Below are 144179 nucleotides of genomic sequence, written 5' to 3'. Positions count from 1 at the left end.
AATTAGGAGTGATTTATTCATCCTCAGGTTGTCAAAATTACTTTTTTCTTCAGAAAAAAAGCACTTCAGAAGAATTTTGAACTGTCTTAAAATCTTAAAATACACAAAAAGTCAACCAGCACAAAATTAATATTAAGGGTTTATGGTAATACCTTGTGAATTTTATTCATAAACTAATTTCGAGAGGATCACATGCTTATAATTGCTTGCAGCGGTCTCGCATTATTCAATTTATGATTCACCAATTAGCCACTATAAATACCCTAAGTTCCATATATCAGCCATCTGCATTTTGAAGAATCCCCCCTTCCACCCCTACTCCTCCTCCTTTCCTAGATGGGTGGCACGGTGGCCCAGTGGATAGCACTGTTGCCTCACAGCAGGAACGTCACTGGTTCTAGTCCTTACCGAGCCAGTCAACGTTTCTGTGCGGACTTTATACGTTCTCCCCTTGCTTACGTGGGTTTCCCCCGGGTTCCACACAGTTTTCAACAACATGCAACTGAAGTAGTTGACTAATTCAACTCTGCACCATAGACATGCTCCTATCTATAGATACTGTAGCAATCCCTATCTATTCATTAGCTACTACAGCAGGGGGGTTCTCGAGATCTACCTGAGCTCAAACTCCCCTCTTGCCTTGCAAACTGGAGGGAGTCTTGGGCTCGACGATCTTATGAGCTCAGGGCTCTCTCTAGGGACAGCATGCCAAACAAGCTTTCAATCAATCATCAGCTAAGTTTGAACTCTTAAAACCTAGTTTAATGAGTCACTATAGACTATTTACCATAAATAAACACACTTTCTGTCACAAAAGAACAGTCAGGCTCTAAGACATCATTTTTATTTAAGCAGAAACTCATACATTTTAATCTTTGTATAACCATCAAGAAGGCTTGTCTAGCTATCCATGCTAAGTAAAACAACAGGTATTTTTTTAACACAAAACTTCTGAAAAAAAGATGTTGCAAAAGTCAATATATATATATATATATATATATATATATATATATATATATATATATATATATATATATATATATATATATATATATATAAACAGCATTATATTTTCATAAAAAAATAGATGTTTAAAAAACTAAATTTACCACAAAATTATTTTTGGCTAAACTATCCCTTTAATTAACTTTAATCATTGTCACCATTTCTCTCTTTCTCTGCCATTTTCTCTCTCTTTGCACTTCATTTCACACAAATACATAAAGCATAAAGCATTTCACGAGCCTTGTCTGTCCTGCTGTCTGCAGTCCAATAGGCTGGCAGGTTCTCCTTCAGTTGGTTTGAGTGGTTTTTCAGCCTGATCTGGCAGGCGGGCGGCAGCAGAGGTTACAGTCATTACCTCACTCTCTGAAAAACACTCTCCAGCCCTCTGGGCTCCATTAGCTTTTCCTTTCCTCACTTACCAGCACAACACGCACTTCATTGTTAGTCTGTTTGACAGGAGCGAAGTGTTGGCTTTCATTGGATCCTCTTCCCCTGGCGTTACTCGATTATGTTTCTATTCACCCTAAAGAAGTCACAGATCATCTGTACCTTTGTACCTTCTAATTGCACAATACATTTTATTTTCACAGCCATTATCCATCCTGAGCAAAATATTATATTGGGTAGTTTTATTTATGAATCAATGTATGCCCAATTGAATGTATTGATATTAAATATGCCACATTTGTCAAGGTGTTTTTGTTTTGCATGCTGCTCTTTACTAACGCATATGTCATTCCAAACCCATTTACTGTTACATTTTTCTGTAAAACACAAAACTAGAGATCATTACGCAAGTCTGGCCATCTAATGACAGTTCATAGTGACCAAGGTCTGACAAATAAACACCATAAAAACAGAAAAATTTATTCTTTTGAAAAGTATTCTTCTGAAGTACTGTGATAGATTTTTCAACTGCCAGTATGACACAATATTCAGTTATAAATAACTTTTACATTTAAAATATAAATTTTATAAATGCTTCAGTATTCAACCCAGCTATTGGTTTTTAACTTTATTCACTGCAGTGGCAGTTCTCAAATTGACTTTCCATGGTTATTTATTTGACAAGTTGTATTGTAATGGATAACACATTTTTGCAACATTAAACTTTAGCATATTCAGTTGAGGTAAATTTTTTGCCCTCTGTTTAATTTAAAATAATGTTTCACAAGTGATTTTTAACAAAACAAGAACATTTTCCACAGTATTTACTATAAAACAAAAATAATTATTTATGTCTCATTTTTTAAAGTATATATAAGTATATATATACTGGTCAATAAGATCCATCTTTGCTTATGCAAACTTTAACTACTTTCTTTAAAATATTAATGTGTTGTAAGCAATTTTATCTTGACAGACCAACACAATCTCACGGCAATTCGTAACTTTTTCATTTAGTGGCTAATTCGTATGAATTCGTACGATCTAATTCGTACAATTTAGTACGATTTGTTATCCCCCAATGACGGTTGGGGTTAGGGGTGGGGTCAGGTGCCACGCCTCCTTTTTAAAATCGTACCATTTCGTACGACTGAACTCGTACGAATTCGTACGAATTAGCCACTAAACTTTCAAAGCGTAAAATACTTACATTTTCTCGTGAGATCAGGCTGGACAGACTGGCACAAATAGGCTTATGAAGACTCTCAGAAAATTATACATTGTGAAAAAAACTACGCTACGCATCCAAATTTAGGGGAGCCAAGCTTGTTGACACAGGGGCACTGGCCCCCCTAGAAACGCAACTGATTCACTGCAAATCTAAAATTCTTAAATCAGGAACATTTTCTAGATAAGCAAAAATATAGTTTTGTTTACAGAAACAAGAAGTCAAAATTAAGTGTGTTTTCCTTAAAGCAAGCTAAATAATCATCCAATGGGGCAAGTAAATAATATTTTAGCATTAGAATAATTTCTAAGCTTAAACAAGATTATTTTTGCTTACCTTATTACCTCAACTCATGAACAAAATGTCAACCAAACAGTTATGATGCCCATTAAAGGGTTAATAAATAAAATGGTTTAGTCACCTTAAAGCTATTTGCTAGCAAAATTCATTCATTTTCTTTTCGGCTTAGTCCCTTTATTAATCTGGGGTCGCCACAGCGGAATGAACCACCAACTTATCCAGCATATGTTTTATGCAGCGGATGCCCTTCCAGCTGCAACCCATCATTGGAAAATACCCATACACTCTCATTCACACTCATACACTTCGTCAATTTAGCTTACCCAATTCAGTTGTACCGCATGTCTTTGAACTTGTGGTGAAACTGGAGCACCCGGAGGAAACCCACGCCAACACGGGGAAAACATGCAAATTCCACACAGAAATGCCAACTGATCCAGCCAAGGCTCAAACCACCTCCTTGCTTTAAATGCTACCCACTGCGCCACCGTGCTGCCCCCACTAGCAAAATAAGGATTGTAAATTTAGATTTCATGCAGACTTTAAAGGGCATGAGGGTGAGAAAATGACGACGTCCCTTGGAACTGTTCTCTTGGTACTTAATCAGTAGTGATCAATAACCAGAGTGCTGCCCGTTTTAAAAATGCTCACACTGTTAATGGTCTTCACAGCTATTGCAGATTGTGAAAGTAAAAGCAACAGACTTTTCTGAGTGCTCAATCACTTACTGAGAACCGGGAGACAACCTTGGTCTCAAAAAAGTAGTGTCTTTTTTTGTGACAGTCTGAAAGAGGAAATGGTGTTGACAAAACATTTTTTTCAAAATTGGCAAGAAAGGAAGCTTGAGGTTTTTTTTTAGCCTTAATCAAATTCCATCTGCTCATGGTAAGGAGTAATTATCTGGACCCTTGAAACGAAACAAATCTAGTTGTTTTGTTGGCTTGAGTTGTCACTCATGCAAACTAAACCCCTGAAATAGAAAAGCCATTCTGAAACCTACAGGATTCTCCACTCTTATCTGCCACCAGCAAATTGACCCCTGATTTGTTAAAGCATACAGCAGTATTAATCCATTATTATTATTTTCTTTATCATATTGAAATGCACTGCTAGATTGCCATTTCCTCTTAAAATTATGTTAAATTACGTATTAAAAAAACTGTTGGTCTGATACTGTCGGAGGGAAAATTCCACGAATGCATTTGGAAATAGCAATTGAAAACTGCCTTAATACAATTGCTGGTCTCTCCCCTGACTGTGCTTGGAGTGAATTTTATTAGCTGCTCACTCGTGTCTCATATTGAGCTCCAGACAGAGGGAAATATGTTTCATCTTCTGTCTCCACCCACTCGCTCCACCAGAATTCCAAACACTGGAAATAAAGCCTCCTCCAAACAGACACCTTATATTACCCCGGCTCATAACAAAGGCTTATCTTGCCATCACACCTGAATTTGCCATCCATTTAATGGGGAAGAGAATCAAAGGGTTCACTCGGGGAACAGGATTTTTTTTCCGGTTTGGTTTTAGTGCTTTCAAATTGTCGCTTTTGAAACCCCTTTTGCAGTAAAACTATTTCCATGCCTTTCACAGAGACATGACAATGTTATTTGTGGGAACTTTGATTGAAATGATGAAGTATTTGAAATGATAGAAATATGTTGAGTGTGCTAATTGGAACAATTTAACAATTTAAACCAATAGTTTAATCAAAACTCATCATTCTGTCCTCGTTTACTGAATCTTCACTTGTTCTAAACCTGTTTGAGTTTTATTTAAAGAAGAATTTTTAAAGAAAGCTGGAAACTGGTAACCATTGACTTCTATTGTATTTGTTTTTTTCTATGGATGTCAATGGTTACTAGTTTTCATATACATTTACGTCATTTAGCAGACACTTTTGTCCAAAGTGACTTACAATTAAATAGGCATTTCAACAAGAAACAGCAACGCGCAAAAAAAGTGCTAATTATACAAAAGAACTGTCAGAGCTAAGAGAATAGGGACTAGAGTAAAGGGGAGTAAATTTTAGATCTGAATTTCAGTAGTCATGTCAAAGCAGTTAGTAAATCAGCATACTATCATCTTAAAAACATTGCAAGAATTAGATGCTTTGTTTCTAGTGAGGACTTGTTTATGCTTTTATCAGCAGCAGGGTGGATTACTGTAAGAGACTTCTCACTGGCCTTTCCAAAAAGACAGTCAGACAGTTGCAGCTCATCCAGAAAAATGCTTCCAGGATTCTGACCAGAGCCAAAGAATCAGAGCACATCACACCTGTCCTCAGGTCTCTACACTGGCTCCCAGTTACATTCAGAATAGATTTTAAAGTATTATTACTTGTCTATAAATCACTAAATGGCCTAGGACCTCAATACATTACAGATATGCTCACTGAACACAAACCCAACAGATTACAAAGATCATTAGGATCAAGCAACTTGGAAATTCCAAAGCAGTTCGGTCGGAGCAGGGTAAAAGAAACTAGAATACGTTTTAAACCAGTGGAGGGTGAGTAAACAAAGGTAGATTTTTTTATTTTGAGGTAAACTATCCTTTAAATAACTTTTACTTCAAAATTAGGATGCTTTTTGATGTAAAAAAAAAAAAAAAAATATATATATATATATATATATATATATATATATATATATATATATATATATATATATATATATATATATATATATATATATGTACCATTATATGTGTAAATGATTTCACAAAACAGTACAATATAAACAAAAAAGCTAGATCATGACCTCTTAAATGATCTGTTTTGTAATTTTTTATTTACATTTTCAGTTATCTATTTTGCATGTCATTAGAAATGAATTTGAAGCCACTCTCTAGTCTCGCTCTGTGATGGATTGATCTTTAATTAAGTAAAATCCCCTCAAAGACACCTGCTGAGAACGAGCTGATCATATTTGTAAGGTGAGTGAGTGAGTGACACTAATGGTGTTCATGTTTTTGTCCTGAGGCTTCTGATGAACTTTATCTGAAATTAGAGCCTAATTCATCTGTAGTTTGCTATTATTTGGAAGGGTATCTGACTCAGTCACTTAATTCTCCACTTAACTCTCAGCAACCCACTGCTACTGTTGTTTTGAATAATTTTATGTAACTTTAATTAGATGTATTAATTTTTTTAGTGTGTTTAAATAAATCTGGTTTGAAAACAAACTATTTTTCAACACATTTCTAAACAAAATAGTTTTAGTTGTTCAGTAGACTTCCGGAAAAAAAAGCTTAAAGGGGCTAATAATATTGACCTTAAAATGTTTTTTTAGAAAAAATTAAAAATGCTTTTATTCTAGCCAAAATAAAACAAATAAGACTTTTTATAGAAGAAAAATATTATCAGACATACTGTAAATATTTTCTTGTTCTGTTAAACATCATTTGGGAAATATTTGAAAAAGAAAAAAAATCAATGTGTGGCTAATAATTCTGACTTCAACTGTACTCTTATTTTGGAACAGTAAAGATGAATAGTGATGTGTATTATTTATTCATTCGTTCATTTTTTGTCGGCTTAGTTCCTTTATTAAACCAGGGTCGCCACAACGGAATGAACCACCAACTTATCCAGCACATTTTCACGCAGTGGATGCCCTTCCAGCTGCAACCCATCTCTGGGAAAGTATTATACTTATACTCTATGAAAATCATATTTTTGTGTAACTATAAAGAGTATTTTCAACTAATCTAACAATTTTTCCATAGTTTTCCAACTTATTTCCATAGTTACATATACTATAGCTCAAATAAATATACACTGTATTTGTGTTTTTGCTGATTCATAAAGTACATTAAAAATTGTAATATTGTGACATTGTATTACATTATATTATTTACATTTAATTACTCATTATTGACATCAATTCCTTTATACATTTTGCATTTGAAAAATCATACAAATGCATATGCAATAAGGTCAGCCACAAATTATGTTATGTCCACACTTTTTTGTGTTGAAATACTTGATGTGCGGTATAAATGTCAGAACGTAAAGCTTCTAACATACTACTCCAGATATTTTAATAGGAATTATTGTGGTATACAAATATCCTGGAAATATTATACTTGACAGAGAGTAAGATGTGTGCTAAGACATGAACTTTTGACATACAGTACACAGGTATCAAAAAATGTGTCTGGGACTGGCATGTGACCCAAACATGGCCCGGGTTAGGCAGCGGTGGCACTGTTTTTAAGGGGACACACAAGACTTGGGCCAGATATCAAATGTAGTATTTGGCTCAGATGTTAAAAATTATATGTGTGCGCAATGTAAGTTTGGCCTGTCTTGACCGACTTTTAAAATACATTTAAATTATTTTTGAGTAATTTTTTTTTTTTCTAAAATTCAGTCATAAAGCGAAATGCTTCATGAGTTTAGCAAATGCATTGCAATCATGACACACCAACATATCTAGTCCAATTCAAGCGCAGTTATGCATTATTAACTTGGCTGAGACTTGGCCCAGACATGATCTGTGTTTGGCCCTTGTATGGAAGTCAGAATTGGTTCAAACATGAATTGTAATTCACTGTAGCATGTGGGCCAAGCAAAAGCTGATTGTGTGGGCCAGATCTGGGCCAGAGAAATTTTGCTATGTGGGTATGATGATATTCCAGCTTTCTAACCTTCGCTAAAGTCATGTGTAAAGGTCAATGCAAATGAGGAAGGCACATATTAATATGTATTCTCGGGTATTTTACAGGGGGATTGGTGATGTTTATTGATAGCTCAGGATCAGAGAGTTTATTTAATAAGGCTGTTTGACATGAGTGTATAATTAAAACTCACACTCTTGTTGGCCACTTTATTAGGTAGATCTGTTCAACTGCTTGTTAACATAAAACTAAACACAGCTAAAGTGACTTTAATAAATGTAACACGATTGCTGGTACCAGAAAGGCTGGTCTGAGTATTTCAGAAACAGCTGGAACTTCTTGGATTTTTACACACAACCATGTCAGATAAGAAAAGCAAACTGGACAACAATACATTGGAATAACATTGCCTGGCATAATGGTGTCATATTACATATATATTTGCACCAAAATATGGTGGTGATGCAATGTTGAGAGAGATTTCTTCTTACCATACCCTGGCCACCTACTGTAATTTAACAGTACACAATTTCAAGTAACACCATGAATAAAGCATGAGATTTTAAATTAAAACAACTAAAATAGCACACACTACAAAAACAAAAGTCTTGTTGTCGATTCCAGAAGTAAAAGCAACAAATAAAAGCTTGACTTCTAGTTGATCATTTAGAAAAGTGACAAAAGGTAGAGTTTTCCGATGAATCATCTGTTGAACTGTCTCCCAATCATCTCAAATACTGCAGTAGACCAATTGGAACCCGCATGGACCCAAGATTCTCACAGAAATCAGTCAAGTTTGGTGAAAAAGAAATCATGGTTTGGGATTACATTCAGTATGGGGGCTTGCGAGAAATCAGCAGAGTGGATGGCAACATCAACAGCCTGAGGCATCAAGACATTTGTGCAGCCCTTTTAATTACAAACGACAGGAGAGGGGCATATTCTTCAGCATGGCACTCTTTCACATACAGTACTTCAGCCTCCACATCAAAGTTCCTGAAAGCAAAGAATGTCAAAATGCTTCAGGATTGGCCAGTCACCAGACATGAACATTAATTAGCATGTCTGGGATAAGATGAAGAAGGATGCATTGAAAATGAATCCAAATAATCTTGATGAAATCTGGGAGTCCTGCAAGAACACTTTTTTTCCCATTCCAGATGACTTCATTAATAAGTTATTGTCTTAACTAAATAATTAAAAAACAAGGCATGATCATATTTTATTTTGGTAAAGTAAGTGTAATCTAGAGGCCTTTTCTTTCATATAAGCCACTTTTGATACCAAATGATCAACTAGAAGTCAAGTTATTATTTGTTGTCCCTAAAACTTGTATAGGCAACAAGACTTTTTGTCAGTGTATTCTAGACATTTGAAAATACGTAATTACGAATTTTGAAATTCATCCCAAAACAAAATTAGTTTATATAATCATTCTAAAAACACTAGATATCAAAACCAAAGGACATACTTTGGTTTCTGAAAGTTAATTTGTCCAATAAAAACAGGACCACGCAAACCACTCTTGGGTTCAATACCTCAAAGTGTATATTTCAAACACAAGTCTCTTGAGTCAAGTGGAACAGAGACTGCAATGCAATCTTTTCTACACTTTTTGAACCCAGTGTTTGTTCTTGCTAGGGATCACAAAATAGTGTCTCTCTGACACACATACACTGACAAACAGACAAAAAATCTAAATCTTTCCACTTTGTCTAGAGACCATCATTTGCAGTCTCTATATCCCAGCCTAATTGAAAAGACGCTCCATTCGGATAAGTGTGTAATTCGTAAAATCCTTTTCATTAACAAAACCCTGAACCGCTGAATATCGTGCTTCTCAGTAAGGCGTCCTAAAGTCATCAAAGACTATCAAGCTGCTCCTGAGGTGATTTTGTTTTATCCCGCTCCAGTGCTGCCGACAGCCTCCTAAAGAATCTTTCCAGCATCCAGAGGGAAGCATTCTGCTCTCTTTTAACCACTCAGATTCTACATAAGTCTGCTTGTATAACAAACACACTGTCAGTCTGTGATTGACAGCATATCAAAATGTTTCACCAAGCTGTGACACTTAATTTGACTTGAAGGTCACCATTATTAAGTATACATGGACATCAGCATCAAATTATTTATCTTGTTCTAAATATGAAGTTGTTTATGAGTTTATTTCAGAATATTCCTTTCTTGTTTTACATGTTTTGTTCATTAATGACTCAAATAATTACACCCCCATGTGGCAGCATCCATCATTCCTCTGAAATTTTACATATCAGCATACAGTTTGGATTGTTGTGGTACTACAGCATATACAATTTTGAGTGTTTAATCCTAAATTTTATCGAAAGCTCCAAGTGCAGTTATTTATTTGTCATGCTATAAACAATGATGGTGGATACAAATTCATTCATTAAGCCATAATAATATTTGTTTTGCTGTCAAATTGTTTAGCACCGCCATGTTTGTATCATTTCGCAAAATGCATGTCATAGACAACTGTAATTGTGCACTTCGATATTACTCTATCTTAATTTGATGGTATTACTTGCTGGTGAGTAAAAAAGATAGCTGCTTATAGTTTCTTAAATGGAGTATTATTCGTATTCATGTTAATATTATTAAATCAGCCATGGCTCATTAAAAATACAAACTGTTAACATTTTTTTTAATTACACAGTAATTGTAATGCGATCTGTATTTTACTATATAGCAAGATAGACAAAGTTATACAAGTGAATAGTCTAAAGTAATGTACAAAATGTAAAATGCTTTACACAGGGAACTTTTGCTTGCACGTTTCGTATGACAAATCCACTAAACGGTGCTGTCTGCATTTTTGTGGACCTAAAATACATTTCTTAGGGTACATTTTGTTTTGTTTCAGTTACATATCTTTAACTGAACATATCTGAACATGTATTAAATGGTTTTCCTCTGTTAGAGGAAGGTCATAAATGCCATAAAGGTCAGCTGAATTTTTGCCTGTAATCCTGATGTCGCCAAGCATCAGTGCATTAAATTGTCTGTTTATTTACGTGCACACTATAGATTTAAGCAAGGATTTAAAAACATGAAACAGCACAAATTCAAATGTTTTCTTGACCCAGAGAATTATACAAATGTGTTTTCATCGTGTGCCTGAAGATGTTCTGCACTCTAAATGTTGCAGCTTCAGAGGATAATAGGCACTGTTCAGTTTTTAATAATTTAATTAATATGATAATGACAAATTATATGAAATAATGAAACAAATGAAATACTCAAAGTTAGATGTGCAAATTAAAAGCCAGACAGAATTTGCCATTTTTTTTTCAATTTGTACAGAATTGTTTTATGCAGATTAGTTTTGAGAATAGTAGCCTAACAAAAAACTTAAAATGTGAAATAAAATAATAAGAACTTTAACCTTAAGGTTTACAAGTGTACAATGCAAAGACCACTTGTTTGATAACAAAGTTTCTCATTAATATCTGATAAAAGACAGAAAATTTTCCATTACAATTTGTATTTTACACAAATCATTTAAACATTTGCATATTATTTAATTCAAAGTAATTTATTCAAAGTAATATATATATATATATATATATATATATATATATATATATATATATATATATATATATATATATATATATATATATATATAAACATATAAATATATATTTACATGCCTTTACAAGCTCAATGAGGGCTAAAAAGGCAGCAGATTTTTTGGGTACAGATTTGGTGTAGGCCCAGTTATGTAAATCTGCATGTAAACATGTTCATTGCGAGTACATTCAGAATGATAATCATTGCTGATTGGACCACTGAACTTGGATCAGCATCTAAATGCATTTCTATGTCACATGGTCAGTATAAAACATGTCCAAAATGAGAGGTCACTGATGAGAAGAAACCGAGACACCCATTGAATCCACATGCTAATAACGTATTTATTCAAAGGGTGGCAATGTGACGGGCGCTCATCACACCATCTCCAGAGACCCGTAGCCTAGTAACAGGAGGTGTTTCCACCCTCCCCCCTCACCATCCACCTTTTCTCATATATTTTCCTCATTTATTCTGTTCTGGACATTTTGGATTTGATTCCCCACTGTTCAAATGACAGTTTGCCGTCAAGCTCTCTCACATTTCTTCATTCAAAATAAGCAAGCCGGTGCCCTGAGCGATGACAGTTCAGATCTCCACGAGAGTTTTCCCACTGTTGTGACAGATCAAGCTCGGCAGTGTGAAGTCAGCCTGGCTTACCATCCATTCAGACTGAAAGAGCCAGACAAATTTGTGCAAACAGAGAGAGAAACTAATTCAGCTGCCATGCAGAGACAAGCTTATATTTATTAGCCATATGCTGATGATAAAAGCCTGCAAATGGCTGGGAAGTTTACCAGTTAAGTCACGGTGCCAGTATGAAGTGTAACTCTTTGGATAATGAAATTGTAGGGAAATTTCCATTTGTTTGGTAAGTGCATTTTGTGCGATCAAAAAGCAAGCTTTAAAAGGCTTTTCCATACAGTCACATTACATTAAAGACTGCCAAAATGTGGTTTATAGGCCTTTATTCACATTTCCACATTGAGGAATCATTGGGAAATCAATTAAGTGGAAACTTTAAATGCAAACATAATGAATAAAAATGATAAACAGTATACAGAAATTGAATACAAACATTACATAATAAGAATTAGACAGATTAGGCTATAGTGTGTGTCTAATTGAAAGGTCATACATTTCATCATTGTGAGAAAATACTGTACAAATTAAATGGAGTTAGCTTGTTAACAAAGGTTCGGCAGTGGGACCATGTCTCACTTTGCTTCCTTAAGCAATCACCTATTCCTAAAACTTATTTAAGGCAGACCAGCCCTCTAGCCTTGTTCTTCTCATTCTCTCAAACCCACCCTATCTCCATCTATTTCCTTGCTTCCCATTAACAATCCCTATAACCCTCTCTTCCCTACTACACTATAAAAAAACCCTGGCTGCCTTAAATTTTTTTGCTGAATTAAATTAACCTTATGAGTCTTTTGAACTTGTATTATGTTAAACTGGCTTAAAATAACTTGCAAAACTTTAAAAAGTAAGTTAGAAGATTATTAACATAGTTTAATAAGTTACAATGAGCTAAAAACATATGCTGTCATTACTAATTGATCGTATCATTTGTTACAGTGTAGGTTGAATTTGAGGGTCCAATCACTCTACACTCTCAGAAATAAAGATACAGGAGTTGTCACTGGGGAAGTACCTTTTCAAAAGATGCATATTAGAGAGATTAGACATGAAGGGTATTGTGTGAGTCTAAATAAATCAACTGTTTATTGTCAAATTCAAAGTTATAATTTTCTATCAAAATGTGTGTTCCTTCGTTGACAATATTGCAGACAGTAATGAATCCATTTTACTCTCTGACTGTTTGTTATAATTCTGCCATCTGATCGGGTATTGTTTTGTTTCACCTGATAATCTCTGGGTTCTATGTGCATTTGTCCTAAGGTTTATCATCAATATTCCCCACACACAATGAAAAAAAAACTCTTAAAATTTTACTTTTAAAAAAATCCTAAAAACAATTTGGACTAACAAGTTTGAAGTAAATTTTACATTCTTATATCAGATACAATTAACTTGTCAATATCATGTAAAATTTACTTAATGTTTATCCTAACACTTCTAAATTAACGAAGTAAAGGTTAATAGATAATATTAGTATAATATCTATATTAGTAATGTCAAGTTCATGTTTTAGCAAAAGGAACACTGCTTTTTTGTAAAAATTTAAATATATCTTATTAGTTACAATTTAGTACATCTGGCATAACTTGTTTAATTAAAACACACATTTCTACTGACTTGGAATTTGTTATTTCATTTTAGTTTAAGCAAATTGAACCCAAGAGCAAATTTACTTTAAAAATCCTTACTGATCTCAGAATTGACATTAGCATATCTATGGCTCTTTGAGTGAAGCATCAAACATTAATGTTGAAAAATGCCAAGATCCAAAGCATGAGTGCTACTCTTCTGAAAGGTGGTAACCGCAAAACTAAAAACACTTACTCAAAACTCTTTTTAATCTTCAAACTAATGATAATTAAACTCTAACAAGTCTTTCTTTTAAATTTAAACACCCAAGATTGCTTTTATTTTAAAAATATTCTATCTTAATTCAGTCGCATGCAAAGCATTCTGGAAACTACACATTCATAATCCATAATACTAAGTTTTCAACAGTTAGAAAATATTTAAATATTACAAGTAAATGAATAATAACATTTAACCCTTTCCACTCCTTTTATTTATTACATGAAGTAAATGTTTTAATATTAAATATTTACTTAGAAAATTCTAGTTATCCTTGACACTTAATATTACAAATTAAAAATAACGAGAGTAAATTTATTAGATTTTACCACACCAAAAATTAGTTTCCTTCAGTGTAGTTGGAAGGGGAGGAATCGGCTCACAATTTTTTCAAGCAAAAATAGTTTTTGGCTGGCTTACTTCAAAGTAATGCGTTTGTAAAGTAAATTAGGGTTCATTTCATTAAGGACATACATTTTTTTTTATGAAATTCCTTATGAAATGTTAGACAAATATTATAGCTAAATCACTTTATTCAATGTAAAGCATCAACCAAAACTGAAAATTCTGTCATCATTTACTCACTCTTCACTTGTTCCAGACCTGTTTTAGATTACTTCTTCTTTTAAACACAAAAGATGATATTGTGAAAACAGCTAGAGAGCAGGAACCAATTACTTATTTGTTTTTCCTTCTATGGATGTCAATACTTAATAGTTTTCAGCATTCTTCAAAATATCGTCCTTTAGGTTCAACAAAATAATGAACCTCATAAAGGTTTGGAACCATTTTGTTTTTTGTGTGAACTATTCCTTTAAGTGCATTGAGGTCTTTCATTAAATAATTCATTAGATATACTATTAAAAGACTCCTTTGATTTGTTTGTGGTTATATTTTCATTCACCCTTCAATGACAGCTCAGTAAAAAAAACTTTCCTTTCTTTACATTATTTTGTAGACAAATATCTCTTCACATTCAATTTCAAGTTCAAACTTTTGCCTTGGTCTCTTGATTTAAGAAAACCAAAAATAATACATGGGCAAGGCAGTGGCGCAGTAGGTAATGCTGTTACATCACAGCAAGAAGGTAGCTGGTTCGAACCTTGGCTCAGTTGGCATTTCTGTGTGGAGCTTGCATGTTCTCCCTGCCTTCGCGTGGGTTTCCTCTGGGTGCTCTGGTTTCCCCCACAGTCCAAAGACATGCAGTACAGGTGAATTGGGTAGGCTAAATAGTCCATAGTGTGTGTGTGTGGATGTTTCCCAGAGATGAGTTGTGGCTGGAAGGGCATCCGCTGCGTACGAACTTGCTAGATAAGTTGGCGGTTCATTCCGCTGTGGCGACCCCGGATTAACAAAGGGACTAAGCTGACAAGAAAATGAATGAAAATAATACATATGTGTAAGAATAATATTTATGTTTTGTCTAACAGCATTAAAAGCAGATTTTTTCCCTGTAATCCCTGTACAAATACAAGCATAATCCAAAAATGCTGTTCACTGAAACACAAAATGTCTGGCCATGGCCTCTAAATTTCCATTCCAATCCATTTGAATGATCTAGATCTCTTTGTGTCAAACAGTAATGTGGTTTTAAACAGTCGTCTTGAAAATGGAGGCCTGATAAACCCTTTTTGTTGTGGACATTTCTCAACAAATATACACAAACTCTCTTATATGCGCTAATAAAGAACAGGAGACGTTTTATTTATTGTGTCTGCCCCAGCAGATCAATACTGACATTCTGCAAAATTATCCCATTTTAGAATAATTCAGTGTCATTTTCTGCTCACATGCTTTAATGATCCAAATGGAGTTTTTAGGGTCAGAATACGCTAACGATTTCGCTATTTGCTTGAGAAGACTGGGAAACCATGAAAATGATATTGGATTTGGTCTCTGTTCTCATTTCGATTCCCCATCTTTCGTTTTTCAGTTTTTCACACCTCTAGGTAAGCTTGTGAGTTTTTTGTATTAAGAAATGTGAATACCAAGTTGTTTCTGTTATTTCCTGGAGGCAGCAGAGCAGTGTGTGCAGCTGATATAGAAACATGAACGTCTAACAGCTAATTCAACTCTTTGTTTGTTTACCCCATCATCCCACATCACACTGCTGTATTTATATCCATTGCAGGGAATCTACAGGGGCAGCATGGTATTGACAGTATATGATTTATTCACATTGTGTTTGTTTAAAAAAATTACAGCCACAGGAAAGTATGAAATAGGATAGAGAGTCTCCGGCAGGACTGGAAGGAAAACAACTCACTATCTCTGAATTAAAAAAAAACAAAAAAAAAAAACAAGTTACAGTAATTTTCTTTGCATGGATTTATTAGTTGAATTTGGCTTTTGGTATAAAAAGGCCTAAATATTTGAATTTATTTAACAATATTTATGATGTATGTTTTAAGGTTATTTATTCATGACTTATTTATTTATTCATTTTATTTTGTGCTGCTTTCAGAAGACACTGCCTCAAACTGAACCAGTAGTTTGATGTTGATGCTAATTGTATATTCATTCATTCATTTTTCTTCGACTTAGTCCTTTATTTATCAGGGGTCGCCACAGCGGAATGAACCGCCAACTAATCCAGCATGTGTTTTACCCAGCGGATGCCCTTCCAGCCACTACCCAGAACCAGGAAACACCCATAGGGGAGAGCAGGGCAAAAAGTAACACTTTTTGGTTTTGACCAAATAATGAACAAAGTAATGGGGTTAGACAAATCATTTTTTTTTTACCAACAACACAAGCCTCTTTTACAAATGAGCACTGGTTATATGTATAGTATTGCTAAAAGTGCCAGGAGTAAAAATGTTGCTATTTACCCCACCAGTGGGGCAAGTTGTAACAGGCAGAGAGTTAGTTAACGCATACTTATAAAGGCAGATTTCACACAGTTAATTTAATTTCTGTTTACTTTAAATAGTAGCTATATTTCCTCAGTACTTAGCTCAATATATTTTTATTCTACATAGCACTGAATGTTTATTTATTATTTATCTACTGGATAAACACATTTGGATTTATTTGCATTATTAGCAATTTAAAAAAAATTATATTATTTTTTTTTATTATAAAACATTTTTATATAAAAAGTTCTCAATGTTACACTCAAAATTAAAAAGTTATTTTGTTGGTTTAATTGGTGTTTAACAGTGTGTGGCTTGATTGTAACACCCTGTTAACTAACCCCGCAGTGTCATGTTTTCCTCAAAACTGGCTAGCAGTCACTGTCTTTTTCAAATCTTTCAAAATAATTCCATCTTTTAGCCTAGAAGACGGTAATTACAGCAATATAAGATTTTACTTACATTCACAGATTTTTTTTAAATAATAAAAAAATTGACTGTAGTAAAAACACTTTTCAATTAAGAGAACCATAAAAATATATAATTTAGTTGAAATTTTGTAATTTGCTAATTATTTTTTGCAACTCCTCACTTAAATTTAAATGTATCATCTTTCTATTCCTTAATATGGTAGGTGACCACAACCTTATTTTAATAATGAATATAACTGATTAAAAAAACTTGCTTAAATACCCCAAATATACTGTCTATACACACTGAGAAATGGATACAAATTGCTTGATTTTTTCACTCATCATGTCACTGCTTTCTGGTATTGCCTTCTCCATCAATGATATTTCCCAACACCTTCTACATCTTTCAGATTCAGAATCAAGTGTTATGTCAAAATGTCTGCATGGTGATATTAAAAAAAAAAAAAGAAAACAGAAAACTTAAAAAAAAAAAAAAGGATAAACAGAAACAGATGTTCAGTTTGGCCTGAAGACCTCTCAGAGGAGTTTGATCGTGACAGGTGGTGAACATTTTGCAATAGTTGCTGAGGAATTATGTGGAATTTGCTTTATGGCTCCACATCTTTGATTTGTATGTCCTTCAGATCCTCAAGATGATATCAAATCCTCACAGGGAAGTGTCTTTGGCTGCTGCTACAGTTTGATTTGTCTTCCTCTGTGATGGTTGAACCTGTTAATCTGACAAATTGCAGGAAGGATGTGAAGTTTTAGAGTTGGCTTCTTCACACCTAATGCTTCAAACCCAGATCTATGACTCAGTTTCACAGGTTTGATCATTGGCTTGAAATAGAGACAAAATCAACTCAGAGTCTGGATATACTGTATATCATTTGTACTACTTTGATGGTGAAGTGTGCGTGTGGATAGATGGCACAAATGCTCACCTGTCCAAAACCTTCATCTGTTCAAACAGACAACTTGGCAATATGATTATTCTCTCTGCATACTGTTGAGCTAAAACAATTGATATACAGAAGGACAGTCTTGATTTCCTCATAAACGTTTTCATCTTAATGAAAAATGACACCTCAGCTCTGACAACTTTTGATGCTAGAAACGTTTAACAAAGTGACTTTTATTGACATTTTTGTTGTTTGAAACAATTACTGTATGGGTACTTAACTTAATCATTCTGTTATTTTACAGATCTGTATTATTTCCTATGCAATATATTGTTTCAAACAACTAAAATCAATACAATTTATTTTGTTAAAACTGCAAGGTTACATTTTCCAACATCAAAAGTGGTTGGAACAGATATCAAAGCATAATCTGATTGAAAAGAAGCCCATTCATCCTACCTTCCTTATCTTTGTTTTTATAGAACCCCCCCATACACCCCGTCTCCCTCTTTACTCATTTACCAGGGGGAGCTCTTGAGACCTACCTGATCTCGAACCCCCCGTCATGCTACATGACCAGGTAGGATGCCCTGGGCTCAAGTATCTCAGAGCTCAGGGTTCTCTCCCGGGACAGCATGCCAAATCTGCAAATGTATATCAAGCCATAGCTAAGTGTGAACTCTTAAAACTTTTATTAACCAGAAACTGTTAATTAACAAATCTATACCGTTGACGTCAGAATTATTAGCCCCCTCTTTGATTTATTTTCTTATTTAAATATTTCCCAAATTATGTTTAATAGACCAAAGAGTAGTTCTTCTGGAGAAAGTCTTATTTGTTTTGCTTTGGGTAGAATTAAAAGCCAAATTTTTAACACTATTTTAGGGTGAGAAATATTAGCCCTTTTAAGCTATATATATTTATTTTTTGATTGTCTGCAGAACAAACCATTGATATACAAAGACTTGCCTAACTACCATAAATTGCTTAGTTAACCTAATTAACCTAGTTAAGCTTTTAAATGTTACTTTAAGCTGTATAGAAGGGTCTTGAAAAATATCTAGTCATATTAAAAGAAATCAGTTATTAGAGATGATTTATTAAAACTATTAGTTAGAAATCTGTTGGAAAAACTCTCTGTTAAACAGAAAATGGGGGGAAGATAAACAGGAGGGCTAATAATTTTACATCAACTGTATATATAAAAATAGCCTTTTACAGTAGCCTACCTATGTGAGCAAATAATATTTTCAATACCTGAAGAGGTTGATATTTCAGTAGTTACTGTACTGGATTCCTGCAATTTGAATCCTTTAATTAAATCTTATTTGCACTTTATTGTCTATTTAAGACATTTTAACAAGAACAGAATTCAGAGAGCGAACTGATCCAATGCCGCTTCACCATAATTGGTCAACATCATCATAATTAATCAGTGCATAACACTGCAATATTGTTTTGACATGTTATAGCTGTTGAATGCTTGATTATCAGGGACATTTTAAAAAGTTGGGAGGTTTTAACCTAAATTTGGGTAAAATATGGATAATGCAAATTTGAGTGAAAACTACTCATTATGTATCTTGAATATTATTATTTTTCGTCATTACAAGAGAGCGCCATGCAGACTAAAACCTTTTCTTTTTTATATAGCTACTGTGCAATTCATTGAGTGTAAACTTAAAAAAAAATAATTAAAAATGACTGAATATATCTTCAATGACCGACATTCGACGTCGAGCTGTGAATATAACACATGTAAGCACTCGATCAAGGGAGAGAGAGAGAGAGGGAGAGAGAGAGAGAGAGAGAGAGAGAGAGAGAGAGAGAGAGAGAGAATGCAGACAGGACATCTGGTAGCCTTTGCGCTCCAAGTCTCTTCAATGATCAAAATAACTCTTAACGAAAGCTGAGAAAGCGTCACATCAAAGTGTGATGACACCTGCATGGGAAAGAGAATATGCAAGATGATAGACGATTACAGATGTCAGACGCGCACTTTATGGAGGCAACTAACATGTTTGGCTTTGGGAAACTCTGCAGATTAGCTCCATCTTGAATGCGAAATGAGAGGATCATTGAGCTTCGCCGCGCGTCCAAATGGATATTATTTTCCCGCGTTCTATTTCCATCGTTGCGCATTTTCGCGCTTTTTTCTCTGTGGAGGCGGTTGGAGCGTAACGGGTTTTCTTCGCGCTGGGCACCTGTTGTACGTTAGTTAGACGGAATCAGTCACGAGTCAGTGCAACATCCAAAACCAACAGGTGAGGTGAGATTCCGCTATTTCATAGAAGGGGGGTTCAGCCAAAAATGCAAATTCTGTTGTTTGTTCATCCTCGTGTTGTTCTAAAGCTGACTTTCTTTCGTTTTAAGGGAGTCGAAAGACAGCTTCAGTCACCGTTTACTTTAAGCTTATGTTGTCTACACAGAAAGTGACAAGAGACTGAGACTGTCATTACATTTCCATCTGTATAACACAGAAAAAAAGTAATTCATGCAGGTTTATAGTATCACGAGGGAAGGAAAACAACACAATTGGCATTTTGAATAAATTAAAGTGAGAAAATTACAGTTATAATCTCACTCTCTGTATCAGTTTATTGATGCGGCATCTTAAAACATTAATACTCGAATTATTCTGTTTAACATGAACTGCACCGCCATCTGAATTGTAGCTTGCTTTTTCAAAATAACGCAAGCTGCCTACCTGCATCATGCGCGGGTATCGTATTGTGCGCCTACGGTATTATTTTGGTCATTTTGCTAACTCGCACAGCGCCAGAAAGCATCTATGGCCAGAAATGCTGCTGATGTAGGCAGCTTGCTGTATTTTGAGACACAGCCTCCGGCAGTGATGAGTGGAGACTGGAGAGCGCACTGCGCACTGATCTGTCTGTGTTCATCAAGCAGAAGTGGCACATTCCCAATGTCCTCATGACTATAGTAAAAACCTGTTCGGCAGGTAAAAAGGTTCATAAACCGACCAAAAAACATCAATAATCATAATTAATAAATAACATCATAATTCAAATATAAGAGGTAGTAGTCTAAAAATTGGGAAGATTTTTTGTACTTTTTTTTTTGTTGAATTTGTAGTAAGTTCATCCAAGGTCTTGTCTTCTTAAAGTTTAAACTAAATCCAGAACTGCATTTTTGGGCTTATTTAAATTAAATACATAGCTTTTACAAATGAAATTGTATAAGGGGAATCTTGAGTGGTCTATGGGTCAGTTATTGAATATACAATTGATTTTCCCCATAGCTAACGCATACAAAACAGCACTACAAAACACTTATCACCTAATTAACACTCACCGACTAATACAGATCTACATTTATTAATATGATTTCATATATAATGCTATATAAGCAAAAGCATATTGTTGCTCATTTGAGATTGTTTATGCCTAAATAGGTTTATTACAAATAAGTTTATGGAGTGTAGATAAATTGTGATGGCCAAATGTTTCAGGATTATCTGTATTAAGCCTTTAGCTTACACTCTAATGAAAAAATCTGTTTATTTGGTTAACTTGTGTTCATGACAACACTATACTATATGGACAAAAGATCAAGCAGTTGCAATGCCTAAAGTGTTAATAGGTTTAAAGTCTAATATACAGATTGATTAAAAATGGAGAAGAATAGTAAACGTTTAAGCTTTACACAATTCATTTGACAGAGCAATTGTAACACCACAATGTCTTTGAAAAGTGTACAAATGTGAGAAACAAGAAGCAAGGACCATGATGTTTTATCAGTAGACCAAGTAAAACACTGACCATAAAACAATATAGTTTACAGGTTGTTGCTGTTTATGTATCGATATTTAGCTCATATCTAGCTGACACTTATAAAAATAACAGACTTTAATGACCCGTGTTGTTCCTTCATTAATCTTAATGACAGCGTACAAGAGAGCAATATTAAATTTATTGATATGGCTACTGTCATCATAAACTCGATCTCAGGACTGACTTGGGTTGTGTAATCATATCATTTGACTGATAAAGACTTCACCTAAAAGCTCATATAGTAATTTGGACTGTTCATGAAAATGTACTTAAGATATATTCTAGAATAGACAGAGATCTCTGGGATGCAGTCACAAGCATAATAGTTTAATTAACATCATTTAGACCGATACAAAATTGTGAGGTCCTAGAACCATAACTGTTAAATTTGTCTAAATATTCTCAAACAAAATATATTTTTAGCAACAACCGACAGCTGATACATATGGTCTATGAACTGTTTCAGTCGGGAGGTATTTTTGTTGGTCAACCTGGAAGTTAGTATCATCCTGGTTTCCTTAAGAAAACCATCTAAATGACTCCATTGTCACCACATTAAGCTTCATATTACTCTTTTAATTTTTTTTAGGAAAATTAAAACTCTGATACAGTAGTTTGTATCAGAATTATTTTAAAAGACAACTGTAAACAAAGTGAGTCAGTAATTATGTTTTTACAGAAACACTCACGCTCACTCACTCTCCTTCAGCTTTTTTCAGCTTGCTACCATGGAATGAACCGCCAGTTACTCTGGCAATTGTTTTATCAGCGAATGGCCTTACAGCGGCAAACCCAGCACAGACAGTACAACCCTCAGTGTCAGAAAACACCCACACACCCATTCACATACTATGGCCAATTTTAGTTTATCTAGTTCAGCTACACATCATGTCTTTGGACCCTGTGGGGAACTGGAGCATCTGGAGGAGACCCATGTAGACAGGAAAAACATGCAAACTCAACAAAAAGGCCTCCTGGTCCAGCCAAGACTCAAACCAGCAACCTTCTTGGTTGACTCTGTGAGGCAACCATGGTAACCATTTGGCCAAGATGCAGCTGACTTTTTTCTTCAGGAGAAAATGAAATAAAGACCTTTAACTAAAAATGTGGTCCTTGGTTATACAGTATATAAAATGCAAGTCAATGGCTATTTTATTTACGGTATTTTAAAAGTCAAAACAGCAACAAAAACATGTAGGTAACTCAAAATGATTACCTGGTTATGTACTCTTAATGTCATACTGAAGAAGAAAGTCACCTACATTTTGATTGGCCTGACACTGAGTAAATCAACAGCGAATTAATCTACTTTAATGTCCCCAACATGGAACTGTTGCTCAGGGGTTAGCACTGTCGCCTCACAGCAAGAAGGTTGCTGGTTCAAGTCCCGGCTGGGTCTGTTGGCATTTCTGTGTTGAGTTTGCATGTTCTCCCCATGTTGGTGTGGGTTCCTCCGGTTGCATTTTTAAAATGCAGTTTTTAGTGATAAATAAAATGCAAGTCAATAGCTACAGGCACTTTAAGAGGCAAAAAAACCTACAATAACATAAAAGTAACTCAAAATTATTACCTGACTGTGGCTTCTTAATGTTTTACTGAAGAAGAGAGTCTTGGTTGGCCTAACATTGAGTAAATAAACAGCAAATATTTTTACTTTAATGTCCCAACAACCTCTGCAGCAGTGGTTCTCAATTCCGGACCTCGGGCCTTCCCACCCTGCACATTTTGTACATCTCTTAGTGTTTCCTCTAGGATTTTTTCCAGCTGTGGCGGCAGGTCTTTTACACAAATCTACCAACTACCTATGCTATGGCGTTATTTAAATGACAAATGGAGAACTGTGGTGAGCACAGTATTACACGTCGATGTTGCATTTATGTAACGATAATACGAGCATGCCAATCTCTGCTTGCGCGCCGATTTCCTCTGCTCGTGCAAAAAACTTCTTGCACGCAAAGCATAGATCTTCTTGTGCGCTCTCAAATAAACACTGCTGAAGTGCGATTTAGTGCATTTATGGAGTAAGTATGTCTCCAACATTTATTAGATTTGCTAGGAATATTTATGAATGTCTCCAATAGACCTACATGTCGGTATTAATGTGTCCTGGAGTAAAGTAAAATGGCAATAAACTCCAGCAAGATAACGTTAAAGTCTTTGTAAGCAGAATCACAGACCTTTATCTTTAAATAAAGTACAATTATGGAAACTGTGTTCATCTTAACTGAAAGCTATGTCATGTTTGCTGGCCTAACGCATCGCGCACCGGTCAGTAAGTCAGTCACATCACCTTAAAGTGTTAAACAAGCCCTACTACGGTAACAGAAAAGTTTGTGCTGTTATAATTCACTTACATATTAATGCATATTGGTGCGATTATATCCCGCTATTAAAAACAACAACAACAACAATGAATAAATGTTTTGAATTAATGAGAAGCTTTAATGTAGCCGTGTCGGGATGAATTTTGGTGTGGCGCCCCGCCATGGAAAAATGAATGTAGGGGAAACCATGTCTCTTATTTAACATACAACGATCAGTTCATGGATCTCTCTGTTAATGAGCTGATTTACTGAATCAGGTGTTTTAAGTAAGGAAGACATATGAAATGTGCAGGGCAGGCATTGAGAACCACTGCTCTAGTCAAGAGGGCATTACATAAGTTAATAACGTTCTAGAATAAAATGTAAAAATATATTAGGTTGGGCAGTGCTGTGGCACAGTGGTTAGCGCTGTTGCCTCACAGCAAGAAGGTCACTGGTTCGAGCCTTGGCTGGGTGAGTTGGCATTTCTGTGTGGAGTTTGCATGTTCTTGCTGTGTTCGTGTGGGTTTCCTCCAGGTGATCCGGTTTACCCCACAAGTCCAAAAACATCCGCTATAAGTGAATTTGGTAAGCTAAAATTGGCCATAGTGTATGGATGTGAATGAGAGTTTATGGGTATTTCCCAGTGATGGGTTGCAGCTGGAAGGGCATCCGCTGCGTAAAACATATGCTGAATAAGTTGGCGGTTCATTCTGGTGTGGGAACACTAGATTAATAAAGGGACTAAGCCGAAAAGAAAATGACTGAATGTATATTTGTGTTGACTTAAAAAAAAAAAAACTCTTATCTTTAATTAATAATCTTTAATCTAAAAACTATAATCTTTTTTTATTGAAAACCAATAAAAAAAACTAAATTGTAGCTCAAAATCAGATATTTCAAGTACTCTATTTTTATCACATTTGTCTAATTGATGGCTAACAAAATGGCATTTTACAGAGCTAATTTGTGTGGTGAAGGAAAGCAAAATCAATCCCAGTATTTCCAATGAGATTCTTTATAAACAGCCGCAGATATTTTATTGATAACACTGACTGCGTTTACATGGGCATCAGAAATCAAATTATTTACCTTAATCTGAATAAGACAATTATATGATTAAGGTGTTTACATAAGTTGCTTTTTGAATGTTCCTTTCGTGATCCCGTTTTACATGTTGAAGGACATATTTACATCATTGGCACACTATCCGTACTATCCACATTTCCTCTGGAGTTTCATGTAATTTCGCGTGTTTCGTTTTTAATTTGACGTCTTTAACTGCAGTTTAGCACTTTCACTTTCATTCAGGAACATTTCATGCCACGTTTCCTGTGACAAATGAGATACTGCAGGGCTCGAAATTAACCTTTTTGATTGGTAGCACTGGTGCTCCTAACTTTAAAAATTTAGGCGCATCAGCCAAAATTTAGTCGCACCCACTAATTATAAGCACAGTTACTACAAGTTTTATACAAACATATTTATTGTATTTGAAATCAACACTAATCAAACTAACAAGCAAAAAATATATATATATAAATATATGCAAGCGTGAGGAAAATATGTCTCAACGAAATCCTGTTATCACAAGAAAATACATTTTTATAACAAAACTGAGTGAACATAGAATACACGGAGCGCTCACCGGCCCTGCACGCACTGCATGAATGAATCTGTTAACGATATAACTCTGCTGTTCTCACTTTTGACTGTCGGATATTGCACTGATACTTTTGACACATACTGTACCTTATTATATGCATACATGTTAACAACAATACTAGTCTTTTTAGGAGTAGCGATGTTAGTTTACTCAGTGCAAGCCCGTTTGTGATGGTGTACGTGGTGTTAAATTTGACATATTTGCACGGCGGACAGCATCTGGCGATTATATGAAGGATTAAACAGAAGCTCTCATGCTAAGTGTGGCAAACAGTTACCTGAAATCTCCATCCCACAGACTTTTTATAGCGGACTTGAAGCCAATGGAAGTCTTCTACTCTTGGTAAAGTGTAGATGGTGGATTAACATTCAGCACATGATCAGTATGTGTCATTATTTGTAACTAGATGGTTTCTAAAACTAAATCTGTCAGTGTTATGTTATCTTCATTCTCATCTTCAGCGCTTTAGTTTTTCGCGGTAGTAGCTCTCTGTCATCCGAAGCCAGAAGGTGCTGAGTGATTGACAGCTGATATTAACCAATCATTCGCGTTCAGTGCTAGAGCAGTGGTGGGCCAATAAGAAGAGCGCGAAGGCGGGGCAAGCATTACGGACTAGGCTTTGTTTACTGCAGGAAGTTGACATGACAACTGTTTTAAACCTATCCTGAGCGCTGCGTTTCGCTTTTCAAGTACAGACAAAGAACTTAGAGATGCATTCTGCGTGAATGTCTCCCGAATCCGCGCATGTGCTGAACATTTTGCAGTAAAAACTGTTCGCACACAACAATTTTAAGCACTCGCAGAAATGCTCCCAAATATAATTTAAGGTCGCATAGATAAAATTTCGGGCGCATATGCGACCAAAATGGTCGCAATTTCGAGCCCTGTATTGGATGTGAGTATGACCTGCTGGAAGAGTGTAGTTTTCATTGAATTTGATATCACACGCCTTATGGGAAAAAACCTCCGCATTTCATGACATGAATGTCTCTGGTCCTTCACTTACTCAGTTGGTGCAGAGAATAGTGTTAAACACTTGTGTCCCAAAATGTGGCGAAAATACCTGTTGATACTGCTCCTTTAACAGAAACTTTGCATGTACATGTCAACTTACTCAAACCCTAACCCCAACCTAACAGACTACTAATAATCTAATGATTATTAGTTAACAATGTAACAAATTCAACAAACGGACCATCAAATTAAAGTTTGACCATTTAATTAAAAGTTGCTGTTTACATGGTAGATTCTTAATCAGAGTATTGTCTTAATCGTATTAAAATTGGATTATTGATGTCCATGTAAAAGTAATCAATGTTGCGTTAAAGGTACTGAGAAGCTAACAAAACCCTGGTCATTGCATATATTTATGCCAGGATAGTCTATACCACGTGCTCTCTTGACTCCATTAACATGTGCCATTAGAAGAATCTGAGGTTTTCACTGTAGCCTTCAACAAAACATCACAATCTAATAAGACAGAAAACCAAGCAAATGAGGTCTGAGTGTCATACTAATGGGATGTTGGGTGTGGAGATTTTTTACGGTTTCCAATGCTTAAAGCCATTTCCTCCGTAATGCACGGATCCTGCCCTCATTTACCAGCATCTCTGTTTCCATCTCTTTCCAAGCCCCAGTCGACTCACATGAAGGCATAGCAGCAATGTCACAGCAATACTTTCGCAGAACGGAAAACTTCTTGTACAGGGACCGGATCCCGCTGCGGATAGTTCGATCCGAGTCTGAGCTGTCACCGCTGGAAAAGGCCTACCTGTGGGCTGTGGAGAAAGGCGACTATGGCAGCGTCAAGCAGGCACTCATAGAAGCCGAGATCTACTTCAAAATCAACATCAACTGCATAGATCCTCTGGGGCGAACGGCTCTGTTGATTGCAATCGAGAACGAGAATCTGGAAATCATCGAGTTGCTGCTCAGCTTTAACGTGTATGTGGGGGATGCGCTTTTACACGCCATACGAAAGGAGGTGGTGGGAGCTGTGGAGCTGCTTTTGAACCACAAGAAGCCCAGCGGGGGCATGCAGGTAAGACAGCAATCACTGACAAATGTACTTCAGAATGTGAACCGAAACCATTTGATGTCTCACCTGCTGCAGCATCTCTTGGGTCCTTCCTTTCAATTCAAACTAAAACATGCAGGAATCCCCAGTTGCCTTGGTAATCTTTTCTTTTGTGGAGAGACTGTAAATGTGCAGATTATGTCCAAGCTGTGTCGCAGACCATGTCGCAGTGGTACCTGCTGCTCTAATCTTTTACCCTGTAGACCGGGATGCTTAATTAAAAGTTTTAAAAGTTGAATTCTTCTTAATACACTTCGAGGTGCTTTTGCATGAAGAGGAAAATGGCTTGCATTGTATGCTTCTCACCATCTTGCGGTTGAAGATTAAGTAATTTTCCACTTAGTTTGAAGCGCTATGACCTCTGCTGCAGATAAAGTGTTAATGACTTTAGCGCCACACAGTGTAGCGAATTGATCATCAAGCCACCGCGTCTTGCAGAAAAATAAGAGGAGTTTGTCATACATGCTTGTTGAGTGAAATTGAATATTTCCATTATGGGAAAGCAAAGAATAATTGAATCATGCACTAAGCATGCACGTCTTGCTTTTAAAAACAATTAAAATACATTAGCATCATTTTAAAATTGTCAATATAGTAACAGTATTATTTTTAGTATATTGATCCATATTCATGATGCATACAATTATTAATACTTATATTATAGATTATATTTATGCATCCTAATACTTATATATATAAGCTGATTTTTGATTTGTCATAATATTTCATATGATTACAGTTTGTACTCTATTAATAATAAACATTACAGATCCTAAATAGCTGAACATTAGTTTACAACTAGGCATGGGATAATAACCATTCCCCTTCGGTTGGGGAACTTCAGTGCCATGAATGGGAGGATTCGGATCAGAAGCCGCTTATCTGGAGAGTATTGAACGGGCCAATGAATGAAATTAATTGGCAGCGTAAGCTTGCGCAGGTGTGCGACATCTGCAATTATCTCAGCATATAAGCACACCTGAAGCCAGCAGACGCCATCCTTTTCGCTTCAGATCCTTTCTGAGTGAGTCGATGAGGGTTCCTCTTGCTGATCAGCACTTCAGAGCGAACGAGTGTGTCTCCCGGTCCAGAGTGGGTCTTCGCGGTGGCAGACGGTCGAGCTGGGTTACTCCCTTGCCTGCGGTTCTTTGGGTCCGGTCCTCCAGAGCGGTGCGTATAGTTGCAACTTTCCTAAAAGAGCAACACAGTCGTGCAGCACGTCCTTTTCAGGATGGCGCTCCGACTGTGCGTTTCTGGATGCGGGGGTTTCCTGTCTCCGGATGATGGACACGATCACTGCATTGCATGTTTGGGGGTCCAGCATGTTAATGCGGTGCTCGCGGGCGGTTCATGTCGTCATTGCGATGCCATGACCGTTGCACAGCTAAGATCGCGGCTAACTTTCGTAAGAGAGCGAGCCACCCCAGTTGCCTCCTGTTCTAAAAAAGCAGCGGGCGCTCGGGCAGATCTGAGGGTTTCAGCGGGAGCTAATCCGCCGCCCACGGGCTCGCGGACCTCTCGCTCCTCACGGCGCTCCATCCAAGCTTCGGGTGGTGAGAGTGATCCATCTAACCAGATGATAGCTCTCACACTCGCTGACACCGGAGATCAGATGTCCTCCGCGGCATCGGAGGGTGGGCTTTCACTGTCCGACGAAGATCCGGACCCGCTCGCCCCCTCCGGGCAGGTGAGCGCTGTCAAATCGGATCCTGAAGCGGACATGTTAGCCGTGCTTTCCCGGGCTGCTTTGGCCGTGGGGTTGGAGATGGTTTATCCCCCAGCTCCGCGGCCGGACCGACTAGATGGGTGCTACGTAGAGGACCAGAAGGCGAAGCCTTCGAAGCCTCTCGTCCCCTTCTTCCCGGAAGTGCACAGTAGGCTCACGCAGTCCTGGAGGGCACCTTTCTCTGCCCGTGCTGCGAGTGCCTCCGCCCTCACCGCCCTTGACGGCGGAGCTGCCAGGGGGTATGAGGCGATCCCGTCAGTGGAGCGCGCTATCGCGGTCAATCTTTGTCCGCGCGGCGCCTCTACGTGGCGGGGTTTGCCCCGCCTCCCGTCCAAAGCCTGTAGGTTGTCTGCCTCCCTCGGAGCCAGAGCTTATAAGGCTGCGGGCCAGGCTGCTTCTGCTTTGCACGCGATGGCCACCTACCAGCGCTACCAAGCGCAGGCGCTGGCCGAGCTGCACGAGGGCGGGTCCAACCCAAGCTTATTACATGAGCTGCGCACCGCGACCGACTATGCTCTTCGGACTACTAAGTCCGCCGCGTGTGCGCTGGGGAGGACGATGTCCACACTTGTGGTTCAGGAACGCCACCTCTGGCTAAACCTGGCCGATATGCGCGACGTTGACAAAGTTCGCTTTCTTGACTCGCCCATATCCCAGGCTGGCCTGTTCGGCGACACCGTCGGTGAATTCACCCAGGAATTCAAGGCGGTGAAAGAGCAGTCGGATGCGATGGGCAATGTCATCTATCGGCGTGGCCGTAAGCCCGCTCCGCCCGCCGAGCCATCCACCTCCGCTGTTCCTCGCCGAGGGCGCCCGCCAACGAGTGCTGCCCCGCCCCCGCCTGCGCCTCCGGCCAAGCGGGCGCGGCGTTCACCTCGAAAGCAGGCAGCCCCTCCTGCCCAGGGCGCCGTTAAGTCCGGTAAACGGACCGCGAAGCGTCCCTGAGACAGGCCATCCGGAGAAGAGGAAACTTGCTCTTTCCCCGCTGGAGGGCGGGGCCCCGATAACAACGGTACTTTTCAGTGCCACCAAAACATCAGTAAAAGAGCACCTTTTCCCTTCCCCGGATGTGACTGCACGAGTTCTGCCAGTCCGGGACGCGCTGCCTTCCGGCTCGCAGACTCTACGTGCTTCGCCAGTGGCTCACGAGCGCTGGGGGGACGGTCTCCCTTCCCTCAGCCCTCCAGCCCCCTCTCCGGAGTCAGGGTGCGGAGCCAGAGCGAATCGCTCTCCTCCAGCTTTTCCGCGGGACCCTCGTGCTTCCCGGATCAGCACACCCACTCCGCGCTGCCCCACCGCTGGTACGTCAGCGATTGTAGCGATGACTCCATTAGCGAGGGCTCTGCCTGCCTGGTTAGCGCGGGCCAGCCCCTCGCGGTGGCTCATACGCACAATCAGACTCGGTTACGCGATTCAGTTCGCGAAACGGCCCCCCAAGTTTACGGGCGTGTATTTCTCCAGGGTCAACCCCCTGTCCGCCCCTGTCTTGCGAGAGGAGATTGCTGCCCTCCTGGCGAAGGGTGCAATCGAGCCGGTTCCTCCAGCCGAGATGGAGAGTGGGTTTTACAGCCCATACTTCATCGTACCCAAAAAGAGCGGTGGGTCACGGCCAATCCTAGATCTGCGCGTTTTGAACCGCTGTCTGCACAAGCTGCCGTTCAGAATGCTCACGCAGAGGCGCATTCTCCAATGCGTTCGTCCTCGGGATTGGTTTGCAGCCATAGACCTGAAGGACGCGTATTTCCATGTCTCCATTCTTCCACGCCACCGCCAATTTCTGCGGTTTGCGTTCGAGGGTCGAGCGTGGCAGTACAAGGTCCTCCCCTTCGGGCTCTCTCTGTCTCCGCGGGTCTTCACCAAACTCGCGGAGGGTGCCCTAGCGCCCCTTCGGCTCGCGGGCATTCGCATACTCAATTATCTCGACGACTGGCTGATTTTAGCCCACTCGCGGGAGCAATTGATTATGCACAGGGACGAGGTGCTTCGGCATCTCCGCCTACTGGGGCTTCAGGTCAACCGAGAAAAGAGCAAACTCGCCCCCGTGCAGAGGATTTCTTTTCTCGGGATGGAGCTGGACTCGATCACCATGGTAGCGCACCTCTCCGAGGAACGCGCTCGCCTGTTGCTGAACTGTCTGAGGGAGCTCGACAGCAAACTAGTGGTCCCACTGAAGTTCTTTCAGAGGCTCCTGGGGCATATGGCATCCGCAGCCGCCGTCACGCCGCTCGGGTTGCTCCATATGAGACCACTTCAGCACTGGCTTCACGATCGGGTCCCCAGACGCGCATGGCACGCGGGCACACACCGGGTCTCGGTTACTGCGCTGTGTCGCCGCGCCCTCAGCCCTTGGAACGACCCCTCGTTCCTACAGGCCGGTGTGCCTCTAGGACAGGCGTCCAGCCATGTTGTTGTTTCAACAGACGCTTCCAACACGGGTTGGGGGGCCGTGTGTCGCGGGCATGCGGCTGCGGGCCTCTGGAAGGGTGCCCAGCTGCATTGGCATATCAATCGCCTAGAGCTGTTGGCAGTGTTCCTCGCTCTCCACCGCTTTTTACCGGTGCTGGAGCGGCAACACGTGCTGGTCAGGACGGACAGTACGGCGGCGGCGGCGTATATCAACCGCATGGGGGGTATGCGCTCTCGCCGCATGTCTCAGCTCGCCCGCCGTCTGCTCCTCTGGAGTCACCCGCGGCTGAAATCGCTGCGCGCCATTCACGTCCCAGGCACGCTCAATCGTGCAGCCGATGCGCTCTCACGACAGCTGTTACGCCCTGGAGAATGGAGACTCCACCCCGAGTCTGTTCAGCTGATATGGGCGCGATTCGGGGAGGCCCAGATCGATCTGTTTGCTTCCCCCGAGAACGCTCACTGCCAGTTGTTTTTTTCCCTGACCGAGGGCTCTCTCGGCACGGATGCACTGGCCCACAGCTGGCCTCGGGGCATGCGCAAGTATGCGTTTCCCCCAGTGAGCCTGCTCGCGCAGTTTCTGTGCAAGGTCAGGGAGGACGAGGAACAGGTTCTGCTAGTTGCGCCCCTTTGGCCCAACCGGACCTGGATATCAGAGCTCTCACTCCTCGCGACGGCCCTCCCCTGGCGGATCCCTTTGAGAGAGGACCTACTCTCTCAGGGACAGGGCACCATCTGGCACCCTCGCCCCGATCTTTGGAACCTCCACGTGTGGTCCCTAGACGCGAGGAAGACTTAGGTAACCTACCGACTGCGGTGGTTAATACCATCACTCAGGCTAGAGCCCCCTCCACGAGGCGCGCCTACGCCCTGAAGTGGAGTCTATTCACTGAATGGTGCGTCTCTCGCAGAGAAGACCCCCGAAATTGCCAGATTAGTGTTGTGCTCTCTTTCCTTCAAGAGAAGTTGGACAGCAGGCTGTCGCCCTCCACTCTCAAGGTTTACGTGGCCGCCATCTCCGCTTATCATAGCGCGGTAGCTGGCGGCACCGTGGGAAAGCATAACCTGGTCATCCAGTTCCTTAGGGGTGCTAGGCGAATTAATCCATCTCGCCCCCCTCTCTGCCCTCTTGGGATCTCGCCCTCGTTCTCACGAGTCTGCGATCCGATCCCTTTGAGCCACTCGAATCAGTATCTCTAAGATTTCTGTCCCTGAAGACAGCTCTGCTGGTTGCGTTGGCCTCCATCAAGAGGGTCGGGGACCTGGAGGCATTTTCGGTCAGTGACTCGTGCCTGGAATTCGGGCCGGATTACTCTCACGTCATCCTGAGACCCCGCCCCGGTTATGTGCCCAAGGTTCCTACCACCCCCTTTAGAGATCAGGTAGTGAACCTGCAAGCGCTGCCCCCGGAGGAGGCAGACCCAGCCCTTTCTTTAAATTGTCCAGTTCGCGCTCTGCGCATTTATGTGGACCGTACTCAGAATTTTAGATCATCTGAGCAGCTCTTTGTCTGTTATGGCGGTCGGCAGCAGGGAAGTGCCGTATCAAAACAAAGATTATCCCACTGGATTGTGGATGCCATTTCACTCGCTTATTCGAGTCGAGGTCAGCCGTGTCCCCCGGGAGTTCGTGCACACTCCACTCAGAGCGTTGCATCCTCTTGGGCGCGTGCACGCGGCGCCTCTCTAACAGACATCTGTAGAGCTGCGGGCTGGGCGACACCCAACACATTTGCAAGGTTTTACAATCTGCGAGTGGAGCCGGTTTCCTCAAGGGTATTAGGTAACCCTTTGGTGATTGAGGAGACAACTCGGTAGGGTGTTGAAACACGCTTGCAGCGCCATTCTCCCTAACACGGAGGTACGTGCGCCTTTTTTATCTGTCAGTAAAGTTCCCCGTCAGGTGAGCCCTGCAGATTCCTCCGTGGCCCCCAGCACTGACTCAGCGGAGGAGTCACTTGCTGGCCCACTACGTTGTAGGTCTGCCCGCTGGTCAGCCCGCGTTTTGGGTATAGGTGCCTGCTATGCGTGATCCCCACTAGGCGATCCCATATGCTTATTCCGCCACGGTTAAGTCCCCCCCCTGGGCGGACCCGTGTCTTCCCTCTCCGCTAACCACTCTTTTGCTATGCGTACTCCCCCTTTTTAGGGCTAGTCCATAGGTAAATTCTGCCATCTATCCCCCCCTTGGGTAACGGATGGCCTCCGCAGCGTCCTCCCTATCGGGATTGCACGCTTCCCAACGTACTGTCGTATTTCCTAGAATTATCTAGATGCTCACGACTTCCCAAAAAATATATCTAAATCCGTAAAACTTCTGTTGAAGTAGGATAAATTAGGGCCAGGGACACGTTGGAGGACCGCGCCCCCCATGATGTGGGTGCGTCACGCTTGCTTGACTATCTCCTCATCGGGGGTGTTGGTAAGGTGCAGTCATTATGGCGCTTTCCATATTCTCCCATTCATGGCACTGAAGTTCCCCAACCGAAGGGGAACGTTCGAGGTTACAGAAGTAACCCTTCGTTCCCCGAGGAGGGGAACGGAAGTGCCATATTCCGTCGCCATAATGACTGTCCCTTAGCTGTTTGAAAGTCTCTTCAGCTTAAAAGGATGGCGTCTGCTGGCTTCAGGTGTGCTTATATGCTGAGATAATTGCAGATGTCGCACACCTGCGCAAGCTTACGCTGCCAATTAATTTCATTCATTGGCCCGTTCAATACTCTCCAGATAAGCGGCTTCTGATCCGAATCCTCCCATTCATGGCACTTCCGTTCCCCTCCTCGGGGAACGAAGGGTTACTTCTGTAACCTCGAACGTTTTCATGGTATACAGTGGTTTGGAGAAGTCAAGGTTTCAAAACAGCCAAAATTTTATGTTATACTATTCCTAAGGTATGTGTAAGGTTTTTTTATTTACATTTTTAGTTTTTTGGACAACAGTACAGCTGAAAATAAATCAAAAGATGCCATTTCAAATTGTAAAGAAATTGTATTTTTGAAACTAATTAAGACAGCAGCAGACAATAATTCATTTGAATTTTTTGGTCTGACATGTTTACTGCTCCAAAACATTTCAAAATAGTTTTTCAAAATAAAATATATTGTGTTCAAAGGGGGGGGGGGGGGGGATTATTTAGAAATATGTAAAAAGAATATGTTTCATATGAGCAGTAATCACAATACCATAAAACCGTGATATTTTATCTAACATTATCATACCGTCAGAATCCTTTACCCGATCATGCCTATGTACAATATAAACATTTTGAAGGAGCATTTAGTATTTAGTGAGTTTAATAAGGAGGAGGACTCATTAAATTAAGAAATGAATGAGAGAAATGACAATAATCTATACAGTATAGTGGTGAGAGGAATGAAACATTTGCCTTTCCCTATAGAAAGCCAGTAAAAACTTCACACAAGTAGATTTTCCTCTATACACGTGAATCTCTTGCTTGCATACAAAACTGCAGCCTGGGGTGGAGTTTAGATGGCCACTGATTGATTTGACTTGCCATTCATTTATTATAGAGGCAGATACCTTGCAGCCTCCTTTGTTCAAGTGCTGAGGTTACAATAATAGCTTGTGGCGCAACTAAAAAACTAACAAAAATATACATACAGTATCTTTATCTCAGTTTTGTTGTTTTGCTATAAATATTGTAAAATCCTTAAAAAATACATTTGGGAAATTAAGTCATTTAGGTCTTGTTTTGTGAGAAACTCTTGAAACAAATCTATCTGAATATCCCTAAGATAAGGCACATCTGGGAAAGGTATTCTATTAAAATTATACTGTATTTGCGAACAGGATAAGAAAAATCATACTTGTTGTCCTTGTGAACTATTTTCTACTTTTTAGTAGTTTTTGCTCTTTTAACAACAAAAAGTCATGTCTTCATTTATTCATTCACATATAGTTCTAAATCCAAGAGACTTTTCAGAACACAAATAATGAATTTGGAGAGATTTCTGTCTGCTGAAGGTCCAACTCAAGCAAGCTTAATTGACGTGAATACCACTGAGGTTCATATTTGCATGTCACATGACACATTCAAGCTTTCACAGGAACCAATGAGGTTTGTTCTTGCTCATCAAGAGCTTCTATTTATGTCTGACAGTGTTTATATGTATGTGGATAATAGCCAAACTTAAACACTGTTCATCATACAAACTGTTCATGTCTCTTCAAAATATTTGGACAACTTTACAAATATTTTGAAGTGTCAGTTTTGAGTGAATAAGGAGGGACAAAAATAATAGATTGCAATTAAAAATGTATTTTTGTTTCAAAGATGCATAAAACTCTTAAAAGTTTATAATAATAAAATAATAATAATAGTTCCTTACATTTTATATAGTTCTTTTCTGGACACTCGAAAAGCGTTACACAATGGGGGGAATTTCCTCATCCACCACTAGTGTGCAGCATCCACCTGGATGATGCAATGGCAGCCATATTGCGCTAGACCACACGTCACACATCAGCTGATTGGTGGAGAGGAGACTGAGTGATGATGCCAATGATGATATGGGGATAGTTAGGAGGCCATGATGGATTTTGGGATTGATCCTGGGATTTAAAGACCACACAGAGTCAGGACCTCAGTTTAATGTCTCATCCGAAAGACGGCGCCCACTGAGCAGTATAGAGTCCCCTACACTTTACTAGGGCATTTGGACCTACACAGACCACATGTTAAGTGCCCCTGCTGGTCTCACTAACACTACTTCTGGCTGCAACCAGGCTTTCTCATTTGGTCTCTTATCCAGGTACTGACCTTGCTCAGCCCTGCTTAGCTTCAGTGGGCAACCGTGTGAGAGTTGCAGAGAGCTAGCTTCCAGAAAAAAATAAAAAGTTTAAAACATCATGATGGTCAGTAAATGATAAGTCCAAATTGTTATTTTCACTTTTCAACTATAAGAATGTTTAGATATGTATTGACTTGTTCCCCATTACTGGGAACGTCCAAATAATATCATATCCATTTATGCAGATGTGGAAAACAAACCATTAGAATGAATTTTATGTTGATTTTTTGCAATAATATTTTTTCTTTTTGCTTGCTTTGATGTTGAAATGTCTTCTAATAAGTTTAAAAATCATGATCTTAAGTTTATTTAAGTAAGTTAAGTTAAATGCATTCAAATAAACATACAAAAATCCCAATAGAATAACTACTTGTTCCACCTTGAGCTATAAAGCACAGCATTTTTCCTTTTTGTCCCCATTTTGCATATTATGAAAATGCCCTTTTGGTTTAATTGTGTTAAGAAACTGTTGAAAATCCATCCGACACTAGCAGGGCTGGACTGTGACAAAGTAACAGCCCTGGCATTTTAGGCCTAAGCGGCCCTCTACATATAATCAAAATGCTATCCATCTGTGCACTCCTTTGAAAATGTTTACCAATTCCTGTTCTATAAAAGCGAAAAAGCTATATATAGGAAATAATGAGAGTTTACAAATTCAAAACTTTTACAATTAAAATTAAATTAAAAACCTGCTATTAAGTTGTTATTATTATAATAAAATGATAATTCTTCCCCCACAGTACAAAGACATGCAATACAGATGAATTGAAAAAGCTAAATTGGCTGTAGTGCATGTGAGAGTGTGCAAGAGTGTATTTGTGTTTACCAGTGATGGGTTGTAACTGGAAGGGCGTCCGCTGCGTAAAACATGTGCTGGATAGGTTGGCGGTTCATTCCGCTGTGATAATAAAATTATAATCCACACTGGAAGTCCATCTTGTGTGTTTTGAGGGAGCCTATATTAAATAATGAACATAACAGAAACCGCCTGTGGATGCACACAGTTGATGTTGATTAACAAAATAAAGTTAAATAATAAAAGCAGTGTATCAGAGACCCTTAAAAAATTAAAACGTTTAACTCAACAATGAAATATAAAAACATAGCTTTAAGATTTTATAGTCCATCAAATGAGATTAAACAATTCGAAAATGCAACAAATATTTATTTAAGCCTGAACTGCAAAACCATATTTAATAAATGTATTAGTTTATTAGTTTTTGCACGCTCACACAGAGCCCAAAATGTGTCAAGACAGACTAGATAACTAATGGGCTGCAAATTATGTCACATGGGCCGGTCTGTCCGAAAAAAAAAAAAAACATCTTACTGTCAGGGTGTCACAAATCACTGCATGGTCAATTAATTAGGCAGAAAAAAAAAACGATTGGCTGCCAAATTTTTTATGGGCCGATCAGATCATATGATGATCAGCACAGCCCAAAAAAGTACGCCAGCCAAGCGGGAAACTGCCCGGTCTGCCAGATGGCCAGTAGACATGAAGGGTCAGGACTAGGTGTTAAGGCTAGGGCTATTATTTAAAAATACTTGGATTATGAGGCGATGCTTAATGTAAATTTTTAAACTACTTAAATAAAATTTTTTGGCACATCTCCAGGTTTACTATATTCATTTCTGATCTAGGGGGAAATCCTCCCACGCCAACTCCACCCCCATGCCACGCCCCCAGCTATGATGTGACACCAAAAAAAACAATCGTTGTAAACAATTTGCATTGGCCATTCGTTTTTACCAACCCTTATTTGTACTTTTTCTAGGTACCTCCTATCCTGTTGGACAAGCAGTTTTCTGATTTTACCCCTGACATCACACCCATAATCTTGGCCGCACACACCAACAACTATGAGATCATTAAGATGCTGGTACAGAAAGGTGTCTCCATGCCACAGCCCCACCAGGTGCGCTGTAACTGCATGGAGTGCGTGTCCAGCTCAGACGTAGACAGCCTGAGACACTCCCGATCCCGTCTCAACATCTACCGAGCCCTAGCCAGTCCATCACTTGTCGCCCTCTCCAGCGAGGACCCCTTCCTGACGGCCTTCCAGCTCAGTTGGGAACTCCAAGAGCTCAGCAAAGTAGAAAACGAATTCAAGTCGGAGTACGAAGAGCTTTCCCAGCAGTGTAAACAGTTCGCCAAAGACCTGCTCGACCAAACACGCAGCTCCAGAGAGCTCGAGCTGATTCTGAACTACAAAGATGATATAAATCTTCTGGAGGATGAAGGCATTAATGATCTGGCCAGGCTGAAACTGGCCATCAAGTACCATCAGAAAGAGGTGAGTTTTGAGCTCTCTGGAATTCATGACAACAAAAAAACTCTGAAAACAATCCAAAAGTGCTTCTGTATCATTAGCAGTGGCACAAAAGTATCACTTCAGATTGGAACGGCTCTCAAGCATACCACAAAGGGTCATTATTGCAAACACAGGTGTTCGGCTGTTTGTTTCAGTTGTCGGGGACTGGGTTTGGATGGCTGCCCTGTTGATTTAGCAATGCGGTGTATTTTGTGCAGTGTGGATAATATATTTCAGGTGGTGTCGTGTTTTAAATCTATTTAGTGGAAGTCGACTGGAATATTTTCACTTCCAGAAGGCAGTTTGTGTTATTCCTACTGGAGTCGCTGTAGCATTATATGGATCAATATTGCTCCCTACTGTTGACACTGAGCATTGCAAGCTATTTCTGTTTGCAAAGTTAAGGGAAATAGCTTTTTTGGCAGTTTAAATGTGTTTAGGCATGTGATGATAACTGTTTTTAAGGTATAGCGCAGTTTAAAAAAAGTCAAAACCGCCAACATTTTAGGCTATATCGTTCCTACTGTATATGTACTGTATTTTTTTTTTTTTTAGAACAACTGTATCTCCAGCAGAAAAGAAATCCAAAGATGCAGTTTTAAATAGTAAAGTACTTTGTGTTTTTAAAACTAATGAAGACAGCGGAAGTCAATGATTCATTTGAATCATTTAGCCTGACATGTTTACTGCTCCAAAATGTTTTCAATGTTTCTCAAAATAAAATATATTTTGTGAAAATATTTTGTCCAAAGAGGAAAAAGGTCTTTGTTAAATGCAGACATTCAAAAATATATTTTTGAGCAGTTATCACAATACAGTGAAACCGTGATATTTTGTCCAAGGTTATCATACCGTCAGAATCCTATACCGGCCCATGCCTGTGTTTTGCTTTTATTTGTTATGCATTTGTACACTACTGTACTGTACCCATGACGTGGTTGTTCAAACATGATTGAAAATAGAGAGGAAGTAATAATTATGAGTAGTGGATTCTGTTATTTAACAGAAGCATGTTGCATTGCTGTCATGGAAAAAGGACTGGTAGATCACAAACACATATAACAGCACGCTAGGTTGAACACCTTAATTTTTTTGTTTTGTCTTTAATGATTTAAACAATTGACAAAACATAAAATGCAGGTTCATTGGTCAGTGCATTAACTGTTTCATGTGTTAAGTTATATAAATATTTTATTATTATTTTTTATTTTTTATTGTTAAAATGAAATACAAATTAGTAATTACATTTAACAAAATATTACATTGAATAAAAATAATTAACCCTTATTATAATTTTAAATGCTCATATTTATTAAAGAATACAAAAATGCATATACAGTGCTCAGCATATAATATAGCACATGCCTCACAAATCTTTTAAATTCATATTTTTAAAAGAAAGCTTTAAAATTTAATATTTGTGAATATACATTATATTAGTCAGTACTGAAGCCAAATCTGGACTTTATCTAACAGATAACGTTGCAAAAATTAGTATACCCAAATTTATAAGTTATAGAAAATATTCTATACACCTTTTAAATAGAGGAAAAGTCAAAGTCATAGTTGAATGTTTTTAGATTGTTATTTTTACATTTTTTGCTATATTTTGCTTGAATTTAATTGTATTATCTTTCAATTTCTAAATATATTTCAAAATGGAGTGTACTCTATTATGCTAAACAGTAAGCACTGTAACTGTTTTTAACAATGATAACGTATCATAGTTAACAAACCAGCTTGTTTAATGAATTATGAAAGATCTTGACACTTAAAACTGAAGATATGCTGAAAATAGAATACACAATTTGCCATTAGAAGATTAATTACATTTTAAAACTATGAATATAAAAATATAAATTTTAATTAATATTTTATAATATTGCTGTATATGCTGCAGTGTTAATATTACTATTTATACTGTACCTTCTTTAACTACTATATAAAATACTGTATTTATATTATATCTTTTATTTACAAATAAATCAAACAAACATTTCATTTAATTAAATGTAATCACAATATAATAAGCATATATCTTTTTACATATTTTCTAGCAACTTACTCTGGTTTGGTAAAACTGCTAGACTGACATCACAAAATTACAATCACATGTATTCATGTTAATTTACACATGACTCAGTGTTTGGCTTGTTGCGGACCATGTGCGGTCCAGATGGTTTGTCAAAAGGTGCAGAAAAGCTTCATATACAGGGATTTAAACCAGATATGACGAGAACCAGATAGAGCAGCCTGGGAGAAAAGAACAGTGTGTCACTGTAAGCCTTTTTGTGTTTGCTCTTTTTCAAAAGGCACTTGTTTCTCATTAGGACATGGCTCCGTTATTTGCCTTCTCCCGCAGAGAGCGTTTCTTATGCAACTGCAGAAAACGATGACAGTCTCTGTACATGATAGAAAATTACTTTGGTTTGCTGCACATTCCAGTAGGAAAATGCAAGCAGATCATTCAAATGAAGTTCAGGCGAAATCGACCTGCATTACATGTACTGTACAGTTGAAGTCAGAATACTTAGCCCTCCTGAATTATTTGCCCCCCTGTTTATTTCTTTCCCCAATGTCTGTTTAATGGAAAGATTTTTCAGCACATTTCTAAACATAATAGCTTAATAACTGATTTATTTTATCTGCCATGATGACAGTATTTAATGTGTTTATTAGATATTTTAGATACTAGTATTCAGCTTAAAGTGCAATTTAAAGGCTTAACTGGGTTAATAAATTTAGGGTAATTAGGCAAGTCACTGTATAACGATGGTTTTTTTCTTTAGACAATCCAAAAATTTGTTTCGGGGGGCTAATAATTTTGACCCTAAAATGGATTTTTTAAAAATTAAAAACTGCTTTTATTCTAGCCAAAATAAAACAAATAAGACTTTCTCCAAACGAAAAAATATTATTGGAAATAGTGTGAAAAATTCCTTGCTCTGTTAAACATAATTTGGGAAATATTTGTAAAAGAAAAAACAAATCACAGGAGGGCTAATAATTTTGACCTCAGCTTTTTGTCTTTGTATATTTAACATTAACAGTCAATTCATTCAACTTCAATCTAATCTCTTTTGTTAATTTCTGTTGTTAGTTTGTAGCACAGCCAAACTGTCAGCAGCTGCTCGCGTCTCGCTGGTATGATGAGTTTCCAGGCTGGAGACGCCGCCATTGGGCCAGCAAGTTCATGACCTGTATCTTCATCGGACTTCTCTTCCCTTTCTTCTCACTCTTCTATCTGATCGCCCCAAAGAGCCACTATGGCTTGTTCATCCGAAAACCCTTCATAAAGTTTATATGCCACACTGCATCATATCTGACCTTCCTCTTCCTCCTGCTTTTGGCATCTCAACATGTAAACCGCAACCTCCTCGACCAAGACGAGAACTCAGACTGCAAAAACGAGAACTTAAGGCAGAACCTAGCACCCACCACTGTTGAATGGATGATTCTACCCTGGGTTTTAGGTAATCCGTGTTTGTGGTGGAAAAAGTCATGTTTGAACTGTTTGAGTTTTGATTAGTTTTCGATTAATTTTCCTGACTCTCTTTGCTCTGCAGGATTTGTATGGGCAGAAATCAAACAAATGTGGGATGGTGGCTTTCAGGATTACATTCACGACTGGTGGAACCTCATGGACTTTGTCATGAATTCTCTATATCTGGCCACCATCTCTTTGAAAATTGTTGCTCTCAGCAAGGTAATGGGTTAAAATTGAATCAACAATTGTTTTGGTCTTTCTCCATAAAATTAGCCATATTCTTAACATGAAACATGAAAATGGATTTTATTACTTACAAACTTGAGGATTTGTTTTTTTTTTATGATCAGAAACTGTATCAGTGTTATTGTGAAGAAAGCAAATCAAAGCAAATCATACACTGCTGTTCAAATGTCTGTTTTATTTTTAAGTCTATGTTGTGCACCAAGGGTGCATTACTTGCTCAAAAATACAACTTTCAAATGCAAGACCTTCTCCCATCTTTGAAATACAAATTAAACTAATCTAAGAGATGTCTTTGGCCTTAAGTTAAAGCATTTTCACTCAGCTCTGATGCTACATAATGTAAAATAAAAAAATAAAGCCATAGTAATCAAATAGTTTAATCCAAGTCTTCTGAAGAAACATGTTCACTTCATATGATGAACAGATTCTATTGAGCCTTAATTTAACATTAAATATGTTTTCATTGATATAGACTTCTTAATATAGTACAATGTTTGGTTAACAAAAAAAAAAAAGAAAATCTGGAATCTGAGGGTTCAAAAAATAATATTCTAAATATTGAGAAAATCAGTTATTACTAACCAAATGTTAAGTGTTCATATATTTACAGTAGAATTTTTTTACTTAATACTATACTTATTTTTGGCATAAAAGGAAAATCTATATGTTTGACCATATGCTATTGATTTTTTGAAATTGTTGCAAATTTATTAAAAATAGAAAATCTAAAAAAGCACATGTACAGAAGTATTCACCACCTTTGCCGTAAAGCTCTAAATGAGCTCAGGTACATTCTGTTTCCACTAATCATTCTTGAGATGTTTCAGCAGCTTAATTGGATTTCATCTGTGGTAAATTCAGTTGATTGGACATGATTTGAAAAGGCATACACCTGTCTGTATAAGGTCCAAGGGTTGACAGTGCATGTCAAAGCACAAACCAAGCATGAAGACAAAGGAATCTTCTGTAGACCTCCGAGACAGGATTGTCTCAAAGCACAAGGCTGGAGAAGGTTACAGAAAAATTTCTGCTCTGAAAGTTCCAATGAGCACAGTGGCCTCCATCATCCGTAAGTAGATGTTTGGGACCACCAGGACTCTTCCTAGAGCTGGCCGGCCATCCAAGCTGAGTGATCAGGGAGAAGGGCCTTTGTCAGGGAGGTGATCAATAACCCGATGATCATTCTGTCTGAGCTCCAGCGTTCTTCTGTGGAGAGAGGAGAACCTTGCAGAAGGACAACCATATGTGCAGCAATACACCACTCAGGCCTGTATGGTAGAGTGGCCAGACGGAAGCCACTCCCTGCCTGGAATGTGCCAAAAGGCACCTGAAGGACTCTCAGACCATAAAAAACAAAATTCTCTGGTATGATGAGACTAAAATTTGACTCTTTGGAGTGAATGCAAGGCGTTATGTTTGGAGAAAATCACCATCATGCTGTGGGGATGTTTTTAGCAGCAGAACTGGAAGACTAATGAGCATAGAGGGAAAGATGAATGCAGCAATGTACAGAGACATCCTGAATGAAAATCTGCTTCAGAGTGCTCTTGACCTCAGACTGGGTTGATGGTTCATTTTTCAGCAGGAATATGACCCAAAGCACACCGCCAAATATTAATGTCCTTGAGTGGCCCAGACAGATCCCAGATCTAAATCAAATTGAACATCTCTGGAGAGATCTGAAAACGGCTGTACACCATCACTTCCCATCCAACCTGATAGAGCTTGAGAGGTACTAAAGTGGAATGGGCAAAAATTCCCAAATATGGTATCATATTCAAAAAGACTTGAGGCTGTAATTGCTGCCAAAGGTGCATCAACAAAGTATTACGCAAAGGCTGTGAATACTACTTTACATGTGTTTTTTAAATAAATTTCTAACAATTCAAAAAAATATTTTTTTTCACATTTTCATTATGGGGTATTGTTTGTAGAATATTGAGGAAATAAATGAATTTAATCCATTTTGGAAGGAGGCTGTAACATAAAAAATGTGGAAAAAGTGAAGCGCTATGAATACTTTCTGGATGCACTGTATATGTACATAGTGGGATTTAAACTGGCATTTCTAGCATGGGAGGTTGGCGTGGAAGTACACTAAAACCACAGTTTCTAGTTGCTAATGCTACTTACAGTACACGACTCCTAACTGGCCTCCATTCCACTTGTCACTGTGTTGTTATTCTTAAAAAGATGCAAAGACAGAATATGATCAGTGGTTTTCTACAATAAAACATACTGTAATTCTTAACACTTCTCTTTCCACAGTATAACAACCAGTGCCGTGACGAATGGGACATGTGGCATCCGGCCTTGGTGGGCGAGGCCTTATTCGCCATTGCTAATATATTTAGCTCTCTAAGACTGATTTCACTCTTCACTGCCAACTCTCACCTGGGTCCTCTTCAGATTTCCCTGGGCCGAATGCTGCTGGACATCCTCAAATTCCTCTTCATTTACTGCTTGGTGCTGCTCGCCTTTGCAAACGGACTCAATCAGCTTTATTTCTATTATGAATCCGACGGCAAAACTAGCAACAACGTCACATGCAAGGGTATCCGCTGCTCAGAGCAAAACAATGCATTTACAACGTAAGGAACATTTTCAGATCTACAGATTTAACATTTAATCTGCTTGCTTTGATTTAAAAAGAGATATTATGTTTTTTGTTTTTACAGTATGTTTGAGACACTTCAGTCATTGTTCTGGTCCATATTTGGTCTTGTTGCCCTGCATGTGACCAATGTTGATGCCAAACATGACTTTACTGAGTTTGTTGGAGCCACGATGTTTGGGACCTACAGCATTATCTCTTTGGTGGTGCTTCTTAATATGCTTATTGCCATGATGAATAATTCCTACCAACATATTGCTGTAAGTGCTATACATTATTCACTATTTATACTGCTTTTAGGAGCATTTACATTTTTTTTTTACATCAAAGTGTATACATTTACAGTTTTTAAGACCTTTTTAGGAACTTTCAGTGCCCCACACTGGTAGGATGTCTATGGTGTTAATTTAATTTTGACTTTTTACGTATCACATCTTTTAGTAATCATCCTAAAAAGTGCACTGTTAATTAACCATTTCTGTATTTTGTGATTCACAAGTGCTTTACATTTATTTACAGTTGTGAATTGCATTATGGGGTGTTGATCTCTGCTCTATCGATTTTTCATGTTGAAAATTCAACTTTAACAAAGTTCAACAGTTTAACAAAGTGACTTTTATTGACATTTTAGTAGTTTGTAAAATATTATAATGTATAAGAAATATTATATAGAGCAGTGTTTCTCAACCATGTTCCTGGAGAACCATCAGCACTGCACATTTTCCATGGCTGTGTTCGAAATCGCCTACTACTCAGTAGGTACTGCATTTGATTTTAAACCTACAACTTGACCGTTACAAAAGTACATTCTATAGTGTGTCTGCAGGGTCTTAAAGTATTAAAAGTTGATAAACCAATTATGAGTTAAAAAGTATTAATCACATTTTTGCAAGGTCTTACATTTTGTTCAATCGTTGTACAAAGTCCAGCCAAGCTCTTCCATCCGGGTGATGTCACGTAATGTACGTCAAAGCGGGAAGGTGATGTGATGCTCTCCACATGTATCGAAACCATAGAGCGAAACAGACGACAAAATGCATTTACATTTAGTCATTTAGCAGACGCTTTTATCCAAAGCGAAATGGGATTATGTATCCCATTAAAAATGGGATAATGTAAGTTTGTGTACTCCTGGTTGGAGAAATAGGAGTTTAAACAATGGCTGTCCCTGAAAATTAATTTCTTTTAACGCACTACATCCATCATTTTGCCATCATCATATGACCTACCCACGTCAGTTGCGTCGCTTCACTCCTATTCATGAATTCTCTTGTGGTGCATCATGGGAAAGTGTAGCGTCTATTCGATACGCACTTTAGAATCTCGCCGGAAGTCATCCAGGTACTTCTCACATGCTGTTTTTTGATGTCTATAAATTCGGACATACAACTCACTCTCACATACTGATTTAGCATACTATATAGTATACTGTAAAAGTATGCGATTTCAGACACAGCCCATGTCTCCTTAACAAAGCACACCTGATTCAGACCATCAGCTCATTAGCAGAGACTAAAAGACCTGTAATGGGTGTGACAGCCAAAGGAGACATCCAAAACATGCAGTGTTGGTGGTCCTTTAGGAATGTGGTTGAAAAACACTGATATAGAGAAATAAGTCAGTAAAATAACAGAAGATTTACTGGCACTTTATTACAAGGTATTTGTACTGGGGTATATAACATAAAACCAGAAAATATATCACTTTAAACAATTAAAAATGTTAATAAAAGTATGTTTTTATACTTAAAATACGGAAAACTGCTAATTTACGGACTTTTCCTTACAGTGTAGATTTCCTGCGGTTGCAAAATCATGTAAAAGCTTTTTTTATTTATTTTATTAAATTCAAATATTTCAAACAAATCAGAAAAAAATCCATTACATACAGTATATATTACATAAAATGAAAAAAAAAAAACATGGAAACTTCAACTACTTTCTTTTCTTTCTTATTTTAATTATCAATTACAAATATTTTAATTTGGATTTATAGACCTTTGATTTGCAAAACTGATTGATGTTTAAATATTCTTCAGTATGTTTCAGTTTAGAGGTTTAATTGGCCTATTCAGCTCTTCTCTTGGTTTGTCCACAGGACCATGCTGATATTGAGTGGAAGTTTGCTAGAACAAAACTTTGGATGAGCTACTTTGAAGAGGGCGGCACTTTACCTCCTCCCTTCAACGTCGTCCCAAGCCCAAAATCAGCGTGGTACCTCATTAGATGGATAAAGACCCACTGCTTCAAAATTAAACAACGAAAAAGAACAGAGACGCTTGGATCACTCGGGGTAAGAGGCCACTTTCTTCTTATGTTGTATTCATTCATATTTCATTATATGTTAACCAATTTTCTTTTCACAGAATATTATATATATAGTTGTCCATAAACCTGTTTTCAGCAGTCAATATTTAAAATCTAATACCTAAATAAAACCTACAGTAAATAATGCCTTTGGTTTTCACTACCATATAATAAAGCAATCTGTTTTGAAAAAAGCAATACAGCTGTTCTCTTTTGTTCAGATACGAGCTGCTGAAAATGTCCGCACAAACCGTCAGTATCAGGTAATGGAGTTTCTTTCAAAGCAACTGATCATTAAATCTGTCTGCAAAGTGCACTTTGCATGACATCTTTGTATTTCATACTGTAAATAAAGGTTTTCTGAATTTAGATATTAATATTCTCTCAATATGCTTTGAGACCTCTTAAAGACTCTATGGGCTGCTTTTTATAGCTTCATAATCAAATTGATCTCAAATCTAATTTTTAGGAGGTACTAAGAAACCTGGTTAAACGGTATGTGGCAGCAAGAATCAGAGATGCCAAAAAAGAAGAGGGATTAACAGAAGATAACTTTAAGGTAAATTGTGCATGGTTTGTTTGAATGTGGTACAATGTACAGTCAACCAACCATTATCATAATGATATTATAATTACCATAATTTTCATATTTAAATATAATTTTTTTTCATCTTACATATATAATATTAGCTTATTTCAGCTCCATTTCAATTTATAAACCTCTCTTATCGTTTTAGTATAACACTGTAACACTGTTTTTACATAGATACTTGTCAAGTAAATGTATAAATGAAACATAATATTTATATTACATTATAAGTAGTTATTCATAAACTGAAATGTATATTTATTAATTTAAAAATATATATTAGTTATTTCATTACATTACAATTTACAAATCATTACAATTTAAATGTTTTAAATAAGATTGTGTGCCTTTAAAGTGATTGTTGTGAAAAAAGATATTTTGAAGAATGTTAGAAACCGGTAACCATTGGCTTTCATAGTATCCATTCATTCATTTTCTTTCACTTTTCCGCAAACTTTCATAGTATAAAAAATAAAAATTATGCGCAAATGTAGACATCTGACCAGCATTATTTGTGAAATTAGGTTTTATTTTGTTATTATTTTCATTTATTTATTATAATTATTTTGTGTATATATATATATATATATATATATATATATATATATATATATATATATATATATATATATATATATATATATATATGTAAATGGAGGTCAATGGTTACCGGTTTCCAACATTTTTCAAAATAACTTCTTTAGGTTATTTGACTGTGTGGTGTGATATAATAGAACTGTGTTTTGATTGTGCAATGTCTGAATATTGTTAAAGGAACTTAAGCAGGACATCTCCAGTTTCCGGTACGAGGTGATGGGAATGATGAAGGGCACTAAAACTGGCATGTCGACCTCAAAAGGAAATACAGCAGACTCAAGCCTTGTGTATCCCGAGAACGCTCTGAAGTGTAATTCTACTTCAACTGGAAGTACCCTGAAGGGCAAAATGAGACTACAGAGCATCACCAATACCATGATCCAGGAAGGGGGACCCAAAGCCTGGAAACCCACTGGCTGTAGCAACCTAGCGGACAGTTCTGTCCCAAACAAGAACATTAGCCATCAACTGAACTGCAAAGGGCCAAACAACCCAGGGGAAATGTACTCCGTATCAGAGGAAGCCGGTGAATCTGAGAGCGAGGAACAGGGCGATGGAAAACAAGCAGAAAACCTTGATTGCAAGAAAAAAAAGAACCAAAACAAAGAAACTGAGAAGGATGGAGTGAATAATGATGTGGAGGAAGATGAGGAATTGACGTACATGCGTTATATGTGTGAGGAAGAAATGAATGAAGGAAATGAAGGTGAAACTAGCAGATTATAACAGTATTAAAAGTGAAGAGGAAGAAGAAGTTTGTTCTCTTGACCTCAGAGTTCAACTGTGGTGAAGGTAAAGTGCAGGGTGATGATCCAAAAATCAAGTTTTGTTGTTTGGGAGTCTCAGGGATGATTGTCTCTTTTAGGAGAATACGGGGTTCAGCGTTGTCATTCACAGTGATTTACACTCAGTCAAGTGTGACACTCCTGTAGTTTTTCGCTGCTCTGCTCCTCTTTCATATACAGTATGGAGGAGCGTTAGCCCACTTTTTGCGACCTTTCATTCTGCCTTACTCCGTTAGATTTACCTGTAGTTCCAGCCCATTCTCACAAGGAAACGTAACTATTTTACGTATTGTCAGAAAAGTGGCTAATGTGTACAAATTCATACAATTGAATTCGGATTAAAACGTACCATTTTTTAAAAAGAGGTATGCCCACAATCCCCACCCCTATCTCTCATTGTGGGATGAGCAAACACTGCTAAAAAGTATGAATGAGATTGAACTAATGATTACGAATTAGCTACTAAATCAAAAAGTTACGAATTGCCACGAGATTTTGTTGGTAGGTCCAACATAAAAAAGATGTCATTTCTGTCATGCAACCTAATATCTTTAATAAAGGTTACTATGCAATTATTTACAACTTTTTAAACTTTTTAGTCGCATTTTACATTGCCCATGAGGCAACTGTGTGAGAAAAGAAGCAGGTTGAAGGGTGTCTTTTTTATAAACGTGGATAAAGTCCAAAGTAAACACTACATATCATAAAATCAACACACTGTAAAATTGTGTTACAGTAATCATGTATGTTTCATCCTCTCATTTGTATTTACAAGGGTTTGGAGAACACTGTATTGCAACAATGGTACATTCTTTTATGCATCTGAACGTCATATTCCATCTATCCTCGTTGTTTACATGATAGGTTACTGCCTTGTGTTACCGATCTTGCATAAATGCACAAATATAAATAAATATATGCTGTACTATGACTCACTATTATTGTGATTTTGGTTCTCATCCAGGATTATTTCAGTAATCAGAGAGGACAGAATACATAATTTGACCATGAGTCACGGTTAACACTGACTATAACTGCAAGTGTTTAGAAATCTGTTAAATACTTGGATTTCTCGTTTAAAAGAACAAATAATAAGTCATCACATCACAATAGTAATCACAATTTATTAGTCTGTACTGTGTTATTAAAACTCCACTTAACATTATTGACAAGGCTACACCTTGATTAAATTGAGTACATTACATATTCAATAAACTGTTACTTATTAGTTTTGTTTTATTTTTTTGTTGAATCAGGGTAACTTTAACTGACTTAAAACATCAAGTTGAATTTTGTTTAACCTAAATGTTAAAACATGACGAAGTTTAACCAGTTGAATTACCGGAAAAGTCTTTCATTATATAATTTTTAATATTTTTAAAAGCATTCAGAAATAAACATTAAGATGAATAAATGCTGCATAATTATTGTTCGTTCATTAATAATCCTTATTGTAAAATGTTACCAATTTTTATAATTGAAATAAAGAAACATTTACCTTATGTGCTATTTAAACGTAGTTTCAGTCTTAAATTTGAATCTTTTATGCAGTCAATTTTGATCCTTGATTTGATCCCTTGACCTTTGAACATACATTTCAAAGTGAGGCACAAAAAATATGAAGAAAAGCCTTTTGCATCTGAACTACTTTTTTTATTTATATTTATGCCACTTTATTAGGTACACCTTACTAGTACTGGGTTGGACCCCCTTTTGCCTTCAGAACTGCCTTAATCCATCGTGACATAGATTCAACAAGGTACTAGGTCTCCTCAAAGATTTTGGTCCATATTGACATGATAGCATCACGCAGTTGCTGCAGATTTGTCAGCTGCACATCCATGATGTGAATCTCCTGTTCTACCGCATTCCAGAGAGGCTCTATTAGATTGAGATCTGGTGACTGTGGAGTCCATTGGAGTACAGTGAACTCATTATCATGTTCAAGAAACCAGTCTGAGATGATTCCCGCTTTATGACATGGCACGTATCCTGTTGGAAGTAGCCATCAGAAGATGGGTACACTGTGGTCATAAAGGAATAAATATGGTCAGCAACAATACTCTGGTAGGCTGTAACCTTGAAACAATGCTTAATTGATAGTGATGGACCCAAAGTGTGCCAAGAAAATATTCCCCACACCATTACACCACCACCATCAGCCTGAACCGATGATACAAGACAGAATGGATCCATGCTTTCATGTTGTTGACGCCAAATTCTGACCCTACCATCTGAATGTCGCAGCAGAAATCGAAACTCATCAGACCAGGAAACGTTTTTCCAATCTTCTATTGTCCAATTATGGTGAGCTTGTGCAAATTGTAGCCTCAGTTTCCTGTACTTAGCTGACAGGAGTGGCACCCGGTGTGGTCTTCTGCTGCTGTAGCCCATCTGCCTCAAGGTTTGTCATGTTGTGTGTTCAGAGATGCTCTTCTGCATACCTTGGTTGTAACGAATGGTTATTTGAGTTACTGTTGCCTTTTTATCAGCTCGAACCAGTCTGGCCATTCTCCTCTGACCTCTGGCATCAACAAAGCATTTGTGCCCACAGAACTGCCACTCACTAGATATTTTCTCTTTTTTGGACCATTCTCTTTAACCCTCGAAATGGTTGTGCATGAAAATCCCAGTAGATCAGCAGTTTCTGAAATACTCAGACCAGTCCATCTGGGACCAACAACCATGCCACGTTCAGCCACTTAAATCACTTTTCTTCCTCATTCTGATGCTCTGTTTGAACTGCGGCAGATCATCTTGACCATGTCTACATGACTAAATGTATGCAGCCATGTTGCTGCTATGTGATTGGCTGATTAGAAATTTGCGTTAACAAACAATTGGACAGGTGTACCTAATAAAGTGGCTAGTGAGTGTACATACATATATACATACATAAATACATATATATATATATATATATATATATATATATATATATATATATATATATATATATGTATGTATGTATGTATGTTTATATATATATGTGTGTGTGTGTATATATATATATATATATATATATATATATATATATGTATATATATGTATATATATGTATATATATGTGTGTGTGTGTATATATATATATATATATATATATATTTTTTTTTTTTTATTATTATTTTTTTTTATATATATATGTTGTACTTTCTAATACCTGACTTTAAGAAAAAATATTTCAGACAATAGTTGACAATAGTATAATAGTATCAGATAATTGAAACTTGAAAATAACTGACATTCATTGTAACTTATAAAATTAAGAAATATTGAATCAGATTATAAGAATGTGAATTAAAAATTGTGAAATGTACATTTTTGTTCAGTACCCATCTCAAGAAATTGGCATAAACTGGTTTGAAAAGGTCATTTAAGGTCAATTAAAACTATTCAAATACATTTGTGAGTTAAATCTGTCAAGTACAAAATTGTGTGTATGTGTGTGTGTGTGTGTGAGAGAGAGAGAGACACTGGCATGTCAATTAAGCTACAGGTTACGTTTAAATTGCACTCAATTAACATGAGGGTCTATTCATGCAGTTTGGAGGCTGAGACTGCAAGAAAAAAAGACTGTGGTTTCTATTTTTTCACTTACTAATATTTGTATGCATGGGATTTTTTGCATCAATTCTTGCATGGAAGAATATTTCCAACAGGTCTCAAGTGGTTTCAGCAACAAAAATAAATAAATAAAATAACCATATATACATATGTAAACACATATTTGGTGAGCCAAATATGGTGAGTCGAACTGGGTTACACTTTTCTTTAAACATACAATTACAATATAAAACTTTCTCATAACACCCCTATTGTTTATGCACATAAATTGTCTCTAGTGACCTGTTTAACAGAAAACATGTGTACATTGGCAATAGGCCTCCTTTGGATTTTCTGGCAAAGACAGGGCACTAATCATGCCTTCGTCTTTCTGATTCTCTATTGCTAGTATTCTTTCTAAATAAAGAAAATATATTGCATATTACGATTTTTATGTATAATGAATGATTTCATGCGGGAAAAAAATCAAACATTCCATTGCAGTTATAGTTTACAGTTTATAGGTTTACTGTATTATTTACACTATCCTGTTGTACCTTGACCCACAGTATGACATATTTAAAACAGCGCACATGTTTTCTACTATGCTGATAAAAATCGAGGATCTGCTTTTAAATAAGCTCAGCCTCAGTTAGATGTGATGGGGATTGTCAAACTGTGGGCAGATTTCTCCATCTAATTCGTTTCACATTCTCTGCCCTTCACCAGGGTACAAAGGCCCATGTATAATTTATTTGAATTAGCACCCTAGAGAGTCCAGTGTGCAGCCCGAGAGCACTTGAATGAAGTTTTAAAAAGCAGCGAGTCATTTGCACTGTAGCAAGGGGCAATGCGCTGACATGCTCTGCTTTGTGAATGCTAAAATCCAGAACTGTGAAGCAGACCTCACAGGGATTTTCAACACTTCGGCAGAGGAATAGCAAAATACTGAAAACACTTTTGCATTCCAGACACACTGTTAGTTTGTGCATTAGTGGTGAATATTTTAGTGTCTTTAAAAAGTTGATTGATATGGCAGTAGGTGGTGTTCATTTAACAAATTTCTGACAAATTTAGTGCTTCATAACTTTAAATCAGGGGTCACCAATCCTGGTCCTGGAGGGCCGGTGTCCCTGCAGTGTTTAGCTCCAACTTGCCTCAACACACTTGCCTGGGTGTTTCAAGTATACCTAGTAAGACCTTAATTTCCTGGTTCAGGTGTGTTTGATTAGGGTTGGAGCTAAAATCTGCAGGACACCGGCCCTCCAGGAACAAGTTTGATGACCCCTGCTTTAAATAGACCAAAAATGTGGTCAATTACAGCCAAATGATGAGACACTCCAATTTTTGTCCAAAAAACTTTTTTTTTTTTTGTTATTTCGTATTGCTGGAGAATCACTGTGGTGCGATGTAAATGCAGCCAGTTAATGAATTTATTTAAACAGAAAACAAAGCAAATCGAACACAGACGTTGCATGGGGAACTACAAATTACTGACATTGGCTAAAAAAAAACTGAGTATATATATGTGGCAGGAAAGAATAAACCAAACAAGATGACCAGGAGGTGGGGACAATAATTAAACAAGGTTAATAAGAAATGAGGGCAACAAACGTGACGAGTAGGTTGCGAATCTCAGGGGGAGTTTGGGGGAATTGACCCCCCTAATCATCACTTGACCCCCCTTCAAGAAAGTCAAAACAAGATGTATTTTGGGGGGGGGTTCAGTTCATTAATAATAAGAAATATTCCACTGTGATATGTATTTCGAATAATAATGTTAATAATTAAAATACTAGACAAATACTAGATCAAATTAGACAGTTTGTAGTTTAACCTAAAGTAACATCTGAAATAGTTAATCAGAGAATATTGTAGGTCAGAATACCCTAAATATCCCTCAAAATGCTGAAAACTTGAATACATTTTTATTAATAAACTAGATCTAATTAAAAAAAAAAATAGCTGAAGAGAGAACAATCACAACAGGGACTGTTACAAAGACTTACTTTGGAAAAAAGATTGTGTTGGGAAAAGCGAGGGGTGTTATCAGACTAAAATATTTCAGAAGAGATGGGTGGGGTGAACATTTAAAGAGACATGTGACAGACATTTCAGGAAAACCTTAAAGTATCACACCTGAAAATCAAGGCATTCCTGCACTGTAAAGAATGCTGGGTTCCACACAATTCCTTCATGTTGTCCCATAACAAATCGATTTAGTCACGTAATTGTTTTTAGAAATTTAAAAAGATTGAGCATAAAACAATTTGTCCCCCAAAAAACTCAAGAATTGTGTTATTTCAGTTCATTTTAAACAAGTAGTTTGAACAAGCACCAAAAATATTTTTTGAGAGTGTCTCTTTTGATTTTTGATTTTGTATGTACTACAGCTCATAAATATGATGTGCTCATTGTGTTTGTGTGTGTGAGTGTGTACATTGTTTACCATTCAACTTTTTTTATTGTTCAACAGCCAAGAACACACTTCCCACTACATATACATGCTACAGTACATATTCAGCCACCTGTCACACCAAGAAAACTCAACTCAGAAAAACAACATATAATAAACCCATATGGATATTAAGGTTGTGGTCTCTTTGTAATACATACTCATTTATCCTAATTTTAATGTTGCCAGAGATTATCCCATTTTGTATGTACTTCTCCCTCATTATTTAATCTCCCCAGCATGCACTCGTACGATGTGATTTCAATCATCCCATTTATTCACCCCTTCAGTTCTGGCTTTCTGGGGCACTTCCAATTACATAGGATCATCCTAGCAGTTGTAATGCATCCAATCTTTAGAAAAATGCCTTTAGGTATCACTAGTTTGTCACCCAGAAGGCATTAGCCGTGGCTCTACAGGGAACTCACAGCCTAGCAACTCCTACATTATGCTTAACATTTTACACCAGAATGGGTAAAATAAGCAACATTCCCAGATCATGTGTAAATAAGTACCCACTTCTTTATTGCATTTCCAACACAGATTATTTCCAGCTAGTCCCATAGAGTCTAGATGGTGTGCAGTATGTATTATTTTGTATTGAATTAATATTCTTTGTACTGAATGAATGAGCTTCTGTGATGTGTGCATTGTGAATTAGGATTCTGGTAAAGGTGTTTTCATCTAAAGACTTAACACGACTGCAATAAATAGCTTATATAAATAATCTTAATTACTCTATAAAAGTAAGACCTTTGTTCATTTAGCCACTCAATTGCAGGAATATTACCTGCATTATAATAGCATTTCTCAGAAAAGCCGGAAATTTAAAAATAACAACCCTTTGTGACCCTAGTGGACTTTTGATTAGACTTTGTTAATGTGCAACAAAATATAAACATCATGTCTTTCAGGCACACCTGCTTCACACACTTGCACCACAGAACCAGGAAACAATTGCAATTGATAGCTGCTGTTAAGCTGTCCTCATCTTAAAAGAGATTTTAAATGCGAACACAAAACTGGCGATGGCTGAAGGCAGGCTTACTGTGAGCCATGAAGAGTTGAGCTGTTCAATCTGTCTAGATCTACTGAACAATCCGGTGACCATCCCTTGTGGACACAACTACTGTATGAACTGTATTAGACGTCACTGGGATCAAAATGCTAATAGAGGAGTTTACAACTGTCCTCAGTGCAGACAGAACTTCGATGCAAGACCTTTTTTAGGGAGGAATATGATGGTTGCTGAAATGGTGGAGAGATTCAAGAGGACACAGACCGCTCATGTTTCTCAAACTGAAGCTGGGCCTGGAGATGTGCAGTGTGACGTCTGCCCAGGCAGAAAATATAAAGCCATCAAGAGCTGTTTGTTGTGTCTGAACTCTCTCTGTCAAATTCACTTCCAACAACATGAGGATGTTTTCGAAGGTGAGAGACACTGTTTGATAGATGCCACCGATCAGCTTCGGGACATGATCTGTCCAATACACAATGAGCTTTTGGAGATTTTTTGTCGTACTGACCAGATGAGCATTTGTATACAGTGTAAGAGGGGTATTCACAGAAACCATGATGTGTCAACAGGAGCAGACAGATCAAATCAGGTATGAACTTGGCTATAAATGTATAAAGGATTTAAGTTTTTGTACTTTCACTTTCAGTTTTAAGTTCCTTGCCAACATATATAGTCATGCATGGCTAAAAACTTACAATACTTACAGACAGAACATTACTAAGGTTTTAGTTACTAATTATTATTAATTTAATTTATTATTAATTTAAGTATACATGTTGCTATACAATTTACAACAAAAAAAACATTTTAATGCAAATGGTTTTCCTTCATTGATGAACCATTCTTGCTTTAATTTCAATGTCAATTTAATCAAAATTATAAACAAACATGATTGTGTTTATGTGGGATGACTTTTATAATAAATCATGACAAATACCAGGTTTAATCATTACAAAGAATAACAGAAATTGTGCTGGTTAGTATGAGAGTGATCAGTTTTCATTATTTTAATTTTATTTAATTTCTTTATAGAGTTCTTCAACTCTCTCTGCGCCACATGAAACGGTCAGCTTTGAGTTTGGTGCTCGTTCTTCTGCTGCTAGAAAAACCTTTTCTAAGAGACTAAAGAAAAAAATGGATGATTTCCTTAATTCTGAGGTCACAGTTGTATCCGGCTCAGGTAAGTAGTAATTATTCTAGAAACAAAGTATCAAAATTAAAAGTTTCCGAAGAATACAGTTTTTACATGCAGATTAAACTAAATATAAGTTGTCCTCTCTTTAGTAAAGCGCTACAAAAGTCCAACTGATGGGCCCAGGAACCGGAATGAGATCCTGCAATGTATGTCCTTCAATACACTTTTACACTCTAACATCTTCATACACTTTTACACACACTTTCATCGAATTCTAGTTATATATTGTAAGCAGAACCAGAGGTTGAAAGATAAAAAAATTGAAATTATTTTCCACAATTTGGTGACTGTATTGGGGTTTCTCAACCATAACTTTGTCACCAATGATTTTCCTTATATAGACCTAGTCATAGAGCATTTCATTATATCAATGTTATATCAAACTTTCCAACTTTTTGGTGACTCAGTGAACCTAAACAATCCTAACACAGGTGCAACCAATCATGAAAAAGGATATTTAAGACAGCTGATTGCTAGTTGTGCCACTCCTTATCTGTTGATTAAATAAATGTTATAGCAGAAGTGAAATGTTGCTTTTTTCCCTAGGGTATAAAATATATCCAAATGAATTTGCTGCTTTGAAAGGCCAGGAGGCTATAGCTTGCAATTATGAAAATTATTAGGGCTGGCCAAACTTTTACATAAGACATATATATACATATTAGGGTAATAGTTTAGGGCAAGTTATTGATGTTAATGATGTTTTGTTCTGTAGGCAATATAAATATTAAAAAAAGCTTAAAGGGGCTCATATTTTTGACCTTAAAATGTTTTTGAAAAAATTAAAAACTGCTTTTATTCTAGCCGAAATGAAACAAATAAGACTTTCTCCAGAAGAAAAAAATATTATTAGACATACTGTGAAAAATTCTTTCCACTGTTAAACATCATTTGGGAAATTATATATATATTTTTTTTTTATTTGGGGGGTGGGGGGGGGGGGTGAATATTTCTGACTTTAACATGTGTGTGATGTGCAATCTAGAATTTTATCTAAAATTTTAATCTATTTTAAACAGACAGTGTTTTGCCTTTCTCAGACTCACACCAACTCTCAATGGACTCAAACACTGTGAATGGAATAATCCAGCTGTCTGCAGGGAACAGAGTGGCAACTAATAATGGCACAGTCCAGCGATATCCTGATCATCCAGAGAGATTTGATTGCTGGCCTCAGGTCTTGTGTAAAGAGAGTGTGTGTGGACGTGCATATTGGGAGGTCGAGTGGAGTGGGAGTGCTGGCGTAGGTTTATCGCTATCCTATAACACTATTGGCAGGAAGGGAAGGGGTGATGACAGCAAATTTGGATGTAGTGACCAGTCTATGAATTTGTACTGCTCTCCTACCAAATACGCATTATGGGACAAAAACAAAAAGACTAAAATCAGCGTAAACACTTCAAAAATAAAGTCCTCTAGATTAGGAGTGTATGTGGATTATAGCGCCGGAATTGTGTCCTTCTTCAGCATCTCTGACAAAATGAGACTCATCTACATATTCCCCACTACGTTCACCCAACCTGTCTATCCTGGCTTTAGGGTTTATTTTGGATCAGCAGTAAAACTCTGTGAACCAGCAGTAAACTGTAAATGATTTAGAGGTGTAATATTCAGTAACACAAAGTGGTATTTTATTTCACTACATCAATTCATGAAACATCAGGATCATCATTAATTGACCTACAAATGTATTGAAATAGTTTTAACAAAAAACAACACATGTTTGAAGGCGTGAGAAGTGGAGCAGATGCTCTTGACAGTTCCGGAGGTATTTAATATTATAATAACACTAATACTGAAACGGTCATTTTAGAATGACCAAAACAACATTTCAGATGTTTTTCAGTGCAGTCAGCCTACTGGTTTGTCCATTCACACACGTCCTTATCCTCACATGATCTCTTATTACAAAATCACATGACTTTTTTAATATGCATACTGGAATTTGTTTGCTGTAAATGTTTACATCGTAGTTTTTGCTTATCGAATAAAATGTTTATCCTACTAGGTATGTGCATACAGTTTTTTATGCGCATTTTCAAAATATATCCGCATCTTGTCGATTAGGTGGATGGAAACGTAGCTAATGATTGATTTGAATTGTTTAGCCTGACATGTTAACTGTTGCAAAATATTTTAAAAGTTTCCCCAAATTAAAATATATTGTGTTCGAAAGGGAAATAAGTTTTTGTTTTACCCAGACATTTAAAAATAATTTCATTAAGAGCAGTAAACACAATACTGTGAAACCGTGATATTTTAATCCAAGATTATCATACCATCAAAATCATATACCGGCCCATGTTTATTTACAACATGTTTAAATTTAAGACAATAGACATTTATGCACTTTTATTAACTGTTTTTTATATACAGTTTATATTGTGTGTGTGTGTGTGTGTGTGTGTATATATATATATATATATATATATATATATATATATATATATATATATATATATATATATATATATATATATATATATTCCAGCTGGTGATAAGGTTTAATTTCAATTATGATGCTGTCTGAGTGAAACAGTAACTGGGTAATATTACATAGAGGACAGGTGCTGGACTGGAGCAACCTTGCATAATTTAAAAAGTTAATAAGGCTAATTTAAAATGTTCACTGACAAATATTACTCTGTGGTGAAGTTAATACTACAGAAAAAAAAGTGTAATTTAGTTCAGGCAAGAATAAATCTAAAATTTTATATTATTACTAAATTCCAACTTGTAGAAAATGAAGCTTGAACTTGCAAGTATAATTTACTTGGAACTGTTTGTTTTGTTTACAATGATACTGTGGAGAAATCTAAAAAATAAAACAAGTAAAACCTACTTAGCTTTCTCTATACTCGTGTCCCATCATAAATATTTCCCAGCTTTTGGTTGCCACTGTTCCATTATTTCTGTTGTGTAGTACAGTAGGTATGTTATCAAACTAAAGCAACATATATACTACAATGTACTTAAATGTATTTTGTGTGATTATTGTGATTAATGTAATATATGATATCTACTTAAAAACCAACTTTCAAAAGTAATATAAAGCCTTTTTCTATGTTTTTTCTCCTTTCTTAGTGCTATTCTTTTTGTGTTTTTCCATTTACCCTATATAATTTCTTCTGACCTATATATTGTATAGCCTACATAACGTGGTAAAAAGTCGTGTAAATAACAAAATACATTTTTAAGGAAATCCGTAGCTGGTGGGAAAATGGTGGGAAGTGACAGTACAACAAGGCAAGCAGATGGTCCTAATGAGAGTCAAGAGTTGCGTTACATTCAACAAGTGAACTTTTAAGTGCTTGAATTTTGTCATCAAGTAAGATTCCAATCTGAAAAGAGAAGAAGTTTTACTTCGACAAGTATTAATTAATTAAATACTTTTGAGATGAACAATGGATTTGAACAAGACTGCGTGTAACGTTAATCCATTGATGTGCTGAATAGTTCTGAAAAATGCACCTGCTTGTTTTTACATTATGAATGATGATTCGAGAAATGTACCAAACCAACGGAACAAACTAAAAAAATTAAACATAAAGACAACAAACCTGAAAGTCCTTTCGTCTGTGTATGATGACGTTTAAGTCCCTGGTGCCGCGGGGGCGAGCGACCGAATACTGAATCACACTGAACCGATTCTTGAAGCATTGATTCTATAATTAGCTCAACAAACCATATCCACAAAATTGTAAATTCCTCAGAGATATTCCTAACAAATGGTGTCGTCTGGAACTAATTGGCAAATGGTAAAAAACTAAAACATTATTATATTTTTTGTATATTTTGTTTTAGTGGTATATCACTGTTTTAGTGGCGGCTGTATGAATCACTTCCGTTTTAATTGTCTTTTTCGTAACGTTACAATTTACTTTACATCACGCGGTTATTTAAAGTTTAGGTTACAAATTTACACAGTATAAAGTATCTTTTTAATTATAATTGAGCAAGACCTTTTACCAAGCCTCATTATGAAGACGCATATTTGGAGCAAAAGCAGTTGATTGTTGTAATTTGTGTACCGCTAAAACTCCACCACTAGAGGTAGATCCACACACAGGGTTAAAACCAGACATAAATAATGACCATGACTCCTAAATCTTGTTTTCTGACATTAGTTCAAATCCCTTCCCTTATTTTATCCCCATTCTCTGTTAACTTCCCTCAATTCACCTTTCCATGCCAGACAGCATGCGATAAATGCAGATGAGATTCTTGGGAGCTTTTAAAACGTTCCCATCTGGCTTGGACTTGTCCAAAGGAGCACCTGAGGCCTCAACCATGAGCTCCAGCTTAAAACCATCAAGATCCAGACATGGACAGCAGCCCGAGCCCGAGGATGAAGAAGAAACAGGCAGGAGATTGAACAGTTGCAGTAAGATTATCACCCAGATAAGAACATCCATCTACAGAAAACAAACCAGCAGAACACTGAGCAGGTTCACTTATTGATGAATAATTGTGGATTGTTTTTGTAAAATTTAAGCATTTATGTGTTTTATACAAATGTGGTTATTTCTGTGGTAATCAGTACTAATAAAACATGCTTACTTGACTTTTTGTATTATTTTCGTAATGGATACACATACTGTATATAAATGAATATGTGTACAGTATGTTTATGCTAGAGTAATTTCTGTATAAAGAATATTTACTGTATTAAGTGCATGTGACTGCTGAATATAAAGCATTATAGTAAATATACAGTATTGTGATTCAGTGTACTTTTTAGTTTTCTGTGTATGAAACATTACTATTACAATTACTTTGAGAACACTGCTCATCCATGCCAAAAAAAAGTAATACTTGCATCAATTTTCCTATAAAAAACTATGGCTAATTTGCATAAGGGAATCATATATATTGTTTGTGCGTTTGTGTGTTCGTGCTTCAACATATATCTATAGTATATAAACATGGTTACTGTATAATGTAATAAAAAGCATTGCAATAACTGATGGGATATGATTCAGTGCACATTTTTGTTTTCTGACTACGAAACGTTTGCATAACTAAAAACACAAGCCTTATATTTAGCTCTAGTGTTAGAATAATGTCAAATTCTTGCAGAATATTTGTTTTTAATGCAACAAAGTGCATTTAAACATCTGGCATGTCTAATTTCTGTAATTTCAATGTTTTATGTCAGGAACCTAAACATTTGCAGATGATTCCTTTTTCACACCATCTGTTTTTTTTTTTTCATTCTGTCTTTATATATTAATGTAGATGGTCCTTCTTAGGCTCTCCTGGTTCTCACGGAGGGGGCGGATCCATAGGGAGCAGGTTGATTCTCTATTAATCTTTGTCATTGTGTGTGTTTGAGATAGAAGAGAAGGGGAGGGCTGCTATAAAGGCTGTTTCTCTCCTGCTTTCTCCCATTCTTTCTGTTTTTTGAGGGGGTTTGATCTGCAGGGGATTCTCCAGGATGATCCTGCTGTTTACGGCCACCTTCACCATCCTGGTGCTCTCCTCCCTGGACCAGGTGGATTCTTCAGCTTATGACAAAATAGTGTCACACAGTCGCATCAGGGCGAAGAATGAAGGGTAAGGAGGGGTTGTTTTAAAAGTTTATCTTTGCTGTCTGGGAACAAGGTTGATTTTGACAATAAATGCAATTTTGAGAATCTGGGATTTAAAGTGTTATTCACTTTTGATCTGATACATAAATGAAAATGCTTTTTCATTTTATTTTTATTTTTTTGGTCTTAAATACATTTTCAAAACATTTAGGAAATATACTGTGAATTCCAGCTGCTAATCTTTTTATGCTGATATTTTTTATCTGTAATTTGGTAAACAATATTCAAATACAAACTTTTGATAACATTGCATGCATTAAGCATTTTGACTCGGAAACTCAGTATTTATTTATATATATATATATATATATATATATATATATATATATATATATATATATTTTTTTTTTAAATACAGTATGAACCTGTTATATTTCAATAAAATATTGTATTTTTAACAATAAAAAAACATTGGTTATTATATTATAAAACTAAAACTATTAACTAAAACTAAAGTCATAAAAATTACATGAAATTATAATATTAATTAAAATTCTAAACTATAGTGAAAGTTTAGAATAAAAATTGAATCCAATTTTTTTAACAAAATGCTGAAATACCAAATTAATTAATGAATCGTTTTTTTAATTGTGTTAAAGCATTTTCATTAAGTGTCTGAGACTGCCAGTGCATATTATTTTCTTTATAAAGTTTTTACTTTGTAAAAAGTAAATAATACAATTAAATAATACATTAATACAAAAAAAATAATACATTTATTTGTTTGTTTGATTGTTTAAATTTTAGCTTGTTCAATTCAGTTGAACTTTTGTATGTGTAATGAGTATTCTCATTTTCATTTAGTTAAAAAATGTATCTACGCTTTATTTTAAATTAAAGTATATAAAATCTAATTTAAACTTCTAAAATAAATAGTAAATAATTAATAAAATAAATAAATTAAAAATAATAACACTGCCTCTTCATTTATGTAATTGAAAGCTGAAAGATTACATTCTATATTTTATATTACATTCTATATTTTGTATTTTATTATTAGTATTCTAAATAAATGATTTCAAAATGATATAATCTATATAGGGCAAAAGTTGTGTGCTTTTTTATTATTTTCTTTCATTTAGTCCTTTATTTCTAAAACAGGAGCAGTTTAACCCTTTAACTACCCAAGCACGATTTTTGGATTGCATTTCTCACCTCCTAATGTCGTTACTCAATGCATTTCTTTCAACACATTTCATAATTTCTAAAATATCAACCTCTACCAAATAGTTGATATGTTGGTTTATGGTAAAAAAAACAACAACAAAAAAAAACAACAACAACACATATACCTGTACTATGAAACATCTGAAAATATGTGTTTAACATAACAAAACATAATCATAACATAAAACATAATCAAAATAAAACATTTTTGAATACTAAGTATGCCATAAAATATTTCAGATTCTCTCTTTTTTTTTTTAAATAAAACCAAAATCAAGTGTGGTGGTGCAACAGGATTATGTTTGTTTGATTTTGTCTTTGTAAACCAACAATGCTGTATGTATATGCCATTATTTAAAACAGTTTCTCTTTAAATTACTTTAACAGTCATTATTTAAAACAGTAAAAACAAGTTCAACCATTTGGTATAGCGGTAGTCAAAGCAATTTTCACTTTTTTTCAGTCAGCTCTTTGAAGCAATTTGTCAGGTCTTCAAAATAATCACCTGCCTAATTGAACAGCACATGACCTCTAAGCCTGTCATGAATGCAGCTATCAACCATTGCTAGAGGGTTTTTTTAATGCACATGTTTCCTGTTTTCAGGCCCAATGTGTGCGCTTTACAGCAGGTCATGGGGACCAAGAAGAAGTACTTCAGCACATGTAGGAACTGGTACAAGAAATCCATCTGCGGCAAAAAAGCGTGAGTCCTCCATTGATTTTACTCTCACTCTCTCTGATTTAGCCCGATTTCTGCTTTTGATCTGAATAGAGGTCAGGGGTCACTGTCAGACATCATGGGTCTCTGTGATGATGGAGTAGCTTGAGAAGGCTTATTTAATGTATGGAGATGTGTATATGGAAAGTGAATAAAGCAGAATTATTAGAAGTCTACACCATTATATGATTTATGCATGCTCCAGTTTTGAGAATTTTAGCTTTTTGGTTTTTCTAGAGGCAAGTTTTTTTCAGTGTAATATAAAGAAAGCATCTGAAATCTTTTGTCGCACTGTCAGTTTAAGTCTGTAGATTAAATTACAATACATATTTAAAACATTTTAAAATACATATTTCCATACTAAATAGATATTTGTTTTCCCAAAATGAGTATTTCCTCCTGCACTGAGCCATAAATCTTCACTCACAGTGTTTACAGTTTCATTGGTATAATATATAAACATAATACATAAAAGAAATAATATATTATTCAAATCATTCTGACGGTTTTTAATGAGGTATATGTTCAAATATAATTCGCCTCATTATATGCAACAATCTATTACTACAAAAATATCTAAACTTATTATACAGTGTTTTCTGAATTATAGGGTGCTAAAAAGAAATTTCCAAAATCTCCAATGTATTCAAATAATATTTATTGAATTTCATTATAACACAATACACACAGTGACATAACACATAGATGTACTGTAACACACAGTACGACCCAACACAATAGTACCACACAAAATACACAACTATTACAATAGAACTATGACATAAATACATGGCAAAACTATTACACCTCATTACAGAAAAAATAAATAAGTTTATTCATTCATTTTCTTCTTGGCTTAGTCCATTTATTATTCCAGAGTCGCTACAGTGGAATGAACCACCAACTTATCCAGCACGTTTTTTACGTAGCTAATGCCCTTCCAGCCGCAACCCATCTCTGGGAAATGTCCACACACACTCATACACACTCATACACTACGGACAATTTAGCCTAGCCAATTCACCTGTACCGCATGCCTTTGGACTGTGGGGGAAACCGGAGCACCCGGAGAAAACCCACACGAAACAGGGAGAACATGCAAACGCCAACTGACCCAGCCAAGGCTCGAACCAGCAACCTTCTTGCTGTGAGGCGACAGCACTACCTACTGCACCACTGCGTCGCCATAAATAAGTTCAATAACTAAAATTAAATTAATTAATTAATAATAATAATAATTAATTATAAATTGAATTATTTATGATTATTAAAATGTAATTAATTAATTAATTTTGAACTAATTCAAATATAAATAAATTGATCTTGTAAAAACCTTAGTTTATATTATGGCAAAGGAAAGAAAAAAGAAACTGAATTTTGAGCCTGACTTAATCCAATGCTGAACTATATTTATCTAAAAATGTATGCAAAACTTGTAATACAAAAAAAAAAAATCTATTTTTAATGCAATCAATCAACCGTGGAAGCACAGTAATAACAAGAGGTTCTTTTTCTGCCCTATTCACTTACAGTGCCTTAATCCATATCAGGTTTGTTGTACATTAGTGTGTGTTATTAGTAATTCAAAACAGGCCAAAACAAGCATTTAAACTCCCTAGAGCAGGATGATTTATGACATAAAAACATATTAAACTTTGGAGTCTTTCCTTGAGCTCACAGCAGTTGTCATCTGAGTGCATCTAACTGTACTGTACTTGTTTATGGCAGTTCATGTGCTCTGACTATGACTTGACATGAGTATTGTTGCTCTGGTGGCTTCCCTCTCTTTCGGTTTTCTCCCCCAATGGCACACTAATTTACTGTGAGGATGATGTAAGCGTGTTTCTGGGCTCTGTGAGGCTGTGATGGAGGGCTTTAGGGACCGGTGACCAATAGTTGGCAGGCTCAACTCAGCCTTTCCATTGGCAGAGAACTGCTGTGTGTGAAAGAACAGAGAAACAAGCTTTGGCTTTAGGAAATATCTGTGTCTGTGTAGCGCTTTTCTGTCATTAGCCTTTTTGATCTTTTGTACCTCCATGTATCATTGTTGATATATAACAGGCATCATTGTTCGTGTTTGTTAAAATAAACAATCTTTTATTCACAAGAATATTTTATTCATTCACAAGGATATTTGATTTATTTTTTATGTTTGATTATTTGTCATTTTCATAGCTGTTTGAACAGAGATTGTATTGGCTGTTACTGTCTCTTTGCTTAACATACCCTAACATAACTTTTATTTTGATGTATTTTTAAACTTTTTCTTATTATTTAATGGCAAAGCTGAAAGTTTCTTAACAAATCAGTTAATTCTGTGATTATTTTAACATGCTAATTTGATGCTAATATATTATATGCAAACCAGGACTTAATTCCTTTGATTAACCAGAGTTTATGTGTAGATTTTTTTCTTTTATTATTTTGTAAGATTTAACTCACCTTCAAACAATGAAACTTTTAAATTGTACAAATTATATCAAAATTACTGTTTTATCTTCTTTTAAAAAATTAATACATCTGTAATAAACATAAAAGACTTCTTTCAAAACATAATGAAATCATCAAAGTTCCATATGATTCATTGTATTGCTTTGTTAGTAAAATAAAAGAATTTGTAGAATATACACCTGATTGTTTGGAATATTTTTGGGACCACTGTACTATGGGACAGTTTATATGGGTGTGGTCTTGTCCCTCTTTCTGTGTCCTTATTTGTTTCACAGTTTATTTATGTAATGTGAAGGGGACTGACATTAGGAGAATGGTCAGGCAAGCAACAGTCAGCACAGGGTCAAACAGATGTATACAGGCAAATTGTGGTCATACAACAGGCGGATGGTCAAAAGTCAGGCAGCAGACAATGAAAATAAAAAAAAACAACAAAGCAAGGGTCTAACACAGCAAGGCAAGGAAAACGCGTCACAATGTTCACAAACAGATAAACAAGACCAAGATGTGTGTGTGCGCTGTTCCTATAATATTTTTCTTCCGTAAAAAAGTTTATTTGTTTAAACTTATTTTCTTTATTTCAGCTTGAATAAAAGCTTGTTTAAAACATTTTAAAGTCAATATTATTAGCCCCCTTAAGCTATTTTTTTTCGATTGTCTACAGACCAACTCACTGTTATACAATGACTTGCCTAATAACTCTAACTTGCCTAGTTAACCTAATTAACCTAGTCAAACCTTTAAATTACATTGAATTACACTGAATACTAGTGTCTTGAAAAATATCTAGTCAAATATTATGTACTGTCACCATGGCAAATATTGGTTTACGAGGACATGCCTTATGTCCTCATAATTCAAAATGCTAAACAAATCATGCATAATGGTGTCTATTGACATTAAAAATTTGCCACAGGTTTCCTGTAGGGGTTGGGTTTATGGATAGGATTAGGGTACTGTAAGGCCATATAATTAGAGGTTTTTATAGTATAAAATACATTAAGCCTATGGAGGGTCCTTGTAATCCATATATAAAAGTATGTGTGTGTGTGTGTGTGTGTGTGTGTGTGTTAGTGTGTGTGTATGTACGGCCATGTTTTTCATGCAACTGCATGTCAAGGGACCTACAGAACAAATACTTTTATGCCAGTGCAGTCTTCAGACATTCATTAATTTGAATGAGTGAAAGGCGTGAAAACAAATAAGACCTCAGCTCCTTTCTTAAGCTTTGACTTATTTCGTAACCGTCGCCCTCAGTTCAACCCTCTCACGAGAGCATTATAAAGAGTCTCATGTGTTCTTTAATTAATGTCCTGAGATTTTACAGCTCAATTGTCCTCCTCGTTCTCACCTGCAGTGTTGTTTTTCTCCTGGATTTCTTCCAGTGACTGCAGCCTCACTGGTCACTGGAGGAAAACATCTGAAAGCAGTTTGAAAGTGTCTCCTGGGAGGTCAATAATAAAAAGCATTTTAAAAAATGGCTCCTGCCTGGCGTTTTTCCCCCAGTTCCCCCTGAATTAACTCTGGGCAGCAGTGGGTCCGGATATGCCCAGTTTGCAGTCTCTGCTGTGGCCACTTTGGGGAAAGTTTGAGTCAGGCTGCTCTCAGGGGTCCCGCTGGCTTCCTCTTTCCTTCCTTCACTAACACTGGGAACATTGTTTAGTGTCAGGGGATGAACTTCACCACAGCTGCGATGTCTGTACATATAAATACTATCATGTTTAAAAAAAAAGCAGAGCAGTTTATTCTGTGCAGTGTCAGGTGCGTTTGTCCAACCATATCGCTATCTGACAAACAGCAGGGCTGCATGACATGATAATTCTCAAAACCACAGATTAGTAATGGGAGAATTATTTACATGGCATCTACAGACAGCTGTTAGAAAGCCTTTTTTCCCTTTAAAACAAGACAGCTTTTAGGCTAGTGTCCAACATTCAGATTACTGTGTTTGCTCTTTATAAATATCGTAAAAGACTTTGAGCTCATTTAAATATAAATGCAATAAAAAAACTTGTAAACAAATTTAAAGGATATTTAGCCTGAGAAAGAGGTTTTGTTTTCTTTACTAGCTTTTTCCCACATTGATTTTTTTAAAAGTATTTTGATGTTTGCTTTAATATCACTGTTGTTTCTGTTGAAGGGATGGTACATCAAACATTTTAAATTTGCTCTTAATTTGCTCACCCATGCAGGCCATCCAAGATGTGACTTTATCTTGAGTAGCATAATGAAGAAGATTTTTCCCTGAAATTGTGGCCTTCAGTAAAAAGCAGTGCTGTGCTAGTTGCTGAAAAGTAGCAACTAGTTACAGTTAGTTACTTCATTCAAAAAGTAACTTAATTACTTTATCGATTACTTACACCAAAAAGTAATGCATTTCAGGTAAATGTACTTTTTGAGTTACTTTTCCAAATAACATTTTTAATGCTCCCATTAATGCCCTTATAACGTTACTTTTGTGCCGCTTGGAGAATACACTGTTGATCAGCTTCACAGTTTTAATTAATCTGCATTCTCACAACTAAAACACAAAACAGACCTAAACAAAAAGTGAATTTTAAACACTTAGTTAAGTCAGACCAGCGGCACAAAAATTAAAATATCTCACAAGGTGATAAACCAGCTAAATAATATATTCAGCATTATATAAGTTTGCATTTAACCCGTAAACATCACAGCTTCACAGCTTGAGTATAAACACTTGCAACAATATACAACAAACACAAAACCTTTATGAAATAAATAAATTAAAGTCATTTGAATTATCATTCAGAATCAATTTGGTGAAAATTACAGACAACCATAAATTTGATGCATTTTAAACAAACTTAACAGCTGCTCAAAACTAAAATCTTTTAGCAATAACCACAAATTAAATGTGGTATGTCAACAACTTATGGAAAGGAAGCTGTGTATATTCCGTGCAAAATCTGCCGTTGTATACAGCTTTAAAACTATGTAAAACAATCAAAATTAAATCACTGCATTTTCTGAGCAGTACAACATTTACATTTAAATAACGTGTTCGAAAATATAAAAGAAATGTAATAATAATAATAATAATAATACATTTTATTTGTAATGCGCTTTTCTTATACTCAAACAGCACAACAATAAAAGATGCAATAAAACAATAAAAACCGTAACCGTAAGATAGAAATAAAAAAGTTATAAGAAGTCTTAAGAAGTTTTAAAAAGTTTCTTAAAACAGTCAAGAGAGGCAGCATTCCTAATGCTGAAGGGGAGTTCATTCCAAAGCTTAGGTGCACTGTGTGAAAAAAGCCCTCCCACCCATGGTCTTGAGATTACACCTTGGCTGATGCAATGTAAGTCCCGATGCAGAACGAAGACTGCAGGCTGGAGTGGCGAGGGTCACCAGGTCGCAGATGTAACTGGGTGCTAACCCATGCACTGCTTTGAAAGTTAAAGTCAAGGTTTTAAAATCAATCCGTGATTTAACAGGAAGCCAGTGTAATTGTTGTAGCACAGGAGTAATATGGTGGCGTGATGATGTGTGTGTTAGAACCCATGCAGCGGAATTTTCTATATATTGTGGTCTTTTGAGAGAACTTGCAAGTAAACCACCAAAAAGTGAATTACAAAAATCAAGACGTGATGTGATGAAGGCATGGATAAGCCTCTCTGCATCAGAGAATGTGTCACTGTGTCTAATAAACTAATCCATTTTGTTATACAGACAACAAATGCATGCTTATTTATTTGAAACAACAAACATGGTAGTGTTAGTAATTAATAATAGTAACGTTAATGGTCTCTCAGTCTCTCTCGCGAGCACACTTAGTCAGCCTCGCGCATACCTGCACACTTGGTGTACCTTGCGTGCATTCGGTCTCTGCTTTCACTTGACTTTTGTCCAGTCTGGACAACATGTCTTCTATGTGGTGATTGGTTGGCACTTAGCAATGCCACAATGCGTTATCGATGTAAACAGGAAGATGTGGGTAGACTGCAGCCAAGATTAACTTACTTACCAAGTAACGGACAAACGCATCATATTGTTATGATAACATAGTTACTGTATATTTAAAAAGTAATGCATTACAGTAATAGTTACTGTCAAAAGTAATGCCGTTACAGTAACATTATACTAATAATGCGTTATTGCCCAACACTTGTGATTAATGCAACTCAACAGCTTCAGAACATATACTGTACATGCAAACAAAATTATTATGTGTGACTCCGGACGATATACTGAGGTCTTATGAAGTCAATTTATGAGTCTAAAACTGAACTTTATAACAGGACTTTTCTATAACAGGCTGATTTTTTTAAAAGGTCCATTGTTAATTGACAGTATAGTGTAAATGTATAATACACTGCAGGCAAATTCACATTAATAACTTAAGCATAAGCTAAATCTAAGCCTTTTGAGCTCTAGGTTGCATTGAAGCCTATTGAAATAAACTTCGCTCACAGATTTTCACTTTCAAAATTTCATGTGAAATGACATTCAGATTAAATGAATCAACTAATTGATTTATTTACATGAGGAAAATGCTCCAAATGTTTTATAAGAGATCTCTTGAGTTCATATTGCGAAAACTTAAAATCCGTTGCTTTGAGTTTGATCTGTTGCACGTTTCAAATGACAAATCCACTAGGGGGCACTCTACATGTTATGTGAATTTGAAATATGTTACTTAGGATACATTTTGTTGTATGTTTCAGATACATTGTCAGATACAAGTCCATAAGAAGGCAGGGCTTGCCGTAAAGATCACCCAGTGAACCACTGATCTAACCCCCCCTCCCCCCTAAACCAAACCAATATCATTTTCATAAGCAAACATGTGAGAAAGTAGACTGAAACCACATATATTTACCATGATTGTACATTTTTTTCATGTTTTAATGGACTTGAATCTGAGCATTCTGTATCACATTTACAACATTGTACAAAGTGAGCTATCAATCAAATTAACCACGGCAGAAAAGTTGTCCGAACTTGAGAAAAACCTATTCGGTTACAAATCATAGACACTGTTAAGTTGTTTTGTGGTATTTATTTGGTGCTGTGAAAACAACTACAGGAAAATAATCCTTCATTTGTTTATAATATTTCTTTATAAGTATCATTAGTGTGAAAAGGATGAAATCTGTAGAATTATGAGTAAGAAATATGTAGAATTAACACACCATAGTGTTAATTTTACATAGAAATTGCAGTCAAATGTATGTTTAAGTATGTTTAAGAACTCAATTTGTGTTTGAAAAAAAACCTTTTCTTTATGTAGTCTATCACATACACCTGTCTGAACTAGGAAAATAATGATATGTTGATGAAGATTTTCTAAGCATATCACATAGTTGTGCTTGGAGATTGTAAAACCTTTGTACTGTACAGTATGTGCTCCAGGTTTCATTCTATGAGAAACATCTAATATCTGGTTCATACTTGCATGACACATAACTGAGACCACCTGAGCAATAAAAGTTTCCTTTGAGAGCACATATCCACCTGTACTCTTATCATGTGTTCAATAAACCGCTGGAACACTTCACAACCCCCCCAAATGCATGCCAGATATACTGTAGAGATACCAGTTTAAAGTTAGTGTTGAAAAATAAGCATCAATCTTCATGCTGTCAAAACAGAGCCCAGAGGCAAGTGACCTCACACGCTTCAGACGGTGTGCTTTCTCTGTCAGGGCTGGCTCACATTTGGGTCGTTGCCCTCTTATGTTGTCACATATCTCAGGATTTTGCACATGAGGTAATGCTGTGTAACCCGAGGGATTGTTTTTCTGTCATGGAACATCATTTTCTGAACAGATATGCAGGAAATTGCTGTAGTATGATTTCTTTTGTGGGTCAATGTGAGCTGAAAGTGTATTTTTGTCCCTGTTTACATCTGAAATGAAGGTGTCTTTGTCATTTCAAACACTACTGCAGGTGATGCTAAACAGATGTTCTGAAATGTTTTCATATTGTCAATTTCTAGAGGTAGTCAGAAACACATTGACTGGTTTGCTTTCATTGTGTACAGTAGTTTTTAACAATGTTGTTTTGCAGCAAGGATTCAAACAAAAACCAACATTGTTTGTTGTAGTTTTCCTGCTATTAGAGCAGAAACAAAAAAACTGCGGTTCTCTGTTTTCTGTTGTCTCTTTTCAGGTTCATTTGTAAATCACATTAGCTTATATTGCTATATTATTGAAAGAGCATAAAATGGTTACACATACGCTGTTAACGATTTTTGTAAACTATACATTATTTAACCCTATCATGAACTGGGCGATTAATTGGAAAGTAATGGGAATCGACATTCAGAAACTATAATCTAATTTATCCAGGTCAATATTTTCAATTACTTTCCCTACCGTGTGTAGAGTCATGTGACCCCACTCTGTTAAGGCTGATTTATACTTCTGCGTCAAACACACGGTATGGTTCGGCACAGCCATCGTGTGTTCGCATACCTGCACACCTCTCAAGAAATCAACTACACGTGGCACGTTTGCACTGAGCCCGATGACGTTTGCACTAGCACGATAATTGGAAGCTACATCAGATGCCTTGAGATGGCAAATTTTCTATTACGATAAAATTATTATTCACATTACAATAATTAATCACTGACGATTCAAGATGTCACTGGTTTGAGCCTCGGCTGGGTCAGTTTGCATTTCTGTGTGGAGTTTGCATGTACTCCCCATGTTCGCAGGGGTTTCTTCCTGGTGCTCCGGTTTCCCCCACAAGTCCAAAGACATATGGTATAGGTGAATTCGGTAAGTTAAATTGTCCATAGTGTATGTGTGTGAATGAGTGGGTATGAATGTTTCCCAGTGATGGGTTGCAGCTGGAAGGGCCTCCGCTGCGTAAAACAAATGCTGGATAAGTTAATTCCACTGTGGCGACACCTGACTAATAAAGTGACTAGTCATGGAACAATAACCATTTTCAAGGTGTGACGCGGTTTGGAAAAGGCAAGGTTTTAAAACCGCCAAAACTTTCTGTAATATCGTTCTTAAGGTATGTGTACGATTTTTTATTTACATTTTTTTGCTTTTTTGGGGGGACAACTGTAGACAGCAGAAAAAATATCCAAATATGCCATTTAAATAGTAAAGAAATCTGTGTTTTTTTAAATAATGAAGACAGCAGAAGTTAATGATTAATTTGTATTACTTTGCCTGGCATGTTTACTGTTCCAAAAGATTATAAAATCTTTAAAAAAGTTAAATATAATGTTTTCAAAGAGGATTTATTATTATTTTTTTTTTACCCAGACATTTAAAAAGAATATATTTTAATGGAATAAACACAATACCGTGAGACCATAAAACCATGATATTTTTATCCATGGCTATCATACCATCAGAATCTTATACCAGCCCATGCCTAAAAAGGTCTAAGCCAAAAAGAAAATGAATGAATGAATGAATGCATATACAAGTTATTTTATTTAGAAGAGATACTGCTTATTTTTTACTTTTAATATGGAAAACACTGGAGATAATACATTTTGTTTCCAAAAGTGCCAAAAAACTATTTATTTTCACTTTTTTTCTAAGAAAAAAATAACTGGTTTAAGGCAGTGTGTGTTTTAATTTCAGATGTTCAACGTTGATGTTCAATAAATAATCATAGATATTAGATTGTGAGATTGTTTCCTTCAATTATTTTAAAATCAAGTAATGCACCTTTCGCTGAGAAATCTCTCACTTGTAATAAAAAAAACTTATCAGTGAACTATGAGGGCAAAAACATAAAATAAATAAATAAATAAATAAATAAATATAAAAAAAAATCCTTCATTAATTGCAATCGAGTTAAAATGTTCAATCAATCAAGATTTTTATTTTAGGCCAAATCGCAAAGCCATAAAATGAACTCTTTTTTTTACTGTAGGAGAGTTATGCAGTATGTTATTGTATTTTAAAGTTGCATTGTGAAACTTTCCTGTATATTATAATAGATTTACAGTAAGTTACTGGCGAACTGCTGCCATCAAATTACTGTAGATTCTACAGGAAATTGTCAATAGTGTACAATAGGCCATAAACCCTCCTCTCATGAAAGTGAACAAAAGAGATGAGAATGTGTTTCTTTTCTCTACTTCTGAACCAATTATCCAAAATACATTTGTATACCAGGTGTAAACAGGGCATTTGCTTCTTATTTATTTATTTTATTATTTATTTATTATAATTGTTCACTTACTGAAAATCAACAGAAATTCACATTCATTTGAAATATGTGGAACCTGTATAAACAGTGTACTTTGCATACATTATGCAAAATATTATTATTTTTTTCTTAATTAGATAAATGTGTGTCCTAATTCAGGCATTGAGTCCATCAGTTTTTGCTACACTCGGCTTTAAAAAAAGAATGTGGAAAAGTTCAAAACTAACTGAGATAAAAGTCCAGATGGTAGAACAAATGTTTTATATGCAGAAGACGCATCTGTACACATTTAAATATCAACACAACATCCTTAAATAATTAAGCACGTCCGTTTTCTGAACTGAATTAGTACAAAATTTCAGTTACTTTCATTTATTACAAAAAAATAAAAATATTTACATCATACACCAATTGGCAGGGTGTGATTTTAATTTGATGTACTAAATGCTTCTATTTTAATCTATATTCTGTCTTTATTCTCTGCAGGATTGTCTTATATGAGTGCTGCCCAGGTTACATGAAGTTAGAAGGGAAACGTGGGTGCCCTGCAGGTCTGAATTTATTCATATCAGGAATACCGATATTAGATAGTATTTTATATTATGATCGCCAGAGTGGTTAGTAGTAGATTTGTGTAATATTTTGCTTGGCTTATCATCCACCACTCATTAACTGCAAATCATGAGGTGTCTGTTGTACAAATACTTTAAAATTCAATGCTGAACTTTAATATATATAGTTATTTATATTGGTATTTGCCAACTATTATTGCACATTCGACTTCATTTTAAGGTCATGCTTGGATTAAATGTCAGGTTATTCATTGACTTGGAGTTCAGCAGAGGAGAACCTTAGATTTTGTTCTATAAATAAGACCTGAATCCAGCTGGCTGTATAGTTAAACATGAGGTTAATGTGCCACAGCTAGTCTTGAAGGTTCACATCTTCTGAATGGAGCCTGACTTTGGATTATGTGTTGTATTGTTACTCTGTCTATTTGCTGGAAACCTACATGAGAGTCTTTGTGCTAATGTGAACTCTGTAAACTTTGCTCTTTCACCCAGTGGCCCCCATTGACAGCGTTTATGGCACCTTGGATCTGGTAAAAGCCAAAACCACTCAGCAATATGCGGATCAATCCAAACTGAGGGAAGAAATTGCGGGAGAAGGATCTTATACAATGTTTGCGCCCAGTGACGATGCCTGGGAAGAGTTAGATCCTGTGAGTCACTTCTTTCAAGCCGCAGTATTTGCATGCTGTTTAAATCGCTGATCCAATGTGTGTGTGTTACTAATAAGCATGTTGGAGCTCTCAGTGGAACTTATTCAAAAGAAATAAATTCAGGAACATGTAGTCATGCTTTTCAGATTTTTTCCCAGTGCAAAGCTCTCACGATTGATCAATGTCTTTATATTTGCAGGCATCGAAGGCTGCTGTGATCAGCCGTGGAAACACTGAGCTTTACAATGCACTTCACTATCACATGGTCAACAAACGGTTTCTCACCAAGGACTTGAAGAATGATATGACCCTGGAGTCCATGTTTAACAAACAAGGCCTCCATATCAATCACTACTCCAATGGAGTATGTTTCTCTTTCCTTCTGATTCACTGTGTGTGAATGAAAGCATGCTATTGTATTGTAGTTATTTATGTCATATTTATAAATATTTTGAATATATTCATTTTAAGATTTTCAATTTTCCTTTTATTTAGGTTTCGGTTTTAGAAATGATATTTTATCTTTTGTGTGTGTGTGTGTGTGTGTGTGTGTGTGTGTGTGTGTGTGTGTGTGTGTGTGTGTGTGTGTGTGTGTGTGTGTGTGTGTGTGTGTGTGTGTGTGTGTGTGTGTGTGTGTGTGGTTTCAGCTTTTCTTTTTTTATGAATGTAATCTAATTTTAGTGATTTTTATCAGTTTAACTTATTTTGACTTTAACTTTTTAGTCTAAATGTATTATTTTAGTTTAGTTCAGCTTTAATTAGAACATTGCTACTTGTATTATTTTTGAATTAGTTAATAACTACAACGTAATGTAATAAAAGACCCAGCGATCATTTAGAGAGTTAAATCTGCCATCATTTAGTCCTATTAAAACTCCAGCATGTTATTGTGTGCATGTATGATGTTACTCCTTTAAACATTTATAAGCTTTTCGCGAGTTCTAAGCTAACAATATAAGTTAGTTACTGAGCAAACTGACCACACCAGAAAAGTTGTACATATAGAGATAGATAAAGTAGGTGAGGCAAACATGTTTGTTTACTAATCCTACCAATCGTTAGGTTGTTTTGTGGTTTTTATTTGTGGTGTTTTATTTGGGGAAACCGGAGCACACGGATAAAACCCACATGAACATGAGGAGAACATGCAAACTCCACACAAGAAATGCTAACTAACCTAACCGGGGCTCAAACCAGTGACCTTCTTGCTTTGAAGTGACTGTGCTAACCACTGAGCCACCACGTCGCCTGAAGTTCAAAGAACTGTCGATAATATGTCTCTTTAAATATTCCTAATTATATGGAACAGACGTTGTTGTTGTCGTACTGCCCTGTAGCATTCATTTTACCTAGAAACTGTATTCAATTGTATGTCAAAGTAAGATTTAGCATTTTCACATAAATGTAGACATTTCCAATGATTATGTGTTGCAAAATGACTGTACAAACCACCAAATGTATCATTTTTAATTTAGGATTTTGGACAGGACCTCAAGTAAACATATTATTCTCGCTCCTGTTGTTCCAAACCTTGATATCTTCATTTGTGTTCCACTGAAGAAATAAAGATATTTTGATGAAAAACTTTATATAATGCAAGTAAGCATCCCTTCCTCTGCTTCAATGGTTTGCAGGTTGTCACTGTGAACTGTGCCAGGATCATTCACGGCAATCAGGTGGCCACTAATGGAGTTGTGCATGTCATTGACCGGGTCATCAGCGTCGTAAGCCAAACAATCAAGGATGTGATTGAAACCAATGATGATCTGTCTTCACTAAGTGTACGTGTTATCATAATCCTTATTTTCTAAATGAATGTGAGCATAGCTCTCTGGAGAGTTGATGGTCTTTTGATAGGAGCCCAGCAAAGATGATCCAAATATAAAATATGCGTTTACTTTGAGCTTTTTCTACACACACACACAAAAAAAAAAACATTAAATTGTATTGTGTTTGATAGGGAGTTGTAGTGAGTGCAGATCTCCAAGACCAGCTTGGTGAGCCTGGACACTACACACTGTTTGCTCCAACCAACGAAGCCTTTGACAAGATTAACGCCGATGCCCTGGAAAGATTAATGAGTGACCAAACTGTGATTCAAGGTAAATCTAAATACTGTACCTACATTCTGTTAGACCAAAATCATCATTGAGAAAGTATCAAGTATGGGATTCCTGTTGAGGGACTTTGGTCAAAGCTACCCTCTGAACAAAGATGCTTCATATTCCTGCAGATCTATTTAGAACCATATTGAAGAACTGTTTTTGTCTGAAATGGTTCTTTGTGTTACATTTTAAGGTTCTTTATTCCCATCTTTTAAATTTTTTTACATATATAATCTTAGTCAAAATAGTAAAAAAATATCTTCAAAGCTTCTTGATTATTAATTTACTGGAGGTGAAAAATGTTTTATATAATACAAAAGCACTGATTTTATTGGCAACATGTTAGTTTAGGTGACAATTCATGCTATTGACTTATTCCCTGGTTTTTATGCTAGTATTATCAGTTAATGGTGTAGTCGGTGATCTGCCACAATGCTAACCGGTTAGCATAATATCTTTGAAACACAGTCCCTCCACTGCTGTCCAAAGCCAAGCCTTCTGAAAGACTAACGCATGCACCTTAAAGATGACCACAGACAACCTACTAGTTTGTGTTATTTGCCAGTTAGAAAACTTTTTTTTAGTGTTAACTTTATAGTAACTTTTATAATTCTACAATGCTGAATAAAAAAATGTATTATATCTAGCACTTTTTCAGTTGTGTAGCAAGAAAAACTTGTCATAATGTGCAATATTTTATGCATGCAAGGATAGCTGGTCTCAATCTCTCAAGCGCTTTGTCCCAAAGCGACTACTGTATTTTAGTGATTGACTGGCGGAATTACACTGATTACTAAGCCATACAAACATGCTATTTCATAGCATGGTAAACAATATAGGGAGCGCATCACAGGTTGTCGATGTTTAAAAATGAACCAATGTGATGTGAATATAAAAGCAACTTCACCTCTGTAAAGCAGGCTAGGCGGAGTAGCGCTATTTGCTAATGTTTTGTTACTAAACTAAATAAAAATCTACATTATTGATGCTGTAAAAGGTCCCTTATGAAACTGAAAATAGTCACATCCGTCTTTCACCAGAAGATTTTAGTGGCTGAACTACACTTTCATGCATGTTATCCATTCATAACACACAATCTACATCCGCTTTGCATAAAATACTTTTAAAGCTGAACATTACCTGTCTAAAAGGAATACTTCAGCTATGGTGTCATCCTTCCTTCAGCATGCAAAAGAAACTCCAATATTTATTCAGATTTTAAAAAAAGTTTTGATCAGCATTTGTTTTTACCACTATGACTCGTGTGCACATGAATGTGCGGCGCATGGCATGCGCAAATGGCGAATCTGCATTACAGATGTGGAGATTGTTCAAAATTATATTTGTTGACAGACAATTTGGACTACTTATCAGAATTATGGAAATTGTCGGCCTGACAAATTGTAATTGGTTAAACATTTTTTAGTCTTATATCTTACCCAGAATATAAAAATACATATAAATACATTTAGATCATCTACTTTAATCATCACTATTGGAATGTGATAAGACTTTCAACCAGCACAACAACAAATGTTTCTAAAGCCAATCACCTACAGCACCTTTAATGGTTTGTTAATAATCTGAATTGTGTTCTAAACTAAAGTGTTACAATTTTTTTTAACAAATAGTCTATAAAATGCCTTTAAGATTACATGAACAGTATACACCTGCAATATGGTTATAGAACCTTTCTATTTAGGGCTAAAAAAGACTCTGTTGTTACTGGAAGTAAAAAAAAAAAACTAATCTGGTACTGTTTACATGTTTCTAAAGAGTTTATTAGCAATTCACCCAAAGTCAGTTTCAACACCATTTAATACACTCTATAAATTATTTTTTCAACTTTATTTTTAGTGTTGGATTTTTGTCAGAAAAACATTTTGTCAGCATGAACAATCAGACTACATTAATCAGATTACTACATTACATTAAGATACTTTTTAATGCAAAAAGCTTTATATTCAGCAAGAATGCATTCTTTTTTTTAATGAAACAAAATATGTGTAATTCAAAAGATTGGTTTCAAATAAAAGCTTGTTAATTAGACATTATTCTCAAGAGTCTTGAAAAATATCTTTGTTTTATTGTTCAAATAGAAACAGTTATTTTAGATGTAATGTTTCACAGTGTATTTTTGTTCAGACTTTGTCAGTGTATTTAAAAAAAAATCCAAACTCCAGTGTACTGTATTTGCACGTGCAGAGGATGAAAAAAACATCATCTCAACAGAATCGAGAGCCCAGCAAATTTAAGTGAACTCCACAAATGCTTTCTGATCCCAGCCGTGGCACATTCTCAGACAGTGGGCAAACACCAGATCTGGCTGCAGCCACGTGAGGATCCAAAATCAAGTTTGGTTAAACCCTGGTTAAAGAGTTTCGATGGGAAATGCTTAGATGTTAAACAGTACTTCTGATTCTGGGGAATAAGATTAGGTATCTCGTGGTCAGACGAATGTGGGTGTTGTAACAGACAAAAAGTATGTCTGTTTTCCCCATGACCCAGACAAAAGGAAGCCAATATTGACTAAGAAGAGGGTCTACTAGTCTAATCTAATCTGTGTGACCTTGTAGATGACTGAGATTAGCATTATAGGAAAATCATTATATACATAAAGAGGTTTATTCAAAGCAAACTTTAGCTTTCATGTAAACATACAGCTATTTATCTTAGTAACCCTCTTGTGTGAATGTCATTAGAAAAAAATCCAATTCAGTAGAGCAGATCGGGCATCAGGACTTTGAATTAGAAGACAAAGGCACATAAAACTGATTTTCTTGTGTATTTTTCTGCTTAAATTTATATTTTAGTATGGCACATTTTAGTCTAGCATGAAGAGACCACACAGATGTTCAGTTTAATCTTAGGATTACATCATTTCTGGCTCTTAAAGCATCTTTGGCCTTTTCCAAGTTGTGCACTATATGAGGTCCTTCAGTTTTGTGCTTGCATGTACTGTATCGATAATGCCCACAAGATCACAAACATTTTGACTTAAGTTTAGCATCTGACATAGCATATTTCTATAATAAAGTGGGCAAAAAGGATGTGAAAAGAGTCCAAATTCACTATATTCTCTAAAAAAAGTAACACTGTTCCAGCTCATATTTGGAAATATAAGCTCAAATATGGACAAGCCTAAAGATTTTGTTAAATTTTTTTATGTTTTTTGTGAGTATCAAAAGGTAACCATGTGTCATACTATCTCTGAAACACGCATAAGAATTACTATATGTCAGTGCCATGGGAGAGGATCTGTAAATGGCAGTAAAGTGACGTATCTGGTTCTGGTGATAATGGCCACATTATGCATTACATATTACATTACATTACATATTACAATTATTAAAAACGAGATATTGCTCGATACGATAAATTGCTCTGTTATAATAAGTACTTAATCAAACAATATGCCATTTTGAATGTCCCAAATAACATTTCAAAAACTTTGGCAATTTATTAAGTAGTTAAATAATTCAAGCAGTTTCAAAAAGTTGTCTTCAGGGTTGACACTTTTCATTACCAATAAATTGACATATTTTTTTGTCTTTTATCATTTTAGACTTATACGATTTTTTTGACATCAGTGACTTATTCAGATTCAAAAATCTTAGTTTAAGTTTTCCTGAATGTCCAAATTTTATATGCAGTTTGAAACCCTGGTTCCAGCATGCACCTGTGAACTGATACAGATCTTGTGAACACCAGTAGTTTGCTTCTATTGTGAATGCATTCGTGGCAGTAAGCTGCTATTAATTGATCAAACTGTATTTGTTTTGTGTTTACTGTAAAGAAAATGTATTTCTAAATTCTGCTAATGTTTTTTGAACCCTTGCTTTAAATCTGTAAATAACAGATGCATATACTTGTTGTTTTGGCACTTTTGGAATGAAACAAAGTACAAAAATGCAAAAGTGAAGTGAGCAGGCATCCGTCTATTCTCTGGTTAGTTGTTGCCTAACAGGGGTAATCAGATGCCAAGGTTATAAAGCAAATGCATTGTGGTTTGGAACCAAAAACCAATGTGCGAATATAGTCAAGCAAGTGTTGTGGGAGAGAGCTCAGCATAATGTTCTGACCAGACAATGGGACTAAGTTAGTCATCTTCTGGAAGTGTGCTGAGGCCATCTCAAGGGTGCATTGACCCAGTAGCCCATGTTGTAAACTGTAGAGTCAGAGAAGGCTGTTTTTAATAATGTCTTAGAAACATGGTTTTGATTTGGATTTGGGGCGGCATGGTGGCTCAGTGGTTGGCACTGTCGCCTCACAGCAAGAAGGTCACTGGTTCATGTCTGTGTGGAGTTTACATGTTCTCCCCTGTGGGTTTACTCTAGTTTCCCCCACAGTCCAAAGACGTGCTATAAGTGAATTGAGTAAACAAAATTGGCCGTAGTGTATGAGTATGAGTGTGAATAGGCCTGTATGGGTGTTTCCCAGTTCTGGGTTGCAGCTGAAAGGGTGTCTGCTGTGTAAAACATTTGCTGGAACAGTTGGCGGTTCATTCCGCTGTGGCGAACTCTGATAAATATGGGACTAAGCTGAAGGAAAATGAATGAATAAATTAATAGTTTAGATTTTGGTTTGTCAAAGCATTTAAAGCATTCCCTTACTGCTAACATGATGTCCATATAGTGGTATTTTAATAATAATGGAGCTATTAACTAAGTTTTGATTTAAGGAACTTTTTATAACTAAAAATTTAAATTTGAATTTCAGGCAGGGCAAGACAAGCTAAGCTAGACGTACAGCCAGACAGCAGCGATTAACAGAGCAACCGATCCCAAAAAACCCAAAAGTGGACTAAGCATATACTGAACTTCAACAGTTTAACATTTCAACATTTATACTAAACTGAACTAAAGCCTTTTTAATTTACTAGAACTGCACCAGCATTCTACACTACTCTCCTTCCTGCCTGAATTAAATGTTACATAGTTTGAAATATGATGGCTTTTACTCCCTTTTCGTAATCTGTGTTAAGCTGCTTTGACACAATCTGCATTGTAAAAAGCAAAGCACTTTAGAAATAAATAAGAATTGAATTGACTATACTGCTTAAACAGATGCAGGAAACTGGCAACATATGCTGCTGGGAAAGTGATATCACAGTTGATGTAAGAGGCTCAATTCTCCACCAGTTTCCCCCGCACAGGAAGAACTGGGCGGATGTCCCACTGCACAACATGCAGCTTCTGTGATTTTAATTGTCTCTTGAGGGCTATAGCATAATGCCTGGGAATGACGATAAAGTCGTTTTAGCAGTTTGGGTCACTGCAATGTTTATGCTTCAATTTGTCACTTAACCTTTCTCAATTTCCCTTGTACTGGTTATTTTTGCAAGCTATTTTGAAGTACCACCTCCTGAACTCAGTCCAGTGCTCTGAGGCCATTATGGCAGGCTCCATCTATGGGACTCTTGAGGGCAGTAATATTGAGATTGGATGTGATGGTGAAAGCCTTACTGTCAACGGAATCAAGATGGTGCTCAAGAAAGACATTGTCACCAGCAATGGTGTCATTCATCTGATCGACCAGGTGCTTATGCCTGACTCAGGTAAGGCGATGCGTGTGTCTGAGTGATCAAATACTATAAAGCTGAAAGGTAACTCCAAGTTGTGCATAGAGTTTTAAATGTGCATTAAAAGGTATGGTCTTATTCAGGTGGACATGATAAGTATGCAAATACAGTATGATGGAAACACATTTCATGATTCGCCACAAATAATCTCAGATAATGTAATTGACTAACTGGACTAAAGATGTACACTATTCACAATGTGAATTATCGTAATTACCCTAATTCCAAGTATGTTCATGTTCTTGCAGATCCAGTAACTACTTGTAATATTCTAGTTGTGACCATTCTAACACATGACCATTGTAGTTTAATTGCTGTATGTTTAGACATTAACAGTTTTAAAACAAATGATAAAAAATTACAGTAATTAAAAACTAATTATATTAATTCCAAGACATGAGCACAGTATAATCAACAGAAAAATCTTTCTGCCCATCATCTCAAATGTTATTTTAGCAACTGAGAACTGATATGTTTTGACATACCCTGACATCTGAGCTTTTTTCAGTTTCTTATACAGTAGATATACTTATGGCTGAAGTCTAATGACAGTGTATGTAAACCTTGTTACACTTGTTAATATACTTGCTATAGTAGTTACAATTAATCATGCCTAATTACTGCACATGCATGTAACCCTAAACCTATTCTGGATTCTAACCCTAACCATAACCGTTAACTAATAAACGTTAATGAAAGTTAATGTCTTAATGATAGGCAGGTAATATGCTAGTAGTTAATAGCGTAAATTGTTATATAAAAAAGTTTTGCTGATATGTTTCTGCAAAAACATTGGAAAACTTCTTACTAAACAATTTGAAAATCACCCTGCCTACACATTTGAATCAAACTATTTATTGATTTAACCTTCATGAGACTTTTTTTGTGTCAATGTCATGAATATTAATGGTGATTTTCACAATGAAATAAGAACAGGCCTTCCTCTAACAGGCCTATCAGTGTGGAATGTGACTGAGAGGCAGGTAAAGGGAAGATTTAGAAAATATATATATATATTTTTTTTTTTGTAGTTTATTTACAACAAAGTCGACAATAAAGCCAGAATATAAATTATGAAAGTCAAAGGCGCATGAACCGATCTGCGCTGATCTAAACACTGGAAGCAGATCTGAACTTTGGAAACAAAGGAAGTCAATCGGCTTTATGCCATTCCACAAAACTGTAACACAAACGAATTCCCAAGGGGTTTGCTGCTTCTTTTTTCATTCCTAACTAAAGGAAAAGTGAGAGCGTTTACCTTCACTATATGATAATATAGAATATCAGTCCAGTGCACAACTTGCTGGTGATGACATCTATACTTTTGGATTTGTGGTCCTTTGCTATTACCCTAAGTAAATTTCAGGAATAGCTCACCAACAAAACATGTAAACTCCCATCTACTCGTGCAAATTTAATGTTACTATTATATCATGTAAATCTCAAACTGAGGTTGATGTGTATTTTCTCTATGAATGACAGCAAAGCAGGTGATGGAGCTTGTGGGCAAATCGCAGAGTGTCTTCAGTGACATGGTGTCTGAACTTGGTCTTTCTGCCGCCCTGCAGCCTGAGACTGAATACACTGTACTTGCGCCACTGAACGGAGCCTTCTCTGGTGAGACCTCGTGACTCTATGAGCAAATACAGGACATTTCTATTGAGATATGAAAGTAACTTCCTAGTAGGACTTCATCACTCTATGTTTTGATGGTTCCCTTTAGACATTTTGTTTTACTATAATCCCATGATGACAAATCCAAGACAAATCTAACCTTTTAAATGTCAAAACAAATGATTAGGTTTTCAGACTTTTTTGTGTTTTTTTTTTTTTTGTCTTTGACATTTTAGCAGGAGACTTCAACTTAACAGAAGTGAAAGAAATATATAGAATAAAGTTTACCATTTTATCTTCAATGCGTTAATTACTTTAACTCTTCTGATTGCTTCTGTACATACCCTATATGTGACCCTGGACCCAAAATCTCTTGCATTGTATTATGTTGCAAATGCCCAAATATTAAAAAAGTCAAGTGATTGATTTTATTTTTATCTGCAAAAATCATTAGGATATTAAAATCATGTTCCATGTAAGTATAAACTATTTTGGAAAAAAAATTCCTTGCTAAAAACTTAATTTGTCCGTTTTCAAAGGCAATGATCTTAATTATTAGATTTTTTGCATCCTCAGATTTCAGATTTCAAAAAGTTTTTACATCAAATGAAAACATAAATATTAAGTTTTCAGATGATGTATAAATCTTAATTTAAAAACACTTTACTCTTATGACTTGGGTTGTAGTCCAGGATTATGTTTTATTTGTGTTTTTTTATCATTATGGACATTTTAGCATTACACTTTAACAACATAAAGTGACAAAAGATATAGAATGTTGTTTCATCTTCAGTCTATTACTTCTGAAGGCCACACATTCCTACTTAAACCACCTTAACAATTTATAGTATTTGCTCATCACCTGTCACACAGATGAGGTCATGTCTATGGATCAGCGTCTCCTGAAGATTATTCTGGAAAACCACATTGTGAAACTCAAGGTCTCTCTGAGAGACCTGTACAACGGCCAGCTGCTTGAGACGCTCGGAGGAAAAATGCTTAGAGTCTTCATATATCGCACGGTGAGAGACAAACCCTCCAATAGAAAGAGCATTAGAGGACCTGCAAACAATTACTGTGAAAACAACCACTTTTTAAAACACTTTATGGCTCTACTCTTTGGCAGTTAAGTTTTATACTCTTGTTTATTTTCTTCAGGTGAGTTTGTAGATCTGAAATGTATCCTGGTCTGACTATTTTATTTCTCAACACTCTGTAAAGTGTCCAAAACACAAGAATAATTTAATTCTCCTCTTTGTGTGTGTGTGTGTGTGTGTGTGTGTGTGTGTGTGTGTGTGTGTGTGTGTGTATTAGGCTGTGTGTATTGAGAATGCCTGTATGGTTCGTGGTAGTAGAGAAGGCAGTAATGGAGCTCTTCATCTCATGAGTTCACTGATCCAGATGCCTGAAACCACTATCTATGAGCTGCTCCTGAAAGATGGACGCTTCAAGTAAGAAGCTTAAAGTTCTCTAATGAGGCTATGTTATTATAGAGTAGTTAACTACAATTAACCATGGTAAAATCAATTTCTGAAATATGTTGCTTGGAAAATAAAAAAATAAATGTTCAATTAAAATGTTAACGTTTTATAAGTGTATAAATTATTTTCCTTTCTTAAAATTTTAATACTTTAATGAAAATACTTAAAAGCTAGTGAAAACAGAAAGCTTAATATATAAAAGATGCATACAAGGTGTTATTGCATTTCAATTCTATATATGTAGAAGATTTATGGTTTGAAATGAATGCAAATAGTAACTTATAATCTTGATATAAAAATGTTCATAACTTTAATTTATAGATGTAAATCAGTGCAGTGAACCTGTAAGCTTATGCAATATACAGTGTTTTTGTAAAAAGTCATTTTATCATGTAATAGTATAAAATGTTTTTGAAAGCAATATATGAATGTCAAATGAAATTTTCATTAAAAAAGAAAATTTATTACTTTTTGTTAAGTACATATATTTAATGCTTTCCACAGGGTTGAAATATACTTGCAGTGATAGCCAGATTGAAAGACACCTTTACATTAATAAGATAAGGCTAATTAGTTGATTAACCATTTCTAATGGTGTTAATGGAGTTTTTAGTAAAGAAATTACATTAAAAATTATAATCATAAATAAATAAATAACATACCCTACATGTAATTTTACTAATGATAGTATACAGTTGAAGTCAGATTTATTATCCCCCTTTAAATTTTGTTTCTCTTTTAATTATTTACCAAATGATGTTTAACAGAGCAAGGAAATTGTCACAGTATATCTGATAATATTTTTTCCTATTTGTTTTATTTCTGCTAGAATAAAAATTAATTTTTTCTAAAAACTATTTTAAGGGTAAATTATTAGCCCCTTTAAGCTATATTTGTTTTCGATAGTCTACAGAACAAACCATTATTATACAATAACTTGCCTATCTACCCTAACCTGCCTAGTTAACCTAATTAACCTAGTTTAGCCTTTAAATGTCACTTTAAGCTGTATAGAAATGTCTTGAAAAATATCTAGTCTAATATTATTTACTGTCATCATGGCAAAGATCAAATAAATCAGTTATTAGAGATGAGCTATTAAAACTATTATGATTAGAAATGTGTTGAAAAAAATGTTCTCGTTAAATAGAAATTGAGGAAAAAAATAATCGGGGGCTAATAATACATGGGGCTAAAAATACAGGGGGGCTAATAATTCTGACTTCAACTAAATGTAAAAGATTCTTATTCTCACAAAAATATTGAGATTTAGTTTGAATGTCAAATAAATTCTTTAGTTTTTATTTATTTATTAATCTTCTTTATTAATAATAGTAATTCTTAATAATAATAATCCTCATGTATCCTCTTTATTCATATTTTTTCTTCCTATTTTCCCTAACATACAAAGGAGTACAAATGTTTGTACTAGGATCTTTAGTTATTTTGTTAGAGTAATTCCAGATTTGGCTGTGGTATTGATGGTATTGTGGTATTGATTGTTTATACACAAACATAATATTGTATAGTATCCTATAGAAAATATAATAAATGAAAAGAGAGATCTGAGGGGTATACTAATTTATGCTGGACACTAGTTATAGTATTGTATTTAAACATTGAAATAAAAATAAAAAATTATAATCCACCAATTGTCTAAATCTTTCCAGAATCTTCCTATCTCTGATGGAGAGTGCTGGACTGACAGATCTTCTCAAGCAGGATGGATCCTACACACTCTTTGCTCCCATAGATGCTGCCTTTGGCTCTCTGACAAAGGATGACCTTGCTCTTTTAAAAAGTAAATCTTTTTAATCGTTATTATTTTCAACAATATTTCTGTGACGTGATCAACTTTTGCTTAGTCTATTGTCCATTCACACTGTGGCTGTTTGTTATCCAGGTGACATCAATGTTCTCAGAACAATCCTGCTGTATCACTTCAGCAACGGCATCTTTATTAACGGAGGTCTGGAGGGTGGAGTGACCAACCTCCTCAAGACCATACAGGGAAACAACCTTCAAGTGCTGTCTGTAAGTAGACAGTTATTCGTTCATTAATTTTCTGCATGCCCTTCTAGCTGCAACCCTTCACAGGGAAACACCCATACACTCTCATTCACACTCATACACTACGGACAATTTAGCTTACCCAATTCATCTACAGCGCATGAAACCCACGTGAACACGGAAAGAACATGCAAACTTCACACAGAAATGCTAACTGATCCAGCCGAGGCTCAAAACAGTGATCTTCTTTCTGTGAGGCGACATCGCTACCCACTGCGCCACCACGCCGCCCTGTGCACAGTTATATTTAGATAAAATTTGTACTAGTTGAGGTTTTAAGGACCTCATTCAATGCCACAATTAGCAAAAAATGTAGCCGCTTCCTCAAATGTCAGCCTTTTTCCTAAAAGCGATTGTTAAAAGTGACCAATAATTAGCTTTTCCAGTCACATGATTAATGTTTTCACACTCCCCAATAAAACTGTTCGACTCTCTGAAAGAGTGACTTTTACATTTGGGCCAATGCTAATATTTTTGTAGCACCAGAAAGGAAAAACCTGACATGCTGTTATCGTCAGACGACACAATTAGACGCAGCACAAGTTTCCTGTGTCTGTTCTCAAAAAATTCCATGAACCAAATCCAGGCCATTCACGTAAATCCTGTACAGGAGACCAACTGGTTAGCATTCAGCATGAACTTGATAATAAGAAGCATAAATCATCTCATGTGTACTACTAAGGGTCCACAGGGTTTGTTGTGTCTGAATCAGAGAATTGCTACAGTAATAAGGTCATCACTTCCAGACAGTTTGCTGCCATCAATCAAACCCTGCATAGATCAAATCTCCATCCGTAACTCCCTCTAAAAGCTGGAACAATAGGTCTGCTACTTCCTGAGATAAAAACTGATATTAGCACTGTTGATGTAAGTTTGATGTCATCGACATTCTTTTCAACAGTTTTCTTAATTTATTTAAGGGAATGGTCAATTGTAGGTGGAAGTGTGGGCTTTTTCAGTATAACAATAATAACAGGGTGTCCGTGGGGTCTTAAAAAGTATTAAAAGTTGATAAATCAATGCAGTTATTTAAGGCCCTTAAAAATTATTAAAAAGTCTCAAATGCTATTTTGCAAGGTATTACATTTGATGTCATTTCTGATTATGCAGTGTATTGTAGTATGCTAAAGTTTGCCTGAATTAAATCTGCGAATATCAGGATGCTGTGTAGTTTATGAAATCAATAAAATGCTGCTAGATTTGACATCATGCTGCTTTGTTTACTGCAGTAACCGAGGCAACATCATTATTTCTGCAGCTCTATAGGCACCAATATGCAGAATTAGCTAGATTTATTGGATTTTCATTCAGTATATGAATAATGTTTTAGCTTTGAATAAGTTTCTTACATGTATATTTAGTTAATATACTGTAAGTTAAAATATCGCCAGTGTTTCTTGTTGAAAATTGGTATGAAAATGTATGGAAAGAGTCTTAAAAAAAGGTTTTAAAAGGTATTTAGTTTCACTCTCTGGTTCCTGTACATACTCTGAATAAATAAGATCTCTCTGATAAAACACTTGCAGGATTCACACTCTATCGTCCAAGTGTATCACTGATCTCTCTCTTTCCCGAAAATGGCAGTACTGATTCTTGTTTTACATCACATCTTGTGGAAAAATCTTCTTGGGCAACTTGAATTGTCCAGTTTTTTTTTTTTATGTGAAAGGACCTACAGAAAATGATAATGATTAAGTGTTAAAACTAGCATCTGAAAATAACTGGACATGACATACTTTAATTGATTGGGGTTCACTGGTTTGAACTGTATTTCTTTGGAGATAAACATTGTTTGAAACACTGGCTGTATCAGAAAGCTAAGGCAGCTTACTTACTGGCCAGTGACCCTGGAAGCAGCATTTCTGCATGAAGCCATCTCATAATACTAATTTCAGACAGACTTCTGAGACAGCATAATGATTTAATCATGCACAACAAAACAGAGAGTTTTGGTGATATCTAAGGGCATATTTGCTTACTTCAATACTAAATTCTATCTGAAAACGCTATCAAAAAGTTAATCAAAAGCATACATTTGTGCATAAAATGACATCCAAATGGCACATGAGCTCCTTTCACATAGTAAATATCCAGAAAATTACTGGAACGACTTTACTGGTGGATTCAAAAAAGCGCTGTTCATACAGGCAAGAATGTTAATGAATTTTTCCGGAAAAGACCATTCACACATTCATTCCAAAATACCGATAAATTGTGACATAATTAACCAGAAATTATTTCTAAACCACTGTGCTTGTACTGAATATGTATTTTGTAAACATAGAAGGGGTCGGGCTTTTGTTGATGGTTGATGGTACATAATATATGCGTAAGCTGGCGCTCACCGGCTGCTTCACGTGTACACGCATCAAGCAACTGAAGCAGAGTTTGAAGGTAAACAAACAGCGGTTTATCATAAGCATTTTATCGATAATTTTTCCACTGTTGGCATTAAGAAGGAACATAGAAACCTTATCTGACTAACATCTAGCGCCTAAATGTGTCTGGAAAAGTATTTAAAGGCTTTTATTTTCATAAAAAGCGTGGATGTGAAAGCGTCTGAATGTTCTGATTGACTGGAGTAGTCTTCTCGCATCAGCTCGTTCTAATCGTAAGCACACTTGTTTTTGCAATTTTCTTTCTGCGTTCAGAGCAGCATTTCGGCAAATTACCGATATTGTTGCAACTTCTCTTTCCGGAAAATTTCTGGAACTAATTTACTGGTATTTTCAAAAAGAGCCTGTTCACACATGATCCCTTTCCGGAAAATTGCTGGTAATTTGTTTTCAATAGCTTTTAACTGTCAGAAATAGAATGCTCAGGATTGCGGCATATTGAAGGCAAATGACACATCTATGCTGCCTTTGAAATTTGATAAAAAGAAGGTACCTCCAGAGAAAGGAAGTGAAGCAGAATTTGAATTCAGATGTGCCTTCATGCTTTCCAACCTTGCAATGCTGCTTCTGATGGCAGCATCTTAGAGCTTTCCAATGCAGCCCTTATAAAATCTCAAAATATGCAACATGGTTCTGTTACTGTTATTTTAACGCATATTGTGTTTTTACTTCTAGGTGTAAATTCTAAGAGCCAAAACTTTAAGAGACCGTTAACTTAAAGTTTACTGAATAGGTTGTTTTTATATGCCGTCACTGATGACACGCAAGACTCAGATTGAGGACAGGAAGTGATTCTTTTACATAGGAATTACTATCAGAACATCAAAATATTTCTGTTTTATGTTGTTTACAATTGTATAAATCGGCCAGTATAAGAAATGCCAAACAGTTTTAATAGGATTCCTAAAACTTTTGCTTATAAAAGGGGGAAAGTTCAAGAAACTGGCTGAATGATATGTGGTTATTTTCTATTTATGTCTCCTTTGAAATATCGCAAAAATACGAACTTTCCTCTCTGTGATTGAAAACAACCTATTTTTGATCGCCATTGGTTTATATAGTAAGAGAAAATTCTGTAAAATACAGCAGAAGAAGGAATTTCTTAAATTAAGTTTGATATAAGTTAAAATAACAAGTGGTAAATGATGACAGATTTGTTGTTTTGGGTTAGCTAATCTCTTTAATGAAATGTTTAGCTGTTTTACTTGTCTGTATGTACTGAAGTGTTTTATAAGATCATCACATCTATGTTTGTTTTATTTTTTATTCATATTTTAAATGTTGAAATGCATAAACTATATATATTATATGTTTTTTGTTTTTATTTTACACTTAGGTTAACAACTCCATCCATGTAAATTCAGTGGATGTTCCAGATTTTGATCTTATGGCATCCAATGGAGTAGTCCACGTTGTGAAAACCATATTATATCCTCAAGGTAAAGTTATGCAAGGAATTTGTGTTTAGATGCACACACATATATAAATATATATTTAGATGCACAAAGTCAAAATCAGTTGCGTAGATCAAGTTTATCGTAGTAATACCTGGATTTTCCACAGTTATATAACCATACAATTCCTGAGACATAAGACACAGTCCCTTGAGCTTAATAGAAAATTTTACTGCATTTCACAGATCTGCCAGTTGGCCGTGAAGACATATTGATTCTGCTGAAGAGACTCATCAAATACATGCAGCTGAAGGTACAGCAGAACACACATCATATCTGAACACTGACTCACATTATATAACAGATCCATCATGGTCACCATACAAACACATAGCATTTTATCTTTTTTTGTGTGTGTGTTTGTATGTGTGTGTGTGTAGTTTGTATCTGGATACACCTATCGAGAGATTCCACTTACATTTATCAGTAAGTTTAGTTTTATTCTTCTTTCATTTTTGTCTTTAAGTTACACTTAACCTAACATCATCAACAACAGCATCTGGAATTAATTTGATATGCTTTATTTATTTATTTATTTATTTTTTATTTATTTATTTATTTATTTATTTATTTATTTATTTATTTATTTATTTATTTATTTATTTATTTTTCATAATAACTGTTGTTTTCTTGTCTTGCAGAGAGGACAATAACTACTCATGTCATTGAGAGAGGTAATACATTATTATATTAATGTATTTTTTTATTATTATTATTTTTAGTCACCTTTGAAAAAACACTTTTTAATTTAATTTAATTTAATTTTACCTCCGTATAACCACTGTATACTTTATTTTCATTTTCTTTTCGGCTGAGTCCTTTTATTAATCTGGGGTTGCCACAGCTGAATGAATCGCCAACTTATCCAACACATGTTTTATGCAGCGGATGCCCTTCCAGCTACAACCCATCACTGGGAAACATCCATACACACTCATTCACTCACATACACTACGGACAATTGAGCCTACCCGATTCACCTGTACCACATGTTTTTGGACTTGTGGGGGAAACCGGAGCACCTGGAGGAAACCCACACCAACACGGGGAGAACATGCAAACTCCACACAAAAATGGCAACTGACCTAGCCAAGACTCGAACCAGCGACCTTCTTCCTGTGAGGCAAATGTGCTACCCACTGCGCCACCGTGCAGCCCTTTATTTAATTTCATTTTAATTTCATTTTAACTTCGAATAACTGTTTGTTTTATTTTATTTATATATTTTCTTTTTTTTATTCACCTCCGAATAACTACTGTTTATTTTATTTTATTTTATTTGTTATTCACCTCTGAATAACCACTGACTATTTTATTTTATTTTATTTCAATTCATACCTTTGAATGACAACTGTTTCACCTCTGTTTCTTTATCCATAAGCATTTAATTTATTTATTAAGCAAGTTATTGCACAATGTTTTATGTAATAATTTAATTCAATTTAATTTAAGACCTTATAAGGCCAATTACTTTCTAAATAATCAGCAATTGGTGAGTTTAATTACAATACTCAGTTCCTCAGGGTTTTCTCTCCCGTTAAGTTATTCCTAGAAGCACTTTGAGTTATTTGTACAATTATGTATTTACTAAATCATTATCCAATATAACAAAAAAGCCTGAACTTTGCCTCAGCTGCAGTTCTGAGTAAAACTCTTCATGATGGAGCCCCAGAGGAGAGCAGGCATATGTGGTTTTGTTGACTGGCACCAAACACTGGCATCTTCTCTAGCAGCTGCTGGACAGATAGAAAGATAAAGAGCCATTAGAGAATTTCGCCTCAGACCATGGCAGGAGATCTACCTGTAGAAGAAAGTTTAGCACCATTAAATTAAAAGTACATTTTTGTAAATTGATGTTTTTGGAAACTTGGCTAAAGATTTGTACTTTGTGAAAGTGAAAACTCATTAAAGCTTTGGTAATAGCAGGGTTTGAGATTGAGAGTTACAACTCAGCAGTGGATTTCAAACCTACATTTCTTACTGAAAAAAAGTAAACGAACCAGAGTTTTACTATTTTCTTACTATTATTAAGTCAAAACTTATTACGTATGTAACTTTACAGTCACAAGTCTCTAAATCATCTGAATACTGGTTTAATTTCTAATTTCCAAGATATATCCAAGCAGTAGGAGATAAAACATTAAACAAACAAAAATTGGCACACTGCTACAGTATTTACAATATTTATTTTTTAATTATTTTATTTTGTTTAATTTGCACATGCTTAAAGTTTTCTTAGTTTTCTTTTCTTTAGTCCTATAGGAGATCCATTTCCATAGCAGGATTATTATTTATTAGTAAATAAATGGTGGACATAGTTTTTCCATGAAAGACCTTTTTAATGGCACTGTTATTCATACTGAAAATGATATACAGATGGACTAATACAAAAAAACCTGATGGAGGTCTTTGACTCAAACATTGCTAGTTTTAATATTTTCTATAAAAATAACAATTAACAATGTGCAGATCTTTTTTTGTGATTTTTGCTGGAATATTTCTGTTTGCTTGATGAGGCACCAGTTTAAAATATTTTGGATGTGCCTCTTTTAATGTTTTAACTAATAAAAGTCAGAGTTTTTATGGCCATATTTAAATGTACCACAGAATGCAAATCTAAATCTAAGTTCAGTACATTGAAATGACGCACTGGAAGCCACATATTACATATTACTGTTTCCTCAAATTAAACATTTACACTATGAAAGTGGGTTAATTACTTATTAAATGTTTTTAATTATAAATATTCCATGTGTGTGTGCATCTCTTTTTAAAACAAAATACTGTTCCTTTAAAATTTTTGGATGCAGAAATATTAACCCATAAAAAATGTAAACTATATTATTTTAATTAATATTATTTAATTCAGTATAAGCATTAAAGGCGTCAAAATATGTAAATATAATCAACCCAAAATTTATAAAATCAACATTTTTCTTAACTTTAAATATGCTTTAATCATACTTGTATGCTAATTACAAAAACTGTTTTATAAACCTAGGCTCTTTCTGAAAATGTAACTCTATATACATTTCTGGAGAACGTCAAATATGTCCCACGAGCTACGTTTGTTATTGTTTTTTTCGCAAATCCACCTGCGGCTGCAGTGTATGCTTTTTGAGATCTCAAATTTCTTTCGGGAGTGCCATTCGTGCCTGTTGTTCTCACGTTAATCTACCAGAGGCCACTGTCAACTGACTGTTTGACTGAATGAATGATTGATTGACTGACTGACTGACTGACTGACTAACTGACCGACCTCTCCCTTCCCTAAACCCAACCAATAGTGTTTTAAAAAGCACCGATTGACCTGCCCACGCACTTTCCTAAACCCAACAGACAGATTTAAAAAGCAATTCAGAAAAAGAACAAGCCCTCGTCTGATATTTACCACGTTTGACCACATTCTTACCATGTTATTTACTTGTTTAAACCTGCATTCTGAAACCCCTTTTCACTAGACTCGAACCCCGTCGTCATCTCCTCTGAGCCTCTCAAGTCCACCAACGTATGGTGAGCTAACTGGACAAACTTGTAACAGCGGGAAAGCCGTCCATATGAAGGAAAGCGCGGTTAGCTGGTAAGCGCGAAAAGGAACAGCGTGATATCGCCCCGTATTGTTCGTTAAAAAAATTAAATGCAGTCATATGTACTTCTGGCTACATAATTCACGATCTCCAGGAATATATATAGGGCTACGTTTTCAGAATGAGCCTATTTTGATTTTTATTTATGGTTTTCATTATTACTACGTATGAAATAAGTATAAGAATTCTATCACAGTTATCTACTTGTCTAGGTTTTTTTTTGTTATTTAGACTTTTACAATTGTCTCATGTATACACTCAATCGGCTTGAATTCAGTCATAAAATAGTACTTACAATCAAAAACTCTTGGTCCACAAGTACACTTAGCTCATCTTTGGCTGAATGTACTAATTTATGTTTTATGAACCTAGCAGTAGCACGAAACGTGACCTCCGCTGAGAAAGTCCAAACTGGTGTTGATTAACAGCTCTGACAGCGCCAGTGACTTTTAATGACTGTGTCCCATTCTCATCTTTGATCACTTACTTCAAATCACTGAAACCACTGTGGAGAAACTGGATAATGTGGAGTTGGATTTGAGACCAATGGACATTTGCCACAATTGGAAGCAAAGCTAACTTTAACTCAATCAATATGTTATTAGCTAAAAAGACAGTCCTTTATGCCAGAAAGGATAAATGTTGATTGAAGATCGTCATAAATGTCATGGTTAGTATATTTTGACATGACACCTAACAAGATCTGTACCTTTTCTACAGGTCCTGGGACTACAGTTGAAAGGACTGTGATTGGAGAACCAATCAAAGTTACGAGAGTCATAGAAGGACAGCCAGGAGTTACCAAAGTTACACGAGTCATTGAAGGAGATCCAAGTGTTACCAAAGTTACACGAGTTGTTGAAGGACAGCCAGGAATTACCAAAGTTACACGAGTCATTGAAGGAGATCCCAGTTTTACAAAAGTAACAAGAGTCGTTGGAGATCAAAGTCTTACCAAAGTTACAAGAGTTGTTGAAGGAGATCCCAGATTCACCAAAGTTACACGAGTTGTTGAAGGAGAACCAAGTTTCACCAAAGTTACACGAGTTGTTGAAGGAGATCCAAGTTTCACCAAAGTTACCCGTGTTGTTGAAGGAGATCCAAGTTTTGCCAAAGTTACACGAGTTGTTGGAGATCCAAGTCTAAGCAAAGTTACAAGAGTTGTTGAGGGAGATCCAAGTTTCACCAAAGTTACAAGAGTGGTTGAAGGAAAGCCATCTGTTACAAAGGTCACCAGGCTTATTGAATGTATGTCCAAGCTTCCAATGATTCATTTTATAATAACAAACCCCTGTTATCTTATAACATTTTTATCTTTTTGTTTTCATTCCCTCTTTTTTTGTTCAGCTCACAGTGCCTCATCTGATGGTGAAATTAATGCTGAGGGGATCGTGGGTGATGGTAATTTAATTTTAAGCTTGATATGGATGTGTAGTTCAACATTTCTACGTGACCAGGTTGTTAAAGTGAGGGTTCACACCAAAAATGAAAACTTATATCTCATTTACTTATCCCCAGGCCATACAAGGGCTATACTTTTGCATTGAATAGAACAGGGGTGCTCAACAGAGTTCAACTGTTCCTGAAGATCTACTGTACCTTCCTACAGAGTTCTGCCGCAGTCACACTCAAGTTTGAGCAAGCGAAATTCTGTGGTATGGCGATGTGAAAAGGAGAGGGATTAAACAAGATGATTAGACATTTAAAAAAGCAAGCGATTGGTCTATATTTTAAATTTCTGTACAGAGGTCATGTTTTGATCTTCAATTGGTCTTATGCAGTTACATGATTTGATTACGCAGGTCAGAGTTCACCAAGCTTGAACTCTGCACCTCATCGAACTGTGAAACTTGTTGCAAGAGCTTGCGTTTCCAGTCTGATGCATTTTGCGAGCAGATGAATGGAAGTTCATGGGGAGAAAAGTCCAGTGTGACCTTGGCTTTCAGCTCCAAACCTGATCAAACACACCTGAATCAACTAATTAGGACCTGAACAGCACTTGATAATTACTGGCAGGTGTGTTTAATGCCACTGGAATCTGCAGGAAGGTAGATAGATCTCCAGGGACAGAGTGGAGCACCCCTGTATTAGAATTGTAAAGATTTTTAGGTGAAACTGTGGTCCTTAGTAATTCATAAAGCAAGTCAACAACTACCAGCATACTGAAAGTCTAAAAAACATATATGCTAAAAATTAATTCCAACAACTCCTTACAATGCATTATGAAGCAAAATGATTGGTCTGTGCATTAATGGCTGCTAATTTTAGATTCAGAAGAAAAAGCCAGAGGTATTCATTTGGTTTTTCTGTGTATGTTTCTTGATTCTCAAAGTACCAATAGACCTTTACTAGCATATTATTAAAACCATGGACCACAGTTTTTGACTTTATTGTGTTGTTTAGACAGTTTCTGTGATTATCACCAAAGTGCATGGCTTTTTAGACAGTTCTTACATGTCAAATCTCATGCCTTTAAATATTATAGATATAAGCAATGTGCAGAGGTTTCAGAATGGTGAAGTACACATCCTGCAAGAGGAAGACATCAAGCAAATAACAGATGCCATCGCTCAAGGAGGTTGGTCTAAAACGATGTTGGTTGAGCTGTGGTTAATATTTTAATAGTAAATAGCCACAGCGGAATGAACCGCAAACTTATCCAGCATATGTTTTGCGCAGTCTTTTTATTTGAGTATTTTCCATTTTTATTAATAAATAACTATTTTAGTTATTTTAGATTTTTTTGTTTTTGTCTTTAAAAAATGTTTATGTTTGTTTATTTTTTATTATTATTTTTTTTCAGTGCTGTCATTGATTGCAACCCAGGTTCATTCTGAAAACGTAGCCTTATATACATTTCTGGAGATCACAAATTATGTAGCCAGAAGTACATATGGCTGCATTTCGTCTTTAAAACGAACGCTACAGGGCAGTATGACGCCGTTCCTTTTGTGCTCACCAGCTGACCACTTACCTCCATATGGGTTGCTTTCCCGCTGTTATCAGTTTGTCCAGTAACTGGCCATGTATGTCGGTGGACTTGAGACACAGACAGAAGTTGACCATGATGACAGGGTTCGAGTTTGGTGAAGAGCGGTTTCAGAAAGCGAGTAAGACAAAAACAGAAGCCAAAAATAAAATAAACAAGTGAATAAGAGGATAACAAGGTGACAAAATCTGGAAACATGATAAAAATCAGGCGAGGGCTTTTTTTTCCTGATTGCTTTTCAAGTTTGTCAGTTGGATTAGGGGAAGTGGGCGGGCAGGTCAATCTTTTGAAAACACTATTGGTTGGATTTAGGGAAGGAGTAGGGTGAGTCAGTCGATCAGTCAGTCAGTTATTCAGTCAGTCACTCAATGCCGGCCTCTGGTGGATTAATGTGAGAACAGCAGGCGTGAATGGCAGTCGTGAGAGAAATTTGAGATCTGAAAAAGCATACACAGTGGCCTCTGGTGGATTCGCGAATACAAAAACTACAAATAAGTACCTTCTGGGATGTATTTGGTGCTCTCCAGAAATGTATATAGGGCTATATTTTTAGAATTAGCCTGGGTTGATTTTTTTTTAAATTGGTGCCATTGTAATAATTCAGTATTAATTTTTGTTTTTCTTATTGTTTAATGTAATATATATTTTATTATTTTTCATTAACTTTAAATTTAGCTTAACTAACTTGAAATAAAGACTTTAAATTTAACGTTACAATTTTTTCTACATATATCTTTCTCTCTTGCCAAATGCTCTTTTTGCCCATAATCCTTGGCATATGCAATGATCATGTTCTTTCCCGTATTGTTTTTTTAATAATACCATTGATCCAAACATTAATTTGATTTATGATTTTGAAAGGCTTGGGATCTGCAAGAGTCTTTTGTAGCTTCCTAAAGAGCTTGACGTTTTTATCGAGAGCAGCTGTGAAGTCGGTGATTCATCCTTGTTTAGTAATGTTTAATGTTTGTTTGTCTGTCTTATTTTTTGCCCATGCATTACAATCTCTTGTTATGTAATAGAATGAAGCCCCGTTGGTTTTCACATGGCTTGCATTTAGATGTTTTTGATTAAAGTTCCTACCTCATGGTTTTGATTCATTTTTGGCAAGATTACACTTATGATTTAGCTACGGTTTTAAGCTGTACAGTTAAACTGGTATTAAGGTCTTCATGATTGACTATTACTCACCGACTTGGCTCAGGTCTGGTTTTATGGTTTATGCCCAAAGGTTTGTTCATCCATTGTTCTCATGTCTCCTTGTTTCTTAAAGGTGGACCAGGGATCACAACTATAACCAGAGTATTAAAACCAGAGCCTCGGGTTGTTGAAAGTAAGACCTAATAAATCAGATGTCGATATAATGTGAGTTCAGTCATGCTCAGTTGTTTGCTTTATTGACTTCTGTTTTTGAATAAGGTGAACCAGGGATCACCACCTTTACCAGAGTCATCAAGAAAAAGCCTCAGATTGTCGATGGTGAGATGCAGTACACATAATGAGGATATGATAAGGTTTATTGTTTATAGTAAAGCAAATTTTCATCTTGTGTTTAAAGGTGCACCATTGGAAACTACTTTTACTAGAGTAATTAAACCAGAACCGCAGATCATTGAAGGTAAGAAGTGACTGCACATATTTGATATTCAATTTATTTGTATTAGTCAGTATTGAAAAAGGTTTAATAATCCAAAACAAAGCAAAACATGAAACACAAATAACAGGAGCATAGACGGCAAACAATGCCTTGTACAAAACTGCTGAAACACAGGAGCATATATTAAGTTGAAGTCAGAATTATTAGCCCCCCTGTTTTTTTCCCCCCAATTTTTGTGTAACAGAGAAGATTTTTTTAACACATTTCTAAACATAATAGTTTTAATAACTAATTTCTAATAACTAATTTATTTTAGCTTCGCCATGATGACAGTACATAATATTTTACTAGATATTTTTCAAGACACTTCTATACAGCCTTAAGTGACATTAAAGTGTTAAACTAGGTTAATCAGGTTAACTAGACAGGTTAAGGTAATTAGGCAAGTTATTATATTTGTTCTGTAGACTATGGAAAAATATATAGCCTAAAAGGGGTAATAGTTTTGACTTTAAAATGGTTTTTAAAAATTAAAAACTGATTTTATTCTAGCTGAAATGAAACAAATTAGACTTTCTCAGGAAGAAAAAATATTATCAGACATACTGTGTAAATTTTCTTGCTCTGTTAAACATCATGTGGGAAATATTTAAAAGAAAAAAATCAAAGGGGAGCTAAGAGTTCTGACTTGAGCTAACTGTATACATGAGCTAACAAGGGAGTAGAGCTATTGAATTGCTAACAACAGCAGTTAGGAATAAACAGTGATTACAAAGAAACAAGAAGTGAACACAGAAACAGAGGGGAAGGCAAAACACTTGAAGATGAGTTTAAAACATAAGAATGGACTGATGATGAAATGATAAACATGCTTAAAATATGTTAACACAATGCGATCTCATTGCAGTTTGTAAATTTTCGATTTAGTGGATAGTTCATATGAATTCTTACAATCTTATTTGTATAATTTTCATATGATTTGCTTATCCCCCAATGATTGGTGGGTTTAGGGGTGGGCTTTGGTGTCACGCCTACTTTTTAAAATCGTACATTATCATACAATTTAACTTGAATCAGCCACTAAACTGACAAAACGTAAAATAGACACGTTTCCTCACAAGATTCGGCTGGTTAACAGCATATTTGTTAACATATTTCTATCTACAGCTCATTGCAATATGCTAGAAATTAATGCTGATGTAGTGTTTAAACATACTAGCAACCTGTTAAACCATGCTAAAATATATTTGAGATACATGCTAATACATGCTAGCATCACATTCATTTATGGTGGATTAGTGTTACTCATGTTAACAACCTGTTAAAAGATGTTAGTAATTTTTTTAATCATTTAACAGCTTTTTATATAACTTTCATAGCTGATGTTGACAAGCTAGCAATTGTTTTTTTTTGTTTTTTGTTTTTTGTTTTGTTTTTTTGTTTTTCAGCAAATTTTACTGACTAGCATTTTTTGTCATATTTTAGGACCTGATTTCTCAAAGATTGTATCTTTGAAGGACAATCCAGAACTATTTGAATCAGAAACAGAGAGAATCACCAGAATCATCAAGGGTTTGTGGCTTCATAACTCGTATTGATATGAGGAAGAATCAGATGTTAAAGTTTTAATTGATTATTATTTTCTCCTCAGATGGACGTTCTCGAAAACGAGCTGCCATCAGACAACTACAAGGTAAGTGTTGGTAAAACATTTTTATTAGCAACTAAAACTTATTCTTTAGGTCACGGGTCATCAACCCTGTTCCTGGAGAGCTACCTTCCTGCACATTTCAGTTGTAACCCTGACCAAACACACCTGTTTGTAATTATCAAGTGCTGCTTTAGGTACTATTAACTGGTTCAGGTGTGTTTGATCAGGGTTGGGACTGAGTTCTGCAGGAAGGTAGCTCTCCAGGAACAGGGTTGGTGACCCCTGCTTTAGGTACTAGTGCTAAATGCTTTAGGTACTAGCACATGTGTAAAATATACTATTACTTATTCATAAGTTACTAGTTGTTATTTATTAGATACTAGTTTATTCATTTGACATTTATGCCTGTGAAATTGACACTGGCAGTTTTTATTTAGATACTTGTACATATTTACTAAATACTTGCATGTTTATTATTAGCTAGTACTTGTTAGATACTGAATATTAGTACATTTTTAAAAGATGTTAGTACTTATTCATTAGATGTTAGTACTTAGTTTATTTTAGTAGTTCATTTAATTCATTGACTATTACTATAGTGTTGTTGTTAGTAACAAATAGCTTATTTGTCATTGACTTATATCAGGGGTTCCCAAACCTTTCAACCCGCAGCCCCCAAAATAACAATTCCAGTGACTCGCGACCTCCACTATCCTTGGAGGTGGTTATAAACATACAAACTTTGCACACAAGAGTGTACACACACCAATAGGAACTATAACAACATGAGCATATTAACATCACAAAAAGTGCAACAGTCATTTAAGTAATTATTCATTCGTTTAACCCTCTACTGCACGCATTATGATAAATCTATTTTAAAAATTTGTCTGTTTTTCTTTTTTTTTTAATGGCTTAACTTCAAGTGCTGTACAAATAAATTTGGAAAATGTTCTTTTTTTAAGGTACTTTATGATATGTTGCCATATGGCAACAACATCCAAAAATAGATCCAATTAAGAAAGCTGGAAGAGCCAGTTTTGCCCTTTTCTTCTTTCACTTACTGTAGAACATGGTGGCGCTTGCTAATACACTGTTCCCTGTATTCATATCTATTCAAAAGTGGTTTTGCCCTTAAAACTAGATTTTATCCATAATGCAAATGCCATTAACACTAACTGTGACTAATCAACATTATATTACTAGCTTTCATATTGGTATTTTTACAATTTAAAATTTCAAAGCTGACCTAGCTAACCCATTGCAATTTTGCATGTTCCACTATTGCACAGTGTTGCCATTTGGCAACACATATAGTACATTTGATCGATTTACAAAAAAAATAGTTGTGAATATGTCCTCATAACTTACTGGAGGTGAAGTCTTAGATTTTTTTGTGCATCTGAGATAATTAGATTCTTTGATTTTATTAACGTTTACATTTGCATTCAGCAACAACTCACAATAAACGCCAGTCTGTCAGAAATCACGCTACAGAAAAACACAACATGTCATGTGACTTAACCAAAGCACATCATTGGCTACACTAAGGTATTCTCTTTCCAACAAACAAAATCATAATAATGTTGGTCTTAAAGAAACAGTGGCAGGGAAATTAACATAAGTATCATATTGCCATAATAACATAAACAATATTTCTGTTAATTTCCCTGCCACTGCTTCTTTAAGACCTACATTAATTTCTTTTGTTGTAAAGAGAAGACCTTAGTGTACCCAATGACATGCTTTGGTTAAGTCACATTACTTTTTTATCTTCTGTAGGTTATGGATAAAATATGGTAACTAATTCTAATAGTTAAATAACATGTATAAGATTTCTGGAAATAACCCCCACTCAGAGGGTCCTGACCTTTGGATTTTTAGAACCACTGACTGATATGTCAATCTTTCAATTGAACAATCTGACCATCTGTCAGTTTGATTAGAATGTATTCCAATTGTGACTACTACAAAAGTAAACCTCGTTTCTCTGAACCTAGAAAGGTGCTCTTGTGACAGAAGCTAGAGCTGTGTTCTTTAGCCTTCTTGTTAGAGCAACCGACTTGAGTCACTGGTTTGATCCCAGCTTGGAGCGGGTTGGGTGGTGTAGGACTGGTCACAGTATGTCTGATAACATTTTTTTTCTTCTGGAGAAAGTCTTATTTGTTTTATTTTGGCTAGAATAAAATCAGTTTTACATTTTGTAAGCACCATTTTAAGTACAAAATTATTAGCCCCTTTAAGCTATATATTTTTTTGAAAATTAAAGTCACTAGATCCTATTATATAGATACTTATATTAATTCATTATTTAGTACCTCTTTATTATGACTTATGATACACTAATACTTAACTGATAAGGTTGGTACTTACTAGATAGTTTAATAGATACTAATACATAATCATTATCTAAGACATTTTATTTATTACATACTTATACGTTATAAATCAGTTGTACTTTTTATGAATGACACACTATTATATATTCATTACTAGGGTTTTTTTTATTAGCTAGTAATTTGTTTGGTCTAAGACTAATTCAGTACATAGTAGTATATATAAATAGTTAATGTTTTTACCTTACTGGCCTCAAGTGCTTTCTTATCTTATGTAGTAACTCATCAGAATGTTTATTTGTTCCAAGTATCTATAAAATAGTTAGTCTACTAAATTAAGTACGTGTATCTAACAAATTATTACTAATATCTTTTTAATAGGTTCCAGTGTCTACGTACTTTAGTACCTATAAAGACTAAGCACTAGTACCTAAAGTGTGTGTGTGCCTGTGCGTGTGTGTGTATGTATGCGTGTGTGGATTAAACCACAGGATCAAGACGAAGAGCAAGACTGGTCAGACATCCCACCAAACCCACACAGTGAGATGAATGGAGACCCTGAGATCCAGTTTAGGTGAATGACAGTGTTGTAGAAGAGTGTGTTTTTGTCCTGAAAATACACAATCCGCATCGAATGTTTACACATTAAAAAAACCAATGTGCAGTAAAATCTTGGATTTGTGTGGCATAAACACCCCACTTCAGTTCTGATAAGGGGTACTTGAAATGATGGTGGTTAAAAAAAAGACATTGGTGGGTTTTGTTTGTTTTTAAGCTGTTTATATTGTTTCTCTGAATATATATAGTGTATAAGCCTTGTCACTGAGCTTGTCGTGATATTTTGTGGTGCTTGCGTTCAGAGACATGAATGCATTTTTAATATATCTTTAAGGCTGAGCAAAGCTTTGGCTGTTGTGTTTGTTTTAAATTATGTCCAATAACTGTCCATTTATTTCTGGTTTCTAAGTTCATTTTTATGGACATTTTCAAAAAAAAATGTTTTTAGAATTACATCTTTCATGACAATACTTTTTTGTATAAATTTCAAAGTCTCAATGTAGCAAAAAAATAAATCAATTTCTGCTTATAACTCTTCTTGTGACTATTGTATATCAACAAATATTGCAGCCTTTGATTTTTAATCTGTGCTGTTTAATATTTATTGCGATTCATAAAACAGTATAGTCGATTATCCTGGTGAAATGTATGCTTCAACATCATCAGTCATTGTCATTGTGGACTTATTAAATATAAAGTTAATGATGAACCTTTGATAATAGACGTAACCAACCAGGTGATTAATTCTCAGTTTCCACACACACACACACACACACTAATTAAAAATGATGATGATTTGCTGTTCTTTTGGGAAATGCAAATATAGTGAATGCAAAAACTGGCACTGTTAACATATGGATTATGTAGCAGCATGCATGAATGCCTTTATACAAAGACACATGGATGGCTGTTTGTAAGGCGTAAAGCTTTTACCTCTTAATGTAGACAACCTGAAGCCAGACCTTACTAAAAACACATTGGGAGGATGAACTTGTCAAGTCTTGCAAGTTGCTTTTGCAAGCAACTGCCTACCCTAGCACTGTAAAAATGTATGAAATTGATTTAATGAGAATGAAACAGAAAGCGCGTGTCATCATTGAAGATTGTTCCCATTTCTTAAATTTAAAATTTTAGGCATTTTAGACTTTTTAGGCAATCTCAAGTAAAGAAAAACGTGTCAAAAGTAGAATAGGGTTAATTGTGATTCATGTGCTGGTATTGATTGTATTTGTGTTGTGTGATGTGATGTAGTTGTAAACAATAATGTACGACATACGATTAAGTAATGGAATCAACATTATTTATCGTCATTAGATGTCTCTTTAAATTCATATTGCCTCACACTGTTTCTGCCTTTGTTTTTATTAATATTAGCCATTCTAGTGAAACCTGAGCTCAGCCGCTTTCAGCACTTCTCTTTAACAGCTCTTTCTTTAAATATGATTGAACCTGATTTAGCCTTTATCAAGCCAACAACAACTCATAAGGACAATAGCAAAAAGCCATTTCTTACACATAGATACATAGATACATGAGTCTTGCGTAATGTGGCTGAACTTGCAGGTTCACATATGTGTTTTATTATTCTCAACGCATGTGTGCTCTTTCACGGGGACGATTCTGCAGAGCGAACATGATTTCTCGTGTTTGGAAAGTTGACTGAAGGGAAACTTGCTCAAGTAACCACACAAAACAAGAGTTAGAGTCCAGAACCAAATCAGATTCGGATGATTTCATACATGTGACAATCCATTTGCAATGGAAATCCAAAAAATGACTGTTTCCATACTGTTTTTTGTAAAAACATCAAAACATTCTCCATAATCAGACCCTTTTTGTCACTTATGTAACAACTCTGCACAGGGTACTTATATTCATATGTTCTGGGAATGTCCCCAAATTGCATTATTCTGCTCCAAGGTACGAGACCTACTATTAGATCTAATGAAAACTCGGATCCAGTGTGACTCATTACTTTTATCAATCTCCTTATTCATCAACCAAAGAAGGATTCTGTCCATTGTTCTGACTGCTGCGGGGAAAAAAAATCCTGAAAATATGGCTGGATCCACTCCTGGTGGTGTCCATCCCTTTATAAACACAGTGTATTCATCTTCTAATGGCTATCAGGATAATGCGCTATGTCATAAAGCGTGAATCATCTCAGACTGGTTTCTGGAACATGACATTGAGTTCACTGTACTTAAATGGCCTCCACAGTCACCAGGTCTCAATCCAATAGAGCACCTTTGCGATGTGGTGGAACAAGAGATTTACATCATGGGTGCTCAGCCTACAAATCTGCAGCAACTGTGTAGTGCTATCATATCAATATGCTGCAAAATCTCTGAGGAATATTTCCAGAATATTACTTTGTTGAATCTATGTCATAAAGGATTAAGGCAGTTCTGAAGGCAAATGGGGGTCCAACCCGGCACTAGTATGTACCTAGTAAACCCGGTAAGTGTAGTTCAAAATCTAAAATGTTTGATAAAAATAATAATATTAAAAAAAAACATTCCCCATGTCTGACATTGGCTGGTCAATGAATGAATGAGTGAATCAATAAATGAATAGATCAACATATGAAATAAATTAATCAATTTGTAAATAAAAACCATAAATAAATCAATCAATCAATTCTAGCCCTACTTGTGAAGTCAATGTCACTTTCAACCTGCTCAAGCATACTTAGAAATACTAAAATATAATTGTTGTTCATATTAAAATGTTTTATTTGTTATCACTAAAAACGAACAAAAATAATTTTCCACTATAAAACAAAAACACTTGACTGTAATATATTTTTAAATCAGCATTGATGAGTAGCACCGCAAAGACCCCATTATTAACTTCGTGGTAAGTGGTCTGTGAAGTGGATCATAAAGCTGACAGACTCCTGTGTAAGAAGATTGTGTCTCTGATATCGGTGTGTTGGCATGTCTTTGATGCCAGTCATATATCTGACATACAGTAAAGTAATGGTGGCTGTGTTCCTGTGGTTGAGTGGTGATTTATATTGAGAGTGAGGTGACGAGTGCTTCGCCTGCAGGCTTCAGGAGCTCCTTCATTAGACGGCTTCAGTACAGAGAGATGAACTCCAATAAAGAAAGTCAAAAGTGCATCTGCTGTGCCAGTGGCAAGAGAACTGAAGAAACACCATTTTACTGCATTCCTGCTGCAATGTGGGAATCCATGATCATAAAAATGATTGTTTTATTGGAGATTTTCATGGTCAGTTTAATATAATGAACTGTTATTTAGGATTTTAATCTTTTTGTACTATCATTTATTCTGTCTTTCCGTCTGTCTGTCTGTCTATCCCTCTGTCCGTCCGTCCACCTATCTATCTATCTATCTATCTATCTATCTATCTATCTATCTATCTATCTATCTATCTATCTATCTATCTATCTATCTATCTATCTATTCCCTCTGTTTTTATAGTCTCTATGAATTATTAAATGTAGCATTTTTTTAGCTAATAATAACACTGTCTGGGGGATAAAACAGGATCATTTGTGTTATTTTTAACCCTGTAGCAGTTCTGACAGATTGGCTATGGAGGAACAGACTGTATTTCAAGTACCAGAAAGGAGGAAAATGTTGTCAATCAGCGCACAAAAGATTTCATCGAAACATCCCAACCCCTGCACATGGAGATGATTGCTATGATTAGAAGATTTTACGAGAACAAACGAGTCATAAAACATACTGAAGTTACTGTGGTCTTTTTCATCATCGGGCTTTAGACCTTTTCAAACACAGTTCTTCTGCTTCTTGCTGTCAGTGAAAGTTATTATAGTATTTCATTTTTTCTTACTTGGAGAAAAAAGAAAGGACTACCTTCACCTGGTAGTTAGCTTGTAATGTGTGATGATAATGGGTGGTTTTGAGGGCATTTATGTCCCAGTTCATAACTTATTTCTTAAGATATCAATGATTCATAACCTATCAAGTGTTACCAATTATTACTTAACAATTATTCATTGTAATGTGACAGTAATTCTTTAATTATTATCCACAACTAACAATTTTGTACCTATAGATTTTTTTCTTTTTCCAAAAAATGGGCTCAAGGGGAAATAACAGTGTGCTTTAGATTCGGTAAATGATGGCTAAAAACATTATATTTACTTTTGGTATCTACTGTATATACAACAGCAAGGAATTATACAATACATTTTAAATGTCTCTTTTTATGAATAATGAAACTTCCTTAAGTTTTTAACAACAAACCCAATCTCATTGGAAATATGCTCTATGCACAGCTACAGTTTTAAAGCCAATGATAAACTTTTGGTGAAAGCTAAATGTGACTATTTTGAATTTCACAAGGTTGTTTTTACAGCATCGATGTTGTAATGTAATTAGAATGCATTCAGTTAAATAGACTTAAGCATTCATTTAGTTGTTCAAGTGTAAAACGAGATGAAAGACCGCTGTAACCACTAATGCTGTCAATAGCAACAAGCTAGCGCAGAAATTCCATTGAAAATCCTGGTATAAGATCAACTGCCCTATTTTAAAGAGATATATGAGGGGAAATGGAATTTAGTTCAGTGCTTCTTGTCCGATCTGAGACCAACTTCATATCGGAAATCTAACAGGCAGTGTAGATTACTTATTTTTAAAGAAATCAGATCTTAAACGTAATTTTGAAAATGGAAAGACTTTGGGCCACCTGGCTGAAAATGAAAAGTTTGTGTGCATATAGCCCATTGTTATTTTATAACACAAGATAAAAATGACACTTTTTTACAGAACAGTTTACAGTTTCCACAACTTGCTAATAATAAACCATTGATTAAGACTTTTAGCTCAATCAACCAATAGTATCTGGATGCAGCCTTTATGATGCAAGCTGAGATTGCATCACTCAGCAATGCAATGTCAGACACAATGCACTCAAATGGAGCGAGTGACGTCACTGTGATGGGTAGGGTTAGAGGTGGGGTTAGTTGAGCCGTTTTTGACTGCACTGCACCAGGTCTGCATCCAGACCCCTCTTCAATCAACAACTAATTTGCTGTCTATTACAGTTTTTCTCAATTAATTTGGCTCAATTCTCGATTTAAATTATTAGCTTATTGTTCACTTCAAATTGGCTTTTCTTATTAATTCAAGCAAATTGCCCATTTATTTATTCTGTACTTTTAAATTGCTTTTTGGGACCTCTATCTTTTTTTCCAACAACCTTTAACCTCGAAAAGTTTGAAAAAGTGACTTTTATGAACCTTTTTAGGAGTTTAAAGTGATGTATTTTCTGAGTTTGTGTTGAATGTTACTGTACGATATAAAAACCTTGTAATAAACAGCCAGTACATTTGTTATTTTACAGACTTACTTCTAATTTGCTTCTAATTTATTTTACAGACTTATTTCTAATTTGCAACATCAAAAGTCAACAGAGCAGAGATCAAGGTCCCATAATGCAATTTACATCCTTAAATAAACATAAAAAGATCATATTTTATAAGTACTAATAGACAGCAAATAAGCAGGTACTAAACGAGTAGGTAATAGTTGAAATTAATATTTAAAGGTGTTGCCATAAACATAAATGCTTGTAGGTGAATCCCAAATATTGAACTTTCAGTGGGATTTAAGCATATCAGAAGAAAATGAGATTTATCATTATAGCCAAATTTGTAAAAACGTGAAGCACTGCCATTATGACATGTAATGAGAGTTTGTTAAAACACCCCTGTTGTTTCTCAAACCAAAACAACTAATCATGCCTTATTTCTCTCTAGCAGAGCACAGCAGGACATTTATGTTGTAGTAGAAGAGAATGTGGAGCGAATCACAGGCAGTAAGGTCAATAACACAAATCTGTAAGACTAATAGCTCTGCAGCGCTGTAAAAATGACATATGGAGTACAGCTTGCTGGCAACATGGCCACTTCTCTGTTTGTCCACAACACCGGAGGCCCCAAAATCCCAAATTCAGAGTAAAATATGCTCTCTTGTGACTTTCGTGTCAAAAACCGTTCTCGTTGATTTGACAGCCAAGCAACACTCTTGATGGACACTGGCTTAGAGTCATACTTCAATGGAAGCGTTGTGTCAGATCAAATTTAACAAGAAAACTGTTGTGAAATGGGACTTTTGGCACACAACAGTCAATCTATGACTTTCTGCTTTTGCTGGAGCCCTGTTAAACATTTCGTAAAGCAAGTTCTCATTGTGGGTGTTTTTCACATTAATAACCAACTCTTTAAAACTGCAGTATGAAATAATTATGGTATAACCAACCCAGGCTCATTCTGAAAATGTACCTCTGTATACATTTCTGGAGACCGTCAAATACATCCCAGGAGCTACGTTGTTTTGCAGTTTTTGTTTTCGGGAATTCCCCTGAGTCTGCTGTGTGTATGCTTTTTGAGATCTCAAATTTATCTCACGAGTGCCTGATGTTCTCACCTAAATCCACCAGAGGCCACTCTTGACTGACTGTTTGACTGACTGACCAATCCTCCTCCTTCCCTTAACCCAACCAATAGTATTTTAAAAAGCACAGATTGCCCACCCACTTCCCTAAACCCAACCGACAAAAAAGCAACTCAGAAAAGAAAAGCTCTCATCTGATTTTTACCACATTCTCACCCTGTTATTTACTTCTTTTTTTTATTTTTTGGCTTCTTTTTTGTCTTACCTGCTTTCTGGAACCGTTCTTCACCAGACTTGAACCCCATCATTGTGGTCCTCTCCTCTCTGCGTCTCAAGTCCACTGACATAGCTACATGGTGAGCTAACTGGACAAACTGGTAATAGCCGGAAAGCCGTCCATACGGAGGTAAGCGGTCAGCTAATATGAGCGATAAGGAACTGCTTCATAGCGCCATGTAGTTTTCATTTAAAAAATTTAATGCAGCCATACGTACTTATGGCTACATAATTCAAGATCTCTAGAAATGTATATAAGGCTACATTTTTAGAATGAGCCTATGTTGAGTATACCTGAAAAAAAAAATTTAAGTAAGTGGTTGCAAACAATTTGTAAAGGCTAAATTTAAACAAATACATACAATTTAGTAATGTTCAACCTAATTTGTTTGTCTAAATTCGGCCCATATAAATTGTTTGGAACCACTTAGTAAATCTAATTTAGTAAAATTAATTTAGTAAATCCAATAAATCATTTTTTTTTTTCAGTGTACATGTTACTATATCACATCGATAAGCAAGGAGAAGATGGTGGGTGCAGGAGGTTGTTCTTAGTTTGTAGGTTGTTCTTAAAAGAGCTGCTCAAACTAAGAGTAGTCATAAAGAGAAAGTGAATACATGTTTCATATTATGTACATTTCTCAGATCGGAATTTAAATTCTCACCTGTTCAGTCTTCACATCATTGTGTCACTTGTTTACATCAGAATAGCAGTTTCTCATTATGAACAAGTTGCCAATGCTTTTGTACATCCATGCAAATAATTATGTGCAATTCTCTGCCGTACATTATCAATTGCTTATGTCATGTTGATCAAAATGTATATTTTGGTCTCGGTTGAATAGTGTCACGCCCCACAACATGTAATTGTTTGTTCATTAAGTCTTTACATGTAAAATGGCTGAACAAGTTGTCTTAATATTTTGACATTATGCATTTTTCTATACATTTCCATTCGATTTTTTGTTCTAAATCTGTCTAGAATTGGTGTCCATACACAAGCAGGACTTTTCATCCTGATAGCACTGACTTGTTCATTGACACAGAAATATAGTGTTGAGAGATGAACTAGGGATTTTGAGCAAGAGACATGTAATCTGAGCTGTTTTGTTATTTGTACGCACTGTTTTGAGAAATGCACTTACTGTTTTGCAAATTTAAATTTTAATATGAGAAATGTACCAAAGTGACTAATTTTAGCATTGCTTTCGATTATTATTAATTTAAAAAATATTTGCACTGATTTTCTTCCTCTGCTGAACAGATGGGTATCAAGTTTATTTTGTTGTTGTTGTCTGTAAATTGTGCTTATTTTCTGCTACAGCTATGAAAAAAAGCTATTCTGCTCTGGCAGAGTGGCTCCTCATGATGATAGAACACGTTCATCTAGGGATTGTTTCTTTTTTCAAAGTTTGCTCATTATGATTTGTCCGAGACGTTTTTTCTGACATTGCATCAATATGGAACTTTTGGACAAATGTCATTAACTGATAATTATTGGTGTTTGGAACCCAGTAACCCATACATACAGTGTAAGTCAGAATTATTAGCCCCATTTTGATTTTTTTTTTCTTTTTTAAATATTGCTCAAATTATGTTTAACGGAGCAAGGAAATTTCCACAGTATATCTGATAATATTTTTTTCTTCTGGAGAAAGTCTTATTTATTTCGGCTAGAATAAAAGCAGTTTTGAACTTTTTAAAAACCATTTTAAGGACAAAATTATTAGACCCTTTAAGCTATATTTTTTTCGATAGTCTACAGAACAAACCATCAATGTGTAAAGAGTTGCCTAATTACCCAAACCTGCTTATTTAACCTAATTACCCTAGTAAAGCTTTTTAAGGTCACTTTAAGTTGTATAAAAGTGTCTTGAAAAAAATCTAGTCAAATATTATTTACTGTCATTGTAACGAAGTGGCTGACACAGAGGGATCCATTTGCAGTATTTTTATTAAACAGTTAAATAACAAATAGCACACAGATGATGTGCGTGTGCAAACTCACATCAAACACGCTAGAATATCATTGTTGGGCTGGCGGCAGGTAAACACAGGATGAGTATTCAGGCATGGGTCAGAGCAGCCTGATCTCACGAGAAAACGTAAGTATTTTACGTTTTGCCAGTTTAGTGGCTAATTCGTACGAATTTGTACGAGTTCAGTCGTACGAAATGGTAGGATTTTAAAAAGGAGGCGTGGCACCTGACCCCACCCCTAAACCCAACCGTCATTGGGGGATAAGCAAATTGTGCTAAATTGTACGAATTAGATCGTACGAATTCATACGAATTAGCCACTAAATGAAAAAGTTACGAATTGCCGTGAGATTGTGTTGGTCAGAGGCAGGCAGCTAGTATCTGAGTCGCTAAGCAGGCTAGAGTTCAAGGCAGGCGGCGAGGATCAAAGTCGGGGTTCAGGCAAAGGTACAAGGCAGGCGGCAGGCAGGACAAGGTCAGTAAACGAAGCAAGATCACAACGGGGAAGCAGGCAAGGATAAGAACCGCTCAGTAGTGTTAGCCGGGGCAGAACAAGACTTCGCAATGGTTGAGAGTGTGAGTGCTGCTTATATGTGTGAGTGTGTCTTTAACCGCATGAGCTGCAGGTGTGCATGCTATCAGTGTAAGTGGATGACGTAATGCTTAGAAGTCCAGTGATGATGACCTCTGCTGGCCAGCGAGGGGAATGACTGGGACCGAGTCGGTGACAGTCATCATAGCAAAGGGAAAATAAATCAGTTTTTAGAAATTAGTTATTAAAACTATTATTTTTAGAAATGTGTTTAATAAATCTTCTCTTCGTTCACAGAAATTGGGGGAAAATTTTGCTTAAATTTATTATATTTCATTTGCAACAACAATACTGAACTTATGGGTCATCATTATCACTATAAAGTGCCTTTGAGACGTCAGAATTAAAATAAAAATGTTTGAGATTTTTTGATTTAACCACATACGTAATTGTTGTATTAATTAGTCCTGGGGGCGATGCAGTGGTGCAGTAGGTAGTACTGTCGCCTCACAGCAAGAAGGTCGCTGGTTCGAGCTTCGGCTTAGTTGGTGTTTCTGTGTGGAGTTTGCATGTTCTCCCTGCATTCGCGTAGGTTTCCTCCGGGTGCTCCGGTTTCCCCCACAGTCCAAAGACACAAATGAATTGGGTAGGCTAAATTGTCCGTAGTGTATGAGTGTGTGTGTGTGTGTGTGTGAATGAGTGTGCGTGGAAGTCTCCCAGTGATAGGTTGCAGCTGGAAGGGCATCCTCTGCTTTAAAACGTGCTGGATAAGTTGGCGGTTCATTCTGCTGCGGCGAACGCAGATTAATAAAGGGACTTAGCCAAAAAGAAAATGAATGAATGAAAACAATGCTTGTGCACCCTATCAAGGAAGGATTTGTGACAGGGTGGACAATGACAGGGAGGACATTTTTGGGTAAAGATAGCATTTATTCAATAAGTTGTACCTGCAGCTGGTAAAGTATTTCCCTATTTAAGCTCTATGTACACAGTTTAATTTCTGAAAATGTTTCTTATTACTTAATATTTCACTATGACAGGGTGCACATAAGCTTGACAACATTCAGTTTCAAACACAATAATGAGGAAAAATAGAAAAGATAAATGTAGATTACTGTGTGCACAGCAGATGTATTAACCTCCTGCAAAGAAAGGCAAAATGGGCATGAGGAATCCAGTGAGTACACCAGAGGGTTCCTTAAAGGGACATTTACACCATCATGACAGGGTGGACAGCAAACTCAAAAACATGTGCAATATGATTATTACGAATACAAAATAAAAGTTATTAAATTACTTTTTTTGTCAAATAACTTATTAAAGACAAAAAGAATATTTAAAATTCTTTTTTATTTTATCTACCTACTTTTTAGACTCACATAAGTTGGCCGAGCAGTATGTGAGACATGGCAAAATCGCATCCATTCAATGAAAGAATATGGCAAAAATTGGACAAAAACATATTTAATTCTGCATGCATGTCTGCAAAGGTTTCAGCAATCATATTAAAACATCAGAATTTCATCATTACACATTATGTTCATATAGGACTGATTCAATTTTGTGGGACATCAATGGCACCTTATAGTGATCATGACCCTTATAAAGACTTGTTTGGAAATTAACGTCTGAATCCATAATTATCCAAAGACCTAAAAGACTTGTGAATAGCAGATTATCCTGCTGCTTCTCCAATACGGTAGAGACTTAAATATAAAAGAAATGTGGATGATGTATAGATGATTGCCAGGGCTTATTACTAAGCAACACAACGATCTGTTAATGAGGAAGTAGTATGTCCAAAAGCTTGCATACTCCTCTGTTACACACTTTTTCTTTCACAAAAAAAGTACACTCTTTAGGACATAGTATAAGTATGCGAATTGGGAAGCAGCATCTGAAAACACCTTCAACAAATTTGACGTCGTAGCTACTGCGCGCCCTCGTGGCGACCGGTGAGTAGTAGGCTAGTGCTGCGCGTGTAAAAAGATGTTCGTTTGTGCGGCAGATTGAACGAATTCTAAAATTAGTATCTCTTATTTACAAAGTACTGTCGAATTACTTCTGACAACTCGACATATTAAGCTCGATGGTTACAGTACCACTAACCTGTCATCATCTTTCTGCTTCACGGATGAATGCGCTTTTGGAGGGATTTGAAGGTGAGTATTGTTAAGGCCTAATGTTACACATGATTTACAAAATGTGGTCCTTTCCAATTAATTACTTAAGTATTATCAGTTTTCATTTTATTCTAATTTTAATCAACACGTTGTATAGGCTACTAATAATTTAGCTAAAAGGAATCCAAATCCATTTTTACATAGCAGTTTTCATTACTTTTAACAAAACAGCTATAGGTAATGTTGCTGTTTTATATGTCCACTTTTGCTATCATTTTTATTTAGATTTTAATTTTTATTGTTTAACCTCATATATGACCATCAATTCTTTTATTTTCTCCATGTCTCCTGTGGATTTGCGTTTTATTTGGAATTTTCTATAAAGCTTTTTAAGAGGCGTTTTAGATGCAGAGCAGAAATATTCCAGTGGGCATGAAGTTCAGCTTCACGGCTCTTAGCTCATTATTTTACAGGTCATATCTAGAATTCCTCAGCTGTGCACCATACTGAGTGAGAGAATAAATGAACTGATTTGAACTTCATTTATGATGTTTTATATTCAAACACTAGTACTACTTATAACATTACTGTTTGACTTTGACGTTCATGCTGTGTAGGTACAGTCAGAATGGTCAACAGTTCATCAGCGTTTTGTTTGATGAGCTAAACAATGTTTATGTCTGTAAGAGGCTGCAGTAATTTAATGCTCTGAGTGAATGGGTCATTTGCATTTTTCATTTCTTCAGTGTCTGATATGCAAATTTGGAATCTAATAACTAATGTGGATAAGAAGCAGGAGACTTTCATCATCTATCATACCTGCTCTTGGGAAAATGTGTGTATTTTATCAGGAATGACCTTAGTTTTGGAGTAGCAAACTTGCCTTGAGCTGTGTTACACTTTTTAGAAATGGAGCGAGAGAACAAAATTAAGGCTACCTTTACTACAGTATATTGCTTTTAACTAAACACGAAAACATTTGAATGCACTTTAATGTCACTTTCATGTGAAACAGAGTCATTTAACAGTGTTGTTGTTTGTGCTTAATAAATTTCAAATGTATTTCATTTTAAAAAAGTAGTTTTAAGTGATGTCTAGGCATAGGACAATAACCGGTTTCAAAGTTTACCATGATTCGGAAAAGACAAGGTTTTAAATGCACTAAAATTCTCTGTTATACCATTCCCAAGGTATATATAAGTTTTTTTTATGTATTTTTTTAATATGAAATCTGTGACAGCAGAAGTCAATCATTTATTGTAACTATTTAGTCTGACATGATAACTGTTCCAAAATATTTAAAATGTTTCTTATAATAAATTATACTGTGTTCTTCGGCACAATAGCCTAGTGGTTAGCATGCTGACATATAGTGCAGTAGCACGTCAGGACGTCCTGAGTTTGAATCCAGGCTCAAGAGTATTTCCCTACCCCCCTCTCTCTTCCCCCCATCTTCGCTTCCTCTCTCATCACTGTCCTATCTAATAAAGGCCTAAAAATAAATCTTTAAAAAAATTATACTGTGTTAAATGGGAAAAAAGTTTTTAATTACTATTTAAAAATAACTTATGTGAGAGCAGTAACCACAATGCCGTGATACTGTAAAACTGTGGTATTTTTATCCAAGGTTATCATACCGTCAGAAATATAAACCGGCCCATGCCTAGTCATCTTTAAACGTCAATTTTAAATAGTTTACTCTTCCACTTTCTAATCTAACAACTTTATTTAGTCTGCAGAACACGAAAGAATCTACAATGAAAGTCAGTTGGGTCCAATGTATGATCCCCACTTTTATTATGAACCAAAACGTTCTTGAAAATGTCTTTGTTCCAAAGAAGAAAGTTGGAGTAAATTATGTCAGATGTTCTCTTTATGTTTGAGCGAACTATCCCTTTAAAATGACTCACAACAATTGTGCTCGCGGTGCCATGATGATCTCATATCTTTTCATGACATTTGGAGAGACGAATCATTTGTTAGATTGCCTCGCTGTCTTTTATCTTAAATCACTTCATCTGAACGTAAGATCTCAGACCTCCTAAAATTACAAACCTTCGAAAATGGAGTCATAAAAAAGCAAGACCCTAAAACATAATGTTTAGTTTTGTCATTCTTAACACTGGCCATGTTCTGAAACACTGTTTTAATCCCACAAAGCTGGGATTTTATGGAGCTTTTGGAAAGCGTGCAACAGCAGTATCACCCTGGCATTTTAAAAAAAATCTTTGTATAAACACGCTTGACATGTTTTGAAGTAAAACAGCCATGAAAAAAGAGCAGATGACATGCATGTATCTTCAGAGTGATTTTTTCAAAGGGTGTAAAGCATTACACTCAGCAAATAAATATTTTATATAAGAACATGCTTTGATTTTTTTAAGCTAGTCACAGCCCACTTTGTTTATGATGCTTGGATCCTTTCGCAAAGTTATAAGCAAACATAACAAATAAAAGCACATTTATAAACACTTACAGACGTATTTACTGCCTATTAACCATAGGACGCCTTGACTTCAGTGTTATTGTGCAGATATTATAAATATTACAAGAGTGTAATTGATGACAATATTAATCATTGTTTTATAAAGTATTATCAGGATGATCCAATGGACAACCACAACACAAACTGTGGATCCAGAATTTATTGTTAATTGGCACAGGCCACATTTTGGCGACTATTTGGGGGTGTATTTAAGTGTAATTTGCTAAAACTTGTGGGTACAATTGACGTAATTGCTTTCACAAAGGGCCAAAATTCACCCTTAAGACTGAGGATTTTTTGTAAGGCAGAAAACATGAATGTTGCTTCCATAAATGAAACAGCAGGAGACAGTGCACTTAGCTAACAAGCTAATGCTGCCAAAAGGGTCAGTTTCAAGAAATGAAGATGAATATGCAAGTGCTGGAAGTCTGACTGGATTATTATGTCTAAATCTTACGCCAACCTACCCCAGAGTTTCAATTGAATTGGAGAACAGATGTTACTTTCACGTGTTCAGAACCGCATTATTGTTTATGCAAAACAGTGTGGAATTTGTAAATATTGTAATTTTGGTGAATCACAGGCTGAACGATCTAAGTTTTTGCTGGATTTGCTCACATCTGGGTTGTGTTTAGAAGTAGTCCTTACTTAAATAAAGTATAAAAAATTATTTTGTCACAAAATTCACATTTTATGCATTCATGCAAATTTGGCATCTTATAAAATAAAAATAGTTTTACATTTTCCTGTGAGATCAGTTTTTTGTCATAAATTTTTAGAAATAGGACATTTACATTCACTGAACCTATTGTGTATTTTATTCTTTTTTTTATAAATGTAATTTAATTTAAACTTTATTTTTTGCACCTATAATGAAAATAAACTTTTGTTTGGACACGAACTGTGTGTGGTATAGTGTGTCCACTGTCATATTAGAGTGATCTAAACCCTACAAGTCTCTTTTTTAAAATTTACTGACTTTAAAATAGAATCCAAATCCCAGTCATTTTGAGGTCCACATAGGAGTGCAATTTCCCTACCAACCGAATTGATTGACAGGTTTCATGTTACAACTTTCTGTGATCATCTGCACCTTAATAATAATTTTAAAATGTTTAAAACAGAGCGTGTTTGTAATAAAGACAGTAAAATCACTGTGTAATTCTTAACTGCTATAATCATCACAACTGCATGCTCTCAGTAAAAGTGCATATAAGTGTGCATTTATACAGTATGTGACTCATCATTTCAGAAAGGCTTGAATGACTCCACCACAAATACATTAAATAAACTTGGTATTTTTGACTAGAGACCTTATTTCAGCTTCATCCCAATCTGTCTCTGTCACTGATGGCTGTTTATCTGACGTAACACATGAGAAGCAGACACACTTGTCAGAGCAGTGGGCGGGGAGAAGCTGCTCATTTGGATTTATAGCCACAGGTTATAAAACCAGTTGCATAGCCCTCTGACACCAAAATGGGCAGATTCTACATTATAGAATAAATAATATGATGAGTATTTTGAGCTGAAACTTTACACACATTCTGGAGACACCAAAGTCGTATCTTACATCTTGTAAAACAGATAAAATAGGTGCCCTTTAAGACCTGAAATAGAGCTTAAATCTGAGTTTAAAGAAAATTGCTAAGAAAATAGTAAAGTATCAATACAATCATCTAAACAGTCATAAATTAAGATACATGTGCTTAATCTAAAATTCTTTTAGATATTTGCACTGAGAAACAAGAAATTGTCCCTCTTTTTTCAGGAGCTGTCTGTCTTTTTCAGTTAAATCTTTTGTTTGCCTGATTTGTATGTCATGGAGCTTCATTGTCTTGTTAAATGGCTTTTTCCCAAAACTTATTTAAAAAAAAAAAAACTCTTCAAAATTTGTGTTAATTTGTGTAAAAATGTTAATATCCGAATCAACTGTTATTCAAGTCTTTGCGAGGTTGTGGCAGTATTCAGATGGTAGACCGAATACAACATGTGAAAACACTGAGTTGCAAAGTAAATAAGAGGATTTATTGTTGTTATGTTTATATCATCAGTTTCTGTTACCTCATATCTAACTTCTCCAGAAATACTTTACAGTTTCCAAAACATGACGCTAAAAAACTCACAGATGTGATGATGTTAACATTTCTTCTGTTATTTTTGGACCAGACCTTATTATCCTCCTCCAAAACAACATCAAACTTATGCTTCAGTTGTGGTGTTTAAATCACTGCTGTTTTGGCCTGAATGCCTACTTTAATTAATGTAAAAGCACCTGACAGAATCAAGTCCTTCCTTTTTTGATTTTTACTTTCTATAACATGATTATGTCATTGATTTGTCATTATAAGCAGAGGCAGTGGAAAACCCACTTGACACTGCAGGTTCCTGTTCACCTTACAGACGTTGTTTTCAAGCCTTTCTCAGTCATCAAACAAATGTTTACTTGGCCACTATGTTGCGTAACACCTTTGAGATGCTGCAAGACGCATTTACGTGAGATAAATTATAGAGTAGGGCGTCTGATTCATTGTCACAGAATTCAATTTGATCTTAATTTAACCATTCACATTATCTTTTTCTTAAGTAACAACAGTTTGGTTATGTATATTAAAGAGCCTATTATAGATTAAAAAAGGTCATATTTTGGTTTTAAGGGTCTCCAACAACAGGCTGATATGCATGCAAGGTCAAAAAACACTTTGATTGTGATTTATAATAGGCATGTATCTTTTCCTAATTATTCCAGCGACTCCCATATGATTAGTTCAGCCATTCATTTGTTCCCAAACCCCTCCTTGGCTGATTGGACCGATGACAGCCTGTTGTGATTGTTCAACAGCATTCAGCATGAAACTAAATGCCCAACACGGCTTATCAAAAATATTAAAGTAGTCAGAGTGCATAGTGTATGTGTGAGCATACCTGCCAACACTCCTGTTTTCCCGGGAGTCTCCTGTATTTCAGACCCATCTCCAGCCACCCACTGTGTTATTTATCCCGTAAAAACTCTCGTAATTTCAACCACACCCCCTTCTATAATGCTGAGGTTTTTTTGCAAATATAAACCTCAACCACTGACTCTTCACAGTTTCACCTTTGGGTAGAGAGAAATTACACTAACTTTCCCCTCACACTTCCAATAATATCCAGCTGAGCACAGCCCCTTCATGACTTGATTCAACCGAGATCTGCTGAAGTGTTTGTAGGCATGGCCGCAGGTTTCAATTTTCCAGAGTTTGTGCGCGCAACAATTGGGTTGGGGCTTAAAAACTCATTATCAAGGCGATTCATTTGAAGCACTTTGAGTCGACTCTTTTATAAATGAATCAATAGTTTTAAACATCTTTCACTTTCAGATTTAAGCCTTAGCTGGATATTTCACTTCAGTTAGAGCTGTGTTACACACGACATGGAAGGTCATTTTCAAAAAACCATATAGGGGCTCTTTAAATCTTTGACACATAAAATCACAGTAAATATTGCAATATTCATTTGACCAGTCATACTGTATTGTATTAAACAGTTAAAATAATAATAATATTATAATACATCTTGTTTTGGTGTAATAATAATAATAATAATAATAATAATAATATTAAATAGTTAATAAAAAGTTATGAAGTATTAGTGAGTGAGTCATTGAATTGTTCATTCAAGGTATCCTTTCAAAATAATAATAATAATAGTAATAAATCAAGTCCAGGCTTTATGTGTGAATTATTATTTATGTGATAATAATTATTATTATTATCATTCATTCAAAAGATTCATTCAAAAACCTTGCTTTATCTAGTAATGTATCAAGTGAAGGCTTTATGGATGAATCAATTAATCATTTATGATTAAAGAGAGTATTTCAAAAACTTGATATTATAATATTTCATACCTTAATAAAGGAAGGGATCTCTTTATAAATGAGTCATTAAAGTAACTGATCCAAAATTACTGATTCATCCTGTAATAAAGGAAGTGGAGTATTTAAAGATGAGCCATTGATTCATTTTTTTTTTTAAGATATTTGTTCAAATCTGCTTGTTTGTGCAGCAGTGAAGTGAATCATCAGTCATTTATTTAAACTAGAACTATTTATTTAATTACATATTTTACCTGCAGCATTTATGAGAACTGCTGTTTAGATGTTGATTCACAATTGTGAGAGAATCATAATATTCATTTTTAAAAAAGATTCTCACTTTCTTTAGAATTGTGCAGCTCTAGTAGAGTTTGTTATGCTTAAAACCCAGAATACCTTCCACAGAAGAACCACCTCAGATGTTTAAACACCATTCTTGATGCTTTCTTGATTTATGCACTAAATTTAAGGTTCAAAGAGTGCACTCTTTATGATTGGTACTCTTAAGTGTCAAGATTAATGAGTCTAAAGTTTCTGCATCTTTTGCCCTATAGACATTTTAAAGGAAATTAGAGAAACCTGGACTTCCTGGACGATTTCAGTGTGATTAAAGTTCATTGGCTAATCAGACTCTGTGTGTGCTTAGAAGCTCAGAGGCTTGGAACGTGTTTTATGCAGCTCTTTTAAGTGAAGCCATTGTGGTTACAGTATCTCTTGGATTGGATTGACTAACCTGGATGAGACTCAAGTTGGATCCTTGTTTCTGGCAATTGCAGAGTTTCTCAAGAAAACTCATCATCTAACTCGGAAAGAGTTATGGATTGGTTATATATGGTTTATTTTGTATTTAACTATGGTTTAGGGACTAAACTATCCCCAAAAGCAAGCTAAATTTGACAAACCACCTCCTTGGGGACATCAGAAATTGCAAATCAATTCATAAAACAAATACTTTTTTTGTAACTCGGTCTCATGCAAAGATATAATTTGTACAATATGCTGAAGTTATGATCATAAATGATGGATTGTACAAAAACACATGGCTCAAAAAGTACAAAAGAATTACCATTTTCAATCTAAGGCATACATAATCAAACTAAATGACCAAAACTATGCTATAAATGATTAGTTTTAATTAGAATGTTTTGTTTTTTTTAGACATTCTGCTGACTGAGCAACTTTGCATCTGCTTGTCTACTCTCATTAGAAATTAAAAATAATTTGTAAACTAAGCTAAAAATTAGGTAAATTTCAAGGTTTTGAAATTTGAAAATGTTTTCAATCCAGGCTCATTATGGATACTTATCCCTGTATACATTTCAGGAGAGTGCGAAATTAATGTTCCACAAATCATTATAAATGTACTTTTGTGCATGAAGCAATTCGGTTACATAATAAATGTAGTTAATTGCTAGATTATTGTTTATTATTATTAATAAAAAATATATATAAATTATTATGTTATTACATTTTTTTTTTTTCTCCCTTTTTTCAGTTTTTTGTTGTTTACTTGTTGTTTACTTGTTGTTAAGTGTTGGTGTTTATCGTGTCATTCTTGTTAAATATGAAGCACCTCCATGTCAGAATGAATAGCCCCAAGAGGATTAATAAAGCTTTAAACTTAAACTAAACAAATTCATACATCCCATGAGGAACGTTTTTTTTTTTTTTTTTTTGCAGTTTTTGTTTTTAAGAATCCACCAGAAACCGCTTTGCTTTTTGAGATCTTAAATTTCTCTTGCAAACACCATTCGCTGCTCTTCTAACGTAAATCCACCAGAGGCCGCTGTCAACTGACTGACCGACCGATACCCCCACCCATCGCCTTCCCCAAACCCAACCAACAGTGTTTTCAAAAGCAATCCAGATAAAGAAAAGCCATTTGCAGATCTTACCACGTTCTCACCCTGTTCTTTACTCGTTTATTTTATTCTTTTGTCTTGTGTTATACCTGCTTTCTGGAACCATTCTTCACCAGACTCAAACCCCATCATTACAGTCAATTGCACTCAGCAACTCAAGTCAGCCAACTTGGCGAACCACTGGACAAACTGGTAAAAATGGAAAAGCTGTCCACATGGTCAGCTGGTAGTGCAAAAAGAAACAGAAGTCCTCATTGGCATAATACCCCCCCCGTAGTATTTGTTTTAAAGACTAAATGCAGCCTTACGTACCTCTGGCTACATAATTTGTGCTCTCCAGTAGTGTATAAGCGGCTACATATTTACGAAGAGCCTGTGTTGGCTCTTCTTTCTCTTAAAGTAACACTATTACAATTCATTCATTCATTTTCACAGAAATGCCAACTGACCCAGCCGGGGCTTGAACCAGCGACCTTTCTGCTGTGAGGCGAACATGCTACCCACAGCGCCACCATGCCGCCACTATTACAATATTATAGAAAAAAGTACTAAACAGCAAACAAATCAAATATCAGCAAACATAAAATCAAAATTGTTTCAAAATCCAATGAATTTATCAATTTATTGAAGTTTAATTGAATTGTTCAATTCAATATGAATTGAACCACCAAGAAACAAAACATTAAGCAGACTACAGACTATAATATAATAATACTCAAATACTGCCAATTAATATTAAAAATACTAAAACTAATAGGAATATTTATATGTTAATGTTTTCCCACTAAATGTGTTGTATTGTTTGTTTTCTGAAAATGGAAGATAATCTTTTTATTATATGCTTTCAAAGAGTGCAGCTACATATGATGACACTTTTATTCTACTGGAAAGCTCCACTTTCATAACACCACATTACTGGCCAATACAATGGCAGCATCCAGATAAGGTGTTAGAAGTTTTATGGATGCATATTTGGCATTTGTTTCAGTACTCTCCATTTTGTAATTGCTGAAGTTATCATATCATCACCGGCAATTCTAATCTTTTCCATCTTTCTCTTTCCATCTTCCTCTTATTGTAGTGGAGGTAGAAAGTATGACTAGCTTCATGTTCTTTAATAAACAACTGAAATGGAAACACCAGAAGACCTGTTGTTCTCCGCCATCTGTAGTGCATCTCATTTGAACCAGTTCATTTGGCTTGACTATTTTAGACAAGTTGTATACAAGTCTTCTCATTGTTTCATCTCTGTTTCATGCTTCCTTGATATTCTGCTGTTGTGTCCATCTTCACTTCTCTACTCTCGAAGACAGCCACTTGTGAGATTGCCAAGCATAGCATCTCTTGTAAACGAAATATGTCTAGTGAGGGTGTAAAATAAAACAATGCTTGTGTTTTTTAAGCTCTTTGTCTCGACATTGATGTATCCAGTGGATGAAAACTCAAGTCAACACTCCTGATGATCCAGGCAGTCAAATTCCAGAGTGATGATTAATGCTGTGTCTCGTGTAATAAAGAAAAAAATGGGAAGAGGTTAGAGAGGTTAAAAAAGCAACATCTCTTCATAAATCACACGGAGACACTGAGCTTCATGAATCTGATGGATCCCAAAAATAAACAGAACATAAATTTTTTTTCTGTGTAATTCCAAAACACCTTAAATGCATTATGGAAACAATAACATCCTCTTTGGGCAGTAAGAGGCTTTCATATGAAGATCTTTTGTACTACACCGAGCTGTCAGCAAAGCTTTGTTTGTTATTTGTTTGTTGATCAGTTGCCATAACTCTCTTTCATGAGCTGGAGAAGAACATCACAGAACATCTGTAGCGCACCAGAACATTTTATTTCAGTTTCTGCAGCATTTTAAAGAATCTTTTTGACAATGTGAATCACACTTGTAGTTCTTTGTTTGCATTGTGGATATTTTAGAGGGTTAGTCTGTTATTTAAAGGATTATAGTTCACCCAAAAATGAAATTTGGTTATTATTCATTACCCAAATGGCAATACAGTGTCTTGAGACCTTTGTTCATCTTTGGAAGACATATTAAGATATTCTAGATTAAATTCAAGAGCTGTTTGACCCTTCAATTACAATAATGATCCAGAGACATTTAAGTCCAGAAAAGTATTCAAAACATTCCATGTGACTTTCAACTGCACTGTAAAAAAGACACAAATTAAAATTTGCAGCCTATTTCTTCAGTTGTTTGGGTTGTAATCAATTTACAACACGTGTGCTGTCAAATTGATGAAGATCGTTTTTTATTAGCTGGTGCTTTTTGTAATTGCATGTGCTATTTTAAATTGCAGCGCGTTAAGCTCTCTCGGCCACCATACCTGTAACGACGGGGAGTAACACCACAACAGAAGGTAGGATCCAAATGCAGGTTTATTCACAATCAGGCAAGCAATGGTCAAATCAGGTGTGATCAGGTATGTGCGGGCAAATCCAGAGTCGTAATAAAGGTACAGGTAATAGGTCGTAAGGCAGGCAGCTAAACAGGATAACAGGATACACAAGGCTAGGGTCTAAGCACGGATAAACAAGACAAGGAGAAACGCGTTGTAATGTTACTGGTAGAGCTAACAAGACTCTGCAAACTGGATGAGTTTATGAGGGGCTTAAGTATTGTGTGTTATCAGTCTTTGACAAGGTTCAGCTGGTGAGTGTAATCAAGCGAGATGAATGAACAGGCGTGCGTGTTTGGAAGAAGTGCATGTATGAATATGTAGTCTTGGGAAATGCGGAATTGAAGTTCATGATTATAGTGGAAACCAGCGATCTCCGAAGAACGATCGCTGGTTATCGTAACAATACCAATCTGCCAATACATTTTTGGTTATTTTACAGACCTATTTCTTTATATTATTATTATTATTATAATACTATATTATTATTATTATTATGCATTATTTTAAACTACTAAAATATCAATTAAAATATGTTCTTGAAGCTTAGTAAGATTACAATTGAACCCCTGAAGCCATATGGAATGTTTTCACAATGTTTTTGGTTCCTTTTGGGCCTTGAACATCTCGGAATCATTGCTGTCTATAGAAGATGAGGGCGCCGGAAGTTACAGCAGACTTTTACTTTTTTCAGGATGTTCATGTATTTTTAACTGAAACTTTTTTTGCGCTCCTTCTCTCATTTTTCATCTCAATCTAAGTTTTTATTAACTACTATTTTTGTGAGGGTATTTTTTGTTATTATTTCCATTAGGAGAAATTACATGATAATATGTTTACTGTTGTTTTTATTTCTTCAAGTTTATATTTCTATGTCATTGATTTAGTTTTATGATTTTGATATGTATATGGAATATTAAGGAAGCTCTTTCTGTGCTGCAGGATGTCTTGATGCCGATTTTCAACACTGATGTCATTTTGAAAAGGTGATTTAATCATTAGTTCAGAAATTTTAGAAGTTTTAAAGTACGCCAAAGTTCAGATAATTCTGGCAAAGTATAGTAAAAATCAAACTGTGGGGTCCAATATGGATATAAATGACATATTATATCAATCAACTAATCTTCAAAAGTTTCCGGGTTATAAATCCTGTACTAATATTTCTATATTTTCTTTGTCATAGGTGATGGATGCATCTTCAAAGCGAGCCTCGTTTCAGCTCAAACTTGTTGAGGCGTCTTGTGTTGGACAGTGACATGAGAGGCTCAGGGTTATGTAAAGTCTATGTCTAAGCTTGTTTGAGTCTCAGGATACATGTGCTTCCATATTGACTCAAACTTTCCATCTCACAACAACGGAGGTAACAATGGCCACAGCGCTGTCAGCAAACAAAATATCTATTTAATGATATCATAAAATATAAAAATGAAAATATTTCATGGTAGGAATTTATTTATGAATTCCAAACAGAAACTAGGCAGTACATGTGCCGAAATATGGCATCTTTATAGTATTGGAATTTATAAAAGCAAATGGGCAGGGCAGCTGTGCATTTCTTTTTTTAAATTCCATATTATATGTTGATTTTGTCAAGTATTGTGTTCCTTGACATTACTCCTAAAGCAGACAGCTTCTTTCTCATAACTCAAAAATTGCAAGGCAAAATAAAAAAAACAGCTCCAAGCGATCTCCTTTGTACATCTCTGAACGTTCTCCAGCCCTATCCATCAAATAATCTCACACACAACTGTTCTTTTCCATATCTGCACACATCAGTCATTGAAACACGACACGCCCTTCACTGAAGAAAAAAAAGCTTTGTCAGGTAACATAAAATGTGGTCTGTGTGTCATCTTTGGGTGATGTTTGTACTTTTAGGTTCTTTTATGTCCAGTGTCTTTTGGATTATATCATTAAGTCACATTTCCTGTTACGTTTTCTTTTGTTTATTGTTTTCATTTGTGTCTTTTTCTTTGTGTATGTCTCACGCACTCCGTAAACAGGGCCTTGCTGAATAACTACTGTGTAGTGGGTAAAATGGTACAAAGATGAGTATACAGTATTGTGACTGAATTCAGTTTTATGAAGCCATAAAAAGGTAACACAATGTTCTCATAATTGTGAGTTGTGTAAAGTAAAGTCCCATGAGGCCTTGGAAGAAGAATTTTAAAGGGTAGTGATGCAACTCTTGACCAAAAACATGACAACACTAACATAATGGTTAATTCTGATTATATACAAGTTTGTCTGGTAGTTTGACATGTATGTTTACGTTGGTGGACCTGAGACGCAGAGTGGGTAATGGGACCACGATAATTGGGTTTAAGTTTGTTGAAGAGCAGTTCCAGAAAGCAGGTAAAACAAAAACAGTAGCTAAAAACTAAATTAAGCAAATCATTTATTTTATCAAATCGTTATTATAGTTTTCTGGACTGCTTTTTAAAACACTGCAGCAGGGTTAAGGGAAGGGGGTGGGTGGGTCAGATGGTGCTTTTTAAAATATTATCGGTTGGGTTTTGGGAAGGGGATGGTGGGTCAGTCAATTAGTCAGTCAGTCAGTCAGTAGACAGTCAGTCGACAGCGGCCTCCAGTAGATTTATGTGAGAAGATCAGGCACGAATGGCACTCGCGAGAGACATTTTAGATCTAACAAAGCGTACACAGTGGCCTCGAAAAATTGTGGATTCGCAAAAACTACAATAAAGCATAGCTCTTTGGATGTATTTGGTCTTTCCAGAAATGTAAATATGTACTTAATCAGAATGAGCCTGGGTTAAAAGCATTCTGGGTTGTCATATGCCAAAATGGGGAAAACATGGAGATATGGGTCTGTCCACATTTGGCCCAACATTGGATTGTGACAACCCAGCATTTTTAGAGTGTAATAGTAATAACCAGCTTAATTTTTTGACACTTTTAAAAGTAGGAAGTTTATAAACAAATACAAAGTTGGAAGATACACACAAAAAATACAGGCATAAAAACTAGTCAAAAACTACAATGCAGACACAATAAAGACAAAGAAATATCATGAATCACATAAAAGCTACCCTAATAAAGGATGTTTTAAGGGGAAACTTTAAAATAAACTGCATTATCATCATTATCTGTGTTTATTAAAATATATAGAAATATTAAGTGATTGTACTAAATTATATTTTGCTTTATTAAAAACTGAAAACCTTTATAATTAAATTCTAGTTGTGATTGTTATTGTTTTTTGGTACCCATGTAATCATGCTACAAGTATTTGAATGATCATTGTCTTAAATTTTAGTATAGATCAAGTCCCTTTTTTAGTGTTTAAATTTGTGTTTGTGATATCTTGATTCAAACCACAAGAGAAACAGTGAACTAAATAAGACATTATAATATCATCAGTTATAATATCATCAGGAGCCCCTGTGCACCTTGATGAGAATAAAAACTGGATTATACAATCTTTACACAAAGAGGAAGCAAGACTCAATGTTCTTTCCAGCTAAATATCCTCTATTATGAGCTCTGGTGAGATGCATTATATCTGATCTTTAAAGATTCCCTTTGAGCTCACAATAGGCTCGTGAGCACCTTCTTCCATTCAGTAATCCTCCGTTTTGAGTCATCTGTGTGTGTGTGTGTGTGTGTGTGTGTGTGTGTGTGTGTGTGTGTGTGTGTGTTCTCCGTCTGCCAAACTTGTAACGGCTCGATTTGAAGTTAGAATATATATTTTGAAAATTACATGCATTTTCTTATGCAGCTGTCGGAGTGAACAAAGCTGTGAGTAAGACTTACAGTAAGCTAATCTTCCTGTCACAGTTTGTTCCTATAGACCTCATTAAATAAATAGGATAAGGTAATGGTATGAATGTGAAATGCAGCTGAAACTGCACCCAATGACAGAAGTGTCTCTGGCCTGCAGAATTCTGGTCATGCTTGTTGGGGAAGAAAATTGAGGGATTCTGCACTACACCACAAATGGAAAAAGCCCAGAGGAGCTCGAGTTTGAGAAAGAGAAGGAAACACAAGGTTTCATACAGATCGAAGATTCTTAGAAGCTTTGTTTTTCTGTGCCTGTGTAAGGCGTTCATTGTTGGGAGTGCTGAATGCGTTCGTTTAGCTGTCACATCTGTGAAAAATATACTTCCTGACTTGAACACTTTCGCATTCATTTGTGATGTTAAAAATATCAATGGCGGAGTGGATGGAAAGCATTCTCGGCAAGGTTTAAATTCAGCTTGATGCCAAAATCCCATCCATTGGCCTTATTACGACTTTGTTTGGCTCTAGGGGTTAAAAGAGGTAATATTTGATGTGATGAAATTTTGTGGTGAGTTGGTGGCAAAATAGCTAAACGACATCCAAAATACTGAAAAAAAATAAGTGAATTTATTTACAAAAGTGAAAAGAAGTCAAACAGCAAAAGTATTATATACAAGATCTCACAAAAGAAAATGAATCAATCAATGTATATTATGGATGGGAAAACGAGAATTAAGTGGTGCCAAATAAATAAAAGCAATATTACAAAAAACCCAAATCTAGCTGAAATTTCCATCTAAACAAGCCCGGGTTGGCTAATCGGGAGGCCTGGGAGAATTCCCGGTGGGCCGGTCTGTTTTTTTGGCCGCGAGGGCCGGTGTTAGCTGCTTGCACTCTCAGCAGTGACACTTTTTTCATTTATTTATTTATTTGACCATAGCTTCACTCTTTTTATTCATTATTTTGCCACAGCTCCGCTATTTTTATTTATTTTCTCGCAGTCCCGTGAACAGAATGCAGCCTGCAGGTTAACTAACGTTAATGATGATGTAACTATCGACCCCTAACAGCCGCACCTTAGTGAATATAAGAATTTGAATAATTAATAATAATGAATAATACACCTGCTCAATGAAAATGAGATGATTTACTACAATAATAAATCTGACATAACTTGTTCAGAAATCTAAAAAGGTGAAAAAAAAGATTAAGCCATCAATAGAAAGTAATGCTGTGTCTTAAGGGTCACAAGTCATCACTTATTTTTTAATCCATAATATTAGCACCATTGTGGACCAGTGGTAAGCACGTTGCATAACATCACCACGGACCCGTGTTCGAATCTTACCTGAAAATTTATCTTTTTTTTTTTTTTTTTTCATTGTTATTGTTAAGACATAATACTCTTAGGGCTGTTGAACATTTGAATTTCTTAAGCAGCTGTTTTCTTGTAAAAGAAGTGATAGTGCCATTAGAAACTGAATTGGAATCAGTCGTGAACTGAGGTGGGCCGGTCTGTCCTGAAACTCCAGGGCTAAAATTGAGTCCCACTCCGGCCCTGCATCTAAACTATCAAAAACTTGTGTGTTTAGACAGTGGAGTTATCAGCGTGATGCGAGGTGTATCTTTTAATGTATGTAAAAAAAAAAAATTAACACAAAAAACACATCATTTGTAACTTATTCAAAAAAAAAAAAAAAAGATAAAGCAAATAAACATTTTCAATATCATTCCCAGATTTCAACAAGTGTGTTGAAATTAAACTGGAAATGCTGAAAACCTAAATCATTCATTCATTCATTTTCCTTCGGCTTAGTCCCTTTATATATCAGGGGTCGCCACAGTGAAATGAACTGTTAACTTATCCAGCATATGTTTTATACAGCGGATGCCCTTCCAGCTGCAACACAGTACAGGAAAACATCCATACACCCTCATTCGCACACATACCCTACGGCCAATTTAGGTTTTTCAATTCACCTATAGCGCATGTCTTTGGACTGTGGGTGAAACCAGAGCACCTGGAGGAAACCCACACCAACACGAGGAGAACATGAACAGGACTTTTGGACCTTCTTGCTGTGAGGCAACAGTGTTAACCACTGAGCAATTGTGTCGCCAGCCTAAATAATATAAATATATATATTTTTACGATCTCATCAAGACTTAATTAAAATGAACATGCTAAGGGAAATATAAAGAAGGGGTTAAGAAAACAGATCCCGGTCTGTAAAAGGCATGAAAGCATGAGCTAATCAGCGAGCGTCTGGCCAGCGGTGATGTGGGCTGTGTGGATGGAGGAGGCTTCAGTCCAAGACTGGGCCTTCACAGCATTAAACAACATCTGTCACTCAAATTACTTCCATTGCAGAAATATCCATTGTTAGAGGCCCTCGGAGATCTTTTTTTTCCTGCTCTACTTTCACTGAACCCCACAATTAATATCTGTGTGCTCACACCTGCAATGATAAAACCAAAACACTGTTTTAACACTGTACTACAGAACAGGTCTAATATGCTAAAATAATAACCATCTCGAATTTATTTGTATTTAGCACTAGACCTGTATACAATTTACTGCTTAATGCAGACATTGTTTCACACTGAAGATTCATTCCCTTCTTTCTTCATCATGTGTGATTATATGCCTCAGGTATGTCATTTTATTTCAGCATGTCATGCTCCACATGCTCCCCTCAAACCATTTAGAAAATATGCAGCATGATCATGTGGGAGAGCTGTGTGTTTTTCCACCTGAAACTATTTTATAATATGCAGCGAAAATGTACTCTGCAATCACTTGCATAGAAATAATTATAAGTAATTGCACACATGTAGGACATCCGTAAAAAAAAAGTTTTGGTTTGGTTTATGAATGTATTATTCATTCATTTATTCATTTTCCATTGGCTTACTCCCCTTTTTTTATCAGGGATCTCCACAGCGGAATGAATCGCCAACTATTCCAGCATATGTTTTATGCTGCAGATGTCCTTCCAGCCGCAACCCAATAGTGGAATACACCCATACACTCATACATTTACACACGCACACATTCACTTATAGTGCATTTCTTTTGACTGTGGGGGAAACCGGAGCACACAGAAATCTCAACTGGCCCAGCCAAGTTGATTTTACCTAAAAAAGTGAGCAAGCGCGTTGCTTTCAAAGCGATCATTTGACTTTACAAAAAAAGTGAGTAAACCCATTGCCTTTTAATTTTCAAGTAAATGTGCTACATGCAAAGTTATCAAATTCAAGTCAACTTAACAGTTACAAGTTTACTTTTTAAAGGTCCTGTAAAGTGCTTTTAAATTAGCATTTTTTTAATTCAATGTTTGGCGTAATCACAACTGAAAAATGAAGAGAGTGGGACATAGAGTTGCTCCTCTATGGAGCTAATAATCTGCCAAAACAATCAGTATTTGAATTTTGTTCATCTGAATTATTGACAATTGCAGTTTAATAAATCAGAATTTTTAACTGTTTTGAATTTTAATTTCTTAATTTCTTTACTTGAATATTGAACATCTGAAATTTAAGACAACTTTTTTAAAAGTCTGATTTACTTTCTGCCTTGAATCTGAATTTGTGGTTTTGAATTCAGAATATTGAATTTGATGTTCTGAATTTCTTCATCTTGAAAACTTGAAACTTTATTCTTACAAACTGGATGTCTGCAGTCTATCAATTCAGAACAAAAAAATGAAGTTTAAACTAAAATGAAGAAAATATGTCTATAAAAGGTGACTTTTCAGTTGTCTTAAATTTTTAATGTTCAATATTCAAATAAAAATGTCAAATTCAAAACTATTTGAATGCCATATAAAAATTCAGATTTATTATATTACAATTGTTAACAATTCAAAATAACAAATTCAAATTCAGACTGTTTTGGCATATCATTAGCTCCACACCATACCTCTCCTCTTAAAAAACAGCCAATAGCATTTCGTCTCACAGCTCTGCCAGTGAGAGTGGTAGAGGTTAAGCCCATCTAATAAAAAACTAATTAGAGGCAAAATTTGATGAGAATCTGAAGTAGTGACGTACAAACAAATTGTTGATCCATTTAGGTAAAAGTAACAAACTGCAAACTTGTTTTCTAAACACATATTTTATGACTGTTTTGAAGCTCACTAGCTAATACATATCCTTGAAACTAACATCTAAAACATCAATAACATCTTTTAATTTCATGGGACCTTTAAGAAAATTAACTAATTTCTTTTTTACAATGTGTTGAATTTGGTTTATATTAAAAACACTTCCTCAGTGAGTCATTTGAACTAATTGTAGTTGCAACGGAAGCACAAATAAAAGAAATAGTGATCTTTTAGCTGCCTAAAATAATAGTTTACCATGTTTTTTCATTAACTTAGTCCGCATCTGTTATGAATCATTAAACATTTACATTTAATAATTTAGTAGATGCTTTTATTCAAATTAATGTACACAAGTGAGGACAATATAAGCAATTCATTTAACATGAGTGCAACAATATACAAGTCCTGTGACAAGTCGCAGTTAATCAAGCACAGTAAATGAAGCAGTTACTTTAGATGCTGAACTAAAATTCGTGTAACTGACAAGTGAAGAAATAACAGCCATTTAATAGCTGACAGGTATAATTTTTAAAGCCTTTAAACCATTTATAAGCACAGTATCCTAATGGAAAATGATGCAATGACAGTCTCTAGAGGCTAATACAGTATCCAGAAATGCCAGAATCGCTTTATTTTGTTTTTAAGAAAAACAGAAACCCCATGTATATGACATCAATTCATAATTCATCTCAGCTAATTTTCATTTGTCTGCTTCTGCAGGATATTTCATAAAGACGTGTCAAATTTGTATGCATCAGTTCCAGCATACAAGCAACAAGCAGGTCTTTCTGCTGTTTACACTCTCTCAAATCCAGTCACATCTTTCATTCATATCACAATACAGCTGTAAGCTTTTTGATTAAAGACAAATGTACATATTTATTTGCACTCGTCTTTTATAACAAATGATTTCCTCCCATCAGACGTGAAGCTGTGTGTGCAGTGAAACCTGAGTTCAAACAGTGCTGAGAACAAAGATGATTGCTGCAAGACTCATTTAAATTCTTCCTGCTGCCTGGCCATTTTCTCACAACACATTTCTGAAGACGCTCCACAGCACACTTGTAAAGGTAAATAGACTGTTGCTATGAATTTCTCTCGGTGAGCTTATTAAATCTCCCTTTGGTGCCTTGTTCTTTTAAAACCATTGTTTGTTTGCATTACCTGAAACCAATTAGTGGATTTCTTTGGTATTTAAAAGTCTGAGTTTTGCCAAAATGAGCTTTGCTTCACAGTAAATATGTTTTTGTTTGTGTCAGTTTGTTACTTCAAAAAGGTTACACATGCTAAAATGCTGATGTGTAAGCAATCTCCACTCTAAATAACATTATAGTGCAATTACATTAAAGTCAAATCAAGCCACTACATCCTTAAATTCAATAGATAATCATTATAGAGGGTTCTCTAAATAAATATTGGTAAGTTTGTTTAAAGTGCCTGTGGTTGAGGGTAAACGGCAATGCACTTTTACAGCTGCACTTCTGTTATAGATTGTGGTTTGAGGATTTAGTAGCCTCTGACCCAGATACAGTCATTCATGGTCAGTAAAACAGCTGTTCTTGTGTGCAAAAACCTAAATAGTTTGAAACGGTGGTTGTGTTCATAGTCTGTCGACATCTAGATTCATTCGTATGGATTTAAAACCCTTGTGAATTCTCACTAAACCACATCACAAAACCACCAAGTCATTTGTATACATTTTAAACTGCGGTATGTGGATCACTGCTTGCTGTTTAATGAATGAAACTGAATACATTTCCTCTGCTTTCCTCTCAGATCCAGTGACTTTTAACCTACATTTAATGCAGAGGATCATTTGACTTGCTAGTGTTTTAAAGCATGAATAGATTTTTTTTTTCTTATGGCATGTAACATGTAAAAAATCTGACAGACCACAGCTGGGTGTAATCAGAGCCACTTTTGCGGTTTGCTGTAAACGTGTGTAAAAGGGGTAATCTTCACACCGTTATGCCTATTAGCAACTGTCTCGGCATAAAGTGAGCATGTCAGCACATGTGGCATGTTCACTGACCCTCTGTGATGACCTCTATAAGCTCGAGTTTCTCTAAAGCATCTGAGAGAATGCTATCAACAACACGACTCTCATCCTTCTGTCAAGATGACTTTAAAAAAAGCGTTCAAAACTGAGATTGTAGATGTTCTCAAACATGAACCATTAGCCCAAGGCTGTGCTTTTCAAGTATGCTGACTTTTTTATGAATCATTCATTTGAGTGGTTTTATGTAATATGATACCATGTACCTCATAATGAAGCATTTGATTTATTGTTTAGGATTAAAAATTGGGCTTCATACAGAATGGGTTAACTTTTTGCTTGTTTCTTTTAAGTGAATCCTACGCTTAAAGTTCAGACACTCTTATGATTTTGAGTAAGTCCAATTGCTGAACAAATGACTTCTATCAGGAAGTTTGTTTTTGTGAATCAAAAATGCTCATTGTAACAATTCAAGGACATTAAGAGCCCAATCATACACCCGGCACAATAAGGCGCTAGACGTGTTTGGCGAAATTTGTTGCTTTTTTAAGACCAGCGCAACTCTAATTTTCACATTTTGCACCCTGTTGTTTAAATAACAAATCCATTTGCGCCACTTTGTGGACTCATGGGTGCTGGTCTGTAAAGGTGGTGTGTAAAGGCGCATTGTTGGTGCGTTGCTAACTTGAGCAACTGAAATAGACTGCGCATTTCACCAACTAAAAGCTGGTCTACAGTACAGTGTAGAACACGTCCAAATGCATACAAATTGCTTAAAACACACAGGATGTACAGCAATACATAAATATCTTTACAAATAAAAAAATGTAAGGATTAAAATGTTATACATATACATAAAGTGTATAAAAGCCACTACCTCTATGACTTCTTCACTTCAGGGTGCTTTTTTTAGGTTGTTGACCATTTTTGCATTTGTATAATGTTATTGTTATGATAAGTATTATTTATTACATGCTTATTTATATTTTGTTTTTATAAAAACAAGTTTAGATTTCCCCACCTGTTGAGTTTTAAGACGTATGCATCACTATTTGGTGCATAAAAGGAATTAAGTGTTTAGACATAACTTCATGTTCATTTATTCATTTGCTGGAAATCAGAACTGAATTTAGAAATAGTTTTAAAACTAATTTTTGCACTTAAAAACAAAATTAAATATGTGGGCTAATGGATGTCTTTAATTGAGTGAGTTTCCACCGTTTCCTTACAAAAAAGTAAAGGAATAAAGTAAAGAATAAAAGTAAAGTAAAGAGAAAGTAATGCGAAACTTGCAATGTCTGCCATGTAAATAGCAAATGCGCCATCGCGCGACACAACTGACTTTTAAAGGGAATGTGAGATGAGACTCTGATTGGTTTAATGCATGTTATACTCAAAATACACCCATATCTCATTAAGAGAATAAGCACAACCATGTTGGACCATGCTAATGTCTATGTCCTTTTTGACCATGCTAAGGACTGATTTATTTATTTTTTTAATTAAAGGATCTTATGAGCCAGTTCAATATTTATTGACTTTTATTATTTTTTTAAATGTGACAAATATTAAATAATTTTTTGAGCTGTTTTTTTTTACTCAATCAGTTTTGTGCAGTTTATTTATAAACAAATGACTCTTATGAAAATCATGTATTTATTATTTTAATTGTTTTTAATTTTATCTGGTCAAACTGGCCCTACACATACAGTGTAACTAGTTTAGGACTCCTAAACGAAGACTTAATTTTACTGTAAACAAAGACCAGTGTTCATATAACATTTTATATTGGATCACATTGAGTTATTTCATACATTTTTACATGGACCATGTTTCCACATTTTATTTAGTGCTTTTAAAGCCGTCTATTGTATACCATGTCACATATTAAAAGATCGTAAACATCAATAAAAGTTTTATCAAACACACTTTTTGCAATACTAAGCATAATAACATCAGCAAATCTTGAAACAATGATGTCCCATTGTTTTTCTCTGCATGCCAGCATTCGCATAGTGTCATTCACTTTTACTTTTTCTCCTACAGCATATTTTGTAGCACACATATCTGATCACTGCAATGGTAGAAAGCATACACACAGCAGCAACAGTGAACAGAACCAAAAACACGTCCACAGAATGGTACGAGTACCACGGCATCTTGTAAAACTCTGAGCGCAGGTGTGTTGCACCTTTATGTCTGATCACATGCTCAATCCAGAAGATGGCCGTGTCCAATGGCCTCATGGGCTGATCCCTGTGCAGAGTGGACAGTGTCTGCATGTTCCTCTTGTAGGAGCCGTCATTGAGCAACTCCCGAAGGGCTTGTTCGAAAGCTTCGGCATTGAGTTCTGACAGCTTAAGTATCTTACCCGCTCCTTTCCCCTGAACACGTATTAAGTTGTCAAACTGGTCGAAGAACAAAGGGACTCCCAGAACTGGTACCCCATGGAAAATGGCCTCCTGCACTCCATTGGTTCCTCCATGAGCCACAAACGCTTTGATCTTTGAATGTCCCAGGAGGTCATTCTGCGGCATCCAGTCCACAATAAGTGTGTTGTTCCCAACATTGGAGGGTCGATCTCCAAGATGCCTCCAGATGACTTTCTGAGGTAATCTTGCAAATGCAGCTGCGATAGCATTCGCCATGTCGGCTGGGAGACTTTTGACAAGTGTTCCCAAGGACATAATAATAAAGCCATGCTCTCCTGAACTCTGTGCAAATGCTTCCAGGTCTGCTGGTAGAGGCTTAGAAGGTTTGCATTGAAATCCACCCATGTAAACAATATTTGGCATGGTTGGCCTGGGGAACTCGAAGACAAAATCAGCCCTCATGAGCCAGATATCAGCAGCCTGAATAAGGCCAACAATATCTGTTTTGTAATCTAGATACTTGTCTATGAGTATGTCGTAATGTGGACCCACCACAAATCTGTTCTGGAGGAACGTAAAGGTTTTAAATAAAACATTTTTAACTCTTTGAGCAAAACCCATTTTATCTGTATGACCAGAACCTGGTAAAGGAATGTAAGACATCGGAGATGGTGCGATAGCAAAGTGTCCTTCACCACTGGTAATCCATCGTACATTGAGAACAAGAGGCAGCTTTAAATAATGTGCTAAAAACACTCCCCCTGCTATTGCGGGATCGGTGAGCATTAAGTCATACTGTTCATCTTGAAGTTTTTTTACAAGCATCTTATCTTCTAAAATAATGGACACCATTTTGCAAGCAATTTCATGAGCTGTTGACAGCATTGAGAACAGATCATATTGGAGTTTCAAGAATGCAAGTCCAGAACCTTCGCCTCGCTCTATCTCCATCGCTTTCGATAAATAATCTTCAAAAAAGTTTTCAAAATCATTAACATTGTCCTGGATTGTGATGGAAGTGTATAGAGGAGACTTTTCCGTGATGTACCAGCTGGATTTAGGCCGGATCACCGTGATGCTGTGACCCCTGGAGTGCAGCTCTTCTATCAAGACTTTCATGTTGACCCAATGGCTTCCATCCACAGGATACAAGAGAATTTTACCTCCACTGCAGCTCAGGGTGAAAGCAGATAAGGCCAAAAATAATCCAGTGATAACATTTGACTGGCTGAAAAATGACTTCATTGTACCTGACAAAAAAGGAAATTAAATAAAGGTGTTTTCAGACTTGTGATTTTGGTTCTTTTTTTTTCTTTTGACTAAAGAGAAACTAAACCCAACGAAACCAGAAAAACAGAACCAAAGAAAAAATTATACATTTGCTTTAGCATTCACACTGTCATTTTTAGGACCAAGTCAAACAAAAGAGTTTTGCTAAAATTTTTACAACAAAACCTACCAAATACCCTCAAAAACTATGTGTGTTGGGTGTTTGTTAATTTTTTAACCTGTGGAATGTGTACATTTACAGGTATACGTTTGTTTTGAAGCATGTTTTTTTTTCTGAAAACTCTATCATGCTTGGAGCATACCAACATTCATATACCAGCATTTAAACTGTCAATCAAATCTCTAACAGAGCAATCACAACAGAGTTTGTACTGTATGTAACTTCAACTAAACCTGCCGAGTGTGAATACATATTTAATTACTCCTCCTTTGCCCAACAAAATTGCTAAATGATGAGACTCTTACCTTAATTGTTCATGCATGAATAAAAAACAGCACTTGCTCATTCATTCCTGAGCTCCATTCATCTGAAAAATTACAAAGTCCACTTAAATTATTAACCTTCACATCAATAATTAACAGGTGTCTGATCCTTACCCTGTTTATTGCTTAACTGGTGAACAATTCCAGTGTCAGTGCTGAACTGATTCCCCACTGAGATTATTCCATATTTTCCTGTCCTGTCATGCGTTATCATTCTTTTCTGGACCACCAGTCTTTTTTGGGGACTTAAATGAGTTTGTGACATTGTAAAGATATGCAATATCCTACAGTACATAGCACATGTTTGGAAAGATCAACTTTTCTTAATGTGGATTAAAGTTGACCCCTTTTACATTAACTTAAAGCAGGGGTGTCCAAACTTGGTCCTGGGTGCCTGTGTCCTGCAGATTTTAGCTCCAACTTGCCTCAACTGCATGGATGTTTCTAGAAAGCCTGTCTGATTGGGGTTGGAACTAACTTTGCAGGATACCGGCCCTCCAGGACTGAGTTTGGGCAACCCTGACTTAAAGACTCCCTCTAAACCTGTTTTTGACATTTTTGATATTTATTTTTTCTGTGTGCTTACAAAGTAAAAAAAAACACTTGGAAGATACGTTTATTTTCTGTATTATTTGTTATGTCATTTAGTGCCTGTCACGTTCATGGTCAACTCTATTAATTCATTATAACTTAATTATTGGACCTTTATTGTGATATTTCATTGATTTTTTCATTAATTTTACATAAAATATACAAGTTACATAAAATTAGGTTTTAGAAATGCCGTATGTTATCTGGCTTGAAATTAGCATATTGAGCTAAAGCACAAAATGGTGGAAAATATCAACTCTATCACTTGTTTAAAGGGTTTAACAATAATTGGTAACACTTTAGTTTAGGTCACAAATCACGGTATTAACATAGGGCGAATAATGAATTATTTTTAATGAAAAATAATAGATAGTAAGGTAGAAGTAGGGTTTAAGGGTGTACTCACACTAGGTACAGTTGCCTTGAACTGTGCCGAAGTATACTTTGTTGTTATTTTTAGTCGTTTGGGATGCAATGACACGCAAATATTTTGCCGAACAGATCCACAACTTTTGAATCTCATAAATGATCATAAAATCACGTATTAGGAGATTTGCTGAAGGTGTCGCTGATGTGCAGCAAGGGATTTGCATATTAAATAATGACAGTTTGCATTCATTGAAAAGTAAGAATGATTAATAAATCCTTATGAAATAGTCCCTTAAAAATGACATCGCATCTTTGGTTTCAGGCTCGGTTACAGGGCCAAAACCCAACCGAACTGTTCTCTGGCACATAACTTCCAACCATGCCTGGGCCCTATTCGGAGCACTCACACTTGTCAAACGAACTGGGAAATGCGCCTGGCTGTGGTTCGGATGGTCAAGTGTAAGTGGACTCTATAGGTAGAATTAGGGATGCAAAATAAAATCATAACTTCTAATGAACAGTTAATATCTTAATAGTAGGCCAGTAATAAGCTAGTAGTTAATAGCATGGTTTGTGATATAAGCTAATGTTTTCCCCAATTTAAACAGAATTTAGTAACAGAATCAAATGTTTCCTATCACATTATGCAATTTTGTATTATTTCACATTAATAGTAAATTCAGTTCAAAACTTATATATTTGTTGTATATTGCAATTTAAGGAAAATGTATAGAAATGTATAGAAATTTCTTGAAATTACCCCACAATTCTGGAATAAGTGGATGCTTTGGATGTTTTATTGGAAGACAATATAAAATAATAATAATAAGGACATTTTACATTTTTAATTCCACCTG

At 35.8% G+C, this 144179-nt stretch overlaps 4 protein-coding genes and 1 long non-coding RNA gene across 26 annotated transcripts; 3 read left to right on the top strand and 2 right to left on the bottom strand.

Annotated features, from left to right (window-relative positions):
* Positions 1-16358: 16358 nt before the first annotated feature.
* Positions 16359-20714, bottom strand: LOC141376381 (uncharacterized). Its single transcript, XR_015501163.1, has 4 exons — positions 20505-20714; positions 18343-18441; positions 17840-17909; positions 16359-17633 (listed from the first exon to the last, which is right to left on the bottom strand). It is a non-coding gene; the product is annotated as an uncharacterized LOC141376381 (long non-coding RNA).
* On the top strand, positions 19543-50452 carry trpc4a (transient receptor potential cation channel, subfamily C, member 4a). Of its 8 annotated transcripts, none has more exons than XR_015500217.1 (11): positions 19543-20061; positions 27192-27601; positions 38361-38879; positions 41998-42370; positions 42464-42603; positions 44899-45221; positions 45309-46206; positions 46863-47536; positions 47772-47813; positions 48020-48109; positions 48914-50452. XR_015500217.1 is itself a non-coding variant. In XM_087268778.1 (11 exons), the coding sequence occupies exons 2-11, from the start codon at positions 27224-27226 to the stop codon at positions 49460-49462; spliced, it is 2805 nt and encodes a 934-aa protein (XP_087124904.1). In that variant the 5' UTR covers positions 19543-20061; positions 27192-27223; the 3' UTR covers positions 49463-50452.
* Positions 50453-54450: 3998 nt separating this feature from the next.
* Positions 54451-60573, top strand: ftr54 (finTRIM family, member 54). 2 transcript variants are annotated; one of them, XM_087269864.1, is made up of 5 exons: positions 54451-57126; positions 57570-57717; positions 57822-57878; positions 58773-60138; positions 60211-60573. In XM_087269864.1, exons 1-4 carry the CDS (start codon positions 56548-56550, stop codon positions 59324-59326), a joined length of 1338 nt encoding a protein of 445 aa, XP_087125990.1. In that variant the 5' UTR covers positions 54451-56547; the 3' UTR covers positions 59327-60138; positions 60211-60573. The 2 variants fall into 2 exon arrangements, with proteins under 2 accessions (XP_087125990.1, NP_001092898.1); NM_001099428.1 differs by lacking the exon at positions 60211-60573 and having other exon boundaries at positions 56526-57126; positions 58773-59736.
* Positions 60574-61352: 779 nt separating this feature from the next.
* On the top strand, positions 61353-106986 carry postna (periostin, osteoblast specific factor a). 14 transcript variants are annotated; one of them, XM_087270698.1, is made up of 29 exons: positions 61353-61490; positions 62003-62116; positions 62971-63027; positions 63141-63288; positions 65095-65193; positions 76300-76364; positions 76878-77035; positions 77235-77399; positions 78670-78816; positions 78996-79137; positions 84485-84697; positions 86204-86338; positions 87209-87357; positions 87650-87786; positions 89487-89617; positions 89720-89850; positions 93619-93721; positions 93922-93989; positions 94117-94162; positions 94378-94410; positions 98044-98571; positions 98671-98724; positions 99809-99901; positions 101586-101645; positions 101732-101791; positions 101871-101930; positions 103395-103481; positions 103561-103602; positions 106388-106986. In XM_087270698.1, exons 4-29 carry the CDS (start codon positions 63170-63172, stop codon positions 106438-106440), a joined length of 3078 nt encoding a protein of 1025 aa, XP_087126824.1. In that variant the 5' UTR covers positions 61353-61490; positions 62003-62116; positions 62971-63027; positions 63141-63169; the 3' UTR covers positions 106441-106986. The 14 variants fall into 14 exon arrangements, with proteins under 14 accessions (XP_087126824.1, XP_087126822.1, XP_087126823.1 ...); XM_087270696.1 differs by having other exon boundaries at positions 62003-62180; XM_087270697.1 differs by having other exon boundaries at positions 61932-62116.
* A 33054-nt stretch (positions 106987-140040) lies between these two features.
* Positions 140041-142362, bottom strand: ugt5d1 (UDP glucuronosyltransferase 5 family, polypeptide D1). Its single transcript, NM_001177496.1, is given in 2 exon segments — positions 140041-141839; positions 142345-142362. A coding segment is annotated over 1 exon segment (1599 nt). The 5' UTR covers positions 141835-141839; positions 142345-142362; the 3' UTR covers positions 140041-140235.
* Between the last annotated feature and the right edge of the window lie 1817 nt (positions 142363-144179).

Source organism: Danio rerio, chromosome 10 (assembly GCF_052040795.2).
Source record: "Danio rerio strain M-AB ecotype USA chromosome 10, GRCz13ab, whole genome shotgun sequence".
Classification (NCBI taxonomy): Eukaryota; Metazoa; Chordata; class Actinopteri; order Cypriniformes; family Danionidae; genus Danio; species Danio rerio.
This window is presented reverse-complemented; position numbering and strand designations above follow the sequence as displayed.

What these genes read in the sequence shown, in the direction of transcription:
- postna (XM_087270686.1), top strand. Translation starts at nt 63,170, where the DNA reads ATGATCCTGCTGTTTACGGCCACCTTCACCATCCTGGTGCTCTCCTCC. An exon ending in TCCATCTGCGGCAAAAAAGC is followed by an intron (nt 65,194 to 76,299) that starts GTGAGTCCTCCA and finishes TATTCTCTGCAG; the next exon opens with GATTGTCTTATATGAGTGCT. An exon ending in CTGAAAGATGGACGCTTCAA is followed by an intron (nt 87,787 to 89,486) that starts GTAAGAAGCTTA and finishes AAATCTTTCCAG; the next exon opens with AATCTTCCTATCTCTGATGG.
- ftr54 (XM_087269864.1), top strand. Translation starts at nt 56,548, where the DNA reads ATGGCTGAAGGCAGGCTTACTGTGAGCCATGAAGAGTTGAGCTGTTCA. An exon ending in GAGCAGACAGATCAAATCAG is followed by an intron (nt 57,127 to 57,569) that starts GTATGAACTTGG and finishes ATTTCTTTATAG; the next exon opens with AGTTCTTCAACTCTCTCTGC. An exon ending in CACAGTTGTATCCGGCTCAG is followed by an intron (nt 57,718 to 57,821) that starts GTAAGTAGTAAT and finishes TCCTCTCTTTAG; the next exon opens with TAAAGCGCTACAAAAGTCCA.
- trpc4a (XM_087268777.1), top strand. Translation starts at nt 27,224, where the DNA reads ATGTCACAGCAATACTTTCGCAGAACGGAAAACTTCTTGTACAGGGAC. An exon ending in GATTCTACCCTGGGTTTTAG is followed by an intron (nt 42,371 to 42,463) that starts GTAATCCGTGTT and finishes TTTGCTCTGCAG; the next exon opens with GATTTGTATGGGCAGAAATC. An exon ending in CACAGAATATTATATATATA is followed by an intron (nt 47,625 to 47,688) that starts GTTGTCCATAAA and finishes TAAAACCTACAG; the next exon opens with TAAATAATGCCTTTGGTTTT.